Source organism: Mugil cephalus, chromosome 8 (genome assembly GCF_022458985.1).
Source record: "Mugil cephalus isolate CIBA_MC_2020 chromosome 8, CIBA_Mcephalus_1.1, whole genome shotgun sequence".
Taxonomy (NCBI): domain Eukaryota; kingdom Metazoa; phylum Chordata; class Actinopteri; order Mugiliformes; family Mugilidae; genus Mugil; species Mugil cephalus.
Window position 1 is genome coordinate 22,476,333 of NC_061777.1, and position 123,418 is coordinate 22,599,750.

Consider the following 123,418-nt stretch of genomic DNA (forward strand, 5'->3'; position numbering starts at 1 on the left):
TAAAAGAGATGCAGCTTAATGATAGCACCTTTAACAAACATGTAGATAGCTATGTTTTATTTACACTATACATATATTATTATATATGTATTATTTTCTTTACCAGCAGATTCATCTCATATTTTAGAGGATGTGTTGTTATTCCAGACTAAATGACTTAAATTAAGTGCTTTGTTTATGACTGTGATAGGAAAAAAAAAGACAAAACGTGCTCAAATCCATCACTGATGGAATTTAACAAGAATTTAACTAGAACAAAGCTACTTATTTGACAAATAAATGGGATCTGCTACAGCAAGAAATATATCACCATTGCCATATAAATTGTGAATTTAAATTAATTGTGTAATTGTGAATTTTGTTAATACAAAAAGGTAATACTTTGTTCTATGAAAGAATGACCAAATAAGTGATCAAAGAAGAGTTTATCTCAACACATACAGTGCTGTGCAGAGGTTTTAGATGCTGAAAGCCAACACAAGATTTTATTTACTGTTTATTTACTCGTACAAATGGCAGTAGACAGATGAAATCTAAATATATATAAATAAATAAAATCTATATTAATATCCTGTGAGCTTTCCATTTAACCCTAGTTTGATTAGGATTCATATGGTTCTAAAAGACAAAGTTCTAAAAGGCCCTTATCCCTTAGTACTACATGCCTACAAAATTACATTTGGTTATAATTCTGTGAAAAAAATTGGATTTCAGAGAAGGTTCGACTGGTTTGAATCTGACCCGGGTCTTGTTGGGTGGAGTTTGCATGTTCTCCCTGTGTCTGATTGGGTTTTCTCTGGGTACTCCGGTTTCCTCCCACCTCCAAAGACATGCTCGTTAGGTTGATTCTAAACTGACCTTAGGTGTGAGTATGAATGGTTGTCTGGCTCTCTGTGTTAGCCCTGTGATGGACTGGCTACCTGTCCAGGATGCACCCCACCTCTCGCCTGCCCGATGCCAGCTGGGATAAGCTCCAGCAACCCCGGCGACCCTAGTGAAGATAACTGGTAGTAGAAGATGAGTTGAGATTAATTTGGATTTCATGGAATCAGAAAATAATTATTCGGAAGACAGAGCATCAGAATACATAGAACTCAAGGTTATATATTGCTTGATTAAATTATATTTACAAGGGTAGGCGTATCAAGCCTTGAGTAACGTGTTCACGCTGCAAATGAATCGCTACGGGGAGAAATTGCCAGCAGGATGAGATCACACTCTTTAACCGGACTCAGCTCGGTTGATTTGTTACAGACCGGAGAGCAACTGCTGTGTTCACACCAGCCCAAACGAACAAACTTGGCGAAGAAATGCACACGGGTTTAGAGCCACCATCAAGGTGTGAAAGTAGACATAATCACTTATAGTGTGAACGTCTGTCTTCAAGTACTCAGAGACCTGAGATGTTTATAAGTATGCTAGAATATGATTAATAATCTGATAATGTGTGTAATAGTCCAGTCAGAATACAAAAGCCCCATGTGACCACCTTTTACAGAACAGAAAACCCCAGACTGGATTCAGAGAGGTAGTGTAAACCTTTGATAACCAAGAAAATATTACTTCCTAATGAGTCAACACTGGATCTGACCTTTTCGCTCAGAATCACTTTATCAAACCTTCAAAGAAATTATTCCGCTGCAGTTGATTGTTGAAGTGATAGTGCAAAGAGTAAAACACAAATAGAATAAAATAACAATATAAGAAAATATATTAAAACATGTAAAATGTATTGTATATGCAAGGTATGGCACAAAGTATTTACAATCAGAGGATGGTTACATTCTTTCTCTTGATTGGTGATTCGGGGCTTTTAAAGACATGCAGTATATCTCAGTACTTATCTGATGAGCCAATGCGTAGTACTCATCTAAGTACTAAGAGAAAACCTTTGCACAGTACCTCATATTAAAGTAGTAATATTTAAGATGCTTGTGTTTGGTGGTGTCTAATCACGCATCAGTGTGGTCTAAGTTGAGTGTGTTTACGGGTCGTGCCTTTGTTAACATGTGCAGTGTTGTTATTGCACATTTGCAGTACATTTATTATTCATTATGTTGTTGTGCAAGTAAAATCACTGTCTGCTTTTACTAGCATACTTTTCTGATCTGATTTTATGTGTTCTTTCCAGCTATAAAAACTTAAAGTTTGCTAGCCGATATGTCATGGGAAAATCACGTTTGTCCACAAGTGGCTGTAGTTTGTTATTGCTGTTGAATTTACGTGACTGTGTTACTAATGTCAGAAGACAATGTTTAACATTATTTCTTTTAGTGAAGTGACTCATTGTTGCCTGATGTCAATTCAGAAGGAATGTATGTTGCAAATTATGTTTGTGGCTCGCATTGCAAAACTTTGACCTACTGTATATGTTCCTGTTCTTTATACTTGCTGTAAGCGTTCAATCAATATGTTCTTTATTTGAAAGCCTGTTCTGTTATTGGTGGTGTTGAAAACATCTTTTTCTATTGTTCTTTATATTGCTACTTTTGTGAGGACATGCCTTAGAAGCTCAGCTGCAGCCTTGAACAATGCAGCAGTGTTTACATTTCCTGTTTGTGTGTAGGTTGAAGTGATAGATATTTATGAGCTGAGACATGTTATAGAGAGAGACAAACCACAAAGAGGATGATGGGTAAAAGTATGTAGGGAAAGTCCATGACACCAGACATTTGGATGACACTTAAATTGCCCCTCGCCTACTTATAACAGAGAACCAGTTGAGGGACTATTGTCAATGCACTGTAGGGCTCTACACATAGGTGTGTGGTTGGGATTGTAAAATATGCCAAATGGTATATATCTGGGGGGCTCTTATTTATTTTTTTTACGGGGTTGCCTTACTTGTCACACACTAAAAGCAACTGCAGTTTCAGTGTCTTGCTCAAGGATACTTCCGCAGTTGGCACGTTCCAGGGATCGAAACGCTAACCTTCTGGTTTTTTGGACAATCCGCTCTGCCCGCTCTACCTGCTGAGCCTGGAATGATACATACAGACGGGTTCCTGTGTAACGTCATCACGATTATGTGCGCGCAGCCAGGGGGCAGAAAGATGGACATTTCTTATTTGCTTACCAGCGGAAAGAAAATGTCAAGGAGCTGTTGTGCTGTGAACTGCACGAGTCGGCAAAAGGATGGATGGAAACTGTTTAATATCCCGAAGGGGATCTCATCCTTTTACCGAGAGAAGATCAAGAGAAGATTGTGGCCCCAGGCCATTAAAAGGGCAGATTGGGGTCCTGAAGGTCCTAACGGTGTGTTATTCTTTGACTGTATATACTATGGACGTCGCCATATTGGATGAGCTTTACTCCAAATATGGACGCAGGGGGTCGTGTCAGACGTTGTCCCGCTTTCTGCCCCCTGGTTGCTCATGCATGTGTGCGGTGACGTTGCACAGAAACCCGTCTATATGGCATCTACATGGATACCAGCTTTTGCGCCCTGGTTGCGCGCACACCTAGTATTGTTTGTACACAAGAAACCCGTCTATAGTGTTAGTATGAGACTTCTCCTAAAAATGTGTTAATTTATATCCTAGTGAATTCATACAATCTATATATGACCTACCTCACACTGCGCCTTCTAGCGCATCAGATTTAACACATTAACACTGGTGGGTGACACTGCTGTACTTCATTGTGGGTGTGGCTGAGGTGCTGAAGGAAAGGCATGCAAACATGGGCTGACAATTAGCTGCTACGTTTCCAGGTATTAAAAACTGTATGCTATCCTGGTCGTCTGTATTTCGGGGCTTTTATGTAAATGCATACATTAATTGTTGCTGTGCGTGCCAGGTGGCATGCTGCAGTCTGCATTATGTGTTGATGTTTAATGTGTTCGTGATCTGTGTATTTTGCATGCCTGTTTCCTTTTTCCTGTAGGATGGTTACCAAATAAATTATTTATTCAAAGGCTGTCTGTGTGTACTGCTTGCATAGCTCTGATAAATTATAATCATCACCTCTGGCTGTGGTGGAAAAGTCCTATACCCACTCCTGTCCTTTTAAACACCATGAGGTATCGTATGGGATAATAGTTGTATTTTAGGTTGTGTACAAGGAGAAACGGAGTGCTCTTTAGTCATGTGTTTCACATGTCGGCAATGAAAATGTTCCACTTTGCACAAATTCCAGGATAAACACTGTGTTGTTTCAGAATGTGTTAATTGTCATTCAATGCTTCTTATGGTTTTTGCCACCTTTTACATATATTGACCTTACAAAGCAGGATGTGAGAACATTAGTGAGTATCGTTATTGCAAGGGAAAATAATTTCTACGCAATTATGAGCTTACAACGGCAACTGAACTCAGAAAGGTACTCTGTTTCTTCAAAGCTTACTGAGATGAAATGGAATTTGCGTTATTTATCTGTCTGTCAATGCATCTGCTATACAGTACTGTGCAAATTTTTAGGTGTAAAAACATGCTGTAAACTAAGAATGCTTTCAAAAATGAGTGTTCAAAAACTGTGTGTACATTTTGAAGTAGGAACTACTAGGAAGGAACTAGGCTGGTAGGTCGTTCCAAACATCTGAGAGAACTAACAACAGATCTTTTGTGGATGTAGGCTTCCTCAAATCCTTCTGTCTCTTCATGAAATCCCAGACACACTCCATGATGTTGAGATCAGGGCTCTGTGGGGGCCAGGCCATCACTTCCAGGACTTCTGGTTCTTCTTTACACTGAAGATAGTTCTTAATGACCTTGCCTATATGTTTGGGGTTGTTATCCTGCTGTTCTGCAGAATAAATTTGGGGCCAGTCATACTCCTCTTTGATGGTACTGCATGATGGATACATCTCTGCCTGTATTTCTATGCATTGAGGGCACCATTAATCCTGAACAAATCCCCAACTCCATTTGCAGAAATGCAGCCCTGAACTTGCAAGAAACCTCCACCATTCTTCACTGTTGCCTGCAGACACAGACATTCAAACTGCCTTCTGCTACAGTATTTATTTTGGCTCATCAGTCCAGAGCACCTGCCACCATTTTTCTGCTCCCCAGTTCCTATTTTTTGGTGCATAGTTGAGTCTCTTTGCCTTGTTTCCATGTGAGAGGACTCCAACTCTTCCATGAAGACCACTTCTGGTCAGACTTCTCCAGACAGTAGATGGGTGTACCTGGGTCCCACTGGTTTCTACCAGTTCTGAGCTGATGGCACAGCCGGACATCTTCAGATTTGGAAGCGAAATAAGCTTGATGTGTTTTTCATCTGCTGCACTAAATTTCCTTGGCCGACCACTTCGTCTATGATCCTACAATATCCCTGACTTTGTGCCTATAAGGTGTACCTATAAGGACTGATGCTTATAGGCAACAGTATCTGACAGCCTTTGAAGGCAAAGTGTAGTAACACCAAATATTGATGTGACTTTTCTTTTGTTCACTCACTTTGCATTTTGTAAATTGATAAAATTAAACAACCATTATGTATATTTTTGAAAGCATTCTTAGTTTAATTTCCCCTCCTACCACACATGCCTAAAACTTTTGTACACTACTGTATATCTAGAGGACAAAGCTTTGTATGCAATATGCACATACTGAGAGTACAGCATATAAAATATTTATCACGGTGTGATGCCGCAGTCACTAACAGATATCTAAGGTTTTCAGTTTCTCTTTCTCCTCAGAATAAAAAGACCCAGAGGCAGAGCAACTAAAAGAAAAATGCCTAATAACTGCAATAAAAGAAAAAGATGCAGAGGAAAGAAAGAGTAAAGAAGAAGATAAAGGAGGCTTTTTACGTGTGTGAACTCCGGGTCCCACTCTTTCATAGTCAGTGACTGCACTGGTCTTCAACTAGTTATTAATAATAATTAACTAACAAAATCAATTCCAACCATTTTTAAAACAAATGTCTATCTCATTAATGTCTTTGTGTGCCACGTGCCATTCAAATGACTCATTACAGGGGTCTGAGTAGTGATTACTATGCCGGCTGAAGCCAAGTACAGTAACACTAATTAGACTGCATTTTATGGAAATGCAAAGACGACAGTCTGTTGTCGGCGGAGGGAGAATGCTCACCTCTGAGCTAATACTGAAAATTTTTAATAATATACCATGTGTTCACTATGCAGCAAAAAGCGTGTCCTTGATGCTGTTGTTCATGCCTTTAACAAAAACCTTACTTAAACGAAAGTAACACTACCTCCCAATAAACATCCCTGCCGGTTTGGTAATTAATCAAAGTTTCCTTTTAAAGGTGAAACTACCTTACATTCCTCACCAGATTTCCACAGGACTCTGAAGTCTTTCCACTGGATAAAATGGAATACACAACTTCCTATGTCCTGGTACAACACAACATATACCTTTAATCCACCCACCCTCCTGGAGTGTCACACAACCTTGGTCTTCGAGCTTTGATTATTTCTCCCTCTAAAAAAATACATTTAGAACTGTGGTCTTTGGAAACTCGATACTGAAATATTGATACGTCCGATAACAGATCTTTAAGTTCTAAAATCAATTCACAAATCAAAATATCAATACTTACGACACTTTAGTCAGTAGATGTAATGTAGGAACAGAGAGGCACATATAAGTAAGTTCACTTTCAGAGGTGCTGGGTTGCCGTGCTGTTCACACTATGTGACTTTCTGTCAGCTGGTGGGGAGCCTTGAGACCTGTGGGTTCTTCACACTACACAATTCTCCATCAGCAGGCGTGGCTGATAGCTGTATTGGTCTCCAAAAACATTTTGCATCAAAAAATCACGGCAGAAGTGACACAGGAAATGGGCGAACGCAATGCGCAAGCTGATGTTTTTTTTTCATTGCAAACACAGACGGGGAGCACAAAGGAGCCTTCTAAGTTGTATGTCCAGTAATATCTAGTGAAAAAAGAAAGAGAATGAAAGAAAATGTACAGGTGAAGGAATTGATGAGGACACGCGGACAGCACGGAGCATCTGTTGTGCAGAGAGCTTGCTTGAAAAAGAAATCTTTTAACATTGTTGTGATCCTGTTCTTTCTTCAGTAAAATGGCTGATTACAAGTAATAAAGGGCACAGGTGTTGGTTGTGTTGCAGTTCACACAAGATTAGTTTCACCTGGGACGTCCTATGATTCAGATATTACCCCCATGTCTGTGTTTCATGTGGCACATTTGCACAGTATAAACAAACTCTAATTGTTAAGGCTCTGCTGCTTTCCGCCTCACTCCACTGCGTGTCATAGATGGTTTTAATAACATTGCAATTTTAATAGAAAATGAAAATATTTGTATCCTATATTTATCCTCATCCTATATTATCTTTGTTGTACAAAGTTTTTAAATTTGTATACTTAAATACTGTATATACTGTTTCGGAGCAGTATTCCTACTGTGCTCTGCGCCATTGCAACGGAAATTTCACCTGGATGGAAATCTAAATGATAAAGTCTGTCTAAGTCTAGACGGACTATGGTGAAAATCATTTTCTACTCTACCAACCACAATGATGCGACGAAACTGGAATTAAATACCATCAGACATACTGATCAGGTGAGGATGAGAACCAGAAAAATTCTAAATTGGACAGAACACTGGTGGAGGTGCATACAGACAATCCGGGATCTAATTAGATTCCTCTAATGATTTCGACACTTAGGCTATAACTCTGTTTTTATCCACAGTAGTTGGTTGTCATAGATTCAATGAGAATTCTCAGCTAAAGCTACATGATTTGAGTTTTTTATTTTTTTCATTTTTTGTTATATATTTTATATTTTACAGTTGTGGGACTTTTTGGGTCCTGTCTGTCACTGACCCACCCTCTGACCCTGAGGTGCGCTGCGCAGCCTCAATAACCACACGTCATGTGGCTCAGCAGCACCACAATTGAAATATGTCATATTTGTTAATGTAAAGAACACATAGGGAGGACGCCAATCAGCATCGATTTACTGTATATACACTCACTTGTCACTTTATTAGGTACACCTTGCTAGTAAATGGTGACTGTAAAGGCCATAGGAGTACAATGAACTCATTATCATGTTCAAGAAACCAGTTTGAGATGATATGAGCTTTGTGACATGGTGCAATAACCTGCTGGAAGTAGGCGTCAGAAGATGGTACACTGTGGACATAAAGGAATGGACATGGTCAGCAACAATACTCAGGTAGAATGTGGCATTTAAACCATAGTCAATTTGTACTAAGGGGCCCAAAATGTGCAAAGATAATAACCCCCACACCATTACACCACCGGCAGCAGCCTGAACCGTTATACAAGGCAGGATGAATCCATGTTTTCATGTTGTTTATGCCAAATTCTGACCCTGCCAGACCAGGCAACGTTTTTCCAATCTTCTGTTGTCCAATTTTGGTGAGCCTGTGTGAACTGTAGTCTCAGTTTCCTGTTCTCAGCTGACAAGAGTGGCACCCGGTGTGGTCTTCTGCTGCTGTAGCCGCATCTTCTTCAAGGTTTGATGTGTTGTGTGTTCAGAGATGGCATTCTGCATTCCTTGATTGCAACGAGTGGTTATTTGGCTTTCAAGAGCCAAAGGTTTGAATTTCATGTTTGAATTTCCCCAATGCTCCAATGGGGATCAATAAAGTATTAATCTTAAGTCCGGGTGTGAACCAGGGGGCAGAGAGGGAGAAGGAAACAGATCCTGTATTTAATAGAGAGAGAATGTCGAGGGTATGGTGAAGTTCAGTGTTGTAGTGGGACACCAGTTCATCAGAAGTGGATAAGTTGACGGTGTCAGTGCAGGAAATGTCTTTTTAATAGATTTTAGTATCTTTTTAATAGATCCAGTGCTGGACCCTCTTCTGGCTCTTCACACCCCACAAATCCTGTCCTTACCCCCCTTCTGTTTGTGCGCCTGGGGGGCTCCCTGTCAGATACTGTCAGTAATGTGGGGGCACCTCTATTTTCTCAGGATTAGTATCATTAGTATTATCAGTTTGAAATGATGTGATGACCTCATTAATGAGGCAAAGAATAAAATCCATCTCATGAACTGCACTGCTACGCTTATTCTACTTCCAGATATTGCTCTTCTGATGGTCTTGAACTTGTTTTTTCTATGAATGGGTCTCCATCTAGTCTGGGTAGCAAAATTCTCCTGAATGTGCCTCAAACTGCTTTCCATACTCAAAAAAAGAAACAACAACAAACAAACAAAAAAACGCTGCAGAGGAAACAGACTTAAAAAACAAAAGCATATCAAATCACAGGCAGATTGCTTGAGGGGAAAATATCTAAAGGATCTCTTTGAGATAAGATTAAGACTGAGATACTGATTTGCACAGTGTGTTTGGAGAAATCTCGTAGGAAATTTGGTGTGTTCATTTTACTTTACAAATTATACAATATAAAAGGGCATACATATACGATCTGTCTGCTGTTTGGCTGACAACAAATAAAGCAGATGTTTCATTCAAATGGCCAAGCCTCCCTATTTATTGATTTTTTTTTTTAATTTATTGATTTTAAATGCACTGTCATAGTGATTTATTTCAAGTTGTTTTAGTACACACGAGTTTGGTTTGCAACAGTACCGCCAATTTCTTCATTTCCACCTGAGAATAGTGCTTATACCTATTTATGACCAAATACTTACCTTCAACGAATCTACTTCTACATCTAGAAGAAACTTATTATTTTGTACAAAAAAAACTTCAGAAATTCTTTGTGATATTGTCAATTCAGTTGTTCAATTGTTCAATTTCCAGGAAAAGTACTTACAGGATACTGAATTAAAGATTACATTTATCCCATATTGGCATATCTTCTCTGGCTTCAGGTCAAGACCAAGCTCCGTTATATTCTGTTTCTAGTACCTAAAGTAAATAGGAACAGTAAACCATCTCTGAGTCAAAGTCAGCTTTATTGTCAATTTCTTCACATGTTCCAGACCTAAAAAGAAATTGTAAAAAAGTTTCTTACTATCCCACAGTGAAGAGGTAAAGACAGACATTATCCTAACACCAAACTAAACAATAACTAAAGTGCACAGAGGATGAGGACATTTACTAGTATTATTAAAAAATAAATAAAATAAAAAAGTTCACAGTGTATATGTTTTTTGTGTGAGGTTGTAAACATGCTAAAGACAGTAATAGCAGCAGTACGTTTCTATATGATATAGTGTATTAGTGCTAAAAGACAGTCCTTCTGTAAGACAGAAAGTCCAGAGTCTTAGGGATCAGAGAGTTTCGCTTCCTGACAGCCTGGTGGATGAAGCTGCTTGTGGAGAGGGAAAGGAGGCTCCGATACCTCCTCCCAGAAAGCAGGAGGCTGAACAGGCTGTGATGCTGGCGTCGGTCACAATCATGGTGGCTTTGAGGATGAGACGGGTGATGTATGTGTCTTGCATGGAGAGGACTGGGGCCCCATCTTTCCAGTTATTTTCACTATGTGCTGCAGAAGTAGTAGAGGCGCCGTGATGCAGTGTAGGTCGTCTAGGAGAGGTCTTCAGCCCCAGCAATTTGGCGCTGCTCACTCTCTCCACAGCAGCACCTTCGTTGGTCAGTGGTGGGTGTTGGGTGCAGCCTCTCCGGAAGTCAATAACAATCTCCTTGGTCTTGCCAACATTCGGCAGGAGATTGTTGTCTCTGCACCACGTGGTCAGAACATGACTAACCATTCGAAGCACTTCATGTTTAAGGGGGTAAGTGCCAAAGGGCGACAGTCATTGAAGTAGGATGGGTCAGGTTTCTTTGGTACAGGTATGATGGTTGCGGCCTTGACACATGATGAAACAACAGCTTGTCTCAGAGAAGTGTTGTAGATATCTTTAAGACATCCTTAAGCTCCTCTCCACCTGGGAAGTTGTCTGGACCTGTTGCCCGGAGGTTGGCGCTTGCAGCAGACACACACAGAGTCTTATCGGGGAGGGGACGGGGTCTTCCTTGGGCGTGTGTTGTTTTGTGCTTCAAAGCGTGCAGAGAAGCTACTGAAGTCATTGAGCAGAGAGGTGCTGCTGTTCCAGCACTGTGGCGCTGTGGTTTATAGTCAGTGACAGTCTGAATGCCCTGCCAGAGGCTCCACATGTCTTTGAAATGGGAGGTTATCTTCTGTGTTTAATCCGGTTATGCTTTCCTGATACCGCAGGACAGGTTGGCTCTCACTGTTCTTAGGTCAGTTTCAGCCTCTCTGAAGGCGCCGTCTCTGGCCCACAGCAGCTGATGGATGTCCCTTGTCAGCCATGGCTTCTGGTTAGCCTGAGTGATGGTGTCTTTGTATGGGTTACATCAGCAATGCACTTGGTGATATAAGAAGTCACGGGGTCCCTGTACTCCTGAATGTCTGTATGGTTGTTGTTAGTGGCAGCCTGCTTAAACACTTCCCAGTCCGTTGTGTAAAAGCAGTCTTGAAGAGCAGAGGACGCCCCCTCTGGCCACTCTCATACCTGCTTCCGAACCTCTCCCAGTCTAGGTTGGGGATATAGACACTCCACTTTTAAAGACATTCTTATCTTTCTGGCATATTGCAAAGCACAAATTTGAACATGAAGAACTCCGCCCCCCTCCAAAGTTCCACCAACTTCCCCCTGCCTGACATCACACAATCCTTCTTCCCATGTATGGATGACTGAAAGTATTACAAATTAATAAATAAATAAATACACCATTCATTAACTAATTAAATGTGTCATTAATAAATTAAAATCTATGCAGGTATACCTTATGTGTATCGAGTCATGGTAAGTACATAGCTCTACAATGTACATTGATACATTTAGTGAGTATTTTCTCAAAAATAGCGACCCACAGCCAACCCAAAACATTTAATGACATATGAAATCAGTTCTACCTGCATGACTTACCATGCTAATGCTCTTTATAGGTTCAGGAAGATTATGGGATTGACTGAAATGAGCATCACAATCACAATCAATTTTTTTTTCTTTAACAGTAAAATGATATTAGGTTTTGTAAATGGAAATACTTCTGTAAATAGGTAGACTAACCTGAAAATGTCACCTTTTGCTCACCAGGTCCGCCAGTAAGAAGCTCTGCTTTAAGCAGAACGCTGGGGACTTTGTCAGCTCTGTGGTCAGCCAAACAACAGAAAGTGTGTGTGTAGCTCCTCCGTACAGCTTGGCTTGGTGCTGAACGTCTTATAATCCTCACCACAGTTGATTAGAATTTTAAACTGCATCATTAATTGTTGAAAAAGACACAAATTAGTCTGTACTCTTTCAATATGATTCTATTCTACAAGACAACGGCATTAGCCACCTATCACATCCAACTATTTATGTATAATTAGTGGCGGGCTGTACGATGCCTAGACTTTGGAGCGTGTGTCAATAAATTCTTCTATGAAGCGCGTATCGAGGCTTGCTTCATTAAGGGCGAGTGACGTTACCGATGACGTCTGAAGCCGCACTGGTTCAGAAAGTGGTTCGAGTGTTCGTGGGATTAATGAACATATATTAAGTGCAATGGATCCCCGTAATATTAGTGTTCATGTTTTGCCAATTTGTCTGTGGATTTGTGTTCATGGAGCGTTGCTAAAAGGAGAAGAGTTTCCCCTGTATGGCACCCAGTGATGGCTAATCTAAGCTTTATTTTTTTTTTAAACCAAGCTTTCAAGCTGTGCCTGACTCAAATAAAATGCGGCCATCACTCTGTATAATTCCACTTAAATCTATGTTGAATTTAAATTGTTAGATAATAGGTGCTGGTGTTCTGGATAAAGTTACATACCTTGGACAGATGTCTTCTGTGGTTGAGATGGCGCTGGAATTCTTCGAAGAGCTTGGCTGCTTCTCCCAGCAGATCTGGACAGGTTTTTGACATTTTGCCTTGCATTCACCGACACATAAAGGTGACGTGAGGTACTCATCTAATAGGCTCTGTGCAAAATGGCACCACCAACATCCGGCACATGTGTGGAGGGGCTGTAACTTTTGGCTCAATCGCCGCCAAAAACGGAGAACAGAGAAAATTAACCCAGTGAAAAAAACAAACAAACAACAACAACAACAAAAAAAAAAACACTACATGGTTGTGTGCCTTTTTATAATAATTCTTCAGTTTTAACTCTTCTTCTTGATACTCCATCGCCAAACAAGTGGAAGCACGAACACCGCCACCTAGTGTCTTGGAATGTTCTTACCAGAACTTCACGAATCAGATGTAAAGTGCGACTGAGAAGCCAGTGTGACAGATAAAATAAATTCATGATATGAGTCAACACTGACATAATGAATTAAATGAATTTTAATTGAATTTCATTTATTTACATTTTTTATTATATATTTTATTAATCAATGAATTAATAAATGGCATTTAATTCATTCATTGTATATTAATCTCTTCCTTTCACAAAGTTAACATAATATTTTGTTAACTTTATCGTATATAGGCGCAAAGTAATTCTCTCGTCACTGCCAGAGAGGTGACAGTGGTATCAACTAGGAGGGATGTGGTGACTGATGACAGCCAGGAAGGTTGGCAAATCACTTTATTCGGAGCGTATAAAACTATTGGACAGACAAAAGAAATGTATGAGAACTGAATATTGATAACTGCTGGATGCGATCTGGGTTCGAATCTGACTGAGTTCTCCCCGTGTTTATGTGGGTTCTCTTCGGCTTCCTCCCTCCGTCCAAAGACATGCTTGTTAGGTTCACTGGTGATTTTAAATTGGTTGTAGATGTGAGTGTGAATGGTTGTCTGTCTTTCTGTGTTGGCCCTGCTATGATTGCCGTGTGCCCCGCCTCTCGCTCGTCCCCTGGACAAGCAGTTATAGAAGATGAGAATGAGAATAACAGTGTAAAAATGCAAAAAGGGTAAGAATTGCTTTAAGGAAAAATTATAAATAAATCAGAACAGAATTGAACTTCCCAGCCTTAAGTGCGCTACTAATCCTTGTCCTTTACTGATCACCCTCAAGATAAGTAATTAAGGTTCCCTTTGTTTTCTCATTATTATTTCAATTATTGAGGTTAGATTAAAATCTTACTTGTACATGGAGTGGCATGGTGGTGCACTGGTTAGAATTGGCACCTCACGGCGTGAAAGTTCTGTGTAGAATTTGCTTGTTCTAATTGTAGCTGCAGGAGCTTCTTACCACAGTCAAAAATGTGCATGCAAGATTAATTGGCGATTCAATATTGACTTGAGGCGTGCATTGAGTATGAATGGCTATTTGTCTCTTTGTGTGTTTTTTTTTTTTTTTTTTTGCATGTTTATCACAATTAAATGCTTCAGACCATCAAATAAATTTAAATATTAGTCAAAGATAACACAAGAAAACACAAAATGGAGTTTTTAAATGACATTTTTTATTGCTAAAACTAAATCCAAACCGACATGGCCCTGTTTGAAAAAGTGATTGCCCCCTAAACCTAATAAGTTTGGCCACCCTTAGCAGCAACAACTGCAGCCAAGTGTTTGTGATAACTTCAATGAGTCTTTTGGAGGAATCTTGGCCCACTCGTCTTTGCAGAACAGTTGTAATGCACTCACATTGCAGGGTTTTCCAGCATGAACCACCTTTTGAAGGTAATACCACAGCATCTCAATAGGATTCAGGTCAGGACTTTGACTAGGCCGCTCCAAAGTCTTCATTTAGTTTTTCTCCAGCCATTCAGAGGTGGACTTGCTGGTGTGTTTTGGACCATTGTCCTGCTGCAGAACTCAAGTTCACTTCAGCTTGAGGTCATAAACAGATGGTTGGATATTCTCCTGCAGGATGTTTTGGCATACAGCAGAACTGATGGTTTCATTTATCACAGCAAGTCTTCCAGGTCCTGAAGCAGCAAAACATTACACTGCTACCACCAGATTTTACCGTCGCTATGATGTTCTGTACGATAAGTACTAAACTTTTGTCCCATCAGTCCACAGAGCATTTTCCCTAAAGTCTTGGGGATCATCAAGATGTTTTCTGGCCAAATTGCGACCAGCCTGCCCTCTTAAATGAGTTATCTGAGCTCTTGGGGTAATTTTGAGTCCTGACTTTGAACAGAGATTGCGGAGTCGAGAAGTCCCCCAACCAGACCCCACCCACAGCGTAGCAACAGCCCTGGCAGCCATCACGAACCAACACCTGGCAACCGTCGACAGGCATGGAGAGGTGGAGAAACCCCCGTCTTTGATTGTTTTCTACTCTGAGCACAGCACGGCCACAAAATCAAACTAGTCATCTCTAAATACATGTACACGTTCTGCAATAATCTTTGTTGCAGAGGATATTCCTGCTGTCCAGACACATATTCGGGATCACGTACGCAGTTAATTTGTATATTTTTACTCTAAAAATGCTTCAGTTTCAGTTGTGACAGGGGATGGGTAGACTTGTTCCACTGTTTGTGAGAAAAGTAACTGTTTATACTAGTAGCAATGTTTCATGCTCAGGTACAAAACACATTAGTCAATCTGACATTTGTCTTTTATGTCAAAGTTGAACAAATTATGTTGATGGTGTTTCAGAGAACCCTCCTCTACTATGGAGTTTTTTATTTTTTTATTTATTTTACATTAGTCAAGAAAATGGAGAAGGTGGATGAATGTCACAGTGAAGGGGGGATACCTCAGTTTTTAAAATGTGAGGTTCAAGGAGATCTGCATTCAATATGCAGATTCAGTATAAAAGAGACAATTCCCCATAAGGATAAATGAATATGTACCTCTTAAGTATTTGTTTTCCCTGTCAGTTGCCAGCTCTCCTGGGTTCATTGCTGGCATTCTTCCCCCTCTTGGCAGCTATGCACTGTTTAACACCAGACTTATTCTTGCTTGTTTTTGACCCTCCATTGCTGGACTCAGCGTGTGTTTTTCTGAAAGCTTCAGCCTCCTTCTGTGCATGTTTATTCATTCTCCCGATCTTTGTAACTGTACCAATATTAAAGTTATCCTTCTGTTTATTCATGCCGCAGGGCCAGGCCGCCCGCATAACCAATCTGCTCAAACTTTTAAATCAAAGAATTAAAAAAAAAAAAAGGTTACGACAGCAAGAAAAGTATTTTAATTACAGTATTGTGCTTGATTTTTTACAAGTAATATGAAATCTTTCATCCACTGTAACAATTACATTTTATTCAGATTTAGTCAGAGATGAAGTCTAATTGAGACGGATATGACAGACAGTATTCTAAATGCAAAGATCACACCTCAGGGCATTACAAAGTATAGTTGTTTGCTTCCTGGTTTGATTCTAACCTATCTTTGATAGTGACAGTGTATTTCATGCTCAGCTTTGGTCTTTTAATGACAGGCACTTATCCTAAAGGTGCATAAGGTGTAAGCTTTTTCTTGAAAGTTGAAAGTCAAAAATTGGGCCTGTAACAGTCAGTGCTTAAAAATGCACTGTTCCTATAGACACTACAGACAAAAAGCAAAGTGAACTTAGGTCAGATTATATGTAACTACTGATGGTGACCCATTTCAAACAGACAGTCATAGTAGATCTGTGTCTACCTATCCAGTGGTCTACGGGGGGGGAGGGCTCAGTGTTGTCCTTCACTATTCATCCGACATGCTACAGCGGTGATCAGTGCCGCTCCCTTTCCACTTCCGTCCTCCGACTTGTGGAAAGTCACCTGACACTGCGGCGCCAAATCTTGCAGCGTTTCTTGCACGATGCTGGAGAAACTTCAGGAAAAGTGAGGAAGTGAAAAGAATAAGAAAATGTTCAGTGTTGAACAGAAGGTGCATGGAAATGTCTCTGCCTACTCTCTGATGTTAATGATATTTAATTATGTACGGGTAAATACAACCAAAATTGCATGTGACTTACTGAGGGTGCGTCTTATAAAGGGTACCATCCACTCCGACGGTGACGGAGAGCTGATTCAGGTTGCGGTTCTCTCGTATCTTGTCAACCACCGCGGCTAAACCTGCACCACAGAGCTGGGCGGCGCGGCGGGCGACCACGCTGCACACCTCCTTCACCAGTGCGCTGTCGTCACATGTGGTGCCGGTGAGGCCCAGGTGCTGAAGGATCGAGCGAATCTGACGCATGGCCAGACGGTCACTTTGGGATCACAGAGAATGACAGTTAGGTGTTGTACACATAAAGGTGCGCTGCTTTCAGCACTTAGGGTCATACAACGTATAATGTGATAAAAAAATACCTAATGGAGAGAACTTAAGTCGTTGTGCTATTACGTCGACAAAACACTGCTAAACTGCATTCATCCATAGAAAAAGTAGAGGTTCGGCTGTTCAGTTTAAAAGCTGCTTAAAAGGCATAGGGCCATTAGTTCACCCATTTAATGAACTAATGAGTTAAGTTGCACCTGCATATTAATAGCACTCAATGTTTCTCTCCTAAGTGAATTCCTGACACAGGCTGGTTGAATGCAGCCCTTTTTATAATTGTCTTTTAGCTCAGACAATCATGAGGTGATTATGCAAATATAAAATCTATACAGACTCTGTGAGGTCACGGATGAAAAGTAGAAGAAAGTTTTCAGACTCTTTCACTTTCTGCACACTTTTTTCTTTAATCAATCTACAATCAATCCACTGTGAAAACATTTTGGAAATTTTTAGCAGATGAAAAATCTGAAAATCAAAAACATCGAAAAATTGAAATCTCTAATATACAAAAGCACTTAGTATGCAAGTATTGAATACTTGGATTTGGGCAGGACTTGCAGATGTGGGTAGACTCATCTTCTACAAATTTAACAAGATCTATAAAATCATTAAATGAAATTAAACCTCTCATTCCAAGCAGATGGGGCAGCAAACATGAATGCCCTTTTCTGAACTCTGTCCTGGGTTGTGGGACGTTCAATAAAACAATGCATCACTCTCACACGATTGATGTAAATAGTAAATAAGACTGGGGAACCCCACTGCAGATTGGAATTTATTTGTGAATCAATGGAAGATTAAAGAGATGAGTTTGGCTACGAAATCTGCAGCCAGTTTATGAGAATTCAGTATTTTCAAGAGAAAAAGAGAGAGGGCTAAAACTGAAACCGTTATCAACAGTGGTTTTTCCATCAATAAAAGGCTCATACCCCCCACAGGGGCAAGAGAATTACAGAAGAATCAGTGAATGCTCATTGAAACAATTTAACATTTCTTGTTTTTTGGAGATTATCACATAAGTTGACACTGAGCATGGCGGGAGACCAGTTCAAATATTAGTCCTAGATAATTACTTAATAGTTCTCCTGAATTTTCTTGGGTCATTCAGATTTTCTGTGGTTTAAGATAAGCAAAACTCAGCTCTAGCTTTTCTGAGAAGTGCAGTGAATCTATTCCAGGTCTGTAACAACCAACCACCGTGATACAGTGGTTTGTCGAAACATTAAGGTTCAAGGCCTTAAATGAAGCTGATGTGAAAATTCAATAAGGATGATCTGTTCACTCATTCAGCGCGTATCTGCATTCCACAGCCGATTAGTGCTATTTCTGGTTCTCCATTCACTTCATCATTCTCTACATTTCTCATGCATCATTTCAATCTCACTTCAATACACTTGTCCAATACACTGTTTGCTCATGTTCTTTGAGTACCTGTTCTTGAAATTCATTTTCGTCATTCAGTCATTTGTCCCACCATCTCCACCTCATTATCTAGTTGTTAGGCTGTTTATTCCTTTATCTTGACAGAGTGAGACAGGAAGTGATGGGGTGAGACACACACAGGGGATGACACACAGGAAAGGGCAGAGGCTGGAACTGTATCTGCAGACTACAGCCTCCTTTCATGGGGTATCCAGTCAACAAGCTACAGAGGATGCCCCCAAGCTCTTGTTACTTCAATATATTTAGTCTTTACTTCCTTTCCTTATTGACGTGCTGTTCCGAGTCAAATATCTTCCTGATGGTCTCATCGACCAACAGACCACAGGTTCAAATCACTTGACCCACTAACTCCAAATTTCTACTGAAACCCAAAATCTCTGTGTTACAAAGGAAAAAAACACAAAGTGACCAAGGAGCACCCAAAATTTCTATATTACTTTTTTAGCAAACTAGCTACAATACACAGTCAAATGGATACATGATGATAATCACAACAATTCCTGATAGACCTTGAACAAAATCGATGCAAAAACACTGCAGCTGCAGAGATTTCCTTCCTTCCACCTAACGTAGAGAAAATTACTATCAGAAATATTACCATGTGGAGGAATGTACACAAAAACTACATAATCCTCACTATCACCATGTAGATACCCCATCATTGCATAATCCAGATTTTCAGTTGTACAACAAAAACAGTTCACTTGCCACCATGCAAGCATAAAGATATCACTCATCTTCACCACCTGTTCCAAAAGAACAGCATCATTTCAAACACTAGTCCACAAGAATGTCAAGTGGTTAATGAAAATTACAAACTCTGAGAGCAGAGCAGAGCAGAGCATCTAAAATGTAAGACAGATGCAACAATTACAATACCAAAAATAAAACTGGAAAAAAGATCTGGCTTTCACAAAAGAACCTCTACATATCAGACACATCATATTACTGAATACATCATTTCTGAGAAATATTATACACGTGTATATGCACTGTGTACGTGTGCATGTCAATAAAACAGTCATTTTTTTCAGGTGCATGGAAGGCTGCAGTCGTAGTTCCCATTTTTAAGACCTTCAATTATAGGCCCATCAGTATTTTGCCCGTGGCATCAAAGATGCCGAGCAACCTTGTTAAGGGAAAAAGATCCAAACAGTGTCACATTTTAAATATCTGGGAATTGCTGTTGACTCACAGTTGAAACACATAAAGCAGGTGTGAAATACTGTGAAATTCAACCTAAGAAACTTTAGATCCATTTGAAATCAACTTTCCTTATATGCATATGTTGTTTTAACATCTTGATTGCAGATGAAAATTAGCTAGTAGCTCACTCTGATAAGGCTGAGAGCTGTGCACTGTCCCTGTTAAATAAACAAAGAAATAAATTCACCACTTTCATTATGCAGCCACACAACATAGCAGGCACTTAAACACACAGAGTACACAACCTAGGTTTTGTAGATGTCTAGTACTAACTGGGTTGTGCCTCTCCTTTATGTGTTTGTTTTTTGTGTTGTTTAAAGAAAAGAAAAAGGAATAAAGAAAATATAAATATTTAACCCCAACTGATGCAATGAGTAGCTTCTCATTTCTTAAACAACCGTGTGGAAAGACGTGATCTGGGGTTGCTGCAGTTGCTCAAGTCCAGGTTCAGCAACATGATACCCAAAGAATGAGATGAATATACTGGATTCATTTTTTCTTTCTTGGTGGCACGGGCATATTACAAGAATCAGAATCAGAGTCAGATTCTCCTTATTGGCCAAATGTACAATATACACAGGAGTTTTACCTGGTGTATCAGCGCCACATGAGACTATAGAAAAGTTGACAATACCAGGATTCATGGGGCTGAAATTGTGAGCGAGTGTTTGAGGGAGCATGAGACATTATTTTAACACATGAATTGTCCACCACAGAGTCCAGACCTTAACCCCACTGAGAATCTTTGGGATGAGCTGGAGGCTTTGTGCAGTGGTCAGATTCTCCCATCATCAATTCATCACTACAAGATCTTGGTGAAAAATTAATGCAACACTGGATGGAAATAAATCTTGACTTTGCAGAAGCTTCCTATCAAAAAACAACGCCATACAATGTGCACTGTAATCAAAGCTAAAGGTGGTCCAACAAAATATCAGCGTGACTGTTTTTTTTTTTTTGATGGAGACATTTTTTTTTTTTGGCCAGGCAGTGTATACTCTATCACTTATTTCAAGAATTACTTTGCAGTGACCTATTTTTCCAGTGTATCTGGTCTCACAATGAACATATTCTCCCAATCAATGAGTGTCTCTTAAGAAAGGTTTGTGATATAAAACCCCAGCTCTTATAGTGCTGTGGCACTTTTAATACTGTGTGACATAGTATTAAAATCGCTATAGTACTAAATATTTAAAGGACATGAATAAAGTATAAAGTGTTCATTTAAAAACACTCAGTGAGTGCTATAATGAGTTTACTTGGTGTGAGTCCCTTAGAATTTATATTCTCTGGTAAATAACTCTCTGTGAATCGAGTTAATCTTCAGTTATGTTTGAATGTAAGCCATTATTAGCCTTTATTTAACCAGGTCAATCCTGTTGAGATACTAAGACCTCTTTTCCAAGGGAAGCCTGGCCATGACAGCAGCCTAGGAGAGTTTCGACAATAACAACAGACAGAAACTCACACAACACAAATAAAATACATGGAAGATAATAATGCCCTGAGGTCTTTCACAGAGGTTTTCAAAGATCCAAGGGTGATTAGTTCCTTAGAAACTTCAAAGTTTTCTGCACGGAGTTCCAACTTATGAGTTATGATATTGAGCTATTTCTTTGCAGTGAAGCTTAATATTGGTTGAAAAAGGGAAATCATTGTAAATGGAGCAAGGTAACTAAAATAAATTATACCAACTAGCTCATTATTTTAACCTAAATAATTTTTCTTTTATTGATTTTGGATACCTCTGAAATTAAACTATTTTCTGTTAACTGTGTTTTGCTGACTTTTTGACTATGGAATAGTTAAGTCAGCTTGTTTAACACAAAAATCTGCTAACTTTGTTGAAACATTACATAGTAAATCAATTCCTCACTTGCATTTTTTTCAGAAATGAAAATCAAACAATAAATCCCCTTCATTGCTTTATTTCCACATTCCATTATTTCTTTCTGCAGCTGTCCTCTAGGGAAATGTCTTCAGAGGCTCCCATCTAATCACAGTCCTCTATCAACACCTTTCCCACTGATTAATGAGACACTGACACATCTGTCTTTCTAAACGAGATGGCTGCTGTGCTTCTGTGGCATCTACATTTCTATATCCAGGCAATGTGGTTTATGTGGTTTAAATGTCACAGGTGAGTTTACAGGTTGCACCTGGGAGCTAAACACTGAACGGTAACACAAGTTTGAGACTGAACTTGATGAATTAATTCTAGTATTTCTTTGCCAATGTAACAATAAAAGATGACAGAAATGTCTAAGCGTGGTATTGTGCTTACTGACACATCTGTGTGAGAATAACAGTAGAGTCATTTGAATAAATGGCGTAAATTATGTTTATTCCTAAGCCGCACATTATAGAAAAGGCTCATCTGAAAGCAACTGTACCAGAGGTTCCCACACAATGTTAATAATATGTTAATAATATTTACTGCACTTGATCCATTCCAAGAAGGATTCCAAGTATAAAGGCTCAATATACCACAAAACAAGTAGATTATTTCTGACAGTGACTTCTTACAGAACCACAATAGCCTCACATGTTTTTCTATTCTGCCTTGACATAAGTAATAAGACTGCTTGAAAGATGCAAAAGCACAGTATGTTCTTTTCTCAGACAGACAAGCTCAGAGCAAACAATGTGGTGACTGTGTACTGTTACAGAGAAAAAAACAAAAGGGTGCTGATGCTTTCTATGTTCGATATTTCTATATTCTTTCAACCTGGTGCATTAACCATTAACGTGGTGACTGTGACTGTATGAGTCATGGTATTTGTGCCATCTCCACCTTCACCTTCTGTTGAATGTAGAGAAATGAGGTGTCATCCAAAACAGCATATATTGGAGACAGAGACTGGGAACCACCATGTTGCTATGATGCTAACTGCATTAAGTATCTCCATGTAGGAAAAAAAATAAATAAATCCGATCAAGCTTTGGTTCAAGCAGATAATTCGATTTCATGTTATTCTTACCACAATGTTACCTTGATGGACGTGTGAGCTGAGGACTCGCCGACAGTCAGTAACACTCACCGTTCAATCTGTGACAGGAACTTTGTCTCAAAGATGCCCCGGGTCTTCAGTCTCTCGGACACTTGGCCTCTGAACAGCAGGCCCTTGTCAGTAAAATCCAGTAACACGTTCCTCACGATCTCCCCGAGGTACATGCCGCTGATCATCTTCTCATACCTTCAAGAAAAGACACAAACTGAACATTTTCCACAACCACACACACGAGATTCACATCAATAATAATACTTTCAATTCTATCAAACTACTAAATTGTAATAACAAATATTGTCAAGTTGTGCACAACTGCTTCAGGGTTTAGGTGGAATATCTGGTCGGATGTTTTCAGCTCATTAAGGTGTCGCCTCATTAAACCAGAGCACTGTTGATTGGCTTCTCCCACGAGGAAAGCAACGTCTGGCGACAATGAATTTGTTTCTGTTCCCACAGAATTTATTTGGTATTATGTACAATCTCGTGAAAAAAAAGAAACACAATGAACTAAAAAGTGCAAAGAGTCTACCTGTGGCACACTGAGCCGATTAAACATAGTTTAGAAAAGCTCAAACCATTCAGCTGTGTATGAAAAGTGCATCTATGAAATTATGAAAACTGAATGTGGATATTCAGCTGTTATATCCATAGAGTTGTCTTTATAATCCATTCAGGGGATTGATCATCCCACAAATAAACCTTAGTTTAGTTATGAACATTTGTCACTCATTTGTCTAAAATTGTCTTAAACTAACCAAGTACTATTTCAGTTACTAACATGACTAGTAGCCATTTTGACCCGTTTTGTGGTGGACTGAACACAAGAGCTTGTTGCCAAATGGAACTTGGGGGATGGATGCTCTCTCCGGATGATTTCAACATTTACCGCAACACGGAGGCGTCATTTACAGAGTATGTGATCCCATGTATATGGGATTTGTATATCATTTGAGAGGATAATAGAATGTGGATTTAACTGCGATGTTAACTTGTGAATAAATATTTTAGCACTGCTTGTGTTTCCACAGCTCCTGTGTGTCCAAGTGTGCTGACAGGACCTGTAGACTAATGGTCCTGTTGGATGATTCCGTCTTATCTTCTTCAGGTTATTACTGAAGAAGATGGAATACCTTGAAACTTCATGGAGCGATGTATGATTGTGGACAATGAAAACTGGCAGCGTTATAGACATTTATAGAACCTTTTTTATAGACATAATGCAAAGTGCCTCAGCTGTTATCTGTTTCCGACTCCTTATCTGTCTGAACTTGGCATTCTTTTTCTTACTAGCCCTGATGTTCTTTTTGTCTGACACAATAATAGATTTACTGTGTCACAGTTTGCACATCCAGTACCTCTGTTTCCCGGGGAAGTTAGAACTCTCATCGACAGCCCGATCAAACTCGGTGCAGAAGTCGTCTAGTTCACCGTTTTCTCCGAACGCTCCCCATTCCATGTTGACACACATACGACCTTCGTTCCCCTCGACCGTTTCGATGTTCCGCATTTCCTCCATGTAGCAGGCATTGGTTCCTGTGCCTGGATTAAAAACACAGTAGTATCATTAAAACAGAAAAATACAATACAAAACTATATACAAATATTATCCCTTTACCAAACTTATTTTAATACGAGGAGGGTGGGAACTAAACAAACTTACCAACGATGAGGCCCACCTCACATCTGGGGTCCTCGTAGCCACAGGTCATCATGGTTCCCACTGTGTCATTAACTACTGCCACAAAGCTCAAGTCAAACTCCTGGAAGCAGAGAAAACTAATTTAGTCACAAACATCCATTACATTTAACTTGAGCATGAAAAACCCTCAAATTTGTAACAGTGATGTAAAGAAAATATATTATATTGGAATCACACATTAGTTGCTTAACTGTTATTTTAGCGGATCAATGTGCTTTACACTCGCTCCAGAACATAATTAGCACAATACAGGTAATTCATACAACCCTAATAAAAACAGAATGAATTACTTCACAAATCATTGACACACTATAATTAATTGAAAATGGTGCAAAGAGAATGAATCAAATATTGAAAGTGAGGAGAATATGCTCATATTCAATTTGAAACCGGGGCCATTATCTCTGTTCTTTTGACGACACCGTGTAAGCGTTTGAGAAGTGATGTGCGGTTTTGAAAGCAAAATGTTTCCATTCTGGGTTGACATAGGATTTCAGTTATTCAACTGTTCAGTGACTCATATTTTGCATTTCATATTCCGCCAAATGTTTTTTAATGAGGGACAGATCTTGATAGCAGGCAGACCAGTTTAGAAGAAGGGCTCTTTCAGTAAAGAGGTTTGTAAAAGAGTTGTGGGCACGTGTGGGGGGAGTTTTCTTGTTGCCAGCCAGGACTCTCTCCTGACATATAAGATGATTTTTTTTGCCAGTCAGTTAAGTCTTTAAGTTGTTTTTTATCATTATTATTATGATTATTATTTCATATACTCCAACACATTTGAAACAGTTCTGTATTAGTGGAATCAATATTAAAAGTCCCAACACAAAGTTCAGTTCATAAAAAAAATTCCCAACAAAAAAAAACTGCAAAATGCAAAGTGCAAAAATGAAAGCTGTTCAGGAACAACAAAAAATTCATAAAGAACAAATAAAGCCGAGTAATAAAAGAAATAATAAAAGAAATGACTCGTACCCGAGTATTGGTAGAACTATTTGTCATAGTCAGTCAGTTAACTCACTGGCCTGAAGTGTTTTGAATCCACAGGGAAGGGACAGGGATGTAGAGGGACATGGATAAAAGAATGTCGTTTGCGGGTCTGGGTTGAAACAGAAGAAATACGTCCTGTGGAGGTATGACTGGTGAGGGCTGCATGACTCACTATCAGTACTAACTGAACATAGTAGCACCGACGTTTCCGTCTCTCCGGCCACACACTGACAGATGAGACCAATTTAAAAAAAAAAATGTATAGAAAAACAGCCATAAAGGCCATGGTGAATCGGTGCTGCACAGCGCATCAGGGGATGAGTAGCAGGTTTGTGGGCAGGCTGACTGTCACAATGTGTGGTAATCATCTTAGAGGGTGGCTTCTAAACAGTGTCCACAAGTGTGATGGTACCTCTCTATTGACTGAGGACACAGAGTCCATTATTTACAACAGGGGTCTTCAGCGTTTTTCAGGCCAAGGACCACAAACTGATGAAGACATTAAGTAGGGCCCCCGTACCTATTATAGAGTATGTGTTCTATATTAAACTATTTATAAATATACACTATTATTATCATTTTGCATTCAATGTTAAGCTATACCCTATCCCTTTACTAAAATATGTTGGATTCATGTTAATGTGTATTTAAAGAAATTTAAATTTGTGGCGGGAAAATAAATTATATATGTATAAAAAATGTCTAATCAACCAAAGAATTTGCGACCCCCCTGCAGTACCTCCGCGGACCCCCTAGGAGTTGCAGGCCATCTGTTGAAGGCCGCCGATAATTTGCAACAATAGTTTTACACAATTTTGTTTTTATTTAAATTTTATGTGGCATACAAACGTGTTTGTGAAATGCTTGGTGATATTGTTTAAATTTCCGTAACAATGAACATTTTTTATTTTTATTTTTTTTTTACCTGATTTAGTAATTCTGACTTTACCGTTAAACTATTTATAAACACAAAAGATGCACTAAGGAGTTGTATATCTCAGTTGGTTTGAGAAAAAAAAAAAGATTTTTTTCTTGCTAACTTTGTTGACAACACTCAAACTGTTGGTGCCTTGAAGTTGTTCGTGACTGAAAAGCAATAAATCTGAGCAGAGGTTCATCTAACACAAGAAAGCAAAAACCTTGTGTGGGTGTCATCCATTTTTTTTTTCAATAAAGCCTAACTAAACTAACTAAAGGCTTTCAAAAGTAGCCATAAACCATTTTATGTGAGTGGCAATATAAAGAAAATATAAAGTGAATGTGGCGGTCGATAAAGAACCTATATCTGGAATCAAATAATACACAACTTCTTCAAGGAGCCACACTCAGACTGACAACATGAGATGTGTTCTCCTTATGTGATATTTTACTGAAATCATTTGCTTCTTTTTGGTCACACAATGATGAAAGGACAAAGACCAGTGGACTACAGTGTAAGTGGGTCTCTATAGCAGCTCTCCTGGCTTGAACATAGGACAAGGGTGATAGATGAGATATAAGGACAGTCTCTAAGCTGCTTTGACCCTTCCCTTTACACAGCGCTATTAAGTAAACCCTCACAGGGCACATTTCATCATAAAAGTTTAGTATTTTCATTGTGTGCACTGACCTGTTTGCGGCGCACAGCCTCTTTAAGTAGAGTAACAACATCCTGCCCTTCACAGCCGCTGGCTTTGAAACCCTTTGTCCACTTCAGGAGAATGCCCTAGAAAGAGATTACAATGTATTGTGAGTGTTCCTGCTACGAAGAATAATAGCATCAAACTTACCAAACAAATACAGAACAATCTCTGGAATATAATTGTCCCATATCATGTCCCATATTTATTTGCTTTTTTTTCCTTTACATGAACAAGGTCAACTGCACAACAATGCAGTGGCAACATGGGGAAATGTAAATAAAATAAAATGGAAAAATAAGAGGAAAACATCAAATAATAAATGGTGGTGGGGTACACCACTCTTTCTGCAGCCTTGTTCACTATCTGTTGGGTCTGTTAAGCATTAGCCCCTTCTTTTTTCATACACACAATCAGTTTGTGCCACTGTTGGTCCAGGGTTTCATGTTGCTGCTTTCATGTTGAGGTAATAAGTCAGTCGTTCCATCAAGTGAATCTCTTCAACAATAACCAGCCACTGTCCTGGGCTTGGAGGGTCATTGTTCAGCCAGTTTCTTGTTAAGGCCTTTTTACATGATCAGTATTTTTCTTTTGGATAGTTCCTTCTGGGGCCAGACCCAGGTACAGTATCTGGGGGTCTCTGGGTATCTTGTAGGAAAAGATTTCTTCCATATCTGAGCCACTCTATCCCAGAGCCCGTGCGATTTTACGCACGTCCACAAAATGTGTGTGTGATTGGCACTCGTCTGCCCACAGTTTCTCCAACATTGTTGCTGTTCACCTAATTGTTTATTTTTGATGTTGGGTGTGAAGAAAAAGCGAATTAAATTCTTCCATCCAAACTCTCTCCGTCTTTTAGAGCTGGTAGAAGTTTTCTGGGTTCTGCAGATAGAATGCCAATCACTCTCGGACAGTTTAATGTTCAATTCTAGTTCCTATTTGGATTTCACATACATGCGTTTCTTCCATTTTGTTTTTGTAGACCTCTATACAGCTTAGAGACAATCTTTACAGGTGCACATTTATATGCAGTAGTAAATATTTCAGTTAATTAATTTCCTTCTGCAGAAACTCGCCATTATCCAAATCAAATTCTCTTCTGAGTTTTTCAAAAGATTTGAAAGTTTTCCCCTCTAGGAGTGTACACATCGCTGTAATCCCCTTATCTCTCCACCTTGTGAATGTGATGCCAGTTTCTCCGGGGCTAAACTGAGATGTTTGAGAAGGCCAAATTAAAAGTTTACCGTCTCCTTCCACTTTATATTTTTTAACTATCTCATACCAATTGTCTAACGCATTCTCCATGATTAAATTTTCTCCCTTATGGTGTGTATGTTCTTTCACACCTTTTGAGGTTGAGGATTAACCATGTTCAATTCAATGTGCTTCCACTTAGCTCGGTACTCTGGAGAGCACCAGTAAACAAGGTATCTCATTTGGGCGGCATAATAGTATTACCTTAGATGTGGTACTGCAAGACCTTCATATTCTCTGTCAATCTGAAGTGTTTTGAATCTTACCCTTGGCCTTGCTCCAGCCCATATAAACCTTGACAACTGTTTGTCCCACCCTGAAAACTGTGAATCTGGGATTCTGACAGGTAAAGACAGAAAAAGGTACAGCAGCCTTGGCAGCACATTCACTTTCACTGCCTCAATCCTCGGAGTAAAATCTAACCCCAGTGTGGACCATTTTTTAATATCCTCCTGTATCTTATCATTTATTATTTTGTAGTTTATTTCATATATTTTACCAAGATCCTGACTAATCAACACTCCGAGTATTTTATGGATTTTGCTTCCGACTTTAGATTATATTTCAGCCTAATATCCTTGCTCGGAGTGTAATTAAAAGAGAGTATTTGTGTCTTGGATATATTCCAATTTATAACCTGACATTCGACCACACTCGTCTAAAGTCTTCATGGGTCTAGGCAGTGTTAGGTTAGGATTCTGGAGATAGATGATAATGTCATCTGCAAAGAGTCCTATTACGTGGTCCTCACTTGCTATGTTGATTCCTCTCAACCCTTTATTTCGTCTCATACTCTGTGCTAGGAGCTCAATGAAAATTGTGAAAACTGCGGGGCTAAGACAGCAGCCCTGGGGAGTGCCTCTATATAGCTTAAAGCTGCCTGACAGCTGGCCGTTGATTTTTATTCTAGCCGTAGGGTCTCTATAAGGAGTCTGTATGCACCTGACAAATGGACAAGTAAAGCCCGGCCTCTCTAGCACTCGGTACAGAAAGGGCTATCAAAAGGCCTTTTCCACATGTAAACTGGCCAGAACCACATTTAGATGTTTTTTTATTAATCTGTTCTACAATATGTAAAGTCCGTCTGTTGTTTTGAGTTTGGTGACCTTTTATAAACCCTGTCTGATCCTCATTAATTAAGTCAGGCAAGAGATGTTCAATTCTTTTAGAGATAATAGATGTAAACAACTTATAATCTACATTTAATATAGAGATTGAACTGTATGATTCACTATTTTCTTTATTCTTCCCTTCTTTGGGAATGAGTGATATATGAAATTAAGGTTCTTATATATATTTTCAATCTGTCATTATACATCTTAGATCTTAGCTTATATGACATCATCACCTGGTCCAGTTTGCTTTGATTACAGGGGAAGGAGAATGTGAATCCCAGAGGTAAGGATGCTCCTGTCATGCCCATGTACTCCAGGAAGTCAGTGATGCAGTGCACAATGTGGCTGAACAGCTGTGACAGATAGAAAATAAAGAAAAGTCAAGTTAAGAACAATGTACTCTGTCTTTTGTGCAGGTCTACTTGGTGCAAATGAAAACAAGACATGTTTCTACACAATAAATAACCAGTGAAAGCTGTTGTAGGTCAGTAAGCCCAGTATTTCTGTAAGGTTAATAGCAAAGATTTGTTTTAACACTCTTTCTGATGTTCCATTATCTTAATTACTTCTTTTGGACACCTGAAGAATGATCACTTCTCTCTCAGTTTTACATTTTATCAGTTTGTCCATGTCCTGTGAGACAATCAGTCCTAATTCATCAATTCATTGCCTTGTTTACATCATGTGTAGACAGGGTACATAATACTGGATGTCCTGCCTCCATCAACTTATCGAGTCCTCCATCATCATTGACTCCCACACTACACAGCATCTATCTGTTACCTTCATCCTCCATCAAGATATCATTTGAGCTTTGGTTAGATTTTTGCTCTTTACCTCCCAATAATCGTATTCTTCTTATTGGATAAAAGTTAAAAGCTACATATACAAATTTCAGAACAGAATTTAGATCATTTAACCTTTTGAAACCGCTCCTCCTTGAAATGAAGCATGTTCTAAAGCTGCACCAGAAAAAAACTCATCCCATGTAGAAAGAACACTTGAGTGGGTTTGGTTGTAATTATTCATTGTGACACAGATGGTGAAACTTAAGTACTTCAATCTCCAGTGATGCATTACCTCTTCCCCTGTGCCTTGCATGGTCTCCTGTGGGATACTATAAATCTTTTGGTGCATTTCCACATTGTGTTTCTTTCCGCTACGCACTCGCACCAGAAGCACGCGAAAGCTGGAGCCGCCGAGGTCCAAAGCCAGAAAGTCACCATGCTCTGAAAAGGACAAAAATTCAGAAAATAACACACATTACAGAAAAGACAACCCTTAACCCAACAACAAGGTAGATCGCTTTCACTTAAAGATACCTGTTCCATCTGGAGTGGATCTGACATAGGTGGGAAGCATCTTCATGCTCGCCTCCTTATGGGTTTGCTTTGACAAGCCTCGCAACATCTCCTCAGTCATTCGCTTCTTTACCTCCAGCAGCTGCTCACGACTCAAACGCAAGGTATCAAGGATGCGCTGACGCTCAGCATACTGAGCAGCGAGACGGTAGGCTACTGCTGTTACCATAGCTGCACCTTTCCCGCTGCCCACCTGCGACTGCAAAAATCGAACATCACAGTCTGGCACAAGACGTCGCACCATTTTGTGGAGCCTCCTGGAAAACCTATAGAAAGAAGTCATATTTTTCATTTGTTATTATAAAGACTGTAATGGATCACTCAGTCAGCTTGAACATTTCCCTGAAAAATCTGGCAATAAAAGCTGTCTACTTAGAATTTAACATTACATTTTATACACATATATATCGTACAATTCTTTACAGTTCTTCATCAGCCAGAACTTGCAGGTTCTTTATCTGGCTGTTATTTTCTCTGTTCAACATTCACTTTCAGTAGAAATGAAGTCTAGAATGAAAAAAGTCCACACCCAAGTTAGTTTTTGACAGGATGCATACATGGAAAATGCTTTAAATTGGACATAATTTTCACAATTATACTGGGCAAGTAGAACGTCGCCCATATATGTGCTCAAGCAATTTAGCTGACAGCAATTCCACCCAACTTAAAGGTCTATAAATGTCTCCCTTATTATAGATGTATTTTTATGTCGTTTTCTTTACCACTGAATGAACATTGGAAGCACACATATAAGCATTATGTAAACTGTCTGTTTCCCTGAGTGACTGCTCATCATGTACAGGGTCTAAAAGAGTGTGATCACGTGTCTTTTGTCTTCGTACTCCTTCAGCCTCACGTTCCTCAGTCCAAAGACATATAGAAACATGACATGAAGACGCGTCTGCGATGTGAATTCACACAATTTCTGCTACTGCTTGTGTTCAATTTATTTTGCAGGCACTAAAATCCACTTCGTAAAGCAATTAAAGGTCCACTGCTCGAGGGTGTGAGTGTGTGTGTGAGAACCATGATAACAGAAATGGGGATCACTTACTCTGAATGATTCTTGTAAACAGAGCCATCCACTCCGATAGTCGTACGTAACCTCTCAGCCGCTTTGTTATCACGGATCTGTCGAAGCACTGCCACTAGAGCGGCAGCACACAAGTGTGCGGCCCGTGTAGACACTATCTGACACACCCTCTCCGTAGCTATGCAGTCCTCAACCGATGGGTCCAGACCCAGGCTGCGAAGCACCTTCTCGGCGCTTTCCACACCTTCCTCATCTCTGTGAGTGAAGCAGAAAACAGATCGCAATGGTTACGACTGTGACTGCTTAGTGCAAGCCTAAGCATGCGATCGAAAAAATTACATCAAGAATACAGACAAGCTGAAGTTATTTGTTTGTGGGTCCAAAATAAACTAGATCCTCAGAGATCATACATTCAGTTCATGTAAATACTTGTGTTGCATTATCAATGCTGAAATAATGAAGTGACACTCTGCAGTACAAATGATGCAATGTAAACCCTTAATTGATGGTAATTATTCTAACACAATTACATGTGTTAAGAATGCTCATGGCTTCAGACTAGTAGAGGAAGCAAATCATCTTCACATATAGAATGATGTGTAGAAGTCTCTTGGACATGTTTTGAAAACATATATATGGTTTTGAATGCTGTGGTAAAAATGATGATAACTTGAATATGAGCACTGAAAAGTTTTACCCACTGACAGAGACATCACCAGAAAAAGAGTGCAGCATTCCTGCCATGGGAATATTTCAGCTGCAGCAAACAAACTTGGGGACATAGGGAGGGAGCACACACACTTTAAAGGAATGTGTGCAATGTGAGACCTGTTTTTTCAAGTTTTATTTTGCCATTCAGAGCACATCTCCCTTACTTTTTCTTCACATTGTTTTAGTGTATTCATCTTTTTTCTTTATCTCTTCTGTCTTTTCAGTTATAAAAAATATACTGTCACAATAACTGGCTTGTACATTTTATCATTATAATTTCTTTTAACAAGTTCTCTGTCTTCTCTAGTTCACCACTATTTTGTGTCTCAAAAATTTCAAACAAACACACGCACACATATACTAACTTGTCACTGTCGATGGTACAGATGTAGCTCGTCTTAAAGCTTCCAGTGGTGAGAAGCTGTGGTGTAGTCTTGCCCTGGAACAGTAGCTTATCTCTGGCCATCTTCACCAAGATCAGACGCACCAGTTCCCCCATGTACATCCCGCTGATCATCTTCTCAAACCTGCAAGCCAAGAATGAGAAAACATGTCACCTCTATGAATCTGAATGAAGTCTATAAAGCACTGAGATCAAAGCTGTCTCCCTATGAGGACAGGAAATAAAGACTGGAGCTTGTTCACAAGTTGCTACTTACTTACTGTATCTTGTCTTCTTAAGTTACTTAACAAACATCCTGATGCAAAATAGCATTTTCACAAGTTTAACTTTGTTTAAGTCCTGTCTGTGTCTCAGACATAGAGAACAGTGCAGTGGGTTAGCTTTAAGACTAAGCTTTGTACAGCAATAGTCTGTAATAACAGGATATATTATTCTTATTCTGGTTTCAAAAGGATATAGAAAGGTAATTAATATTAATTACAGTGGGATGTAACATGAGCTTCGTGGATGACTCATTCATTAACTTGTGCAAATGAGACACTCTTAATATAGTAACAGTGCTTTCCACACTACACTGTTAAAAGGTATTTAGTCAGAAGAACTACTGTTGTCAAGTTATTGCCCATTGCAACAACGTAACAAGAGTTACAACGACTTCAACTTGAAAAAAGCACGGAAACTAAGCTACAGAAAATAAGTCAAGGTGTTTCCTCAGTGTAAAGTCATCCAAGTAAGTACATTTAAAATTATTTTACCAAAGTCAGTTTATTTGTTGGCAATGTGTATGATTCATCTAATGGCGCTCTGTCTCAGATAGTCTGCCAACACAACCTGGGCGCCAGCTAGCTAGGGCTGGCAGAGAGAAAGCAAGTATTTAAGCAGGGTGATCAATTTTCCCTCAACATCTTCTCGTTTTTGAGATCTGAAAATGTGTCTGTGCAGAATTTCAAAACTACTTCTAACTATGATGCCCTCCCCTCCCCCGCTGACCGATCAGCAACACCCCCTCCCCCAATCACTGGAGCGTCCGTTAAATTTACGTTTGTTTCATGTTGGGAATTGTGAAATGTGCAATTTTACAGAGACTTGTAGTGATGCATAGTATGCTTTTCCTCTTTTATTTTCTGTACAGGGTTACTTCACCTCAGTGTTGGCTGTGCTGCTTAGGGCAACTGCCCCTCAATGAGGTAGTCCTGCATAGTCCTGCAATTTCTCCTCGCCAAACAAATGCACACTAATTGTCCATTATAAACTGAAGCACTCTCATCAGGCAACTAACTATCCTCTTCCCTGTCTCTATGCAGACTGTGTGAGCTGGATGAGGAGGAGGAGGAGGGCACACAAGGACACAGAAGGTCCTAGGCAACACTGCCTGTAGTTTTAATTTGTATTTTATGTTGTAGAGGTTTGTTTCTCCCTAAAGGAAGGGTGCTCTTTAATTTATGTATTTTACTGGTATTTATTCGAGGGACAGTGTAATTTCAGTTTGAGTTTGTTACCGGGGGTAAAGGCTTTACCCATTTACATTAATTTTGAAGCAAGACTTTGAGTTGTTAGGGTGTTAATAAAGTTCCTTATTGAGTTATCTTTTCAGGTTTTTTTTCATGTGCTAATATTTAAGTTTGACTGGGTTATTCTCATGTAGATGCTTTGTAGATATTAGTTTGTTTTTAAGTGATGTGTTCCAGTCCACATTACTTGATACAGAAAATTGAGTCAACAAACCATCAATCATGTATACAATTATGTATTGTGTTCTTGCATGATGCCATCTTGCAGATGGCGGGGGGGACACCACTCAGACCTGGTAGACCCAAAAGAAAAACGGGTCAGTGGGAACGGTGGGTGACATTGAGTCTGAATGGGCCATGTTCCGCTCCGCCATTGTCAAAGCGGCTGTTCTGAGTTGTGGCTGCAAGGTTTCTGGTTGAAACCTGAAGAAGAAGACCTACTGGGCATGGTTGGTCTGAAGCCCATTGGTACCGGATGGCTAAGTTGTCCGCAGTCAGAGCAGTCGCTGAGGCAAAAACTTGGGCATGGGAGAAGTTTGTCAACTAGGTCTATTGTCCGGCGGTGTCAGGAATACTTTGAGGAGCTCCTCAATCCCACCAACACATATGGGGCAACTAAGGTAGTGAAACACCTCCTTGCCGGTGGAGCTCCAGGGGCAGATGAGATCCACTCCGAGCGTCTTAAGGCTCTGGATGTTGTAGGGCTGTCCTACCTGACACGCCTCCGCAACATTGCATGCACATTAGGGGCAGCACCTCTGGAATGGCAGACCGGGGCGGTGGATGACTTAAAACCCGTGTCCCCAGGGGCATCTTGTGGGGGGTGCTGTGGGAGTATGGGGTGGATGGCCCCTTGCTAAGGGCCATTCAGTCCCTGTACCAAAAGAGCGCAAGTTTGGTCCATGCAGCTGGCTGAAACTCCGACTTGTTCACAGTGAGGGTTGGCCTCTGCCAGGGCTGCCCTTTTCCATTTTCTAGGCGCTGCGGGGGTGGTGGAGGGTGTCAAGGTCAGAGATCGAAGGATCTCTGCTGTTTGTGCGTAGTCCTCTTAGCTTCATCAAACTGCAAACTTCAGCTCTTGTTGTGAAGCAGCTGGGATGTAGATCAGCACCTCCAAGTCTGAGGACATGATCCTCAGTCTGAAAAGTCTGGATTGTCCACTCCGGGTCAGAGAGGACATCTTGCCTCAAGTGGAGGAGTACAAGTATCTCGGGATCTTGTTAACGAGTGAGGGTAAGATCGACAGGCGTATCGGAGCGGCATCTGCAGTGATGCAAGCGTTTAACCGGTCTGTCGAAAGCCGAAAGGCAACAGTTTGTAACGGAAAGTTGTGGGGTCATATCCACTTTTGCAATTGTGTTGTTTGACTTTATAGTAGCCGGTCTTAAAGGTTTTCCAGCAGTTCCAAATTTGTTCCACGGTTCAGTCTATCCTGGCTTTAATTAATTTTTGATGGACCTTTTTAAACAGTTCAATATTTCTATTTTTCTGCCATCTAAGCGTGTGATAATGTCTAGTTCTTTCAGAGTTGTTATCAAAAACAACATGTTGCACACACAAACTACTTTTGTCTACCAATGACCTACAGAAAAAAAATCAGACTGAGGTCTGACTGACACTTACTGCAGCTGCTATGTGTCTCTGTATGGCTCAACTCAATATTTGCATTCATGAGTTATGATCACAGGTATGTGGTCTCAAAAAGTGCTTTAGTTCATTTGCACTTTGATAGAAGAAGAGAACACAAAGTTACCAGCAGTAACCAAGCACAAAAATGTAAATGTTCAAGTCTCAAATATCCAAATAGCGCACCAGACAGATTCACTAATAAATGACACAAACATGTTTGGCCCCTCCAGCTACAACAAACACCAAATCTTCATCACTGCAGTCTAGTCACAGCAACTTGAAACTATTATTCACTACCCAGGATATCCTTACCAAAGTGGATTCATGACAAAGAGTCTCTAAAGAACAAATACCCTGATTAGGTAGACTAACTCAATTTGGTTGGTTTACACAGGCCAGGTTGTGTAGTGTTAGCTAAGATGTTAGCCGTAACAAAGATTATAACATTTAAACTGACTCAGTGCGGAACATATTCATTTGAATGAGGTGAGATTTACAAGTACACACACAGTCTTTTACAAGAGCTACAGTATAACATGTCTCTGTTTCAGTGACTCAGCATACAGCTGAATGCTAAAACAGAAGCAGGTCAGAAAACTGCATTAATCAATGCTTTATTTATCCCCCAGGATAAATCTATTGACAATATGAATGGAAACTGGAAGTGAAATCTTTATAATTCAAGCCTGTCTGAAGTTTGGTGAATGTTTTATGTAATACCAAGTTAGTAAGACACTCACAGCTGCTTGCCAGGGTTGAGTGACCCTGCATCTATTTCACGGTCAATGTTGGTGCGTAGGTCATCAAGCGCACCATCGTCTCCAAAAGCTCCCCATTCTGTATTAATGCACATCCGCCCCTCGTCACCATCGAGCAGCTCAATGTTCCTCATCTGTTCCATGTAGCAGGCATTGGTCCCGGTGCCTTGAGGAAAGGGATGTTACCATAACAATTACTTCTTATCCAAAACGTACAACTCACAATGACAGTGTATGTTGTATTTTTATTGCATCGTTTGACATTATGACAGCAACAGTATTCAAATGCTCTGCTGTCTGGCATGAAGGCAAACACTTACTCACCTAATTTTTGCCATTTCATTTAAATTCATGTATACATTCTACTCACCCACAATGAGACCAATTTCACAGTGACGATCATCATAGCCACAGGTCATCATGGTTCCCACTGTGTCATTGGTCATTGCCACAATGTCAATGTCAAAGTCCTGCAACGAGATTCCAGTTAAATTGTGCTCCACTGAATTTTGGTCTAAATTATCCCCCCAATTCACTCTTCCAGATAATCTGGTCCAAAACGTGCATGGTACCAAGGTTTCGTCCAGATTACTTCCTTTGTTTTCACTATGCTTCCCCAGCTTATCAAACAGATATGGGAGGAAGAGATCACACCAATGGACTGTAAGGACGAAAGTAATCCCTCTGGTCGTGCTGCTATCAACACCTGGCAAAGTGTTCAATCGCGTTATCTTGGAGAGGCTGTGGAAGGGGGCTGATGAAAGACTGAGAGAGAATCAGGCTGGTTTCCGGAACAGATCACTGGGCAGTCACCCTCAGGATCATCATCAAGCAGCCCATAGAATGGAACACGCCTGTCTACCTCTGTCAATTTCATTGACTTTGAAAAGACATGCAAGAGCTTATGGCTCTTATGCAGTGTCAAGTGCTCCACTGGAGAGCACCAGCACATGAAAAGATCGAGGTGCTCACTGGTGTCAGACAGGGTTCCTCCTCTCTACATTCCTCTTCCTACTATGTATCGATTGGATCATGTAACAAACAGGAATAATAAAAAAAAAATGCATCCAGTGGCATCTGACAGAACAACTTGACGATCTCGACTTTGCAGATGACATTTCACTGCTCTCACTTACAAACAAACAGATGCAGACGCAAGACAACATGGCTTGAAACAACCACAGCTGAGCTTGGAATCAAAATAAATGGGTTAAAAACCAACAACAAAAACATGAATTCCAACAATTGAGGACCACTCTCTCGAAGAACAAGTTCAAAGTGAATGAAGTCAAATGGTGTATTACAAGACAAGAAAGTCAGTGTGATCCAAAATAAATACTAACATTAGTCCTTTTCAGTAACAATTGAACACCTTTAAATCAATTTGACATTTTCAACAGACAGAATTATCTGATTTCTACTCTTGATAACGCTGTATGGGAAATCATTACTTACTCTCTGCTAGATGTTAGTAGACTAAGGGAAATGACCTTGGAGAGGAAATGACAATGGGAGACAGTGCTTAGTCTAATATATTCATCCTCCCCTTGTGCTCGGCACAGCCTGATACAACTTAAAGTTGTCCTTAGAGCACATTTGACTAATGTAAGACTGGTGAAGATTTTCCCTGTTGTGAACCCTTCATGCCCATGCTGTAAAGGCCAGCCAGCAGATTATATACACATGCTCTGGTCCTCTCATTTAATGACTACAGTAAGATGTTTCAGAAAGACATCGCTTCCAACACAATATGTGCGTAATTTGGATTCATCCCTGAAACTAGCTCCCTTACAGGCAAAGGTCACATAGTCATAGCTTAACTTCCTTAATTGCAAGACGCCTCAGTTTTCTCACATGAAAGGAGCAAACACCACCCAACTTTCCAAGATGGATTAGAGATATTATGCACTTGGATACATCCTTCAAGGCTCTCTGCAACCTTTCTCAACATATGCTGCAAACAAATGTATGGTTGTTCTAATGGGACAATCAAAAAAAGTGTTGAAAGTAAAATAAGAACCGTGAGGCTTTTCATTTCCATTACTGAAATAAATGAAATGTTATCCAATGAAAGGAGTCTATTTGCCCTATTGTCCAGAACAAGCTTACTCCAAAACTGATTAAGCAGCAAAAGAAATACTTTAAGCAATATATGACAGCAAAATTACTACTTAATTGACTAATTGCACAAATACTGTGTTTTTTAGTAGTCACTGCTACTGTCAGGAGAACAAGTATAAACCTCTTACATCTGAATGAGTTAGTACATATTGTACTACAACAAACACGAACTACAGAGACCACCACAGACATTACCCATATCTTTCCACAGATTTCCTCAGATTATCTCAACCATAATGACATTACGCACCCTAAATCCTCTGAAAGTTTACCTCGGAAAACATTATATAATAAAACATTTTTTGTGCACAGAGCAAACACAAATGATGCAAGATCTTTGTAAACTGGAACACATTTGGCAATTGATGAAAATGTAAATAAAAGTACCATGAATCTATTTAGTATATATGTTAGTAATATTTACCCCTCGTTTTTTGATGGCTTTCCTCAGAAGGCTGACGACATCTTTTCCTTCTACGCCACTAGACCTGAAGCCTTTGGTCCAAGATATCAGAACACTCTGAAAATAGAAAATGCAGTAATGATTACGAAAAACAACGACAACAACAACAACAAAAAAACACACTGTGAAGTATTGCTACACAGGCCTTATCAAGTAAAAAGTGACTCAACCAAAGTAGAAGATTAATCTACGTGCATATTAGTGATTATCTAAAATGACATAAAACAATTCACAACTGGTTTCATGTGAGAGAATGAGGTAACCATGCACGCAACGAAAAGCAAAAATCCATCAGTAAAATATCAACATCAAGTGGCTTCATTCTGAATAGAAAAAAAATAACAGGTGCATAAATGAAAACACAAGTCTTGCATGGATGAGCAGCATAACCAAGAATAACATGTTATGAGATTTTATGAGTGTATTTCATAAATCCCTCCAAAAGAAACCGGCAGAGTTACAGAATAAGATTAAAATGATACAGTGGAATAGGAGTAAAGGAACAGCTCACGGTAAAATGCATATTACTTCATCTGTCTTCAACGTGGTGGTGCACACTAGCCTTTACTGAAGATTTCACTGCTGACAGAATCAACAGGATGAAAGCAGAACAGTACTCAAACAATCTTTGTGCTAAAACAAAATGCATCTAAATTCAGTGGACAACAATCAGCAGACTTTAAGGAGGTGGAAAATCTTCAATTGAGTTTATGGCCTGATTTCAAATTTCTTAGAGCAAATGTGTAACAAGGATCAGAGAAGATATCTGACCTCTTACATATGATTTCATTAACTTCATGTTCACAAGATCACTGCTTTTGAACCCCTAAGTACTTGGCATAATATGAGTTCTTATTATCAAAGAGAATTCTTTCAGTATGAATGCATTTTAGATCACCTCATATCAAAGCTCAGACTGTGAACTTTAATGTCGTTTCAATTACTGTATTTCAATTGGAATCCGCATATGTGCACAACCTGAATATCAAACAATAATTAAAGAGCAAACGAACGCTTAGAAAATATATTAAAGTAATAACTCAAGTGGGGGATGAACTGACATCTGCCAGTAAAAGCAGCCGACAGCAGAGGGCTATTGGTCCTCATGTACGAGTGCAGCTCCACAATCTATAACACTCTGCTCAATTGAGCAGCCGTGCTAATCCAGTCCTTTGGTTGGGCTTTAATGACGTGATGGACAGAAGTGTACAAAAAACATTTTTTCTGTATCTGTAAAGATGGATGAAATCCCTATGGACTGATACTAGGCTCATTCCGATAAGACCTTAATACAGCTACGGCAAGCTAGAAGGACACACCAAGTCAGTCAGAGAGTAAAGGCTCTTTTTTCTGTTTGAAAGCAAACTCAAAAGTTGTGTTCACAAGTATAAATGAGAAAATCATCTTCCACCACTGACAATCATCAGGAGCTCAATTTTACTCCAATGTTTGTGGTAACAGACCATCAAACACCAGTGACCAGCTCATAGTGTCAGTTGCAGTTAGGTTGTCATGTACAGTTCAAATACTACTACTACTTGAAATAGTCAGAAAAAAAATCTTTGCTATCACTCACCTCGTCCAACTTGGTTTGCTGACAGGGAAAAGAGAAGGTGAAGCCCAGTGGAAGCTTTTTATTTTTGACGCCCATCTTCTCCATAAAGTTTGCCAGACAGTCAACTATGTGGTCAAACAGCTACAGGAGACAAAAGGTCAGTTTTCTTATCAAGCAAGAAAAATTGCATGTTTAATTTTCATCATAAACGAATCCAAAGACACATGCACACAGTGAAAGTGAAAAGTATGTAAAGTTTAGATACTTCAGCTGCCAAAGCAGCTGGTCTCCATGGATTGGGTTTGTTGCAGTGCATTCCACACATACAGGATCGGTTTGGGATCTGGGGAGTTTGGAGGCTAAGTAAAGACCTCAGGCTGTTTTTTTTTGTTTTTTTTTGAGTTTTTGAGTTGTTCCTAAATCGTTTTTGTTTTGGTGTGGCAAGACACATTGTCCTGCAGGGGATGGCCGCTGCCTTTGGCTGCCTATTGATGTTGCTATGGAGTGAAACTGCCAAGTCATTTAGGTGGGTGGTATGTGTCTAAAGGTCTCTCAGCAGAACATTGCATGGGAACGAGATACTGTAATTTTGAGGCTGAACATCATCATTTAATATAATACTTTGTATTGTGTCCTAGAATATTCTACAACATTAATGAAAATGTGAGAATCTTATAGTAAACTTTAACAAAATATTAAGGTTAAAACTAATAAGCACAGTATACAGACTAAGAATGAACATGCAGCTACATTTACATTTTTATATTTTCATATACTAACCTCTTTTCAAAAAATGGGCATAGGGGAACAGTATGGAGCCCAATCTTGTGGTTCTCCCTGGTTCTCCCTCGCTCTACCTCTTTCCTCCGCCTAAATAAAGACCTCTCTAACCCACTGAAAGTAAGTATTGTGCTGGATTATTAGGGATTATAACACCGAGCCTTACCTAGAAACTTGTGGCTCAGCTGGTGATTCAATTAAAGGGCCATAACAATAATATTAATAATAATAACATACAATGCCTTATCATAAACACTCAAAGCGCTTTACAATTTATTGCATTATTCATTTGCTCGCACAGTTAAATGAAAATTCTATGAAGCTCTTTGTTGTCCCGTACAATTTGTACATGTGTGTATTTTTACCAGTTAGCTTCCATTCAGCTCTACGCTAAGTATAACATATCATATAAAATGTTTTAAAGGCTGCAGATGTGGTAAAAACGTAGAAAAATTATTATTACAAATAATAATGTTAATGCACAAAAATACTCATTCTGTCTTGATGCTGCAGATTATAGTTTGATGCTGATACATTCTCTGGCCAAAAAAAAAAGGTCTCACACACACAATATTTCATTGGACCGTTTATAGCTTTGATTACAGCACGCATTCGCTGTGACACTGCTTTTGCAAAGTCACAAGATTTATTTTGATCCAGCCTTTTCACCAAGATCTTCTATTGATGATGGGACAGTCTGACCACTGTGTAAAGCCTTCTCCAGCACATCCCAAAGATTCTCAATGGGGTTCAGGTCTGGACTCTGTGGTGACCAATCCATGTGTGAAAACAATGTCTCATGCTCCCTGAAACACTCTTTGACAATCTGAGCCCCATTAATCTTGGCATTGTCATCCTGGAATATGTCCGTACCATCAGGGAAGAAAAACAACATTGATGTAATAACCTGGTCATTCAGTGTATTCAGGTAGTCAGCTGACCTCATTCTTTGAGCATAATGTTGCTGAACCTGGACCTGAGCAACTGCAGCATCATAGTAGGGCTGGACAATTAATTCAAATTTTGACCGTGATTTGGATTTTGGCTTTTCACGATCATAAAAACACTGTAATTGAAGAAAAATGATTAATGTGCCACATGGCATGTATTCATGTTCCCTCGCTGTAAAAGCACCGTGAACGCACCCAGCTGCGGCAAGCGTGTGACGTGTGCAGATCAATTGTGGAACACCGATTGACAACATGGCAGAAAGCCAGCCGGAGCCTTTAGTTGAAAAGAAAGGCAGGACAACTTCGGTCATTTGGACATTTTGGATTCAAATTGTCGGACGTGGAGCAGAAGGAGACTGTTTGCACAGCTTGTCACGCGGTCGTGTCCGCACCCCAAAGCAACGACAAATTTATTTAACCATTTAAATTTCTGCCATAAAGTGGTCTATGGCAAAGTATTGAAGGAGCAAAAGACCCAAAAAAAGCACGTCAATTTCAACCACCGCAACACAGTCCTCCATTGAGGACACTCTTTACAATGCCACTCAATATCCCACTGGCTCCCGGCGACAGCGAGAAATAATGGAGGCTGTGACATTAATGCTATAAAATGTTATATTTAAAGTTGAGTTTTGGTGGTTTAATAAATACTTCTGTTGAAATCAATGAGTCATCGTGTTTATTAATTGCGATTTCAATATCAATCAAAATAACCGTGATTACTATTTTTTTCCATAATTGTCCAGCCCTACATCATAGCCCTGCCCCCACAGGCTGGTACAGCAGACACTAGGCATGATGTGAGCATCACTTTTTTTTGTTTGTTTGTTTTTTTACCAGTAAGCCTCAATGCTTAGTGGTTTTCTCAAGGCTACACACATGTTCAGTCCCAATCCTTTGAGTTCCCTTCACATTGTTCATGTAGACATGTTTGTACTTTCACTATTAAACATAGCCCTGGCTTGTGCTATCGTTTTTTTTTTTCGCTTTGATTTCACCAAACGTTTAATTGATCAATCAGGATCTTTGTTCCGACCACATTTCTTCCTCGAAGACTTTGGTTCGCCACTATCCATTTTTTTTATTCAGTTTTTAATAATGCGTTGGACAGTTTTAGTATATTCTGCTCTAATCTCCTTAAATGTTTTATCAATGATTTGACCCTTCTCAAACAGACTAACATCTTTTCCACGACCACAGGATGTGTCTTCCCATATGGTTGTTCAAGAAATGAGAAGCTACTCATAGCATCAGTTGGTGTTTAATAACTTGTTGCCACTAAAACATAGTTGCCCTTGCAGTAATTATCCAATAGGAGGCTCGTACATATTTGCTTCGTTAAATTCAGGTGGTGATTTTTTTTTGCCTAGGCAGTGTATATAGTACATAGGTAAGATGTGATCAGACAAATCAATTGTCCGTTCTGTGACATAGTTCTTACCTCAGTACCGGAGCCTCTCATGAGGTGTTCAGAAATTTCATAGATCTGATGTTCCATCTCCACCTTTTTCTCGCCATCAGCTTGGACGGTGACAAGGAGTACTCGGAAGTTGGATCCACCAAGGTCTAGGGCAAGGAATTCCCCTTGTTCTTTGAAGAAAAATATAGTAATTACATACAGCACACACAGTAGGGAAATCAATTGTGTATAATCAAAATATTATAAGAAGTGTTTATATTCAACACCTGAAACTCAGTCAATAAAGCATAAATGAAGTATTTTTTCATAGTAAACATATTTGTAAAGGTGCTATTGCCATGAAATTTTCCCCAGCTGTTGGTAACAACCCAAGTATTTCACACATTGAGAGAAACCAAAACAAATAACTTCAGAAATTAAGAAATTAAGTAAGTAAATATATATATATAATATATAATAATATATAATAAAAAATGTAAAAAAAAAAAAAAAAAAGTATTGGACACATGCAGAAAGGGATGTGGAAAAAGGCATGGAAAGCCAAGACACCAGCTGAAACCTATCAGTGATCAGAAACCGTCCTGCCTCTTGTCAGTGCAAATGAATATCAGCTGGTTACGTCCAAACTGATGGCCTATAAAAAGGCGTGTCATTACCAAGGTGTCACACAAGGAACATCTGATGATGTTCCTTGTGTTCGCAAACTTATTGTTGCAAAACATTCTGATGGCACTGGTTACAGAAGGATTTCTAAACTTCTCAACGGTCCAGTGAACACTGTTGGGGCCATAATCCGGAAGTGGAAAGAAAATTATTCGACCATAAACCGACAACGACCAGGTGCTCCTCACAAGATATATGACAGAAGAGTTGTCCAAGAGCCAGGGACCACCAGTGGAGAGTTTCAGAAAGACCTGGAATTAGTAGGTACAATTGTTTCAAAGAAAACAATAAGCAATGCACTGAGCAGCCATGGCCTGTATGCACGCTCACCACACAAGACAATGCCACCGTCAGTGAAGGTTTTCCCTGTGTCATTTCACATTATTACACATAACTTAATTTCTGAACTTATTTGTTTTGGTTTCTTTCACTGTATGGATTACTTGGGTTGTTACCAACACCTGGTGAAAATTCCATGTCAATGGCACCTTTAGAAATATGTTCACCATGAAAAATTGTGATGTGTTCAATACTTATTTTAGCCGCTGTAAAACTTATTACTAACGTAATGAATTTCTGTTGAATAGAAAATTAATGAATTGATTTGTCCTTTCAGCTCTAATCAAAACAACACACTTGTACAATGTAAACTCTTGTTTAGCAATGCCACTACTAAATAAAAAGTCCACAGGTTATCTTAAGTTAGGTGTAGGGCCCTGCTTCAGGATGAGTGTTTCTTCAGGAGCAACTACATCTTGTTGGCACAAGATGGAGATAAGCATCATCACAGGGTGTACTACCTCTGTGACACTGTACTCCTAGCCATGAATATGCTCACCAAATCTGCTGAGCCAGAGTGCAGAGGGCCCCGGACAAACAGCCACCAATCAGGGCATTCATGGATGACCTAACAGTCATGACAGAATCACTCGCAGGCTGTCAGTAGATTATGAAGGGACTTGAAAAGCTGGTGGAGTGGGCCCCTGGGTGTTCCAGTTTTACAACACAGGCACAGACATCCTGACGAATAGAACCCAGTCAAAATCTTGGGCAAGGTTTTCAACAGCTCTATGAGAGACACTGCATCAATCCAGTCAACCTGCACTGACTGGATTTTAACTGCTGGTTAAAATCCATGGACAAGTCTGGCTTACCTGGAAAGTTCAAAGCTCATGTTTATCAACATGGCATTCTTCTACAGTCAAGACCTTAGAGAAGAAGGTCAGCGATCATTTCTGGAGAAGGCTTGGACTACCAAAGAGCTTGAGCAGCATTGCTCCCAAGGGGTGCAACAACAATGTTGCAACTACCATTAAAACCTCAGAGGAGGAATTTAAGGTGACAAAAGCAAGAGAAGTGGTGCAGTAGAGGGACTGAAGTGATTCGAAGGTGGCCAAAGCTGGAATCCAAACGAGGACTGGCAGGAAGTGGAAGGCGGAGGAAGCTGTCCATGAGGCAGTGGTAAGAAGGGAAGGAGAGGCGACACCTTGTACAAGAGGAGGTGAGAGCAGCAGTGGCTCAGACAAGATCCTGCAAGGCTCTGGGGATGAAACAACAGGGAGCATGGACAAGATGGGAGGACGCGGTTGAGAAGGTGACCTGGACTGAGATCCGGAGAGTTGAGCCTCAACGCATGAAATTCCTTATCCAGGTAGTTTATGATGTGCTTCCAAGCCCACCTAACCTGCACACATGGGGCATAGCAGAGCCACCAGCATGCCTTCTGTGTTCCACGCGAGGAACACTTAAGCACATCCTCAGCAGCTGCACTACAGCACTCGGAGAAGGACAATACCATTGAAGGCATGACCAAGTCCTTAAGACCATCGCAGAAGCCATCAGCACAGGACTTGAGTGGGCAAAGCAGTACAAACCCTCCAAGAAAGCCATTGCCTTTGTCAGAGCTGGTTAGCAAGGAACGCCTTAATCCAGTGAAACACCTGCAGGCATCTTGATGTTGACCCGAAACACCTGTAGCAGTTTCAGTGAAATGAGGTTGTTTGTGAAAAGCAGTGGGTTCAGAAAGTCATTATTATTTTGACGTACCAGACAGAATCATTATTTTGCAGCACAAATCTTTTACTATTCTGTATGAAGTCGAAAATTTCAGCAATGGAAAAATCTCAGTTGGTCTTGTTCATGTAAGAGCTTTTCAGCAGATTTCACGCAGACAAGCAAGAGTCTTGAATAGTCTGTAAAAAGGTCTAAAAGGTCTGACCTTGTGCTCAGTGGGCACATTTTACATAAAGCTCTTTGTGTTTGAAAGAGTATTACCAGATCCATCAGGAGTGGAGAGCACGTATGTGGGCAGCATCTTGACCGCAGCTGTGGGGTTGGTGTCTCTGCACAGGCCTTTGTCCATCTCTCGACGAAATCTTATGGACACATCCATAATGGTCTCATCTGACAGCTGGAAACGATGCAAGTATTTATCCACCTACATAAATAGAAAAGGCGATGTATTGTTAAGATTTGACAAATATACTTTACAAATATAAATAAAAAATACATGAATTAAAACCTATATGTTGCTTAGTTTAACAATTTGTAACAAGTTCTGTATACCTTTTGATTAAGCCAAAGGAAAAAAAAAAAAGACCAAAGAACCTCTTTTATTTTCTCAAGCTGCAATGTCTGGTTTGCAATGAGTCAGTATGGCAATTTTTGACAGAGACTGGCCCCAGGTGTGTTTAGTGCCGCTCTGTAGAGCTAAATGAAGCACCAAGTCTCAGAATTATCCCCACAGGGCTGCGTTATCTTGCTGCAGACCTCTCCAGTCTTTGTCTGGCTCAAAAAGTCAAAAGTCTTTCATAAAGGCATCACACAGTCTATTCATAATTGCTCAGTAATATTGAGTACGTGGACTGGAAACAGGATGCATGTAATGAGTTAACAATAATATCTATTTACTTTGTATGTTTTCACAGAACATTTAGTCTCAGTTAACTTTACCTCCCTGGGGCAATTTGTTGTCCAACCACAGACTTCAGGCACCAAAGTTTCAGGGACAGGTCATCACAGTAAATTATTAATTAGACCAAAGGTAACAGGCACTAATTCTTTCTTGACTGTGTTTGTTGTAAGCCTAGGTACCATGTACTGGCAACCAGGCGACAGAAGTCTATACTGAAAGGCCAGCGGCTGAGAGGAGTAAGACAGGACAGTTTCTGTTTTCCTGGCAGCTCTGGCAAAACAGAGAGCTCATCAAAGTTTGCACCTGCAATTCTGCCACATATCTTCACTATATTATTCATCACTGTCTTTCACAGCGAGGGACCCAAACCGGCAGATAAAAGGCTAAGCTTAACACAGACTCAATAAAACAAGAGTAAAACATCCTCATAAAAGGGGTGTCTACATTCAAATTTTCTCAGCAATTGATAAGAGCACATGCCCTGGTAAACCTCTGCGCAAACTGCATCAGTTTTGGCTTCAAATTTGAGGTTACTGTCAATAATACTGTTGTACAGTATCAACCACCTGACCATGAAAAAAACAGGGGAATGTGGTGGAGACTTTTTCCTAAAATAAATAATGAGCTTTTTGGTTTTTAAGAACATTGATTTTTAAAAATGAGCTCTCGCACCATTCGCTAAAATCATTAACCACTGGGCCATTTAAGAAGTGACTTCAACAAAGTTGCGCCTGCTTCATGTTTCTGATGGAGCTAAACCACTGGTGACTTGGACCCATGTGTTGCTGCCTTCTGCCATTCTTTATAAACCTATTTTGGCCTTTTCTTAGAGTAAAGTGACTGGGTTGCTAAGGTCTTTTAAAACCGGTGATGCACAGCTGTCCCTAAGCTCTATGTGAGTTAAACCCCCCATGGATCGGCCTGAGGCTGTTGAACTATCATCAATAAAAGTAGACAACAGTGGAGGACAGCAGAGAAGAACAGACCACCACAGCCCTGCATTGTTTTGAAAAGTGTAAGAGCAAAGGAGCAAAATGAAGGTACTATAAATCAATACAAATCTATGTTTTGAGCATGAAGGTGTGTTCAGGGGCTCAATGATGAGTCAGAAGATTTCTCTTTAGTTTGAGCTAAAATCAATGAAATGCGGGGGCGGCATCTTTATGGTTGCCAGTAATAATGGCTGCAAACAATAAGCCCATAGAAATTACTGTGTATGCAACGGCAAGGTTGAATTACTGCGTCTGATCCCTTTTTATCTTCCAGGGGAATTGAGGAACTTATTAACTATGAAATATTCCTCCGAATGGAAATGCTACAAAAGCTGCGATTCCCCTATAGAACCAAAGCCTGCAATGTCATGGTTTGAATATAATACGCTCCATTTAATTCCAAACCCCAAACACAGTGACTGTAAGGACAAGAGACAGCATAGACACACACAGGATCTTTGCATACAGTGGAACATTATGATTTGGAAATTGAATGAATTCACCAAAACCTTAACAGGCTTCCTCCAACTTTGTGTGAATAGTGTGCTGTATAACTAAAAAGGTGAAGGACTGAAATACCAAAAACAGAATAATGATAAATGGAATCCAGCTAGAATAGGTATTTGTAAATAGTGCAAAAGGAACTTAAGTCACATGGTGAGGGTTAAAGTATCAATAAGGAGATTACACAGCACATTTTTAAGGAACTAAAATGCTATGCTACAAATCAAGATAACACATATAGAAAGAACCTCATCACTAATGGTGTTTTGATTTCGATATTAGTTTCAAAATGCCACCTTTCGCTGGCTTGTCGAAATGCAGTGGGGACTGTTTCATTGAATTTAAGAGAGTGCAGGTGACCCAAGCTCGATTCAGTTCACTTTTTAGATATGTGGACCCCACGGGCCCAGGTGGCTTCTTTGGTCCTCTTTTTTTTTTTCTTCTTTTTTTTAAGACCAGTGCAGAGGCCAGCCATGTTTTCCAAAAATAAAACATAATTCCAATGAATATCTGAAAGCTCATATCCACCTGAAATGAATCAATCTACAGGACTAAAGACCTGTGGTTCTGACGTGTTGATTTAATTCCTACTTTTGATGTGCCACGGCCACACCGGCTGGTTTTAAAATCTTATGGACACCAGACTTGACAAAGTAATAAAAAATATTTTTTATTATCATGTTCATTTGTCTAATCGTGTTTGAGGGGATTGTGTATAAAAACATTTAGAATTTATTTTTTGCACAACCCCTGAATTTATACATTTAATTTTATATCATATAAATGGATTTTTTTTAATGGTTTTTCACTCATAATTAAAAGGTTTAAGTAAAAGTAAGCAGGCAGACAGAGTGAGCAGTTGTTAAAGGAGAGATTGTAGATTGGAGGAAGAAGAAAATCATACACACCTTACATCCCTGTTAAAGAAAAGAAAATGGCAGCATGAAGCAGAAAGCTCTTTGAGGAGCAAATAGCAGGACAAAGGGGAATATTATTTCCATTGAGCCATTCATATCTAAGGAATCAGTTGGAAAGACCCAAGGGGAGCATTACCCAAGTACAAAGGCTATGAATTACACTGGAAATTGTATCAGACTGAACTGAAAACCAGATATATTCAGCACAACATAGAAATTACATTGGGATTATAAAAAATTCTCATAAATGAAACATCAGGTGTTATTAACAACTATGTGTGGATTTTAAAAATAAATGAATAGACTTTCTACTATAAATCTTAATCTTTAAGTTCATTCTTAAAAAAGATTTTTGTATATTTGAGACTTTCCTCAGTATGTATTAATATATAGACATATATAGATACATACATACATAGACACTGTCACTTTTAACTTAAGAAATAGAAGTTTTCAGGGTAACTTGTAGTACTTTATACAACACGGGTATTTATGTTGTAACTCAATCATCAAGAAAAGCATTTTCAATTCAGACATTTTGACATGTCATAGCAGTAAAGGTATGGGTTTATTCATGCTTTGCTGTCAGTACTTAAAAGAAAGACAGAATTAATGTTTTTAACCTCACCTGTGCTTTTCCTACTGTGACAAGCTAAAATGTCTTGTGTGAAAGAGGTCTACTAGATCCAATGAGGAATACTGTGAATCAAAGCTGAGTTTAAGTGGGAGCTCAGCTCAGTGCCAGTATCTGGCCCTACAGCTTCCTGTTGAAATGCAAGATGGCTGCCCTGACAAAAACTCAACCAAGGGAGTTTTTCATTGCCACTGTCGCCCTCAGGTTTGCTTTGGAGGTTTCAGGTCGGTTTCTGTAAAGTGTCTTGAGACAATCTGTATTGTTATTGACACTGTATAAATAAAATTGAATTGAACTGAACTGAACTATTGTGGATTTGTATTTTCTTTAGTTTAGAGCGACAGGTCCATGGATAATCCCATTGTACTGGGAGCACATGCCGCTGTCACTCAAACTGAACACAGAAATACATATGAGAGAATGCTTTTAATGGATTACAGCACAGTATTCATCTCCATCATCCCTTCTAACTTGATATTGAAGACTGCCGTCCTGGTGGTGACAATCGGCAACCACAGTTCCTCTTTGTTGACCCTAAATACAGGAGGAGCGCAGTGGTGTGTGCTCAGCCCTTTCCTGTTCTCTCGGTTCACCTGTGACTGTGCTGCCAAGCACAGTTGTAATGACATCTTTAAGTTTGCTGACAACACACCACCGTGGCCTCATCACAAACAATGACGAGACGGCCTAAAGAGAGGAGGTAAGAGCAGTGACCAGCTGGTGCCAAGACGACGTCTCCCTGTACGCCAGCAAAACTAAAGAGATGGTTGCACAAGTTTCTATATATATTTATTTATTTTTTCACATATCCCCATCCTTATTTATATCAACTAATGAGCTCTTTCATCTGGGGCAATAACAATCCACGCATGTTCAGCTTAGTGTTTCAGCTCCCAACTCTTGGCGGCTTGGCATTGCCCAATTTCTTAGACTACTACTGGTCTTGTAATATTCATAAACTTTTATACTGGAATAGCAACACAGCAGACAAAGAGCATCCTGTATGGGCAGATATGGAATTTGAATCCTCTAAACTTTCTCCCAACTCCCTTTGGCTTCCTCCAACTTTACCTCAAACCCAGTGGTAGCAACTCTGTTAAAATCTGGATTCAAATCAGAAAAACTTTGGCCTCCAAAGGGCCCCAGACTTCTCCCCCATTGTACTCAGTCACCTGTTTCCGCCCTCTTGCACTGATTTGACTTTTTGAACTTGGTTTGACAAAGGGATAACTAAATTTAAAGACCTTTACAATAAAGGGACTTTCATGTCAAAGAAGTTTGACTTACCTAAATCCCACATGCTCTGTTATTGTGTCGCACTGGAAATTTTGGGATTTTATTATTTAATAATATAAATAAAACATATTCCAGATAGAAGGACTCCTTACTTCAGGAACATCATTAAGATGTCCTGTGACCTCAAAGAATAGTTTCTAGTGACTTTTTGCAAATGTCAATACAGAGGTATGATGGAAGAGTTGCCCTGTAACTATAGGTGTACCAATGAATGAGCCTATGAGTGGGCAATGCAGACCAATCAACCTGATCCTACAGGGTGCAGTGATGAGTATGAGATCTACAGCTGGTAATGAAACTCAATGCACCATGATAAACTGTGCGGTGGCATTTAGGCACTGGGAGCAAGCATGCATGTACAACACATCACCATAATTAAGTACAGGCATGAACAAAGCAGCCGCGAGTCCCCTTTTCACCTCAAAAGAAAAACAAAACTTATTTCCGAAGTAAAAACCTAATTTCAAGGTGCTGAATGTGAGGTTTAAAAGTAAGCCCATCTATTACGATATCAAGATACTTATAAGCAGAAACAATATTGAGGACTTTGCCCTGAAAGGTGACAATCGATGGTAGGTTCACTGGTAAATTCCTTGAATTTGTGAAAACCATGAGTTCAAGACAAGTTTCTATTGACACGGGGTATTTTGCACAACATCCAAAGCAGTTTGCAAATTCAGGAAAGCTTTGAGTCCTGGGGTACCTCTTTACAGACAGGCAGCACATCTGAAGTGGGGTCATCAAGTTTGATTTGCGTTGTCTCAGACAAAATGCAAACCTGAATTAAGCAATGTCAGTTTCAGTATACTATGATCAACTGTGTCGGACACTTTAGAAAGCTCTATAAAAAGTGACACACAGTGCTGCTTATTGTCTACGGCTACTGTAATATCATTTATAACTTTCAAGGCTGTTGTAATTGCGCTGTGTAGTTTCCTGAATTCTGACTGAGATGTAGATAAGATACAGTGACTATAAAGTAACTCCTGGAGTTGTTCACTTACAAGAGTCTTTGGCTAGTGCTGGCAAGTTTCATGTTGGTACGTAATTATTTAATACCATCTGATCTCCCCTTTTGACCAAAACAGAATATTAGCTGATTTCCAGACTTTTCACACACACACACACACACACACACACACACACACACACACACACACACACACACACACACACACACATATAAAACTCAGCCAAAAATAGCAGATGCATTCAGTCATTCCCCTCCATATGATAAGTAAAGCAAGTGACAGAAAGAAAGAATCTAAAGGATGTTTTCACATTTCAGACTTGTTTGATTAGTCACTACAGCTTTCTCCACAACTTATTACAGCCAGTAATTAAGCAGCTTATTTGACTATAACTGGTCTCATTTCACATGGATTGGAATTATTTTATTATTGCGTGATTTTTATCATTATCACCAGAATGGCAAAATTTATTGTGATCATTTTTTTGCCCGTATCGCCCGTCCCCAAGCAACACTCAGACTTGGTCTTTTTAATTAATAAAGTGAATTTGTCACCTAGATCAAGGTCGAGGTCAATCAGTATCAGAGTTAGAGTTCTTGCTTTAGCCCAGGCTAGATCACGTTCCCAAATCAGACCTGAAAGCTCGGGAGAAAACCAGGACTTATACTCACCTCTGTATCTGGTAAAAGGAAACTGGACCCGTCAGAAACATTTCCAGGCTGTTTCAACACCAGTAAGAGTTGAAATTAGATAAATCATGTAAAAATCCCTGCTCAGTAAAATGCTTTAAATTTCTTTTATGCATCAAACATGACTTCATCTTAGGAAACTTAGCAATTCTAATAGCAGCAACAACACAACACAACTGATCACCTCCCACTCTATTATCTGTATATCTGTACAGGAAACACTGTAGCTAACAACAGCAGTGTCAGTATTTACAGTGCTTTTGCTAAGCCATGTCTCTGATAAAACAATATCTGCAGCCATAGTTTTCCTAATAAAAACTTAAACTCACCAACAGTCATTAAGAGCGAGTCTTTAAGAAAACTGAAACAAGTCCTTTATTTAAACTTTATTGACACAATGCCCTGGATCGCGCAGTCTTGTCATAGATGTAGAGCCATGAAACATAACACCTGGAACCTAAACTCAAAACAGCTCAAACGGAATCCAGCCATACCAACTGTGCAGCATTTTTTTTATTGCTTTACTGAGGCAAAATGTGCTCAGTGGTGCTTGTGGCATGTTTAATAGACTTTATGATATCTTCTTTGATAAAGCCTTTAGACATACAGATAGACAAGGTTTAATTCTGCCGGCTGTTTTATTTAATGAACTTCAATACTCCGAAGAGCTTCAAAGAGCTGTCAGTTCTTTGATGCTTCACACAGAAGTGGTAATAATTAAGGTACAGAGAAGCTAGCAGTCTAGCGTGTTTGACTCCATTTTTCACGTCCTCAGAGAAGGACGGTATGTTCAAATGTCATGTCCTAATACCACCCCACACCCAAGAGAAAACCCAGCCGAGTGTTTTATTACGGTACTTACTTTATTTGCTTGGTCATCGTGGAGTTCGGTGCAGTAATTAGCCAGCAGATTTGAGGGCAACATCTTAAGTTAATGATGAGTGACGACTTTACGACCAGCTCTGTCTTCCCGCTTTACTGACTTCCAAAAAGTTTATTCTACAAAGACGGACACTTTTAACAACAAATACTGAACAATAATTAACACGCTCCACTCACTGCTTTTCTAAAAAAAATATATATACTAAATTAAAACTCGTTAAAAGTAGGAGTCGCCTAGCAGGAAACTTCCAACTTCCTGGTCTGATGATCTTGTTTACGTCATCCGGATCTCAAGACGCTGATTGGCTGCGCAGTGTTGAACATTGACAAAATAATAGGAACACCTGAAACCAAAAGTAACATGGATTCACTTTGACTGCATATTCACTTTAGTTTGTGATTTTTACTGCATTACACTTGGCAGCTGCTTTGCATGTTTTCATTTTTTTCAGCATACAGCATTTGTATTTATTTACATTATATTATTATATTATATATATTATATTATTTATTTATATTTGTTTGTTCAGTACCAAAATAACACCAGAGCACAAAATAGGCTGAGCACTGTGGCAATATGAGATTACTTTAAGAGAGAATTAAACAATTTAAAACAACCTCAGTCCACAGGAGAATCACCTCGTTATCAAAGATGCTAAAACAAAGCACCGGACAAGGATCTGAAAAAAAGCTTTGTGCAAGTATATCTCGGGGATCAATTAGTTTCATGCTTTGCATGAAATGAACTGAGCAAAACTGTTCATGGCATTATTTTCAAAAGCATCTCTGCTTTAATTATAGCTTTAAATATAGTTAATGTTAATGTGAGAGCTTGTGACCTGTCAGCTAGTCTAAGGTGGACAGACGTAAAGCAAGAGAGGCCACCCCTAGTGAGCAGTGAAATATGTATCAGATGAATAATTTATATGAAAATCATGTTTGGTCACAAATTGAGGCAGACATCTAAAAGCTAATGAAATGGAAACATGTGCTTTGAACATTTTTATCTTCTTTCATGTTATTCTATCGTGTATATGTTGGCACAAACTTTTCTCAGATTTTAAAATCATCAGTGGTAGCAGCAACAATAACATTAACTAGGTTGGTGTGTTTTCAAGTCTATAAGATTCTCCAGGGCTGCCCATAAAGGAGAGAGCACTTTTTTTTAACCTTCATTTATTCTTCCTTTCTATCAAAAGCTATACAGTATAATGAGCAGGATTGTCCAAGTTATGTTGAATAAATTACAGAGGGCTGGATGAGATGTTACACAAGAAGTTCAAATATGTAGCATCTGCATTTTTCACAAGGCCTCCAGAGACAAGCACTTGTATGGCTCTGATGCTGCAACCTCCACATTGCATTTTCTCTCCAGTTTGCTGATTAAAAAAACATGTGCCTCCTCAACCAGACATACACGTGGAGACACATGAACAAAAACCCTCAGACAGATACAGGAAAAGAGAGAGAAAGAAAAAAAAAGAACTATATACATCTTATGTACATACACAGTCTTCAAGTTTTATTGAAATTCAAAGTCCATCATAGTCTTCCCATAACACGAGTTGATCTCATTGTGAGGTTTACTTCAGGTTGTATTCAGTCCTCCTCTTCATCATCTGATAAATCTATACTTTTGACAAAGCAGTGGCGCTCTAACGATACAATATACAACTGAACTTCTCCCACAAACAAGGTACCAGTTTTATGAGAATGAAGATAAGGCCAGCAAACAAATTCACTATCTTAACACCACTGAACTCATTGTAAATGACAAATGTGTTTAAGGAATATTACATGTATATCTATTAATATGCCACCCCTGACATTTTTTTCTGAAAAGTTGGACATTCACTCACTTGATCAATCAGTTAGACTGAAGAGTTAGAGAAGCCAGTCGTTATTGCTAACTTAATACAGCTGTGTCATCTCTGCAAAATGGGAAAAGTCACGAGCCATTTTTTAAAATGTTCTGGCAAAAGCTTGCCCCTCTGTGATTGGATACGTTCAATGGGAAACACTGGTTTAAGGAGAGTGTAGAGGGCCCTACAGAGACTTTAAAGCCTAACAGGTAAAGGAGGCTTTGGTACCATCTTAAGGGATAAACTCCCTTATTCCAGAGAATGGATAACATGCTTGCTGTTCATCTCGGGAATCAGCCAGCAGCTCCTAAAACTGCTTAGATTTTCCCAACAACCAATGAACAAAACGACAGTGCAATATGAATTAGCCGTCTGTTCTCAAAGGAAAGAATACACAGTGGTGGCCAAAATTCGCCTCCAAACATGATTTATTGTCATAATGTTCAGGAAACATGCAGATGGCTGCTCTGAGCAGAACACATATTAGATGAAGTGACCTACTGTTTTTATCAACTTATAACTTTAAAATTTTGTATATTCACCTATTGGAACCACCTGAAGACTGCAAGAAAACAGGAAAGGCTGCTTTGCATGCTTCCATAGAAAAGAATTACAGATTAAGCAAATATTTGTCAGACAGAAGATGTAAAATGGGACCACACCTGACATTCCAGGATTTCCTGACTGAGGTAAGGGATGTATGTCCCAGACCTGGCTCCAAGGTGAAAGCTGTCCTATCAGGAGCATGAAGGGTTCAGTGCAATGTGGATTAGGCAGGAGACCAAGGCACGGGCCTTGGCGGTCTGATCCTCAGTTATGGAAGCTGGCTCTTGGGACATGGAATGTCACATCTGCTTTTTGCACATGATCTTGTTGGGGCGGTTCGCTGTCGAGTGTGAAGCGGTTGGGATGAAGATCAGCACCTCCAAATCCATGGCCATGGTCCACAGTCAGAAAAGGGTGAATTGCCCACGAGAGTAAATTATCAAGAGTCAAGAGTGGAGGAGAGTAGAGACTGGAGGACTTCAAGTATCGTCAGAATCTTTTTCATGGGTGAGGATAGGATGGAGCAGGATATTGACAGGCAGTTAAGCACACCGTCCACAGTTATTCGGGTGCTTAACTGGTCCAGTGGTAAAAAGAGACCGAAGCCAAAAGGCAAAGGTCTCAATTCACAACGGATCTACGTTCCAGATTTTGGGTAATGACTGAAAGAACAAGAACATGAATACAAGTGGCCGAAATTAATTTTTTTTGCTCACGGTGCCCGTGCTGAGCCTTGGAGATCAGGTTAGGAGCTTGGATACACAGGACGAGCTCAGAGTAGAACTCAGAGTAGAAACCAGTTGAGGTGGCTGGGACAGCTGGTAAGGATACCTCCTGGCCGCCTCCCCGGAGAGGCTTTTTGGGGATGTTCCTCCAGAGGAGCTTGTAGAAGTGGATCAGGAGAGGGCTTTCTAGACTTCCCTGCAGGGGCAGGGAATGGAACCTTTCCATTTAAGAGCTTGAATATGTTTTAAGTCCTTTGTGCTGTATATGTGACAGTGATACAAGCAATACACACACACCATAAATGTTGGAAAAAGGGAAAAAGACAGAATAGTAAACTTAGAGCCAGATCAAGTCATTTTCTTGTGAAGCTTTGATCTCCTGTGCAAGGTGTATATATGCATGGCTGTTCATGTATTACTCCAAAGAGACAGATAGATATTAAAGCAGAGGTCTGCCTAAGAATAATACATGTCATAAACATACAATTTACTTGATTTTAAGGTGGGAACAACATTCTGCAAGCTGAGTTAACTAATGGAAGTGCTAACAAACTCAAAAGCTCACATGTGTTAGCTTACAGTAAGCACAAAATCAGAAGCTGTGCTTGGAATTTCATGAAAAGCTATATCATTTGCTGGATACCTGGATGAAAATCTTTGGTGTGAGTTAAAGAAGACTAGTTAAAGATTGAAGTAGTGGCTTCAAAGAAGCTACGAGCATTAGTAACAGGGAAAATGCTAAAATTTCAAAAGAGAGAAGGGGTACATACCCCTTACACTTACACCAAAATACTGTTCTCAAAAAGCACATAGATATGCAATAATACACTTTTTAATTGAAATGTATATTAACACCTGAAATTTCTTGGATGCTGAACATTATAAAGGCCTGGTGTTCATTCACTCCTAAGTAATGTGGCATAAAAAGAAGGGGATACAACAAACACTTCAACATCTGAACAGAATATTTTAGATACTAAGGCCTCCTTCCCCACATTAACAGGAATGCTTTATCTCCCAAACGCGGAGATAATTAAGTCAGTGGAGGAAATGTGAACATATTTTGCCCAAGCAAATGGTATCAAGTAGTCTAATTAAGGCTTCTGCCAGCCAGATAGATAGATAGATAGATAGATAGATAGATAGATAGATAGATAGATAGATATTTGTGAATACCAAAAGCTTCTGTGATATGAACATGAAATAAACGATGGACACCTGAAGCTGCTGCTGCTGCAGGGAGCTAATTAAACAGGTAGCACAGGTGTGATCCTATCTCTGCCCTCTCTCTGCCCTCACGTCTCACTTGTCATGAGGCTATGGCATAGGAGAAAATAAAAATGAAGGTGCCAGAGGAAGAATCAATGGGCGATATTTTGAAGCGGTTGACCGGCGAGTCTTCGCTCCCAGTTTTTAGCAACATCGAGAAGTTCAAACGAGGACGGGAGGGCGTTTACTTCATCGCTGAGGACTTCAACGAAACCGTGAAAAAAAGAGAGTTAGTCAACGCCAAGGAACGCCTAAGAGTGAGTTTTATTTATTTATGTTTTTAAATGCATGAAAAAAAAAAAGAAAAAGTGCTTTTCTTAAATAAAGTTCGGTTTGGGTCTGAACCTTATTAAAAGAACATCGAAAATAAAAGAACTGTTAATCTTACTTTAGCTAACTTGTGGTTCATTAGCTAGCGAGTAACTCGGCCACTTGTCCTTCTCCTACACTGTCCTAAGCTATACCTGTATAAGCCTTTACTGTGGTATTATTTAACATACTAGCCAACACCAACAACAGAAGCATATTTCAACTTTGGCTTTTATTCTTACCCGACAACGGCTACATTTATTAAGGCTAAAGGAGCCAACCACAGTCTGTTTATGTTTGTTTGTTTTTCGTAGCCGCTACACGACTAGTAAGTGTGTCGAACTACCAGGGACTGAAGACACAGTCCATCATTATATTTTCAAAGTTGTGTATGTGACAGTGAACCTGGTCCTATAAAATGACAATATTTATAAGTGGAGTTCGGCTTAAAAGCACAGCGTTATCATCCATTTCTCATCCAGCCGTGCATTGGCTTCATGTTTGGAATATATCATATCATGATTAATTGTTTTATGTGTATATACTGGGTTATTTATACCAAATGTGTAAACATTCAAACATTGACTGTGTTCTCCGTTGTTTCTGTTGGCGTGATATGTCAGCGTTTGTCAGTACAGAGCTTAAATGCTCTGTCTGTGAAGGTTCTCAGTCATCCAAGTCATGGCACAAACCTCTGAATGCTTCAAGCCCTGTAGAACTCCTCAGCGTCATCTGCTGTATTTGTTTTGCGTCAAGTGTAGCTGTGGAATATTAGGAAGGATTTGCTCCGGTCATCAGTGCCACACTGTGGGTATGACACCTCATACTTTTTATTTTGCACTTTTGTTTGCAGATCCGGAACTTGAATACAATGTTCTCCCGTTTGAAACGCATGGTGCCACTGATGCGACAAGACAGAAAACCCAGTAAAGTGGATACTCTTAAGGCTGCGACAGAATACATCCGATTGCTTCTTGCAGTTTTACAGGACACTAATGGTGTAAGTACTGCATTCAGCGAGACTCTATCAAATAACAAGTGTCCTCTGTTGTATCCCAAGGACAGCACTGACACTTATTTTGAAGTGTTGGCTAGTGTTTTTTTTTCTGTTTCTTAGGATGATAGCAGTGGGACTGATTTCCTAAAGAATGCAATCACTTATGGTCAGACTGAAGGCCTGGGAAATGACCTATGGAGAGTGGATGATGTAAGTGTTTGTCTTTTTCTATTGTCTGGTTAAGACCAGTAGTTTCATACAAGTTGGACTATGTGAACTTTAACTGTACTGGAGTCTAACCATTGTGTGGCTGCGACAGATGCTACAGCCGTGTCTTTTTCTACAATGATGCTTAGTGTTTTTGTATTTATGAATACATGTTTAAATATCACCACATTTTCTCACAAAAGTGTTGATTTGTCTAGGGAAATGAATCAATATTACTTACCTAGGAGTGACAAAAATGTGAACCTCAGGGACTGATAGGAAGATATCAATAAAGTGAGGATGTTTTAACCAGTGGGAAAGTCAGGTGTGGGTCGGCCTCTCGTTTTATTTTAAGAGTAAAAAGAGTGAATGCTCCACCATTTAAAATTCAGACATTAAGTTCTGTACACATGTACAACCGTTGTTACCTTGCCTCAAGGTAAAGCACTTACGTAGTCTGCAAGGTCACAAAAGGAACAAGTGTTCAACAAGTAATTTCAAAGCAACTACAACTCTCATGGATTTATGTTAATGTACACCATCAAAAGAATCATGAATATATGAATGAGTTGTAGGAGAAAACCACTGCTCTACAAATAGGACATTGCTACCCATTTAAAAATGTGAGGATCACGTGGAAACACCTGAAGTTTACTGGAAAAAAGTAGATGAATGAGGCCGAAATAACAAATATATAAGCAGACGAAAATGCTGCATTTTGCATTAAGAATCTTTCATTCGTATGTGTGGAACACGTGTCTTGATTTGGATCTGTTTTTCTTTACCATTTTTGACAAAACAATGAGCTCTAAGCCATTCAATCATAATTCTTTATTGAAAAAATGGAAAAGATCACTTTATGTGCAGAAATCTCCCAAGAATCCAGAGTTGAAGCTGTTTTGTTCAAAGGAACTGCCTGAAATTCCTCTAAACTGATGAGAAAGGCTGATTATCTGTTACCGGAAACGTTTAGTCTTAACTATTGCTTCACATAGTTGTCATACCAGATTAAACCAAAGATTCCCATAATCTTGCCTCTCACAGATCTTTAACATTGGTCCATTGTTCTCAAATATATGACCAACTATAATGTTTTTGTTTAACTGTGGTTTCTTCATCTACTTAAGAGAACATTTAATAAAAAGAGAATATACAAAATTGAAACTGGTTCCCTAAGCCTTTGTTCACCACGTTCCACCAGAGACATCTTGATCAAGATTTTTATTTATTTATTTTCCTCTCATCCAATCCCAATAATTTGATGTAGATATTTCCAATCAGATTTTTTAAAAATATTTTTTGTTTTGTAAATAAACTAAATTTCCTCCCCTAGTGATTCATAAACATGTGTTCTTCTAGAAAATAAGTTCACAGTGTAACCCTGTTAAGTACAATGAACAAATTCAATGAAATGCACATAGGCCCATATGCTCGCCAGCCAAATTGCTCTGAAATGCATTAAGAAAATGGCTGCATCCAATATTTTCCTTTAACATTCTCATGTTAGTTTTCAATAACAGAATATACTTTATTGTGTAAAATAAATAACAAGGTGAAAGTATTTTTGCCCTTATTACATGAAATGTCTAGAGCTGGAACGTTTTAACAGAATACCCAGCCAACAGACCTAAAAAATATCTTTAGAAATAGCTTTGTGACCTTGGTCAGTGTATCATAGCGAAACATATTAATCCAGAGGCAAACTCACAACTCAGAGAAAGAAAATAATGTAAAAGCTTCCTCAAAAAAAGAGTTTATCCTGTACTTCAAAATTTCAGTGGTCCACAGGTGTCATTCTTAGTCCTTCACTGCAAGTGTGTCAGTCAAGTCCTGGCGTTGCTAATCACAGAGAAAAATATGAGTACTGGCGAGCAGGATTTGAAGTTCTGTGTACTACTTGTGTTTTGTATTACAAAAAACATACACCAGATTGTGTACTTTTTATATTTCAAATATGCAAAGTCAAAATTCTATAATTATTATCACACATTTCCTCACTAACATCTCTGTTGAGTCTTGCAGATTTGTAAACCACAGCCTGGAGGTTAAAGGGTCTACCTGAGGCCAACTGTAGGCACCACTGTATAATAGATGGGTCAAATGCAGAGAAGGAAATTCCCCATGAGGGATCAATAAAAATAATATTTATTCTTTATGGACTCTCAATAAACCAGCAACACTGTCAGCATTGACCAATTTCATGTCTCATTCTCTACTGCTCTTAAATATGTTTTTGAGCACTTTCTGTTAACTGTTGCGTCATAGAAAATGGCTGACTGGCATCTGACATAAATTATTTACAAATTAAGGTTTAGGAAATTAAATTCTCATTAATGCATTTTGTCTTTGCTAGAGTGCTTCCTTTTTTATTATTTGGATGATGAGTGTTTGGCAGTCTGACAGGCTACTCTGTTAACTTCTCTGAAAATGATATAAATATCTTCTTTTTTTTTCAATAGACTTTAATGATTTTATTGTTGTGTGTCTACTGTTTCTGTCCTCAAATTCTTTAGTCTGTAACTAAAATTATTTCATTTCCCCATGAAAGCAAAGACCCCGAAGGGCTCTTTCAGTTGTTTAATTAAATTTTCACATAATTTAAATTGTATTCAAAAACATGGCTAAATGTTGTGTTTGACTTATTTAACCACACAGTTTGAGTTCCGTCTCGGCCGTTGCGATAAATATTAAGACAAAAGCATTGTTTTAGCTTTGTCATGAGTCTGAGTAAGAACATATGGAGGGACTTACACCTTTTATTAATTCTTTCTCTAACTGCATGGAAAAGTTTTTACTTAATGCATATCAAATGTGACGTCTCCCTATAAGCTCAATGCAGACGGCTACTTAATTAATTGATACATGTGTCCTGACAGTTGCTGAACATGTCAGAGGAGCACGCTGAAGATGGATTCTCCATGTCCCCTGAACTGGTAACAGAGGACGGAGATATGAGCCGGCTGGTGTTGCAACACTGTGTGATGCCTGCATACCAGTTCATCATCCAAGTAGCACCTGATCAGACATCGGTAAACTGTTTCCTTTCTGGTCTCTGACTATTTATCTGCTGGATGTTTTGTCAGCTCTCTTTGCTGATGTGGAACACAGAGTTTTCTGTGAAGGTTGTCAGTTACATTGGTCGTGTTAATTATATGCGCGTGTGTGTGTGTCTATATATATATATATATATATATATATATATATATATATATATATATATATATATATATATATATATATATATCACCGCTAATTGTAGACAAAGGGGTCACTGCCACGTTTATCCTAATGTCCTGAGTGTTGTGTTAACAGACCCTTGTTAAGTTCCTTTCATGCATGCACCACCCACAGATTTTCCAATTAAAACCTAACCTAACCTCATTTAGAGCTGAAGAAGCCACATGGGTGGTGAAGCAACTTCAAGAAAACTAGGATATTCAACAGAGAAATACACTTCTATAATATAATAATACACTTATATAATCTAGTTTTGTTAAATAACTGCTTTTTATACGCACTGTTGACAAATGGTGCAACCTTCCAAACAGGAGACAGGCAGCTTTTACACACAAGTCTTGAAGAGGAACCCTGCAAACAATAGGCAATCAGGCACATGTGTAATTGCCGAAACGATCCAGCAGAGTACAATTACAACTGGCAATCAACACAAAGCATTTGATTGTATTCAGTGTAGCCCTGACATCTGAAACATTCAAACTGTCCTCACAAGTGTCTCCTCATCTGATTGGATAATTCAAGGTGAAGCGCTTTAGATCAAGACATGACTGCCTTTTCACAGTTCCCACACCATAATCACAGGTTTCACATCACCTGTTATTGAGGTTTAACATCTGTGTGGCTTCGACACAGACTTGGAGCACGTGTGTGACTCGATGAAATGGAACATTCAGATTAGGAAATCTGTCTGAAGTGAAAAGAAGATTCCTCATAAATTCTCTGTCCTCAAATAACTGAGATGTTTTAATTTTCTTTTTCTTTTTAATTTAGCAGAGACTGCAACAGAAAATATCATAAACACACTGTACGAACGTAGGAACTCAGATGTTAGCAGTTTCGTTTTTCACTTCACAGATGTCTCAACCCTGCTGAATGGTGTTTAGAGCAGATGGCTTGGAGCCACACCGGAAATTTGCCAGGTTGGATTCATTTTTAAATGCATGAATATCAAATCAGTCATATCAGATATGCTTTCTAAAGTAAAGTCACAGCATTACCAAAGTTGATAATTTTTTTATACAATTCTAAAAATAAACAAAAGTAATAAAGTGTGGAGTGTAAATTATATAAAAGTATATACTGTGGCTGTAAAATGTCAAATGGTCATTTATTAATGGATAATTGGTTAATGAAACAAAACCACATGGATGACATTTTAATTAAGGTCTAATGGCAAAAACTGCTGTGATGAATTTAAAGGCGCGCTGTAAAGATGGTTTCGTGTCCTTCAATTAATTTTTCATCAATTATTTATGGTCACACGACCATTTGTTATGGTGCCAGAGATTGCAGTATAACTCCAGAAAACACGAATCGCACAACAAATACAGGAATGCAATGCGAATAGCGTCAGTGACACCACTTATGTTACCAGGGAACCCCAAAGCACCTAGCTGGGATACACTTGTTGCTCCAAAAGTTAAGAGGTTTGGAGTTGTTGTTGTTGTCTTTGTTACTTTATTTATTTATTTTTATTATTATATCCTGAATATATTATTCCTTTTCACCTTTTTGCTTATTCTTCACATGTCAGTTCAGATAATCAAAATATACAGTTCTTAGATTAATATCACTTAGAAATCTTTTCTGACTTTTTTGCATAATGCATAATTCACTTGTAATTTGTAGCTGACTTATATTTGGTCATAAAAGAGTTTAGTGTTAAATGCCACCAACATTCCCACTGATGAAGTAATTGCCTTGCTTGCATTTTTAGTGGTGAGCTCTTAGACCTAAATCAGTGGAGAAAACTGAACTTTTTTCCTCCACTAATTTGAAATGTGTTGTTGTACTGCCCTCTTGTGGTGGAAGCGTTTTAAATTTTCGATGGCATCATGTAAAATAAAAGCTGTGTTTATTCAGAATTCAGACACTAATGAAACCTTGGAGAAAATGACAGTGTAGTGCGATATTTAATGAATGGGGTGTGATTGAGATGGAGCCTATGTCTTTAATCAAGACTAACAGTATGATCAGCAAGGCGCTGAATATAGTGATATTAAGGAACTGTGTTGTTGACAAAAGGAATAATTGTCTTTTTATTTGTAGGGGCCTGTTGCTTTGAAGAAAGGAATTATCTTGAAGAAAGCAGTCTTTTATTTGTCTTAACTTGTTTTTTTGTTTAATTGAATATGAATGTTTTTCATTTTTACAATCTTTATCCTTGGCAGCCCTCAAATGAAATGTACAAGACGGCTTTAGTTTCTTTAATTTATTTAATGATTTTTTTTTTTCTTTTTTTTTTTTTTCCCCCCCAGTTTGTTGTTGTATAAAATACTGTTTATTTAGCTTGGACACATTGGTTGTACCAAGACCTTCACTATGTAAATACTGATGTAATACTATCAGCTTTAATGAGCTGTACTTTGAAGAAAGGAGCTTGTTCCACGACCTTTTTGGATTTCATGATGTTAAGTTGTCATTATAATTAAATTGTCTCTTGTTAAAAGCTTTAATTTCATGTTTGATTTTTATCAAACTACTGTCACCTGCTTATCTTTATTTCAAATATATCTGGAAATATCAACATTCATAAAAAATGGTTTGTGTTTTCATTTCATCCATTATCTGTTATTTCAGACATATTTCCAGATTAGTAATAGTGGTTTTCAGATTGCTGCAGTGAAGAAGTTATCTGAACTTTATGAAAAAATCTCTCCTTGTTCAGGTTGCTTTAAAGTGAATACAACCTCTGCAGCAAACTGACAATAAAATGCATGATCTTTAAATGTTAATGCACCGTTTATTTAATAAACAGAAGAACAGCCTAAACCTTAAATGACTCATGACAACTCTTAAGGCTGAGATGTGCTGTGTTTTTGACTCAAATCAACCTTCGGGTCGAAAGTAAACTTTTGATCTCGTCAGAGCATAACATTGAGTTAGGCCCAGAAATATTTGGACAGTGACACAATCTTCATGATTTGGGCTCTACATGGCACCACATTGGATTTGAAATGGAAACAACTGAGATGCAGTGAAAGAGCAGATTTAATTCATGTGGTTAAACAAAAATATCCTATGAAACCTTAAGGAATAGCAACTATGTTTAAACAAAGCCTCCTCATTTTAGGGCCTCAAAAGTAAATGACAAATTGACATTACCATGAATAAAACGTTCATTTAAGTATTGCTGAGAATCATTTGTAGGCAATGAACGCCTGAAGTCTGGAGTTCATGGACATCACCCGACACTGGGTCTCGTCCTTTGTGACGCTTTGCCAGATCTTTACTGCACCTGACAGTTCTGTTCAGTTGTTGCTTGTTTGTTAGTCTATCTGCCCTAATTTGTGTCTGAAGAAAGTGAAAAGCAGCTTGATTGGGTGGAGATCTGATGATTGAATTGGACATTACAGAATATTTCTCTTCTTAGCCTTTCTCCTGGGCTGGTCCTGCAGTATGTATTGGGTCATTGTCTATTGGTGCTATGAAGAACTGTCCAATAAACTTCACTGAATTTGGCTGAGTCTGAGCTGAAAATATATCCTAATACACTTCAGAAGTCATCTGGTTTGCTTCTGTTTTCTGTCACATCATCAATAACCACTAGTGACCCAGTGCTGTTGGATGCCCTGCATGCCCATGCATCATTGGTGGTGTGCATCAACTGTTCCAGGCCTTCTGCACACTCTTCTTCTTCCTGATATTCTGGTACAGGACGATCTAATGCTGACCCAGTCCTGGGCTGGTGTCTTCTGATGTTTTTTTTTGACAAAGTCTAATCTGGCCTTTCTGTTTTTGAGGCTTCTAAATGTAAAGGCCACACCTGGAATCAACTCCAGACATTTTACCTGCTCACATGATGAAGGATTAATGAGGGAATAGCCCATGCAGCCCATGTAATAGCTTTTGAGTCAACTGTCAAATTACTGTTGGTGCCTTAAAAAAGAGGCACCTACATAGTAAAGCGCTTTAATTCCTAAACCCCGTCTCCAATTTGGATGTAAATACCCTCAAATTACAGCTGAGAGTCTGCACTGTAAGCCCAAATTGATTATATAACTGTATCATGAACTTTATTTCAGTAGCATATGTGCCCCATAGGGCTACACTGTAGAATCTTCCCTCCGATGTAGCAAACATGGCGCCCATAATTTGAGTTGGCAGAGCCTCTCTAATATATGGCTCTGGTCACAGTCAGAACCTTATATTAGAACAAATATTTTGTTGTTCTTACTTCATTGTATTTTTTCTGTTTTTGTCACAGAAAGAGGACGGACCAGGATGAAGGGGTTCCCTACATAAAGAAGCTGCTAAATGCCTTGGTTTACCACAAGGAGCACAGGCCTTATGTTGTGGCTGAACTGAACAGAATCCTAGGATAAATGGTTTGCTTAGTGTACTCTTAATTTTACACAAACCACAGTTATATGAACTTAACCATAGTTTGGTAATGTTGTTTTGTTTTCATAACAGTATGTCAGAGTGTGAACTGACTGTGTTGTTTTCTGTTGTTGTTGTTTTCACAGTCGAGTTCTGTAACACCAGAGGAGAAGGCCAGATATTAAGAAGAGGCATAGAGCTCTGCTCCCTCTGCTCATGTTCAGCTAATTCATAGTTAAATCATGACACTAGAAGATCAAGCTGTTACTGAAAACAACGTTGACTTTATCAGCCAATATCAAGAGATGGAAAGTCTTCAGAAACTGTCATGGAGTGTGTTCCTTTCACTGGTACTTCACAACTACCAGCTGGTGGCAACTTCCAGCAGCCATATCTCCATGGGGAGTACCACCAGTGGTTTAACCCCACCCAGACACAAAACATGAACTACGCCTTCCTACACTTATCCTGCTCTTCACCAAACCTTACAGCAAACTGTGCGACATGACTGAATTGTTTCTCTTTCCATAGCTATTTATTACAGATTTTACATAATGTGTAAAGATGGTTGATGGAACCATGGGTATGTGAACCAGAGTTCACAGTAAACCATTTCATATCTTCTTTAAACACATGGTTGGAGAACTAACAGGTTTACCTCATGGTGGGAACAAAGAAAAAGTCAGCTAGGTTTTTTTTACAGTGCAAAAAGACAAAGAGAGAGAGGAGGAGGATTCGACCTGGTGTTGAAGGTAAGAGAATATTTCTGTGGATCACGTTAAATGCACCACTTGCTAATTCCACCAAATTTCAAAAGACAAAATATAAATAACCAAAAACAACACTTGCTTTGTGACCAGTCAAATACATTTTCAAGAGTGTGCATTTAAGAAGTAATGTCTCGTGAAACTGTTCTGATAAAATGTAAGTGACTGATGACTCTCTTTTTCTGACTTTGAAGACGATACATGAACAGTCAAGGAGCAGTGTGTGACACCATTGCAGATTGCGGTGATGAGCCGTCACTGACAAACGTCCATGATGTTCCATCCAATGGACCAGACCAGATGGTCACACTTGACCCGACACATGGCGTACCCGAGAACCAGTCACCAAGTCACAACCCTACACAAAACCCAGACTACACCTTCCTCTGCCGTACTCCTTCACCTGACGCAATGTTTCAATGTCTGCCTCTTTCTTTGTCTAATAAATATGCAAATGACATGACATGAGTGAACTGTGTCTATTTTAATAGTTATTATCAGTTTTATATGTTGTGTTCGAGCTGAAAACATCTGAACGTTGTTGGTTATGAGTCGCAACAAGCAACTGACCATCAGTACGTGTACCAGATTCCACAACAAGCCATTTCAAAGTTTGTTGTTGACTATTTCCTGGAAACATTTGAATTTACAACTTCAGCAGATTTATGTCAAACTCGAGGCTTTCCATTTATTTAGTAAAAAATAAAAAATGTAAATATGTTAAGTTGTTTCGCATAAAATTTTGATTTTAATCTAATAGTGTACTGTCAATACCACTCTGTAAAAATACTAGAAAAACTCCTCAGTGAATTTCAGTGAAGCTCCATGAATGAAAGGTAAATGTATTGTGCAGTAAACTGTCTTGCCTGTAATTTACAAAGTTTTCATACAAAAAATTCTGCTAACTTCTGTGTACCTTGCGTTTAAGATTCAGCTACTTTATAAACATGGATAGTTCATTCTACAGCAGTGCATCATATTCTATATTAAGATCCTTTTATATTTACGATGTTGTCGCCCTCTGAAAGTCTCACTTTTTTTTATCATGTGCTCAGATATATAACATTTTCAGGTTTGACATTTACAATTACACTTTAAAAAAGTTTATTTAGCTCAGAAAAAATGTTCCCAGTCCATAATTAGAATTATTAGAATTATGTAATTCTTCAGTTTTCAAGGTAAAGGGAGTGGCACTGACAGATCACTTTCTAATGATTTGTCTTGCACGTGACAAACTTTCACCAAAAAACAGCAAAAGTCATTTTAGGTCACCTTTCCTGTAGGACACATCTGGCCCATCTTCTTTTAACAAATAATGACGTTACTGATCTAATTCAAGTGAAGCTATTTCATTTCATTTTCTTCATCATCGTGCATCTCCGCTTCTCCTCCGCTTCTCGTCCGTTTTACTGGACGGAGCTCTGCACCGACATACACACAAACAAACACACTAACAGACACCTACAGCCAGAATCATAGACACACACTCATCGGCCACTTTATTAGGTACACCTGTTCAATTGCTTGCTAACACAAATAGCTGATCAATCACATGGCTGCAGTTCAATGCATTAAGCATGTAGAGGTGATCAGGACAACTTGCTGAAGTTCAAACCGAGCATCAGAATGGAGAAGAAAGGGGATTTAAGTGACTTTGAATGTGGCATGTTTGTTGGTGCCAGACGGGCTGGTCTGAGTATTCCAGAAACTGCTGATCTACTGGGATTTTCACGCACAACCATTTCTAGGGTTTACAGAGAATGGTAAAAAATATCTAGTGAGCGGCAGTTGTGTGGACGAAAATATCTTGTTGATGTGAGAGGTCAGAGGAGAATGGCCAGACTGGTTTGAGATGACTGAAAGGCAACAGTAACTAAAATAACCACACGTTACAAACAAGGAATGCAGAATACCATCTCTGAACACACAACACATCCAACCTTGAAGAAGATGGGCTACAGCAGCAGAAGACACAATGGGTGCCATTCCTGTCAGCTAAGAACAGGAAACTGAGACTGAGGAAATTGGACAATAGCAGATTGGAAAAACATTGTCTGGTCTGATGAGTCTCAATTTCAGCTGCTACATTCGGATGACAGGGTCAGAATTTGGTGTAAACAACATGAAAGCATGGATCCTACCTTGTATCAATGGTTCAGGCTGCTGGTGGTGTAATGGTGTGGGAGATATTTTCTTCGCTCACTTTGGGCCCCTTAGTACAAACTGATCATTGTTTAAATGCCACAGTCTACCTGAGTATTGTTGCTGACCATGTCTATCCCTTTATGACCACAGTGTACCATCTTCTGACGGCTACTTTCTTGAACATGACAGTTCACTGTACTCCAATGGCCTCCACAGTCACCAGATCTCAATCCAATAGACCATCACCTTTGTAATGTGGTGGAACAAGAGATTCGCATCGTAGATGTACAGCCGGCAAATCTGCAGCAACTGCGTGATGCTATTATGTCAATATGGACCAAAATCTCTGAGGAATGTTTCCAACACCTTGTTGAAAGTATGCCACGAAGAATTAAGGCAGTTCTGAAGGCAAAAGGGGGTCTTTGTTTTAATGCAAACAAGAACATTACAAAAGTGTTTACATTTAATTAATGACACTATTACAAAGCACGTAATGAACACCCAGACATTTCTTAAGAAACAGAAGTGCAATTTCTGTATAGTTCTATGTTTCAGTATTGTGTTGTGTTATGTCTACAGTCCTTACTAAACCCGTGTAAACCTGAGAAATAGTGGTTACTTTTACTGGAAAAATTGCAGTTAATATCTTCAGCATAATTTTTGCACTCTGTAAATTCATGGCCAGGATGAGTTTTGGTGTCATAACAAAGTGGAAGTGATTGGGAACGAAGTGTCAGGCCACGTAAAATGACATAGCAGGGTCAGCGGATGCCGAGGCACATAGTGTACAGAGGTCGCCAACTTTCTGCAGAGTCAATCACTGCAGTTTATCTGAGCGTGGATGTGAAGGGGTAAAGCAACCAGTACTTGCCAGTCTGCAGCTCCATTATTGTTGCTGTCAACCTCTTCACAGCCTCTTAGTAGTGCGGCTGTGAATCCCTCAAAAACGTTCGAGTTTAATCAGTCACTTCAGGTGAGGACAAGTGCATGGTGACTCACATAACCTTGAAGAGAATTTAATTCTGATCACAGACACACACATAAAATGGTATGGACACTCGTTTCAGGTTGCTCTAATTTATTTTGAAGTATAAATTTCCCAGGAATGCTGTACATTTCCTATAAATATGACAATTATTTAAGATGCTCTTCTCAGTTAAAACTGAGGGTGGCGCCTGTTATATATTTTTTTCAACACTGGCTTGAACAACTAAACATCGCTTTAGGACACGTTTCAGAAATCCTTCCGGACTGTGCTTTATACACACACACACATACACACACAATAACCAAGTGCACGACCAAGATTGCCGCTGTAGTTTCTTTGACGAGTGGGGGGGTTGAAGGGGGGCTGTTCGGGTGTTAGACTGAGGCAGGCGTGGCAGTGGGCTGGTCCAGGCGCACAGAGCGATGCAAAACGCCAGGGTCTATAGACTTGATATCAGCCGAGGCCCTGAAAACAGTCTGACAAAGGAGCTCTGGTGTCGCAACCCAGCGCGGACAGATTGGTTGTAATTAACTAGCGCTTTCTGCTTCATTCTGAGGACGTCCCCGGGCTGTGGGTGTGCCGCACCCACACAGCGGACTCGGTCCTGAGGATGCACTGAGGTGAGTACACTAGTGATGGTGTTTGTGTTGTGTCGAGCATCATGGTGGAACGACAGGGCGTAGTGCAGGTTCCTCCCCGACGCGTGCATGAGTGGGGTGTGCGTATTTCGCTCATGGTGTCTGACACGGCGATTCCCCTTCATGTTGTTGTCGGTCGTACATGCGTCTAGACCCCTCTCTCTAATATAAATTCTTCAGTACATGCTTGTAATAATTTAAAAAATAAATAAATAAATAATAATAAAAAAAATATATCGGTGCCTTTGCGCACAGCAGTTTATTATGTTGCCTTTCTTCTATTCCCGAGGCTGATTCTCTGCAGACAGAGGCTCAATGGCTGCACGGTCCCATATTTTGCGATGGCTGCTCCTTCTTTCCGCTGCTTTAGCCTTGTAGTGTCTAATACCCTTTTTGGCCCAGACTGTGACCGTGTCACACTCATTATGCTTGACACGGCGCGCGTTTTTGGTCATTTGGGATGTGGCTTTGTTCGTTTCTTTTGCGAGGAGGGTCGCGCAGCTTTGTGCTGTGGCCGACCGCCTCTGCGTGTAGCGGGAGGCCATTAGCAGGTCGTGTCTGCTGGTGCTGGTCCTGATGCTGCAGCGCGTGAGGAGTGTTGCTAGGCAGCCATGCGGAGCGCGGGGTAGAGGAACGGAGGATGCCGACGAAACCCAAGAAAACATTGTTGTGCTGGTTTACAATGTTGCACGCTGCTCGATCTTGATTAATAGATCTGTAGGTCTGTTCTCTTTCTCCCACGTGTGACATATTGGTGTGTTTTGCAGTTCCCCTTTTACATCCCCTATTGCACAACGGAATATACTGGCCATGGGGTGGATCACAGTCAGGTGTTAAGATTAAAATACATTCTGCCACAATAAAAAGGGCAGCTCGAAAGCAGAATTAAAAGCCACAAAATAAAACAATTGTTTTAAGAAGGGATTTTAAAACAGACGGTGTCTGGGCCTTTCCCCCAGTTCAGAAGTCAATTGTTCCAGAGTTTGGGGAGAAAGCAGCTGAGAAATCAAAACCTCCCCTGTTCTCCAGCCTTGTTTCTGGGACAACAAGACCATTCAGTCATATATATGCAAACACTAATTACTACTTCCTAAAACCATGTATGTTCTTGGTAAAAGAGTAAAAGAAGACCAAAAGAAAGTAGACTGTAGTAAAAAAGGTGGTGTTATAATACAGAACACATTGTCTAAGTCAAATTGTGATAAATGCACATTAGACTTTGAGCAAAAATAAAAGCAATATTTCGAAATTTCGATAAAGTACACTTTGTACGTGTTTCCATTTAAAGGTGTTTTGCAAATGTAGCTGTAACTCTCATTAAATCTCGTCTCACGGTATCCCATAATTCTCTTCAGTTTCTTGTCACACAAGACTTCACTTTGAGGAAAATGGACTTCAAATGAACTGATCATATGACCTCATGTGTCACGTCCAGCGATGCTGGTGATGGGTATATGCAAAAAAAGGTGTCTTTATTGCACGTTTGTGATGCACTTTTATATTGATATGTCTGAAAAACCCCCTTGTGAGAGTGTAAAAATGTTTTAGCGATATTTGAGAGTTGTTTTTTTAATGTAGACATTTCCAGTACCAGTTTTTTATTGCGATATTTAAGTTTTGCGCATTTGTAATGCAGCTGACACTTTGCTGGTCACAGAGTTTTCCTCAAGAAACTGCAAAGAGTTATTGCAGTAGACTGGTAAGAATCGTCTTCCAATCTGTCCATATCAGTGATGATTCTTGAACTAATTCAGGAAATTAGTTCTGGAGGTCTGCAGGGCCCTGTGCTGGGGCCAATACTTTTCTACGTTATACCTGCTTGTTTTATATAATATTATTATTAAGCACTGCATACATTTCCATTGCTTTCCTTGCTTGCTGTGAATGTTCTGAGAATTACCTCAAAACAACGTGGTTGTATTAGACACCATATAAAGTGAATTGAACCGAATTAAACAAGTTGTAATAATTAGAAGCTAAGACACAGAAAGACCTTTTCATTACCTGTGTAATTTGGAGTGAGTTGCTGTTATGATTCTACTTAAGGACTCCTTTCACTTAAATGAACTCAGTCACTAAGCTTTAGGCTGCAAGGTCGATGCCAAATTTCCCATTAAAGGAAGCAGAGACAACATTGTTTATTATACCTCAATGCATTAATGCACTTTCATTGGGTATATGCTGAATTTCTGCAAGACACTATGTTCATAGTTAATTTATATTGGGATATAATCGAGAAGTCTCCCTTTTAAATAATGTAAATATGCCATAATAATTAGGTTTAGTGAAGACTAACCTGTGTTTTAATTGTTGTATCAAGCAGAAATATTGGATAGTATGTGTTTCATAAATTCAGTTTGTTCAGTAAATTGTATGTTTCAAATATACCCCATGCGTTCGAGGAGAAATTGCAGTACTTTGAAGATATTTGTTTCTAACCTCACGCTTAAACAAGTTTCACAATAGATTATGAAAGGGTTGTTTGCCATGTTTAGAAAGTAAAAACTCAAAATTCCTCAGCTTTATCTCTTTTGAAAAACTGTTAAGACAAGATATTGATTTGTTGCAATCGAGGTGCATAACTGCTTCACTGGCCATTATGACACGAATTCAATGAAAGCAGAGCTGGAGAAAAACAATCCAGAGCTGGATGTTCAATCACATGAGGCCTAAACCCACTCCTACTTAGTAGATGTACCAGCAGGCAGTACGTGCCTGTTTGAATATCAGGTGCAATAAGAGCTACTTCTTTTTTATTGCATGGTTTTGTTCAGAGAGCAAGAAGTTTATGAATAATGTGTTTGTGTCCACATAATTGATCCTGAAAATCTGATCCGAGTGTTTGGTTTCAAGCCAGCTGGAAGAGTGGAGGCAGGAAATCATTTCCATTACTTCCTGAGCTTTTATGAAAGAAAGTAAGGTGATGATGCAGCACAGTCAGCCATTACAGTGAGACTGAAGATAAGAGGTGGAGGATGGTGGGCCAACAGCCAGAGCTCCATGTCTCCCCCAGTAGTCATTAGGACCCTCCCCAGAGAGGGAGTCTTACTGTTTGCTGCCTGTCAGCAGCTGGGCCCTCTCTGCCTCCAGAGGGAAATGGAGTCATATACAATCTAAAGCATTCACTATTGTGAAAGAGGAAGAGAGAGCTGCTGATTTTTTTTTTGGGGGGGGCTTTTATAGAATGATTGCAGACCAACATACATGACTTTTATCTGAATTCACTTAAATATCCCAGATCATTCAATGTTGAATTGGGAGAGCTGTTTTTCCTCAGTACTCCGACACCTTTGGTTTGGTCTCAGATGCTCATTTCCATGTGGAGGGATTAATGCTGATGCTTTTTGACAGTGTGATGTTGTCAGGTTAAAGTGCACCGTTTATTCAGAAAGGTTAAGGTTTTTACATTTGCAGTGCAGCGAGGTGTAGTCATGCACATGGATCTGATCTCTTTCACTTGCATCCTTGGAATGAGCACATTAAATGTCTTCCCTGAGAGCTAGAAATATATAAGGGATGGTGCAGAGAGTTCATGTCAGCTAAGGTTATACAGACTGTTGTGTTACTGATGCAACTAATCAAGTGAGTGAGTGAGTGAGTAATTAAGACAGTTAGTCAGCAGAGGAGGGAGGGTGTGGTGTTTGGGACCTTATCTGCTCCCTGCAGGACAGTGTATGAGTTGAGTGCGTGTCGGTCGGGGAGGGGCCAGCTCTCCTCTGTGGATCCTTACGGTAACTCTTCACTCGTTCTCCAATTACCGAGCCGTATCGCTTTCTAACTTCCTGTTAGTGGCTCTGACTGTGCTGTCTGCATGTGAGCTCTCACTGCTAATGCTGCATTTCGTACAGCTCTGCACTTCTACCGGCCAGGGCCCCGAGGAATACAGCATCCTTAATGCAAGGGTAGGTTTTTCATGTTAATGCTGCCATTTGGAAATGCAAGAAAATCCAGGCTTAATGTGCCTTCCACCGTGCTGTTTACTTTTGTACTTACAGCGAACTCAGTTTTTATTTATCGCACAAAAGTCTTTAGAGTTGAATTAAGTTTACGGTATGGAGTATTTCAATTGAATGGATACTTCTTTAATATTTGATCATGTTGGCTGGATCTCTTCAGACTCTGTATTTACTGATGTGCACCGTGGGATCCTTCAGCAGTGCTCTTGTGCACCTTGAATGCATCGACTACGGGGCATCTTACTCCCATCTGCACTTTGACTTCTAAAGTAAGTGAAATAATAATAATAAAGGATAAGCCTTTATAGTATAAGTCTTTATAGTCTGAAAAACATTGTGGCTGCCGCTTTAGAAGTATATGTCCTATATGCACCTATCAGGCATAACATTATGACCACCTTCCAAATACTGTGTAGGTCTCCCTTGTGCCTCCAAAACAGTTCTGTCTCATCAGTGAATGGGCCTTCAGAGCCATCAGGCTCCTTCCAGTGCATCCCACAGATACTTGTTCAGTTGCGTCCTGCATCCTGTTAGGGATGGCTGCTGCCATCAAGGAGTGTCATTGCCTGGCTGGTGGTTTAGTGGTGGCTGTTTTTTGGCTTTTATTGTTGTGGCAATCGTGTGATTTACTATTGTCTTTTATTCCTTGTCGTCGTGTGTTTTAACTACGTTCTTTAATTTATCCCTTTCTGTCGTGTGTTTTTTAACCTACCGCTTCTTTAATCTTTAAATCCCATCTGGGGAAGGGCTCGTCATTTTTTACATAACGTATAACTTCAAGTGGCAATCACTGAGATCTCGTGTTTGCTTTCTTTTGCAGCACGTCTGGCAGTAAGTGCTAATTGCACAGATGTGTTTCACTCTCACTTCCCAGCGATCCAAGACGTGTCTCCTGTGTAGTTAGAATTCTACTTAGATTCATGCCACCTTCTCTAAAATGTAACTAAGACTGCAACAGCTGTGATTGGTCCAAAATGTCTGTGAAGGTTCTCAGTCATCTAGGTTATAGTATATTAAAAACTAAAAAAGTGGAAATGATGGCAACTGGACATTAAGAGTTTCTTGAAGATATTTCTGCCACTCTTCAGTTAACTGAAATGCATTTTCTCTAATGGCCGGACAAGCTCAGCTCTTTCATGCCCCCTGCATGTGATTCACTCTAGCGTCTTCTCTCTGTATTGCAGCCATTTCTGTAAAAGTAATTGATCAGCATTTATTAACCTCAACTCCAGTGAGCTGCTTGGTTGGAGTCGCCATAGTTTGAAGCATACACAGAGGAAGCCGACACAGCTAACTGGCAGTTAGCTTGCTTTTTAGCTACGTAATTACAGAACAATGCCAATGCATCAGCACAAAAGTAGAAATCTTTGAAACAGCGAAGGCTCCTTGCGTAGGCTAATTCATAATCATGAGCCTAAAGCCTATGACGTTGTCATGTAATAGATCACACAACAGCTTGTGATTTTGTGCAGGAATGTCCCCACAGGCGTACAAGTCCATAGACTGAGGAGAACATGCAAGAACATTTGCATTTTTCTGTCAGCGGTTCAGAGCCTCAGTCTTCATTCTGTTACATCTGGTAATGGATCATAATGACTTAGCAGATATTGGTTTATAGGAAAAAAATCCAGTCTCTGAATAAGTGCTGGCTTTTTGTTATATGAATTGCACAGTTTGTGAAAGCAGCATCCGAAGGATCCGTTTTTAATGTGGAGAGTAAAGAGAAAAGTAGAGCTTGTCATACATATTTACACATACATATACATATGTGTTCTGACTTTGAGATGTCTGGATGTTCAGTGGTCTGCTTATGGAACCCCCTGTAATTTATTTGTACTTACTAACGCAGCAATTTCAAGCATCACATTTGATTTGAAGTATTTTTTGTTTAAACTCGTGTTACCCCTTTCTGCAATTAATGCTGCAACATACAAATAAAATCACCAGAGACCAAATGCCAGCCGTCATTTGCCAGCTAGTTGTTGTGTTATTTACCGTATCTTTCTTCTTCTTTTTTTTTTTTTTACAGTTCTCTCCACCCACCCCAGGTTGTAAGACACCCACTTCAAAAACAGTAGAAGATGAGCAAGTCTCCCACCCCTAAGGGCACCCCGGTGCAGCGCAGCCCCAGCGATGGGGTCCCCGAGGGCATCCAGTCTCCTCAGCCTTCCACCCCCGGCTCCGGACCCCAGCATAAGAAGCGCATCTCCAGCCTCCTCCAGAGTCCGGTCAGATTCGTCTCTATACGATTTATTGTTTTTCCTTTTCCTCTCTCTCTTTCTGTCCCTCCTCCCTCGATTTAATTATCTCCTCAAATAAATCTGTTCTCAAATGGCGGTTGACAGCTTGGGTTGCAGTCAGAGCTGGACCCCATTCTGAGTGCACATCTACGTGCCGCTTGTGCATAAGGGAGGGCAGCAGTGGACGCCGAGGGACATGTGCAGGGAGGGTGATTGAGAATTGGAAGGAGCTGTGATAAGAAGCTGATTCATCAAATATGCTCACTCACCATCACCCCTGTAGTGTGTAGGAGTGTTTGTTAACCAGCGCATGTGTTCAAAGCCCACATCGATTTTTATGCGATTAGAGCAAATTCTTCTGACGGCATAGGTTTAGGTGTGTATATGCGTGGCCGTGTGTTGATATCTGGTGTGTGTGTGTTTAGTCTTTCAGAGAGGAGCTGGACGTGCTGATCCAGGAGCAGATGAAGAAAGGCGGCAGCTCATCTAACCTCTGGGCGCTGAGGCAGCTGGCTGATTTCATGGCCACACATGGCTCCCCAGCTGCGCTCCCAGTCTCTCCCTCCAGTACGTATTAAAGGCCTTTTGCATAAACTTTTAATATGTTGAGTACACTTTCGAATAAATGGCAACTTTTTTGACCTCATGCGTGTTGCACGTTGTTCGCGACTGGATTTGTTGCAAGTTACTTTTGAGAAGCAGCGTTGCATCGTTGAGCTGCCGTCCAACTCAAGCACGTTTGGTGTGTTTATGTGCTTTTAAGTCACAGAATGGAAACAACATGGACGCAAGATTTGTGGTGTCACAGTGTCATTTGAGGCACTTGTGGGAGGTGGGCGCACATTGTACAAATGTTGAACCTGTAACTGCCATCCCATTGTGGCATTACACAAACAACTAATCCCGATGATTCGCTGTCAGCATGGATCAGTGTTATCCATTATTATCCACCATTTGTGTGACAACAAAACAGACCAGGGGAGCAGTGTCATGTCAGTACTATGTACATGGCAGCAAAGCCCAGAAAACGTTAAACAAGATTGAGGAAGTGTTATTGACTTCGGCCGTGTTTCATGTGTGACGTCAAGTCGATAAGTCGTGTGCCAAAATGCTTCCAGGCTTTTACAGCTGCACTTCTGACTTTTCCCAGCCTGGGATTATTCTGATGTCACATGAACAAACAGTTAATCCGAGTGTTTTGTTGTCAGCCTGAATCACTATTATCCGATATAAGGCAACCAGCTGTTACCCTGAATGTTCTTATTCATTATGTGTTGTCTCTGATCATCACGGATCATAGCAAAAAGACAGCAGGTGTGCACACAGTTTCCAACATTTCTCATGTTTTATTTATTACTATTAGTTTTTTTGAATTACTCTTGATAATTTCTTGGTTGTTGTGTATTATGAGAAGGGGTTGATGATGTCAAATGGTCATTTGTACTGCCTGATTGTTTGCAGACATGTGTTTTCAAACTACAGCAGGCAGAGTATACACGTTTGTGCACTGTTTGTGCCCTTTGATTGTTACACGGGAAATAAGATGGTGGGAGCATCTTTTGTGTCTACTGATGTTAAAATAGGATGATCTTCTAGTCAACCTCTGCACTCAGTCAACAACTGATAAAATTAACTGATGTTACAAAGGAGCCCATGTACGCCCACAGTGTAGAGATGCTATATAAAACCATTTATAAAATCATCCAGTACATGTACAGTGCAGGTTTCTTTGTATTCCTAATAAGAGATCGATTTGAAGCAGCTCTACCACTGATGTGCTTGTTAACTTAAACAGTATCAACCCTGAGAGAATCGGTGAATGTGCGCTGGCAGTAAGATGAGTGTGGGAGGTGTTGTGGGTCCCTGGCCACCTTTCAGTGTTTGGTGTAAGTGGACCTGAGTCATCAATAATGGTTTTAGTTCCACCTGGGCTTTTCTTGCTGTGACACATTAGAACGTCCTCTGTGAGAAATGTCTGTTAACGAAAATGCATTAGTATCAGTCCACCATTTGTCACGAGTGCAGGAAAAAGAACTGTCATATATTGGATGAGAAGCAGCGATATTATGTTATGATTATTATTTTTTATAAACAAACATACAGAAGAAAGGACCAGACAAAACAGTAAAAGAGCCACAAGCTGGGAATAACACAAGGACCAAAACCCCCAACAGAAATAATCGGTTCCAGGTAAATGTTACAGGTACATTATGCGTTATAGAGTAAAATACACTGGGAGCTAAAGACAGAGAAAGAAAGAAAAAAAATGAAATAACTAATGCAGATTTTTATACAAATATTCTTCAGTATAGCAGAAATATTACATTAATATAGTCAAAAAATGGTTTCCATATTCATTGAAAGATATTAGTTTTGGAGTGCAGAAGGCGGGTAAAGTCCAGAGGTATCTATTCCATTATTTTTTTCTGATATATATCAGTTACACGGTCACTGACAAAACCCAAAACGAGGGAAACCAGTTCCAGTTCAAGCTCCTTCCTCTGAAACATTTTACATTTCAAACATAACACCACACCAGTATTTTTGTATTTTTGCACAGCACCAGAAACAGTGAGTTAGATCACCAATTTCTGTCTTACATTTCTGACAAAATGGAGAGACATCCTTTCTGGAGAGACGTTTCACCAACATGCGCTCTCTGCAGTAACTTAGATTGCATCGCTCTTGTCTGGTTACAAACTGTTATTATCCCAGATGTCCTCCCACGTCTCCTCAGTTATCACAACTCTCCCAGATCACTCCCAGTGCCCGAGTGCTGAGATTTGAGCAATCTCTCAGACCTCAGGCATAAAGGGTTCTAATGGAAGCATTTCCCCTGAGTAAGATGTACTTGTTCCTCTATCTGTGTGACATTCATATCAGCAAGCAGAGATGTTTCTTTCATAACAAAATCTCTGACCTGAAAATAACGAAAAAGATAATTTCTTGATGTGTTATATTTTTCCATAACTTGGTTAAAAGCTTTGGGGAGAGAATCAGGGTTATCAGCATGAAAACCGACGTAAGCCCTGATCTGCCTTCCATACAGCAGCAATAATTTAATCAAGAGAACATGTATCTTTGCTGTAGACACGTTCGTAATAGCTTCATTGTTGAGGCTCTTGAGTACATAAAGGGAGGGAGGGGCTGAAAAAACGAACAAAAGGAAAAATGTCCCTGTAATCAGCACTCAGACGCAATAAAGAAAGTGTACAATTTTTAAAATCATGCTTGTGTTGACATGTGCACATTCAAACACATCAGTCACTCCTACTTAATCATCGTCTTCATTCCACTGTCTTTGTCTGGCTTTCCCTCCTCCGTCGCTGCACAGACATGATGATGGTGACGCCCATCAACGACCTGCATGGCTGGGAGCCCGGCAGCATGGTGAAGGGCGAGAGGCTGATGCGCTGCAAGCTGGCCAGCACCCATCGCCTGTTCGACCTCTACGGCTGGGCCCAGATCAGCCACACGCGTCTCACGGTCTGTGTTTTTTAAACTGCCTCTCCTCCATTACGTTCCTTTTATTCTCTTTTAGCTTGTGAAAGACGCTTTGATTGGTCATTAGGGCCCGATAGAGGATGAGCTTGAGCTTGTCTCTGGATTAATCTACTTATGCAGTCGACTTGAGCTGGCTGATGACTGAAGAAGTAGTAGAATGGACCTGTAATGAATCATTGATCCATTTGACAGCAGTATTGATGCACCGTGAGTTAGATCCAAACATGACCATAGAAAAGCTATTAATCTACATATTGTATGAATAGGATTAAGATGAAGCATGGGACACGTGAACCTGCACTTTGAGCAATAGATACAGAAGAAAAATGCTGCAGGGGGCCAGGTTATGAAGATGATAGAGATCTCCGTAGACCAATAGTGAGGGCTGTGGGTCATAAGGTTGTGTTCTTACCACTGTCACTCATCTTTACTCCTTTACAGCTGCGTGTGAGTAAAGAACAGGAACATTTCCTGGTGCTGCCAGATGGCCTGACTTACAGCGAGGTGACTGGATCCAGTCTGGTGAGTCAGGACTTTCAACATATGACTGTATGGTTTAAATAGCACCTGTCAGTGGTTGGGATAGTAATGCGCCAAATGGGAAAGTGGAAGGACTGGAGGGACTTTGACAAGGCCCAAAATGTGACGACTGGATTAGAGCATCATCAAAATTGTAGTTCTTGTGCGTTGTTCCCATTCTGGTGGTGGGTTCCTACACCACCAGAGGTGGTGGTAGGACCACAGAGCAATGGAAGAAGCTGGTCCGATGAATCTCTTTTACATCATGTTTCCATGTAAAACTGTGTTCCCTGATGGCAGTGGCCTAAAGCCTGACACAAGGCAAAAATGGCTCAGGAATGGTTTGAGGAGCAACAAGTTCATTGTGTTGACTTGACCTCTAACTTCCCCAAATCTCAAGCTGATCAAGCATCTCTTGATGCTGAGCAAACAAGTCTAATCCATGGAGGCCTCACCTGTCAACTTGCAGGACTTTAAGGATCTGATCCTAACGTCTTGTTGTCTTAAAGCAAGTTACAGAAAAATTAATATTCATTCAGCTACAAATAACACAGAAAACAGCATTTGTATCAGAACATCAGTGGTTTAAGCATATATTGTTTATGTTGCCACCCAAGCTCTCCATCAAACTATGGTTAATGTATTCTGAAGCAGCGCTGCTGATCTTTTCGACAGACACGTGCTTATAGTACTGTACCTTTTCACAGGTAAAGGTGAATATCCTGGGTGAAGTGGTGGAGAAAGGCAGCACCAACCTAGGAGTGGACACGGAGAAGTTCAGCCTGCACTCGGCCATTTACTCAGCCCGGCCAGATGTTCGCTGTCTGCTTCACCTCCACACACCATCCACAGCCGCGGTGAGTGAGTCTGGGTCCAGTCTGAGGTGGAGCCTGTTCTTAGCTTACAGCTACGTCTTATTGGTTTGAATGAGACACTAACACACAACGAATTACATTTTAAATGCATTTTAAAGCTCTAACATCATTGCACATTGTAAGTTAATGTGAATACAAGACTTTACTCATGACCTTTACTGCCACAACTGACAACTAACTGTCTCCAGGTTTCAGCTATGAAGTGTGGCCTCCTGCCGTTGTCCCACGAGGCTCTGCTGGTTGGTGACGTGGCCTATTATGACTACAATGGAGTCATGGAGGAGGAGGAGGACAGAGTGGAGCTGCAGAAGAGCTTAGGACCCACTTGCAAGGTGAGGAGCCCACAACAGACAAAACTAAATGTCATACATAATTACTTGATTCAGTAGCTGCTGCGCCTTTGCCCCCCACTTTTGTTTCATATTTAATAAGGAATGAAGTGTAAGATATAAGGTGATGTGGCTGTGGATGTAGTTAATTATTGAAGCAGGTGCAGCTGGTCACATCTGATCTGGTTTTATTCCATAAGTTTCTTTTGTGATGCATCCCAGGTTCTGGTCCTGAGGAATCACGGCATCGTGGCTCTGGGGGAGTCTGTGGAGGAGGCCTTCTACACCATCTACCACATCCAGGCTGCCTGCCAGATCCAGGTAACACACAAACACACACACACACACACTGACAAAGTGCTGCCATAGCAGGTGTGGGTGTGTATGAGTGGAAAACTGCACAGAAGCTAATGTATATGCCAGTTTTACACCCAGGCAGTTGCCCTTCTCTTGGTACCCTTTCACTGTAATTCATCCAGCAGCCCTGCACTGCAGTATATTACACTACAGGAGTGTCACATGCCAAAGAAACGCTGCAGTGCTTTGTAGAGAAGCAAATAGGTGACAGTAAGGTCACAGAGCCTCCTAAACTCCAGCAAGGTTATATTTTCCTCATTCACAATAAATGGAGTGTAGATGCTTTTTGTGCATGGCACTGAGGAGACTCTCACTTTAATGGTGCTTGCTTGTGTTACCAGGTGTCAGCGTTGTGTTGTGCCGGTGGAGAACAGAACCTGATTCTGCTGGATCGGACCATCCACAAACCCAACCCAACCGGCACCGTCGGCTGGGCCGGCTCCACCTTCGGACCTCTGCATAAGAGCCGTGTCGGGGAGCATGAGTTTGAGGCCCTCATGAGAACTCTGGATAACCTGGTAGGAAGCAGACACGTGTTGTTGTCAAAGGGATGACTCACCAAGTTTAGACTTTAGGTTCACTTCCCTTCAGATTTCTGTGTCTGATTGGAGAACTAAACCTTCTGGCACAGAGCATGGATGGAAGTCAGTCTGAGTATAGGACGTGTTAGATCTAATGTTGTAGTCTGATCCATGCTATGGACGGCAAGTCAGGATATTTCAGATTTTCTAACCTTTTTATAAACATTTCTCTTTTAATCTCGCAACTTTACGACACTGTGAGTCTAAAGTGCTAGATACATTATCTGTTTGATGTGTGGGAAATAAAAGTGTGGCACGCTAAAAGGCTTTTACCGTAGCCAGCTCACTGTGGCTACAGCTTCTTTAACCTCACACAATATAAAGTAATCCTCTTACAGAACGCACAGAAAAGATCCACATATCTCACTGAAAACCCACTTTTATTGTACCTGACTGTATTTACTGTCTATTTACTGTTGTCTGTCTTGTGAATATCACTCATGGATATGCAACAAACCGAAGCCAGGCTGTGGTCTGTACTGGGTCGTCGGTGAATGCCTGTGATCCTGGGTTTGTTAGTGTTGACTAGTACGGAACTAGTTTGACCCCCTAATACCAACTTTTCAGATGATTCAGAGCTGGAAAGTTGAATAAGTCGAGTCAGCGAGATCACTTTGTTTGGTTGTTTAGCTTTAACAGTAGAAAAAATTAAGAGGTTTAAGAAGCACACATTTGCATCATGATCCTAACATTAAAAACAGGGATATTGTCACAACAGCATGATCATCTAGAACGAATAAAATGTAGAGCAACTGATTAGCATGACTCAGGAGAGACCAAATCTGTATGACGGTTTATAGCCCTCCCTAGCCTCCTCGGTTTGGTGTGTCAGTCACTTTAGTACAACCAAATCTGTCTGTCAGTTAATCAGTTATTAGTTAGTAAGTCAACTTTCCAAGCAAATCTTGAAAGCAAATACATCTGCTCAAGATCACTACAGAACAGCAAGAGAATTCATTTACGTGAAACAAACCTATCACACACACTCACACACCTCCCAACAACCACACAAATATCATACATCACGTGAGTGCATCACTGGCACTTTAACAAATACTGCTGCATTTGCTATAGCTGCTTTACAATGAAAGCATAAAAGCCTTCACGTGGGACCGTCGATGGAAAGCTTTCAATATAGAGCAGCAGCATCAAATATTCAGCTGGCATCAGGAGTAGTTTAAGACATTAAATACATCTCTCTTATATGTGGAATAAAAGTACAAACCACAGAAACTTTACAGCTCTGGGAGCTAAATAATCAGTTTAAGAAATGTGGCTTTCTTTTTCACAAAGATAAGTGCTATACTACTTAAATCAATACCATACTGTTATGTCTAAACCTAATATGATGTAGTGCAGCAAAGTGGTGGGAAAGACTGCTGCTAACCCTCTGCTGTGTTTCAGGGCTACCGTACCGGCTACGCCTACCGTTTCCCCGTGCTGCTGGAGCGATCGCGGACGAAGAGGGAGGTGGAGGTGCCGGCGACAGTCACGGTCTTCCACCAGTTTGACGGCGACGGAGTCCACCCGGCTATGAGGCAGCACCCTTTTGCCCAGCGCCAGCAGCAGGAGAGGACCCGATGGCTCAACACCCCCAACACCTACCAGAAAGTCAGCCAGGACCAAGCCAGCCCGGGACACCAGCGCACCATTGTGAGGCTCTGTGAGGAAGGATGCGGATGAATCTGGGGAAATAGTACTCGACACACTGACCACACATGGACCACACTAGTATTGTAATAATAGCAGAAATATGCTAATCCTACTCTGAAACATGTCAGGTAACTAAATTGTGGCCAGTGTGACCTAGATATAGACTGTGGACTGTGTCAGTTTGAATGTGTAGGGATAAAAATGATGAAGGAGCTCTGGAGAGTAGAGGGATAAGAACCAGGAGGGAAATTAAAGCAAGCTAAGAGGAAGGACAGATGAAAAAGCCAGAGGCTTTCTAAAATTCAGAGCCTAAGTTTAAGATGGTGGACACACAAGCATCTTTCTGATACACATTACATTTCTGCATCCAAAATCAACAGCTCTCCCTCTGATTCAACCGTGGGGCCCCTGTTGTTACCTTCAAATACCATAGAGGAAAAATGAAGCAGAGCTGCAGTGATGACTCCTTTAGAGACAAAAAAACAATATGAGAGTGGTTGCCTTACATCAAATGGGAGGAGCTTTGCAATCCCTCCCACCCACCTCTCTCTTCTGTTCTCTGCATTGCAGGGGGAAGCCCACCATCTCTGGAATGACTCCTGCAGTGCAGAGTATGCCCTCTGCTGGCAAAACATACGTCCTGTTAAACTACATATTTTTTAAGGATTCAAAAGGCTCTTTTATTGTGAGTCTATGTCATAGACTCTTTGATGCTGTTTTGATGTTGGTTTTCTTTCCTTTAGTGGCAGAAGACAGAGGAAATGACACAATCTGGCAGCACAGCCATTAAGATAGAGAACCCAAACCAGTTTGTGCCTCTGTTCACCAACCCTCGAGAGGTGATTGAGACACGTAACAAGGTAACTTTCCTCTCACCCGTCATTGTTTCTGTCATGCTGAATGAATAGTACCATAAAAGCGGTGTTTTCCCTCCTCAGATCCGACAGCAGAATCGCCAGGACATGAAAACAGCTGGGCCACAGTCTCAAGTCCTCGCCAGCGTCATAACAGAAGACAGTCCTCCGGTAGATTGCAGTCTTTCTGCTTGCCAAATATCTCACTCTGTGCCTCTTTATCTCTGCCACTTAGTCTTAAAAGCTGTGATTTTGTGTTTCTGCCTGTGCATCCATCAGTCCCCGGTCAGCCCACCCAAAGTCCCACCAGAGCCGGAACCCCCCAACCCTTTCAACCAGCTGACGGACAAGGAGCTGGAGGAGTACCGCAAGGAAGTGGAGAGGAAACAGGATGGAGGCACCGATGGTACGCTTCGTCCATTTAGTCCATTCCAGTTACTTCAAGTCTGTTAACATTGAATAAGCCACTGTTTTAAGTACATAAACACTATTACAATAGACTTTCTTTAGTTATAAAGTGTATTATATACACTATATGGCTAAAAATGAACAGACACTTGAACATCACATCCAATACGAGGTCTCATTTCATGTTAAATACAGATACTGCTGCCACAAAATGAGGTAAATGAGGTTGACTATATCTAAATACATGTGAAAATTAGTCATCATGTCTCAATGAAATTTACCTGGATATTTTAAGGTTTAATAGTAATAATAAAATCTAGCAAAGAATGCACAGACCCCTTCACAAACACTCAACACAGGGAAGTCAGCTCTTCAGGTCAGGACTCAGCAGTCCACCAACACCTGAAGATCCACTTGACTTTGTTGTAGATTTGACTACGAATGTACCATGACCTGGATGACTGAGAATATTTACACAATAGGCTGATGTATCTTATATACTGTATAATTTATAGTTTAATATTCCATGCAGAAAGTTAGCTTCAGCTCTATAGCCTGCTACAGGGCCTTCTGCTTGATGTTTGAGTCAGCCAACACGCCCACACACGGACTGTTTAGCGTACGTGGATTTAAATATATATAAGTACTGGTCCAGAAAGCAGGAAAATGTTGTTGGGCAAAGTAGTGAACAGATGAATGACTGCATTTGCGCTAAAGCCAAAGGAGAAGTGAATTAAATCAGAGTTGTTGCTGTTTTCGTAATTTGTCTGATAAACCGTCATTTACTGCTGCCATGGTGGTGTCTACATATTTTTAGCTGTGTAGTAAATGCGGTTTAATATGCAGCGACTCACTTTCACATCTAATACCTCCTTCTAACCTTCTTAATTGTGTTGTGTGGATCATTTTAAATACCAGAATATCACATTTAAAATGTCCTTTTTTCATTCTCTCATCTATTCTTTGAAGATTCTGATTCACTTTAGTGTGAGGTATTTTTTGCTATAAAATTAACCGTAGATCAGGGTTTCTCTGATCTTTTTTTTGTTTGTTTATGACATATGTTAAAATGCCACACACAGCACCTTTAAGCAAACGTCACCTGCGGTGTAAACTGTTCACTTCCCTTTGCCTCACGTGTCTAACCTGATGCACAGCTGAGCCCTCACTGTCACTCACCGTCCGTTTGTGTCTGTGTGCGTGCTTGTGTGAGTAGGGGAGGAGGTGGCTAATGACAAGGAGTCTACCCCTGCTACCTCCCCCGCTAAGAGCCCTCCACCCAGCCACCCTCCTCCGTCAGGTGAGGCGCTGACCCTCTACTCAGCTTGCCTTACGTACTGCCTGTCAAATTGCGTCCTGCTCCGAGTCTGACACAAGCTCATGCGTGACTCAGTGCTGCTTCTGCCCTCTCATGTGTTTCATATAGTCACTGACAGCCGTGTTACTCCTCCTCATATGAACACACATACTGACTCTGTCCTGTATGGTGGCCCTACGCAATCTGACAATGTGGTAATATAATGTTGTCTTGTTGTCAAAGGGTTTTGCCTGTTGATTATTTCCTTTTCATTTGACATAAATGTAATAAATAAAGTTAGCTCTTTGCCTTACAAGTAGTAGTTTTACAAAATAGCCAAATACGAGGTTTAACTTCCACTGTTTTCTGGGGCTCACGCAGCACATGGCCACCAGTAGAAGCCTTAGTGACCTCAAGATTTGATTAAAAGCTCCAGGAGTAAATACTACAGTGCCTGTAAAAAGTATTCATCCCCTCAGATGTTTTCCTGTTGCATTGCTTTTATAAACGGAATCATGATCAACATATTTTGGCTCTTTTGAAAAGAACATTTCTAGACTATCACAGTGACATAAGATTTTTGCATAGTTATATCAGTTAATTAAAAACACACCATACTACACATTCATTTTACTTCTTTCCTCTTTGCTCCAAGTTCTTGCACACATTGCACTCAGGTGATCTCCATGTCACAATTTACAGGGACTATTAGCACACCTAATTGCCTGGACCTCAGATGAATCAGGTCAGCCACTTTTTTTTTTTTTTTTTTTTTTAAAAAAAGCCAAAATATGTGGACCATGAAATCAAACATTTCCAAGGGGTTGAATATATTTTATTGGCACTGCAAGAAGACCTTCTTTTTTCCTGGTTATTTTGGTGAAGTGTTGCACCATATAGAAAGTGGTATAGTGGTAAAGTGGAATGTGGTGCTCATTTGCCACTCCACCTATTTAACAGAACCACATATTGTATCTTCACCATACAGTTAAATTACAACCTTTCTTATGGTCTTTTAACATAAACTTTACATTATAACGGTCATTAATGAGTCTACCTAATGAACTGGCAAGTGATCCAGTCTATAATTTGATAAACAGATTTGTCTGTCAACTCAAAGTGTGACATCTTTCTGAATGCTGCAGCTATATTCTGATACCTCTATCTTTGTATTTTCCACATCCTCCGATTACAGTAGACGTGAACGGTGTCTCATTTGCGTTGTTAGCGTTTAAAATATTCAGCGGCGTCCTCTCTCTACAAAGAAGGCGCCCTTGTTTCTCTGGATATTCGACACGCCTCACTACGGGAACACACTGGAGTCCCATGAAGGAGTAACACAGGCTTTTGTTCATCTTTGTCCAGACATTTTGACTTCACGTAATAGAAAAAACACAGCAAGTTCACCATTTTAAACAAACATTAAGAATCAGTAACAGTAGATTGATGTTATTGAGTCAAAATGTCTGCTGACTATGGTTTAATTTACATTTGGAACATTTCAGTCCTTCATAGGGAAATCCATTTGTCTCTCTAGCTACTGTTGTTCTGTCCTGTGTCTGTGTGTTTGTCCTTTTCTTTGTTACTCCACACTGGTTCACTCCACACTTCTGATGATTTGGTCTTGTCTCACTAGTAAGTACAGATAAACCAAATAGCAACCAACTTCTCATTAAGAAAGCATGTTCATCTGCAGTGACTAGCATGTAGCTTTGCAGCTCCACCCGCCTAGAGACCATGCTTCTGATTACTGATTATTTACTGATGAGTAATTCTTTTTCCGTGCTTCTCCTTTTCTTTTAAACAACGCTTGGAGCAGAAGAGGAAAAGGCTGATTCCCCGGCCATTCAGAATGGAGGCGAGGAGGAGAAGCAGACGACAGAGGAACTGGAGAAAGGGATGAAGGCTCTTTCAACCAACGACACCTCCACGCCCGCTGCTCCGCCCGCCAAACCGCAGGGCGGCACCCCCGAAGGTTCGCCCTCCAAGTCCCCATCCAAGAAGAAAAAGAAGTTCAAGCCGCCGTCGTTCCTGAAGAAGAGCAAGAAGCAGAAAGAGAAAGCAGAGACCTGAGACGCTCTCTCAGCTGCAGCGGACCTCGGTGAAATACTGCCGTGAAATACTTCCTAGTGTGTGACGGAGTAGCAGACGGAGTCCACCGCCTCAGATCAAAGAGCCATCTAAGATGTCAGTCACAACCACGGTGCATTAAATTCACCTTTACATATTTTACTTTACTGCTGCTACTCAACACTGGAAATTACTTTCACATAGTATTTGACCCTGGTCGGAAACACAGCCCAATATTTTGACGCACTACTTCTGATCACACACAGTCCCTGTATTACCCACGTCTTAATTACACCTGCTGTGCTATCAGTCCATCATTTCACTGTACAGGCATTCAGACATATACCTTTCCGGAGTCACTGCTGGGGTCCTGTGCAGTCGAATTAGTTTCATACTTTCTTTTTCAAATCCACAACTTTGCAAGAAGACACAGTGGAAATTAAAGTCCCCGTGAAATATGCACCCCACCCCCATCCATGTATAGGCACTCGGCATCTGTAGACTCTAGGACGTTGCTTTGGTTGATAATCTTATTCATCTTCTAGTCATGATTTGGTTCTAATTATCAGATAGATGTTGCAGGTATACTCTGTGAGCACAGGTGCAGTCCATTTAGAAATATACTGATAGCTATTGATTGTGCTCTTCTGAATGCTGGTTTTGTGTACAGATGTTGACGTTATTACAGCAGGGAGGAACCAGGAAAAACATACTGGCAGCAAAACAAGCCGCTATGAGCGCTACTATCAAAAACCAAAAGGATAAAGCATAAAGAATCTGTTGCTTGTCAATGCAGTCTTAAATCCAGTAATAGAAGGTACTGATGGTACTAAACATTCCACTTTTCTCATTTTCTTTTCAGTGTATGTGTGCAAAATACCTCTTAACAGTAGTTTCTTTCTGTTTGAGCCAGTAGCTGTTATCAAAACGCTGATGTGTGATGTTTGCTCATGGTTTTTAATTTATTTTATATTAGAATGTATAAGTGAGTGTTGCAAGGTTACCATGTATCAGTCATTAAAGATCAAGTTTGATTTAAAATCAGCTGGGTGTCTACTTTTCATCTGTCCTCTTCCCCTTGCCTGCCTCACCCTTTATTTGTCTCATATATCTCTATTCAACATCTTAATGCATGCTAGCCTCGCAGAGTGAAATGTTTATAAAATCCTACAAAAGGAGGATTCCAAAAGGTATATCACCTTGTGGATGTGGGACGATATAGCACGGACACATCGTCAGAACATGCAAACCAAGCAACTGTGTGGGGCTCCATCAAAAAAGAAAAAAAGAAAGGAGGCCCCAGATGGCAACCATTAGCATAATTTGCAATGACGATCATAAAACCCCTTGTTCATTAACTCCCTGGTCAATGCACTACACTCTACAATAATTGCCACTGCTTATGTCTACATCAAATAGGTAAAAGCCACATTCTAAGGGTGAGATAAACTCCATACACTTCTATTCATGTGACAACTAATACACAATAGTTGCTTAAATACTATAAAGCACAACTGTTGTGGGTAAAAACGTATTTTTTGCTCAATTTTCTTAACCGCTTCAGTCGCCATGACAAAGCGCACAGGCGGGTTAACCTCTACATCGGTAGGTGGCGCTCTTTCCAGGAGGCATACCGGAAGTTTGACACCAACCATAACGGAACAACACCAGAAGCTCAGAGACAAGCGGTCGTCGGTGAAATACAAACAGACCACGGTTTTCATTTAATTTATCTGCAGTTTTTGTTTAGTGTTTAGAAATACATTTATCTACGGTGGTATAATTTAACCTGTTCGTAGAATGGGTAGGAGCAGGAGTCGGACTCCTCCAAGACGAGGTAAGACGCTAGGGGCGACTAGCTTGTGTTCCTTTAGCTTAGCATCTAACGTTAGTGCGGCTAACTGCTTTGCTCTCATAACGTTGTTGTCTCTGTTCTATTGTAAAAAGAAAGTCCTGTTTGTGTTAGCGTAAACACGCTCTTCTTACTAATGGCTTCAATATACATCCCGAAACAAAATGTCATTGAGCCGCTTTGTATAGCAGACACGGTGAGTTCTTCAGATAGCTAATAGAAAGTTCTAGCATTCAGCTCCTCGTTAACGCTTTTTAACGTTATAGACCTTATGCCAGACGGACAAGGAATATGAACACAAACGACCTAACTGTGTACATATTGGGTGCTTTATACTTTTCATTAGTGTTGTAATTTTGTGTTATTTAACGTACATGCGTGCCTTTCAAGCCGGGAGTCTAAAAATTTGCAAAAATTTAGTTATGTTTTCATAATGACAATAAAGACTCTTGATTCGTGACGTACAAATGACCTGTAAATATGCATTTATGGATATTATTATGATAAAAAAGATTACCTACAATTGTTGACTTTTTTTACAATTGCCTTTGCCACAGACCAAACAGTACTTTCTAATTTAAAAAGAAATAAACAAAAAAGCAACTCCTAGACGGGTAAAGGAGTTTCCATAATAGGAAGTACAATACACGCCAAGTTCTCTTTTATTTATTACATTGATATTGACGTGTAAGCTTGAAAAGAACTCTTAAGTGAGGATTATATTTCATTTGCAGAAACCTGGCCTTCTTTCATTTAAACCATTCACAGTTAAATTCCAATATGTGATCACATATGAAACATAATTATATTTTTTTAAAACAAGGCTCCTTGCTATAGTTGTAGCTGTTATTATCACAATGGGTCTTGACAATCATCAGATTTGTATTTGTTTGTGAAATTGTAAAGTTAGATACATGTGAGCTAAGTCTATTGTGTTACTGTTGTACGTTTCCTGATTTTTACCATTTCCCAAACATTATTCTTGTTTGTTTTTCTCTTCCTATTTAGATGTAATTATGATTGAAATTATATCACATTAATGTGCCATAATGCTTCCACGTTTTATCTAAAATTAGCCACTTGAGATTTGATCAAAGCATGGAATTTCACCTTTAATTCAAGGAATTCTGCAAAGCCTTTGCCTCAGCCATTGATGAAATACAGACATTTTCACCTTGCCCACCATTTTCACAGGTTCAGACATGATTTAACAGTTAACTAGTCAACTGCAAGCAGCTGCATGGTTTAGTTCCTCAGTATTTCACAACAAGCTAAGTATTAAAGATGTTGAATTTTCATTTAACACCTCTTTCAGAAAATAGTGGAGTACTTGGCTCAAGTGGAGAAGGCCATCATTTGGCTTAAGTAAACAAAGCAAGAATATATAGGTAACAGTATGCTGTTTGAAATTCCCCTAATGGATGGTTAATGTCATGATATATCTTCCCCTCAGAGAGAAGACGTTCCCGCTCAGGCTCAAGGGAGCGTGAGCGAAGGCGAAGGGAGAGAGATCGCTCTCGTTCTCGAGATCGGGACCGAGAGCGACGTAGATCTCGCTCACGATCTCCACATAGGAGACGTTCAAGGTAAAAAAAATAAAGAAAGAAAATGCTTTACACCTCCGTCGCTTGTTTAAGAGTTATTCCCTTCTGTGTAGTACATTGTGTTTATCTTACTTATTTTCCTTTAAAAAGCACATTAATCAAATGGTTTAAACATTGAAGTAAACCATTAAGTAATGAATGTAGTTGCAGATGTGTCAGCTCTAAGTGGTTGTGATAACCCCTCTGCATCCATCTTTGATTCTGCAGGTCTCCTCCTCGACGCCATCGCTCCTCTTCTCTCTCTCCTTCAAGACAAAAGGACAGACGTGATGATGACCGCAAAGACGTTAAGGACAAGACGGCAAAGCCCATACAGATGTCAGGTATTTGGCGATCAACATATATGCACACGTATTAAGAAGCAAATGTATTTTCAGTGCCCTTGGCATTTGTAATCAGAATGATAAAAAAATCTATTTTGTAATTTGCAGCGGAGGACATGGAGGGCAAAACAGAAGAGGAAATTGAGATGATGAAACTGATGGGATTTGGCTCCTTTGATACCACCAAGGTGAGATTACGGGGTGTACTGTGTTGTGGAGCCACAAGGAGGTGCAGTTTAGCTCAAATAAATTTTAAATGTACTGATCTTAAAGAAGCACACAGTATGTCTGTGTCAATTTCACTGGTGAAATGTAGATAAACCAGTTGCTGTTGCAATATAAATAATTACAATGTCCAAACAGCAACTACGATCTGTGAAGGAACTTTTTAGTAATGTAGTTGTCCCTCACCATATGTTGCCTCCCCACACCCCACCCCCTTCTGGCATTATGACAGTCTTTCATTGCTTGTGTGTTATCTGGTAAACACAAATAACAAACAAACAAAGGGTCTCAACTTGAAATATTTTCTGGAGAATATGCTAACGTTATTTTTTTTCAATGTTTCTATTGTTTATCATAACAACTAATGTATATCCAAGATGCCAGCAGCAGATACATTATGTCCCGTGAATTGCGAGGTGGGTCCTCCATAGATTGAACTTGATTGTCATGCACATGCCACAGACGATTGGATTGAGATCTAGGGAATTTAAAGAACAAAGTCAACAACTCAAACTCGTTGTGCTCCTCAAATAATTCCTGAACCATTATTGCTTTGTGGCAGAGTGAATTATTCTGCTGAAAGAGGCTACAACCATCAGAGAATACCTTTTTCCAATGAAACATCCACAACAATACATCTCACTGCCTCCCCTGGCTTGCCTTTTCCCCATAGTGCATCGTGGTGCCATGTGTTACCTAAGTAAGCAACACATCCAGTTACCCATGGATGTAAAGGAAAACATGGTTCATTAGACGTTCTTGCATTTCTCAGTGGTCCAGTTCTTTGCTCATGTTCTGTAATCTGTATTCTTACACCTTCCTATCAGAATTAGAATTAACTTCTTCTACAATTTGAGCTCAAGTAGTTCATCTGTTGGATTGGACCACACAGGACAACCTTCACTCCCCACATGCACCAGTGAGCATCCCTAGTTCACCACTGTTCCATCCTTGGATCACATTTGATAGATACTGACCACTGTAGACCGGGAACATCCCACAAGAGCTGCAGTTTAGGAGATGCTCTCACCCAGTCATCTAGCCACCATAAACTGTCCCTTCAAATTCACTGAAATCCTTAGCCTTGCCCATTTTTCTATGAACATGAATTGAAATCAAGCAGAGCCAATTGCATTTCATAATATGTTACTGATCATCTTGAAATGTAATATTTGAGAGACAATTATTATTTTTTGTCAAAACAGGGGAAGAAAACGGACGGATCAGTAAATGCATATGCTATCAATGTGAGCATGAAGAGAAAATACAGGTATGTCATTAAACAAAAAGAAACGTTTTCATGTTGGCTGGTTTTTCGTCTGCACTCCACAGACAGTTTTCCAGATGATGCATAGGCCCTTGTTTTTGTAAATGTTAGTCATTTCGGTGTTCTTGTTTAAGCCCCAGTTATTGGTAATATTGCTCATTTAACACCGTCAGTCCTCCAACAGCAAGCACTCACATTATCAACCACAGTTAAAGTAGCCAATCACCTCTGCAGGTGTTTCTATGCAGAGATCCTGACACTCCCATTGGTGCTCGATGATGTAATCTGCAAGTGTTGCGAGGGAAACAGTGATGTAATGTTTTCTTATATATTTATTTCTTTTAGGCAGTACATGAACAGAAAAGGTGGATTCAACAGACCGCTGGACTTCATTGCTTGATCCCGTTGTACTTTCCTGAGAAGTTTGTCCGCTCTCCCTTATACTTTTGGATTTGCATTGTGTTCCCCTGTTATACCTGACTCATTTTATGCAATGCAGCATTTCTTTATATATCTTTTTTTTTCTGATTGAAGACATAAATGTACATAGTAGTTCTTGCAGTAAGTCACAACAGAGTAATGGTAGGAGACTGAGCTTTATGTTAAGGTGCATCATGTTTTGTATTTGAAATAAAAGAGTTTTAAAAATGATGTTGCAGTCTTAAATCTTGTCTTAAAGATATGTATATGATTCATGATGTACACTATGCCAATGATTAAAAGAAATCTGACATGAGTATTACAATCAGTCTAGCTTGCATTCCATATTTAACTCATCCTGCACATAGAAATGATGGTTTGTTTAGTTGTTTGCCCTCGTTGTTGTTGTGCGTTTTGCTAATGCTAGTGTATTTCTTTTTGCTAATGCTAGTGTATTTTCCTTATACTAGTGAATGCTTGTTTGTTTTTTGGTACTGAGCCATCTAACGTAATCAAATTTCCTATTCAGTGGGTTTCCATCCAGAATAAAATGTAGTTTCAGGTGAAAGACGATTTTAAACTTAACATCCGTCTCGGTTTGAGGCAACCCTGTGACTGTTTTCATGTCTCGGAAAACAGCAGGTGTGCGCCTGCGCTGATTTCTGATATGTGATTGGAGAAGCAGGAGACCAATAGTAAGCAAGCATGTGATTCTGACCAATCTTCCAACACGAAATAAGGCAAACAACACAGCGAGAGCCAATCATCATTAGACACCGTGGAACAGCATGGCAGAGGGGGCGTGTCAACTGTCAAAAGCGGGCGTTGTCACTTTAGCTCGTGGCCGTCGAGGACCAATAGCTGACTGGTTTATGTGGAAATAACCAATCACAGTTAACTAGCAAGCAGCTAAGAAATGACGTCCATTGTGGCTCCTTCTAGTGTGCTTTCAGCAATTGGGAATGAGAGCCAAAATGGCTGAACCAGACCCTCAGTGGCAGTCAACGCTGAATCCTCTTGGTAATTGACGGTTAAAACAGCCAATAGGAGCACGAGTTGACATTTCCAGTATCCAATCATATAACTGAACAGAGCAGCTTTGTGGTGAAGTACAGTAGTTAGATGCCGTCCAGATCAACAAGCCACTATTTTGGAAGCAGTTTGAGAAACAGTCACTGTTCCTCAGTTGATGTCAGTCGTTATCTGCGTTTCCAGCCAGACGTGTTACGCGTTATCAGCGATAAACCAGCACTAAACCAGCCAGGCAGCCACATAGCCCCGAACCGATAAGGTTGGGTGACATCTTCGGTTGAACTTTAGGACAGCTAGCCTTTTTTTTTCCTTTTTTTTTTTTTTACATTCACTTCACACCAGACAAGTGTGTGACAGCTATAGAAGCGAGTCTTCTGCTTTTATTTAATTTCTTAAGGTTTATGATTTAGAAATCAAGAACTTCCCATCGTTTATTCGACAACTTGTCATTAGCGCTAACGCTAGCCAACTTCATTTTTTTTTTCTCCTGAAAAACAACAGCACTCGGTTTATTTTTATACGTCAAGCTACCGTCCGTTGTGTTTTTGTCAACAAGCCACTTTTCCTCGAAGAACTACCTACAGAATTGTCGATATTTAGCCAGGGAGCAAAGTGAGCTTATCTTTTTAAGAAGAAGTGTTGGCGTCAGCTTTGACTAGCCAGCTAACAACAAGCCTTTCATAAACCATCATTTCAACCATCACTGAGGAAGAGGCTTGTGTTGTGCTGCATTCACGACCTTTAACTTTTAAACAGCCCAACGCTGCAGGAGCGACTTTTGAACGTCACCTCTCGCATTTTAACATAATACCTGGGTGCTAGAGAAAGGCAGAGAGAGCCAGACCCGAAGCAGGCTGTGTACAGTCACGGAATCCCTCATCGGATTGTTATAATATCAGTGTTATTGTTGAAAATGGCGGCGGTCGGAATGGTGCAGATGTTGATCGAAGCAGCTGAGTACCTTGATCGCAGGGAACGAGGTAAGGTGTATTTGTATTATTTGCTACATTTGTTTTTTTTTTTTTTTCCTTTTGCCCTCGGGAAATGACAATGACACCCCTCCCCCCAATTTGTGAGCATTTGTATAATTTAAAAGCTGTTTTAAAATCTGTTTACTTATCCTTTAATTCATCAAGTAATCGGTCCGTGCATTAAATATATTTTATATATGTTTTTTTTTTTTTAATTTGCACAACAGTCCTGCAGGCTGCATCGACTTCCCCTTAAACAGCCACTAATCATTAGATCATAATGGACATGTTTGGTGCACATGTGCAAAGACAAAGATGCATTTGCATTCCTGATAAAAGAAATAATGTATATGTGGCAGATGCAGTCAGATATGCAGGGAGACATTGTTTTCATGGAGGCCCCTCCTTTCCCTCTGTTGTGGTTTGCTAGTGGGGTTTATTTCAGTTCAGGATGACATCATGGTCCAGGCTGAGGGGAGAAAATACTGTATAAAGATCCTGTGTGAAATCCATTCATTGCATACCAAAGATTCGGTGCAAGACATTGCGCACGGATTCCAAAAGATCAGATGTGGCTCATTTTGCAGCCTGGCGTCATTTAACTGTGTCTGTATTTTTGCATTGCCAGATATTGGGACATGTGACCACTCTGTTGTTTATTTGCTTGCAGAAGCTGAACACGGTTATGCCTCCATGCCCCCCTTCAGCAGTCGAGAGAGGGAAAGCTTGAAAAGGAAAAGCAAAAGCAAGAAAAACACAAGTAGCAGGTAAAGGCTGTTCGGGTTCTCATGCCCTTTTTTAAGTTCTGCAACGAGCCACCCATCTCATCCCCACTTCAAGTGTGCATTCACTGACTGCAGGGTTAAGCCATTGTTCCCAGACTGGTGTTTGTTTTCAAGTCACAATCATAATTTACTTTTAATTGATTTGTTTTTATATATTTAGGTGCCATGCCAAAAAAAACAGACTAGCACAGAATTTGAAACCACCCAATTGTCTTGCAGCCAAGTCTGTATCTGCATATTTATTTACAGACATATTCACGAAACTTTCCAGTTAAGGAAGCCTTTGGAGTGTCTGTTGGTACGCTTAATGAATGTCGGCCTCTAAAAATGTTCCTTCTGTTCCAACTCGTCATTTGTCATCATTTGTTTTTGAGTGAACATAGCTCTACAAGCCTGAGACAAAAAGACTCTAACGACACCAGTATGTTGTTGCTAAATTCACGGTGATATGTATGCTGACGCTCAATTATTTCAGACATTTAATTTATGCATACCGCACTAAAAAGATGCTATGTTATTATAAGCTGCGTGTGTGAATCTGTTGGGTTTCAGATCACGTTCAGACTTCCCGTTGTGTTCTTTAAAGCGCGTGACTGACAGCAGCAAACATCAGTCTGGCTTAAAGCAAATGACCACTCGGTAAAGCAAACTGGGTCAGTCAAGGTGACTGCAGAAGACATTTCAGTGAGGGGGCATGTTCTCAGCACCAGTCCCCTGAGTGGACACTAGTGCATTCACTGTCTGCAACCTAAATTCCATCAATCAGTCACCCAAGGACAGACATATGTTGCATCCTTACCCCACAGATCACTGTGTACTCTGTGATTAGATTGCAGTTAAGTTCCATGGTCCTGTGCAGGTGGGTGTTATTACAGTTATTACTATTACAAAAAAACGTGAATGGCGACACATGAAAAAAAAACATAACTGGTGTAAAAATGCAAATGAAATAATGCATAATAACCTATTCAGATTGTATGTATACTCTGTTAGCCGAACCTTCATGAGGTAGTCCACTGGTCCACATCTGCTATTCTGTTTCATGGAAGTGAGCCTGCAGGACACCTAAGGTGGAACATATTTATATTTAGGTCTCTTACCTTGTGTAACCCAACACACAACACAGACAATCATAATCCATCCCTTACTTGGGCCCTTACTTATGTTTCTTTACCACCATTGCTTAACTTGTAAATTGTGTGGATTTTCAAATGAAATGAAATGTTAGTATTACTTCACCATTATACATGGGTGGGCCTAACGAGCAGAAACTGTGACTGATCAAACTGTAGATCTACAAACTAGTTACAGGCTCTTAAGTACCTTCTACTTTAGGTGAGGTGTTTCTATAGCGCAAGGGAAACCGTGAAGCATGTAATTGTATGTTGAATGATCAAACACATGAAGTCACATTGTTATACCAACCTCCAACCAGCTGTTGCATCATTTTAGCGTCACCAGTGTGCAAATGCAAACAGAAAAAGGCCTTGAAGGTATGTAGCTCTCTCAGGTGGCCTGTGTGTAGTTACCTTCAGAGAGTGTCCTGAACTTATGAAGTCTGAAATCACCTGATGATGGTGTGGCTGTTCAGAGCAGCTAGAAAAAGAAGCCACTTGGAAGAGTGGTAAAACATCTCCAGGATCCAATTGTTTTTGTACAACAGCGGTCACATGTTACTTTCACATGTTCGTGTGGCATGTTTTGGATTCGTTTGTTTGAGGGATACCCTGAACCAAAGTGTCCACAGACTGGCCGTGTGCCATGCTTAGTGACCTGTTCATGGAGCACAGAGGTGAAGCATGCAGAACACACATAAATACAGTACGTGCCGTTTGCATTTTACACATCATAAGCCGCTATGTTACCGTGATACATAGCGTGTAAATCTAAAGTTAGTCTACTATACACAGGCATTTGAGGACGCCATAGCTTCAGATGTGTATGGCACCAGTAGTAAATCACATCCTATTTTGCACAAATCAGTGTGTCGAATGCCATTAGTAACCGTTTGCCTTTTTTTATATTCATCTTTTATATTCTAATATTCATCATATACGTATATATACACTACCAGTCAAAGGTTTGCTCACACTTTCTCATTGTATTGAATGAGACGCTGTGTCCAAACGTTTGACTGGTAGTGTCTGTGTATATATATGCATTCCAGTGTCATGTGCTGTTTGGCTGTCGGTCCAAAACCCAGTGATATAACCAGTGAGATATAAATAGCAGCAAATCCTTTCACTGGAGAAGCTGCAACCAATGAACGGTGGGTGTTTTCTCTGAAAATGATTATTAAGTTATATAGTTTAGTTTCTCTAAATCAGCTAAGTGACTGTTACCTGCAAATTTAAGAATTCAGAATGAATATTTGCATTGACCTCATTAGTGTACGGGACAAACAGGAGATGGTGTTTCATTAATTGTGTGTAGACACATGGAAAACCCTGCTATTTGAAACGGTGTTGTCATTAATCAGATTGATTTATATGTCATTTGACTTTGACAACGTTGTTACTGTGTGATGATCTAAAGGACACAGGGTGTCCACTTCAGCAGGAACATGCGTCCAGCTCAGATTATGTCTTAACATGCTTAGGTGGCACTACAGTTTTAGATGTGCCTAGTGAACATGGGACAAGCTTGGCATGTTGAGTGGACTCAAGCTGCTGGAGATTTTGCCCCCGTTTCCGTCATCAAACCCAGCGTCTACTGTTCTCATTTACAAGGTTGTGTTAAGCTGCAGTGACACCCGCGTTAGTTGGGAGCACTTTCCGCTGTTACCCACTGCTTTTTAAGGGCGCTTGTTATTAATAAGGGTTTCTGCAGAGCCTAGATGATTTGATATGGTCCGATGTGATCTAGGCTCGTGTTCATTAATAGGCAGACCAGCACTTGTGCTGACTGAATTTGCCTCCTGGGGAAAGGGTTGATATCTGCCAGGAGAGTGGGCCATTGATTGATCATCATAAGTGTTGTTGTGTTGTTGTTGTTGGTGGTGGTAAGATTTTGTGAAATGTAAGGCATGCAGGTCGTGTGTTTATTTGAAGTCACTCAGCCCACTATGTACAACCCCCTCCAGTTTCTGTGTTTTCCCTGAAGCATGGATGTGTGAGTATTGGGGGAGGGGACTCACCATGTTTCTGGTGTGTACGTGTGCATGTGTGTCAGTAGTAGTGACTCCCCCTCCCCCTCATCCCTCTCTCTCTCTCTCGTCCTCACCTCCTCCTCCTCCTTTCTGTGTCTTTCCTGCTCAGTCTTGGCAGTCATTGGAGAACACCAGCTCCTCCATTACAGAGATGGAGAGATCCATCCCCCACCTCACACACACACTGTGTGTGTAGAAAAATAAACGTGTTCTTGACATCATTGCAGGCACTTGAGCCTTTCAACACCCTGTGTTGTTGTTTATGCTAATGTGGGAGACCTGGCTGAGATTCAGATTCAGAAAAACTTTATTTGTCCCCAGGGGGCAATTAAGGGCAAACAGAGCAGGCAACAAAGACACAACAAAGAGTGGAAAAGCGCAGTTAAAGTAAGTAACATAGAATAAACAAACTGGAATAAATATATGCTTTAAATGAATGAAAAACACAAACCTAGTGATGAATAGTGAAGCAATGAGTCCTGCAATGATAGGACATGATATACAATATTAACCTTTGTGTACCAGAAGACTCTTGAAGTCCAGGCTGAAGAGAAGACACTGTCTAAGTTTCCTTAACCTTCTTCATTAAATGTTCTCAAAAACTCAAAAAACATGAAAAACAGCACAAGATATTAACCTCCAACTTCACTGGATCCCAAACTGATCAGACACCACAGGAAGAAGTCAGAACTGTTTTGTTTTGCCTGATCAGTGTATGTGAAGTCAAAACATTTGAACCACCACAGGTGCCACACACATGCCCACCCCGTAGCAACCACATTCTCCCGATAGATTTTTTATTTTTTGTTGTTGTTGTTTTGGCAGACTGCACTGCCCTCAAATAGCAAAAAACAGCTGCTTAGAAACACCTGGAAATGCACTGAGAAGTCCTGTATCTATTCCCCACAGAGTGACCGTTTTGGAGGGCGACCCATACAGGATTAGGCAGGTTGTCGTCACTTTGACTTGTTAGTACCATGTCATCAATACTTCATTGATCATGTAAGACAAAGTAGGATACTCAGATCTACAAACAGTTTTACTTCTCTTAAAATGATATTTGGGTTTCAGACAGACTGAGACATGCATCCTCAATGTTTGTGTCTACAGACCAAGATTAGCTCATTGCAAATATATTGGTATTGCTGTATACAGTTTTTGGGCCGATATATGGAATATGTACACTGTATACATCTCAAGTTTAAACTGAAAGTCATTTAGAAACTGTTTTCACCGTTACGCAGAAGTAAAACATATAATATACACTCTTTTCTAAATATTCTCACACCGGAACAAGCTGGTGATGATCTTTGAGTCGGTATTAATTGTATCCATTCTTATGTCAGTTATCACTCTGCTCTTCTGTAATACCACTAATGAATTGACTGATTCAGCAGTCACATTGATCTGTAGTGGAGGAAGTTATTTCCTGCTACAGGCGGTTAGTTAGACAGATCTGATTGAATTATTATTACGTGATATTATAGTAGTTTGGTGACGCACTGGAATATAGTGTCATACTATGTAATATCCAACTATATCAGTGTGGTTCTTTTGGTAAATCTGCCACTATAGGAAGCAACAACGCAAACTATTCATTAAGGTCCATCGCACACAATGAAGAACGTTGCTCTTCCTCTGTATTACTTAATACCAGTTGTTGTAGAGTGTGGCTGCCGGGGTATGTTGGGTAGAGGGGCAGAGGGTAATAGGACGCAGGCAGGAGGTGGGAGGTGTTCCAGGGCCTGAAATCTAGCCTGAATAAGTGGGATCACTTCCCTGCTGCCGATGTTATGTCACCAGCGGCTGTCTGCCCTGTGCTGGAATGTACACTGGCTGGACGGACGAGTGAGATACCGAGTACCCAAGGTGAAACAAGATTGATACCTTGCACACATGACAGTTCGCAACATGACGGAGATCGTGGCCTTTTCTGCATCAACTCATAGGGCTTGAAATCCCTTTCAAGGCTTGTAATTGAGGTTAGTTGTTGTCAAATATGGCGACAGTGTGGAGGTAACAGTATAGACCTGAAAATGCAGAGGCTATTCTGGGACTTGTGGTGACGGGATTAGAGGGTCAAGTGGAGGTGGAGGACAGGTCAGGAATGTAGAGGGGCTCTTCTTTCCTTTTCTGCCCCTCCGTCTTGCTAACCTTTTCTCACACAGGCAAAAACACTTTTTTTTTTTTTTTTTTAACCAAAATGTACACTTGACCCCGTTTCTGCATCCGCTGTGTGTACGCGCCGCTTTGAAACTGCAGTGCAGGAGTTATGGTGGCCACTAGCGCACCACCAGCTTTCATCTTACATTCATTTTGCTGTGCCTCACCTCCACCCTGTTCATCACTTCATGCACAATGGGTAATTAGGCTGTATGAAAGGGCATACAGTAGTCTCGTCTAGTCCGGGCTTCTGTTTCTAGTTACTGTTACTATGTTTACCCCTGGGCCTCCTCATCACGTATCTGTGTGCGGGTGCGTTCCTTAAAAAAGCTTCCTCAGTGGAGCGGGCTCGGGCACCAGGATGCCCAGCCTACTCTTCGTTCGTCCTAGAATCTCATTTTGTCCACCGCTCTCACTGCTCGTAGACTCTCACGCAGCCTTTTCTCACTTGCTTACTCCCCTGTATTGAGGCCCTGAACCGCAGTGATGGCACAAGAAGCGAAAACATACCCAGCAGCTCTGTTATTCTGTACGGTTTCTCATATGTGTTTTTGTTTTATCTTCACAGGTCTACGCACAATGAAATGGAAAAGAACAGGTATGAAAAAAAATCTTCATATCTTTGTACATATTTGTGCTTCTCCTCAGTTCATAACATGAGCTCACACCACTCGTAACACTCCCCCACTGTCACCACTGAGGATGTGCCCCTAAATTGTGTGTTGTTGCTGGAAAATATTATCTCATATCAGATTAGTAAGAATCACTGTCACGGGCTTGTTTTTATCCTGAATTGCAACGTGAAAGCTAAAATTAAAAGAGAATAAATTATTCTGTAGAACGCAGGACGATCAAACCACAATTAAATGAGAAAAACCTGACACGTACACCAATCAGGCATAACATTATGACCACTGACAGGAGAAGTAAATAACATCTTGTTACAATTCAGTGTTCTGCTTGGAAACTTTTTGACCTGCCATTCATGTGGATGTTTCTTGGGCGTGTAGCACCTACCTAGACCAGACCAGACACCCCCACCCCATAGCAATGACCCTCCTGACACAGACACACACACAAACAGTTTAGCAACAAATAAAAAAACACCATCAACAACACAAGGTGTTGACCTGGCCTCCAAATTCACTAGATCCCAAACTGATAAAGTATCTGTGGGATAACAACATCCTGTTACCAGACACCACAGGACACCCTCAGAAGCCCCATGTCCATTTTCTGATGAGTCACAACTGTTTTTAGAGAGGGAGACCTACACAATATTAGGACGGTGGTCATAATGTTATGCCTGATCAGTGGGAAAGGATCGAGGAAATAATTCTTCCAGGAAACCTGAAGATCTAATATTAGCTGGTTGTGGTCTGACTAGTGCCAACAGTGCTGCAAACACCAGGAAAAACTAGGGCCACAAACACCGAAAATCAGCCTGATGTGTCACCGTCTGAAATTTATTAACATTAGAGCCAATAATTTAACATTGGAATACATGGTTGTAACCCATTAACATGCTTTACAGATTAATATATAAAATGCCATCAAAGTGGAGTGGAAAGCTAGTAGAAATGCGGAGTACATGGAGCAAAAAAAACATTTTGGAAAGCTGGACGGTATGACCTTTGATCCACCAACAAAATGTATTTGTTATGAACATTTCAAGGTGTCAACCAGCGCTACAGTGTGAGGAAGAGAGAGAGCTGAGATTAATAGAGAGAGATGTAGGAAAGGAGTGGGTGTGCACTCCTCCTATCACACCCTGTGGTTTCATACAAAGCCTGATGAATGTATGAAGGAATTTCATAGTAACCAGTCTGGTTACTAGAAGTTTCTAACAATAGATGAAATGTTTGGGGGTTTTTTAAAACTTCCTGTGAAACCTGATTACTGTGTTTGCTCATGGGAGGAAGATTTTTCTCGAGAAACGAATTCTGAACTGTTAAGGAGACGGACAAGACGAGCTGGTTCACAATTATGATTTCCACAAAAGAAAGCATCTGTGGAAGAGCAGCGAAACAAAAAAATCCTGCTCCAGTAATTATTTGGTTGCAGTTGTTACTTCGTATGGAGTCACACCTAGCTTTAAGTTCAAGGTGTCCATTCCTTCTTTTTTTTTCATACTGTTGATTGAGGTTGTAGAACAGATTCTTAGTTCACAAATACAATTATTATTGCAGTTATTTGTGCCGTTTAGGGCAACAACTAAGCATTTACTTGTCAAAGTAAAATTTTCCTATTTCTTCTTTTTTTTTTTAAACTAATATGTAGTTAGTATAGTAATATGCGGTTAAGTAGCAGTAAAGCGGTTTTGACAGAGCTGTTCAGACGAGGAAAACCAAGGTTCAACAGGATGAGATGTTCACATGCACCACTGTCCCAACAAGGAACATGGTTCCTTTTAGATTAGCTACACTGACAACAACAAACCCAAAAGAGGGATTCTGGGAAAGGAAATAGTTTGTATTCTTTCTAAGCCGGTCCTTGGATGACAGAGATTGGTAACGATAATGATGGTTGGCTGCTTAAAAAGGTTTCTAGTCACTGAACCACAGGTTTTTTGTTTTGTTTTGGGTTTTTTTGTTTTGCTGTGCCCTCCCGACACTGATGAGACAAATGAGGTTTCATAGTTGTATCAGGTGACTCAGTGTGTCCTTTGGCTCCTAGGAGCAGCTGATCTTGTTTCAATAACGTACAACCGAGCGGGCGCTTGACAGCATTTTGTGGAGCTGGGAGGCTTGTGTTCTATTTTAGGCTGTGCGAATTCATCAGTCCATTTCCCCGTCTGATTTGCTTTCATTTGATTGTAATAATCAGTTTGGTGGAAATGATTTAGAGCTGCAGCGGTTAATTCAATCAAATAATATTTTTGGTCATTCTTGAAAGCAAAATATTCCCAACATGTTCTGGTTTCAGCATCATAAACGTGCTGATTTTCTTAATTACATATGAAAGCATCAAGAGTATCAATAGAGTTTGATCAATCCAGTGTTGATGTAATAAATTGGTTTTATAAACATCTCATTGAGTTGTGGGACACCATAACATTTTTGGCATTTTTATAAGAAAAGCTGTCACTGAAATGAACTGTTAGTTGCAGCTTTTATAGACACACACACATATGATTAATATGATGTATGAGTAATGTGTCTTTTATATGAAAAGTCAATGTGCTGCTTTTTGAATCTGAATATTAGTCTTTCTTTGTTCTGAGTCTCCAGCACTAACAGTGGTTCTTCCTGTGCTTCTTCATCCAAATCCGCAGCAGCAGTGGACGGCCTGAATAATACATAGCACTGAGGCCTGTGCCTGGGATTTAGTCTTCTGCATGTGTGTGCAGGATTAAGTACATGGAGACGTCTCAAACCCAGCAGAAAGTCCAAATTATTACCACTTGAGAACATTGATAGCTTGTAGCTGGTTTCTCCCAGCAGTAGACTGGGATAAAAAGCCATCAGGGCCAAATAGAAAATGTGTCATTCAAACCACTGCTAGCAAAGCCAGAGGAGCAACCTCAAGTGAAATCACACCACACCTTAAAAGTCTTGTTTTTTTACTAGTTTCTGCCGTTACGAACAGAAACAGGAGTGTGCATGTGTGTGTGCACCACCAGCAACACCATTTTACATCCAAGTGTCCCCAAACAAGGACTGAACTTTTCTCTCAGCGGTCAGAGTGAAGACGGGTGATTTACTGCTGGTCAGGCAAAGTTCACTGGGTGACCTGGTTGTAGTTTTTTTTTTTTTTTAAGTGAGAGGTTGCTGCAAGAGAAACCATTTTTGGTTGAAAGGGACGGCACAGCAGCGGCAGTTCTTGTGCAGCAAATGCAACTTGCGCATTCACGTCATTTCGGAGCACGCTCGGAGAGGCCGTGTGTACTTTTTAAATGCAATAACGGCTGGACCGAGTGCACGAGCGTGAAGTGAGGCCAGAGAAATGTAGGTTCTGGCAGCGTTCATGCATGTCACCCATTGACACACTGAACTAGAATAACCTGTTGCTGAAATAGCACTGTGTTAAAGCGACGTAGACTTGTGTGCAGTGTTTCCTTTTCGCTCAAGTGCCATGTGACCTCCGCTGTTTGATTGCTCATCAGTGTTGTTTAACAAACATTAACTAGCCCCGCTGATCCCTCACTATGTCAGAACACCACAGACGAGGACATTTCCATTATGTAATATCAGTCTGCGTGCCCTTTGGACTGTGTCAGCTAAGAAACAGCCTCTTGGCTTCAGCTGCTTAGTGCTGCTTTGTATGTGCGTGCATGGGCTTCACTCGCCGGGTGTGTGCGTGTGTTTAAAGGGCAAGAGGTAAGAATATATTTGCGTGCGTGTCCTCTGCCCGCAGTCAAATCAGTCTCACACTAACTCGAATTTGAAAGAAGTCTTCTCTGCGGTGACGTTGGCATCTGGGTGGCGTGGAGCAGACAGTAAATGAACAGCTCACCCAGCCAGCCCCGAACATAAAAACATAAAAAAATAAAAATATGTACCCTCCGTCTGACGCGCACACGCCCACTCACTCTGCCGAACACAGGCACACAGACACGTACACACTCTTGACGAGGCTGGAGCTGGAGGTGTGTGTTGTGTAACAGCCAGGTCAAGTGGTCACCAACACCCACCAAACCTTAGCAACTGGCAAGGCTGCTGCCTTAGAGCGGCTGGGATCCGCGCAGGAGGAAGCGGAGCGGAGATGAGGAATGTAAATGTGAATTGTGTATGTGCGGGGGCTGTTGCAGGACAGACGACATTAGTAATCAGTTCAGATCTGATCATATGTCTCGGATGATCTTCGATTTTACAACATATTGTTTGTTTTGTTTTTTTTCTTGTCTAGGGAGGGTTCGGACTCCTTCACTCAATGACGCGTCTTATGCAACAGCTGACGAAATGAAAATATACTCAGGACGGTATCATCATTTGATATCAAGAAACCATTTACTCACTAGCTCTCAGTGTAGATGAATGGCTCGAGCATTTGTGTCAGAAACACACATGTAGTAACTCAGAGAAAATACACAGATTTTTCTAAAGATTCACTAAATCTATTTCTCAATGTCCTCAGGTGACTACTGTTATCAGTGTCTGGGGCAGTAGGCTACGGGTGGGGGTGTGAAGTGAGTTTATCAGACCGCTGTTGTCTGCTCACATGAAGCTGTATATGCAGCTGGAAGAACCAGCTGTGATTTCAGCCTCAGGTTTCCTGAAGAGCAGGGTTGATGCCCAGTGTGGTGCATCACCATCTCCATCCTGGTGTTCAGTGCCTGCTTCACAGAGAAGAAGATTCTTTGTCCTTCTCCCTTTAAACCGTGGTCCTCCATCTTTGTTTCTTCTTCACCCTCTGCAGACGGGCGCATCTACGGCTGTGTTTAGAGCGCTTGAAATCCCTCGTTCCCTTGGGACCAGATGCTAACAGGCACACCACCCTCAGCCTGCTGATGAAGGCCAAAGATCACATCAAGGTATGCAACACTCACCCAATCAGTTGTGAAGAGGGCAATTTGTTGACCTCTGTGGTTGGCTTAAGAGTGTTAGTGTTTTGTGTCTAAGTTGTTGTTGACAGTAACAGCTGCTCCTAATGTGCTCTACCGCGTCCCACCCTGTAGAGGTTGGAGGAAAGCGATAGGAAAGCTCAGCACACCTTGGAGCAGCTACAGCGGGAGCGGAGACACCTGAGGAGGCGTCTGGAGCAGCTGGGAGTAGAGAGGACCCGTATGGACAGTACAGGCTCCACCAGGTCCTCCGACAAGTCTGACTCTGACCAGGGTAAGTTGGCACAACTGTCCATTTCTGTCCTTTCTACTGACTTGCCCATCTTGAGGAAGTGAGAAGTCCTACAAACCTGTCTTGCTGAAATAAAATGTAAAAAAGTAATTCCAGGAAAAAACATAAAAGATTTATTATCTTATTACATTTTATTGAGAAAAATAGCAGCAGACTTGGTATTTCCTTTTTCGAGTTCTTTAAAAATACAGTAAACAGTCTTGTTGGTTGGTAAATCAATAAAGCCAGATATTGTTGGCACATCAGGATTTATGAAATTCAGAATACCTGAAATTACCATCACCGCATAACAGTCCTGTCTCTCAGGGCCGTGCCAAACCAAACCAACTAAAAGTACTACTTCCTGTTTCCCCTTTTGAATATTGAACACAGACTACTGCCCCCTACTGGTGTGAATTGTCATCTTTTAGATTAGAAGTATATTGGCTGTAGTCTTTGCTCTAAGTTCAAATGTAACTTCTTGGTCCAGACAGAGGCAGTATGAGGTGACTTTACAGTCCAGTGTTAATAACAGCTGTAAGACACAAGAAGACTATTGAGCAACGGTCAGTTCCTAGAAGCCACAGAGGGTACCAGTCAAAGTCAACAGTTAAAGTTAGCATTTAACTTAATGGAGCAAACGTAAAAGTATAACAGGAGGCAGTAATCTTTAGTCCCTGGAATTTATGAACTCACTTCCTGAAAATGTCTGCAAAAAAAAGTTCCCCTTGCGAGGTTGCGATTACCACAAAAGAGGTCCATTCATGTGCACACTAATGGTGACCACTAGAAACACTAACCCACGTTCAAACACAGCACAGTGAATGATTCACTTAGTGACATGAGTGTCCTTCTGAGATAAAACTGACTGGTCATTCAGCCCTATAACCATGCTGTCTTGTTCCAACAGAGGACCTGGATGTGGACGTGGAGGGGACAGACTACCTGCTGGGTGACCTAGAGTGGAGCACCAGCAGTGTGAGTGACTCAGGGGATGAGCGGGGCAGCCTGCGCAGCAGCTGTAGCGATGAGGGCTACTCCAGCGCCAGCCTGCTGCGCCTGCAGGACACTCAGGAGATGGTCAAGCAGCTGGGCTGCAGCCTATAAACAGCACTGGTCGCTGATCCAGCACCCAACTCCTCCCTTCAGCCAATCCCGTCCCAAGATTATCTCACCACTCCTCGGTCCCGCTCAGATTCCCCCCCCCCCTCTCCTCTCCCCCTTCCTTCTTAACCAGGACTGACCAAGTTTGAGGCCTCTCCCTGCAGCCAGGCCTCCGCAGACTGTGTGTCTGCACGATGACTTCCATACAGACTGTAACACCTCTGAGACACCCGCCCACATCCAGCCCATCATCAGCGGTCAGTCTTTAGGGTGTCGCCTGCTCTGCTCCGCACCAATCAAACGAGCGGGATTTTAAAGACACTCCACCCCCCACCCCACCCCACCGCCCCGCCGTCTGTCAGAAATCCAACTTTCAGCCAGAGAATGTTACCACACAATGTCCCACTGCCTCTTTTTCTATGCCTCAAGAGCCATGGGAAGCACTTATGAGATTTCACCCTCAATTCACACACACACACACACACACACACACGCATTAACACACACATGTTCACACACCCCTCCATTGGTCCCAGTCGTACAGTGAGACCCAAAGGTGTGACACTGACATGATGTGGGGCTCTTTTTCTGCCCCGCTCACTAGTCAACCATCCGTGCATGGTACTTTGCACTTAAAATTGCTTTTGTAAACGAAACTGTCATCTTTTTTCAAACACCGTCTCTTAAAAAACGTAAAGGCCCCCCGCTGCAGCTACGGCAGAAATGTTACCAGATGAAGTGAGTGTTTCGAAATACACGTCGGTCAGCAGAATTCGTGGACACTAATCTAGACTGTGTGTGCGGTGTTAACCTGTCGGGTCCGACAGCAATACGTCCCTTAGTACCCAGGCTTTGGCAGGCAACCTCACAAAAAAAACCCACCCTGTAATTTTATGTCCACACCTGCCATTCAGAGGAAAAAAAAGGAACAAAAACAAACAAAAAAAAAAAATATTGTGCAGCATGAGATTGTGAAGGGTTCGGGGCTCACGGGAGGGTTTTGGGGGGGTGGGTTTGATGTTTTCTGCCTCTCTCTGATGACGGTGGCGTTTTTTAGGGGGTCCTTTTCTCACGTGTGTGTATGTCACGTCCGAGCCTGGTGGCGACGGTGGCTGCTAGCGGGGTTCGGAAAAACATTTAACGCCAGCCACCAGGCCCGAACGCTGGTATGTTTTGGCAGGTGCTGGTACATTCTTGTACACTACTCCTTCACTGCCCTGCTCACCAGGTATTTACAGGAAGGGAAAATCCTCTCTACTGAGAGCAGTCGCGAGACTGGAGCACATTCCACTATGTAGAGAGGACGGACGGGTGAGGGTTATTATTTTTGTTGGATGTTCCGGCCGGTTATCTATGAAGGGGGTTTGAGAGAAGGTCGAGTCACCCTAGAAAAGAACGACCGGCTTTGGCTTTTTTTGTGGGAACACGTGGAGAAGAGCCTGATTTTTTTTTTTTTTTCTTTTCTCCGTGTTCACATATGAAAAGCAATAAAAGTGAAATTTTTTCTCCTTTGCCTTCTTAGCTATTTATTGTTTCTGCAAAAGACAGTACTCCTTTTAATGTAAATAGTTTACAGAAAGATCTCTATGTCCGCAAAATGTATTTATTAGATATACTAAATATATAGATGAGTCTATGAAATTATATTTAATCAGTCATAGCTTATGTTCTCCTCGTGAAGTTTATTGAGAGTTTCTAATATGTAGTTTGTTTGCACAGCCTAGTCAATCCATAGAGTATTTAGACATGTTTCTTGTGCCTCGAGGCTTTGGTGTCTGTTGAATTTGGCACGGTGCTCCTAGGGAATAAAACGTTTTCTTTGTGGTTGGTTCCAGTTTTTAGCTGTTTCAAGCCATCTTGCCCTTTGAATGGTCACATAATAAGACAAAAAAATCAGAATAACCTTTAAAAAAAAAAAAATAGGAAGTTAAAAAGCATAAAAGTGAGAGGGGCCGGTGGCCGGGTCGAGTTTGGCGACAGTTCCTCGTGCGTCGCCCGTTTCCATCTGCGTGCCTGGGAACCTCAGACAAAATGGCTGCTCAGCCTGGTGAGATTTGAGGCCTTTCGCGTGGTCCAGCGTCGCGGCGGGCAGGGAGAGGACGGCAGGTTTCTGAATGTACACGTCCTCGTCTCTGCAGCGTAGCAGCGCGGTGCCAAAGGAAGCTCCCTGCTCGTGCATGCGCCACTTCCAGATCTCCAAGTTTAAAGCATGAAGATGGTACACCCAAAAAAAAAAAGAAAAAAACTAAAGAAAACCCGATTAAAAAATAGATTGTTTAGTCTCTTGAGTGTGGAATGCTGCTTATATTTGTCAAGTTGAATAAAAAAGATGTCAGAGGAAGTGTGTAGCCAGGCTCAACAAGGGGGCAATGTATGGAAAAGTAGCGAGTGGGCAGGTGTGTGGTGTGTTCACCGAGATGCCATCTGTCGGTGCGTGCATGTGTATACGGTATGTGTGTGTTTATTTCGTCACTGTCTTCAGAGAGAATTCTTTTGGGGTGGTAGAGGGTGGGTGGTTTAAAAACAAATATATATATATATATATATATATACACATATATACATACAAGGCTGTTTCTGTTCGGGTTTCCTTTTCATCTGTTTACTAGTAAAAAGCAAAAAAAAACACACAAAAGCCCACTTGATGAAGACTTCATGTATTAACCTGAGCATTAATGTCTGTCTATGGGAGTCTCATGTTTGCCCCCCCCCCCCCCCTCCCCCTTCATCCGGGACCTGTTTTGTGTTCTGCCAGTCTACCTGAGTGTGTGTGTATGTGCGAGTGCGCTCATTTCCTGTACGGATGCGTTTGCCGATCAGCCATGTGAGAGCGTGACTCCCTCCTCCACATGCTGCGTTGGCATTCATGGTGCACGTCAGGTGTGTGTGTCTGTGTGTGTGTGTGTGTGTGTGTGTGTGTGTGTGTGTGGCGGGGCAACATAGGAGCAGCTACACGCCAGTATTGCTCCTCCGCTGCCAACCCATCCCCGACCCCCCATCCACCCCCACCCCCCCGATACAAAGACCCTGGTGCTCTCAGCATCTGCCTTAAGACGCAGGTGTGGAATCTCTCAAAGAACAAGACTACAGTCAGACCAGTTGTTTAAGCTACAGCTCTCAGCATCAGGGGCAACTCGCATTCTTGTGGATATTTGGTTTTTGCACATTTTGTCTCTGCATACGATGTGGCTAAGAATGCCTTAAAACAAGACACAAATGTACGACCTAGCAGAAGTGTATATGATGTGTATGAGTGTTAACGATATAGCGACATGTATCACAAAGGTCATTCCTCTTCATTGTGACGGTCTCAGGCATGGTGCTTTCATGCATTACACACTAAACCCACACACGGCTCCATGGACGTCGCCGTCGTCACCTGCCGCCTTTCTCCTCAGAAAGGGTCAAAAGTCTATTTGCTGAATAAGGTGGACGTTTTGTGCACTTACTTTTTAAGAAATTGGAGAATTTGGACACTTCTTCTGAATAAATCACTTCAAATGTGGGGACGTAACCCTTTGACAATGAGTTGTGGAGCAGCAATTTATATTTGCCAGTGATATTAAAGAAATAAAACATTTGAAACCCTTGTTTACCTACCTACCTTCTAGTCGTGGTCTTTATTTGCGGCTCAGGACATAAAAGCTCCGGCGGTAATTACACTGAGAGGACTAATGAGGGCTTTAACCGAGGATCTCAACCCACCAGAATCTCAACACAATGAATCATTTTCAGTCAGAGCTTCAATAGACATTAATATTTTTTTGTTGGCTAGGAGAAGAAAAGAAAGCCTTGACGAGGGCTTGATCCTCGCCAGCCATCCTGTGTGTTTCGCAGTAATCTGTTGGCCAAATCCCAGGTTTGTGTGGTCACAGCCATCTGACTGCTGCTCAACAAAGCCATAACAGAAGAAGGAGGGGGAGGGGTATCTTGAAAAGCATTCTGCATCCCTTCTGGAGCTGTCTTGACTGCTGAGGGGGGAAGGGAGATTCTTTTCTCTCTCTTTTTTTTTTTTTCTACCATGGAGAGCATCCAACTCTTCACCTCCTTCAGCAGCATTTCAACCTATCACATGTCTTGGATGGGGCCGCCATGCCTGAGGGCTCAGCTCTGGGTGTGATGCAGTTCTTCTCCAGGCTCTGCACCCACGCCCATATGCACTTCACACTTTTTTTTTCCTCATCAGATGTTTGAAGTGTTCCACCGAGCTGGGCACACAATACCTTGCAGTGGCTCATCTGAAAGGAATGCGCAATGTTTCTCTGGTTTCACCTGTGTTTCTTTTTCCTGCTATCACAAGCAATGTAATGTCTGTACAGGTGATCTGTTCCTATTTCAGCCTGACATCCCAAAGCTTATCTATAAAAGCGTGTCTAGCCCCCTCTCCTGACCTTCCTGACCCCTCCCTTGCCTCTTTCGTTACAGTAACCAGAAGAGGAACCAAAGCGTCGAGACCCTTGCCCCCACATCAAGTCCAACCCACGTCCCCTGTTTCCCTCAATCGTATTCTCTTCAATTCCACACCTCTGTAATACCGCTTCAAAACTGAGTTACATCCGACGCCCTGTTGACCTGACCTATTGATCATAAATTCTTACTAGCTAGTTGTAAAGTCGAAAATTAGCTTGCACCATTAAAATTCAAGAAATATTTTATAAGGTGAAGACTTCAGTTATGCAAAAAACAATGAAATATTCAGAACACTATGTCAGCTAAACCAGAGGCCAGTGTGAGGAGCTAAAAGCTCCCAACATATTCAATTCAGTAATTTACTGATCATCTGACAGTGTATGTCTCATATTCGTATGTATACATCGTTGTATACACACACATTAGCCATATATACATACAATGGTAGAATGAAGTTTTTGGACACTCTTAACATTTTACACACTATTAAATATTATCATGAAATCTTTGTACAGATAAAACTGGAAACTGGACTCAGCAGACCACAGAATCTTCTTCCACTTCCCGACTGTCCAGTCCTCTGTCTCTCATGATCAGGGGCTTCTTCACAGCCTTGTAGGACCTTAAGTCATGATCTAAAAGTCGTCACTCGGTGGTTGTTCCTGCACGTTTGGATCAGGATGAGGGAACTTCTTGCTAAAGAAATGACCCTTGGACATCCAGATCTCGGTTTGTCTTCCAAGTTGTTGGTTCATCTGTATTTCTGCAGAGTGCATCCAACTGATGAAGGACTGCATCTGTATTTCCTGGTGATCTGGTGGCAGCTGTACCCTTTCTGGCTGAGAATCTGTATCTTCCGGTGTGTTTCCTGTGTTAGGTTCCTTGTTTTAGCTGTTTTTGTATCTGAAGAACTTTAACAAGTACTGGCTTTATATAGACATGAAGCACGGCAACACAAAAATATCTCTTTTAATAAAAATCACGGCCTTCATTAGTGGATCACTGGATTTCACTCCAAGACCTAAGTTATTCTTAATGCAACATTTCAGAAATGCATGGGGTGTACGAAAACTTTCTTTTCCACCACTGTATATCATTGTACCCCTCATTCTGAAACTAGTGCTAAGCTAATGCTACACTGATCCATGAGTTCAGTTAGCCACGCATAGTCAATTTCGCCATGTGTGAGTCATTTGCCGCGATTAAGAGCTGCGCCTCTGCTTTGTGTGGTTGAAACGCCTCTCAATTAAATGGTGGGTACATTCCCACTTTGTAAACACTTTTGCAAAACTAACATACACCAGGAATTATTTTGATGGGCTGTGAGAGTTGACTTTAGACCTTGCTCAATTTGGAGCAAGCAGTGCATGCTAAAAAGGTTTTAGGAAAAGTGTTGGTCGGTTTGTTAATATTCATAAGCAACTGTGACAACTGTCAAACCCCAGAGGCGTTTTTTTAAATAACTAAACAAATAAACAAATAAAAAAACAACAAAAAAACAATTCATAATGCTATGATGCTTCATGATAGCCAAGAAAATTATTTTAGCTGTTAAAATAGCAAAACAAAACTGTTAATTGTTGTTTATTTTAATTATTGCCAGCAGTGTGTCTTGGTCCACTGTGACCTATGGCTACTTAAAGGTATCTGTCTAAAGCTCTTCAGCATCCACCAAAAGACACATTTAATAGCATTTAATCTGCACATCTGAAACAAGAGCCAGACTCTGCAATGCAGCTTATCCTGAGTCGAGTACAACATGCTCCGGCTGAGCGTATTGACACAGTGTACCTGCCTGTGCGTGTATGGCAATGCTATTGACGGAGTGGCGTAAGTTAAGTGTGTTTGTTTGCGGTTGTGTGTCAGGGTCACAGGCCTACTGACCACCTCTCCACGTCCTCATTTGTCAGATTAGTCAAATCCAGCGGCTTATCCCGGACCTGCACACCCAGCTTACCATGACCTTCGCCTCCCGTGCACCGCCCCGTCCAATCACCTGCAAACACACACACACACACACATTCGTGCAAACTTGCAGTTAGACACCTGATACAAGGGAACACACCCACATGACACACACACAGACACACACACACATCACCAAGTTCATAAAAGCAGAATAGTTAAAAGGAAAAAAAAATAGTGATTTAAAAGAGTTCACAGAGTCAGCTGATGTCATTGCCTCGGGCAGATCATTCCACAGTCACTTTTGGCTTTTTCAGCCAGGCCCCTGGAACAGACAGTAAACCTCTGCCCAAGGATCTCAAGGTCCGTGCTGGTCTGTATGATACTAAAAGGTCAGCGATGTAGCTCGGGGCACAGCCATGAAGAGCTTCAACAGCGATCGATAAGACACGAAAATCGACTCTAAAATATAGTGACAGCCAGTGGAGACCTGCTAAAACTGGAGTGATGTGATCCCTCTTCCTGGTTCTGGTTAAAATCCTGGCAGCTGAATTTTGGACTGTCTGGAGTCGTGAAATCGATTTAGTGCTTAGACAGGGAAAAGGGGCTGTTGCTGTAACCCAGGCGTGATGAGATGAAAGCATGTATGTAAAATAGTCTCTGTCTTTAAATGATAAAATGAGCGAGATGTTGGAAACATTCCGCAGATGGTGAAAAGATAATTATACTTGATATAGTTATACTACCTTGAGAAGTCCAACTGTCTGCTGGAGAACAGGCTAATCAGGCTCAGTCAAGCTGTCAGACTGTGGCTCTGCCTGTTTTCTGAAGGCACGCATCCAGTCAGATATCTCTCCGTTCAGCAGGAAACTTTTCATCCAATATGAGCAAATTCATCAAAGCAGGATTTCGCCACCAGAACAGTAGCCAAAAGCAGCACGGTCCCGTGGCCGAGTGACAACAGCAGCGCACAATGATCTCCCATCACAGCTGACAGCGTAGATCAAGGGATAGAGGTTTGAGTGTATACGTGTACTTTGTGTGTGTGTGTCCAAACAGATGGAGGAGATCATCCGCATGCGGGGAAGGGAAATCTCGGGGGACCGGAGTGAAGAGTGCACATCAGATAAGATCCGAGACAGAACAAAAGCAGAGGGAGCTGAGTGGACCGCGGGGTGACGCGTAGAAAAGCTCTTCACAGGGACTCTCGCTCCGTGCTCGTGAGCAACACCTGGCATATCAAAGCACCAAAGAGAGAGGAGTTTCAAAGGAGATGTGCTGCAGGAGAGTGGTTTGTGTCTGGGCCTCCACGGAGATGCCATTATATGCATGAGGTAAATAACACCACGGAATGAGTAGATGTTAACCTGTGCAGCATTGCATGGAAGATGATTTTCAAGGAGCACTGAGCATCTAATACCAATATGTGGGAATAAGCCTTCTTTAGAATAATTCCTGTCAGCGCCTTGTTTTAACTGCAGCTGAGTGACTGTTCATTACAGAACAATGTTCACAAGTCAATTAGATGGAACCACAGTAAAGGAGTGTGGCCGGCAGTATTTGGCAAAGCAGATGTGGAAAGGTTAGAGCAGGAGGCTGGTATAGTAAGTAGCATGGGTCATGATGTTGGAGAATCTTTCATTCATTCTCATCTCATCTCATCTCATCTCATCTCATCTCATCTCATCTCATCTCATCTCATCTCATCTCATCTCATCTCATCTCATCTCATCTCATCTCATCTCATCTTCTTCTACCGCTTAATCCTGCATTAGGGTCGTGGGGGTTGCTGGAGCCTATTCCAGCTGGCATCGGGCGACAGGTCGCCAGCCTATCGCAGGGCTCATTGCAGCTCCATATCTTTCACCTCATTTTAAGATGATCGTATATTAACTTTATGAGTGTAGGAAAGAGTGAGATAACGACTAAAACCTACCACCGTCTTACAGTCATGTGAAATTTAACTACGTCCCATGGAAAATGTTGTTTTTTCGAGGAAGCAAGCAATGGGTCGAGAAGTAAAGGTGGTGCAGTTGAACAATACAAAGTTAAACAGATTTTCTTCAAAACTATCAGTGCACCATTTATCCACCCTTTATTAACAATAACTCCTTGTTGGTGTTTTGCAACTGTCCACCAAGTCTCTGATGTCAGCTCGCTGAAATGTCTGAACACTCTTGCATCCAAAGTTCCCTCAGCTGCACGATGTTTCCGTTGTTTCAAATATTTTGGACAACATTTTAAATTCCTCATAAGACTTAAACACATACAAAAGAACTTCAATACCACAGGTATAAATGAGGCACGTTGAAGGATATTGTAATGGTTAGCACCTAATGTAAACCCCAGGTTATCATTAACTACAGTAAGAGATGATTAAATATGTGTCTGTACAAATCTTTAAACAAAGCTGATGGGGTGTTATGTTGACTGTATTTTCCATTCAGTTCTCCATAAAAGTTCTCGAATTTACCTTAGAGGGGATCAATAAAGTTATAACCTAATAATCATTACGACCACCTACCTAATATTATGTAGGTCCAAATTTTGCCACAAATGTCCACTAGACCTCTGAATGAGGAATTTCCCTGCATCTGACAGAGGAAGAAATGTTAATTTGCTGCCCAATATATCCCACCCACTGACAGGAGCCTTGAACATAAGATAATCAGTGTTATTCACCTCCTTTGTCAGTAGTCACAATGTTATGGCTGACCGTGCAGCTCATCACATCTTACTCTCATTCTCATTCTCATTCTCAGCTGAATGAGTGAAAAATGTCATTGCAACTTACCCTACGTTATTTTGTAGGAGCACACATGTCCACGGGGTCATCTTAGCTCAAAAATAAACTCTAACATGCGTTGGTTGTAGCTGCTAGCATGTGATTCCATGACATGATATAGTTTAACAGTGAAAAAGCTGAACCAATCCCAGGTAGCATGAGCAACGCTAGTGGCTAGGCTACTTTAGCATGTGTACATATTAGGAAGCCTCTTCATTCAGAATATTGTTTCAGAAATAAAAGAAGGGATTACAAGCGCTCAAAGTATATAATACACTAAACCCATACCAGAACTGTTATATTAGTGCCAAAAGTCTTACTGTATTTATCCAGACAAACCTCTACTCATGATGAATGACCATGGACGGTCTTGATTTTACTGTTGATTATTTTATTTGTTATTTGTTCATTTATTTGTTCCACGGTGCCATTAACACACAGCATCAGTGAGAAGTGTTTCATCTTAAAACAAAACATTTCTCCCTCACTGATTTACGAGCTAAACCATTTACCACCTAATTAGAATTCAGGTCTCTGAACACATCACAATGCTGTGTGTGCAGTAGGAGTTAGCAGAGTGGTTTCTCTGTGGGGATACTCAACACTTTTCACACATCACTTTTACAATTTCAGAATCAGAATCCAAATGCCTTTATCGTCCTTACACGCAGTAAAACGGGCGTTTAAGCCATCCGCTCTGTATGTTTTTTATGAGCATGTATTTATTACACAGTACCAGTGTCAGCTATAGTCAGACACTGAACATTTGAAATTGCACAGTAGATTGCACAGTTCTCTGTCTCTAGCCTTCAGCTCGCTTATTGCTGTTGATGGAAACCGCTAAATGAATTTATGCAGTTGATTGCATACAGTATCTTCGACTATCAGTTCCTTTATAAGCTCTTACACTGATTTTTCATGGCGGACATCTTGAATGGGTCACGGCACAAATGAATGGTGGCTTGGTTTCATTAGCTGCCCCAGTAAACCATGACCACGGTGCATGACAAACAGTGTGGGGTTAGAGTGGATTAAATGGAATGTGGTCATTATTAACATGTGCTGTTCCTCCGGTGTGGCAGGTCTATTACTTGGCATCGCTCCACGTGTGCTCGAGCTCCCTTTCGGTTTGTCTGCTCCACATGACATGCATTTTATATTAATCCGTCAACCTTTTGCTTGTTCCACCATTTGCCATTGCCACAAACCCCGAGACCTTTGCTTGTGTTTCTGCTGGGGGAACAGCGCCCTCTTTCTGTTATTTTGATCTAAGACACATGTAAGGCAGCACGTCGCCTGTGAAATCCAACTGGTGGTGCTGCCTGCATGCATGAAGCAACATGGAGGCAGTCCTGTTTATTCACAGTCACTGCACAGATGCCCCTGAATTAATATGGTAGTTGTTTATTGATGCAGAATCCCTCCAGGTTGCACTTACTGGACTGAAAGTCTGTCTTTGAAGCTTCAGTTGGCAGAGTGAATAGAGCTTTGATGAATTTATTGCATGACATGGTGCTTTCAGTAGAATAAATTGTATAAAGGTGCGGCCCGCCCCATTACTGTGCAGTTTGGTAACTGTAAAGGGGGAATGGGGAGGCTGAGCGAGACAGATAAAGACAGAAATCAAACGTTTGTGGCTACCTGTCATTTCCTGCTGAGTCACTTGCACCCTCCTTCCGTAGGCTCTTTTGTTACCTCAGACAGTCGAAATTGCTGGACACCCAAGGTCCCTCGCTCTCTCCCTCATCTCTCACACTCTCACACACACTTAAAGTCTGAGCTTCTCTGCTAAAGAGTACATTTCATTCATGTCCTTTGTCGTGATAATTCTATTTACATTTAAGTGCTCAAATCCTCATTCTTGTCTTTATAATATATAATATTGTGGTTTTCAGTGTATAACATCATTCCAGTGCCATTATATGGCACTTGTGATCTTGGGGGCTCACCACTATATCATCTTGTTTTGACCACAGACAGGTGCCCAGTGGACATTAAATGCACAGTCAATGTTACACCTACAGAGCATGAGAAGTTAAAACGTATAGCGGGTCTGGAATAAGCAGTAAACTGTTTGCTGCACAGGTGTGTAACACTGATGCTTTGGCGCCCCCTACTGTCTATGCTCGTGTAAAACTAAAATGCACCTTAGGTTTAATGACATTGTTTCCTCCAGCTTATACTAAAGATTTAAAAATATATATTTAAAGCCGGTTAATCCTGGCGAGATTTCAAGATTAATGAAATGCTTTGAGGGGGATCTTACTGCTCCTTGCGAAAATAAAATATCTAGGCCAGACGACACAAGTTATTACTAGTCATTTCAAATTTAAAACACTCCAAGTCAAAAGATATAATAGGTAATATAATAGCCTTTTCTGTGTATATTCTGTGTATTCTATGTATTTATATTAGGCTGGTTATAAAAACGCGGCCTATTTAAAAGTAGTTCGGGGTGATTTAGGATGACTCGGCAGTGTCTGTGTTGGACATTTTC

The 123,418-nt window shown here is 40.6% G+C and overlaps 5 protein-coding genes across 9 annotated transcripts; 4 read left to right on the plus strand and 1 right to left on the minus strand.

The window, feature by feature from the left end:
* Positions 1-15,907: 15,907 nt before the first annotated feature.
* hk2 (hexokinase 2) lies at positions 15,908-54,770 on the minus strand. 2 transcript variants are annotated; one of them, XM_047592080.1, is made up of 19 exons: positions 54,478-54,770; positions 53,598-53,645; positions 46,973-47,135; positions 44,057-44,205; positions 40,907-41,026; positions 39,292-39,387; positions 37,117-37,216; positions 36,729-36,912; positions 32,811-32,972; positions 31,756-31,989; positions 30,663-30,967; positions 30,421-30,569; positions 29,574-29,693; positions 26,962-27,057; positions 24,327-24,426; positions 24,022-24,205; positions 22,697-22,852; positions 16,702-16,938; positions 15,908-16,556 (listed from the first exon to the last, which is right to left on the minus strand). In XM_047592080.1, the coding sequence occupies exons 1-19, from the start codon at positions 54,538-54,540 to the stop codon at positions 16,412-16,414; spliced, it is 2,811 nt and encodes a 936-aa protein (XP_047448036.1). In that variant the 5' UTR covers positions 54,541-54,770; the 3' UTR covers positions 15,908-16,411. The 2 variants fall into 2 exon arrangements, with proteins under 2 accessions (XP_047448036.1, XP_047448038.1); XM_047592082.1 differs by lacking the exon at positions 53,598-53,645.
* Positions 54,771-58,898: 4,128 nt separating this feature from the next.
* On the plus strand, positions 58,899-66,182 carry figla (folliculogenesis specific bHLH transcription factor). Its single transcript, XM_047592354.1, has 6 exons — positions 58,899-59,156; positions 60,062-60,208; positions 60,326-60,415; positions 63,289-63,441; positions 64,505-64,569; positions 65,699-66,182. Exons 1-5 carry the CDS (start codon positions 58,971-58,973, stop codon positions 64,520-64,522), a joined length of 594 nt encoding a protein of 197 aa, XP_047448310.1. The 5' UTR covers positions 58,899-58,970; the 3' UTR covers positions 64,523-64,569; positions 65,699-66,182.
* Positions 66,183-72,201: 6,019 nt separating this feature from the next.
* On the plus strand, positions 72,202-92,197 carry add2 (adducin 2 (beta)). Of its 4 annotated transcripts, XM_047592305.1 has the most exons (17): positions 72,202-72,492; positions 76,359-76,412; positions 76,627-76,735; positions 78,496-78,694; positions 79,132-79,273; positions 82,041-82,192; positions 82,652-82,732; positions 83,437-83,586; positions 83,793-83,936; positions 84,156-84,254; positions 84,632-84,808; positions 86,276-86,524; positions 87,268-87,384; positions 87,463-87,549; positions 87,658-87,784; positions 89,003-89,086; positions 90,903-92,197. In XM_047592305.1, exons 4-17 carry the CDS (start codon positions 78,548-78,550, stop codon positions 91,154-91,156), a joined length of 2,010 nt encoding a protein of 669 aa, XP_047448261.1. In that variant the 5' UTR covers positions 72,202-72,492; positions 76,359-76,412; positions 76,627-76,735; positions 78,496-78,547; the 3' UTR covers positions 91,157-92,197. The 4 variants fall into 4 exon arrangements, with proteins under 4 accessions (XP_047448261.1, XP_047448262.1, XP_047448259.1 ...); XM_047592306.1 differs by lacking the exon at positions 76,359-76,412; XM_047592303.1 differs by lacking the exons at positions 76,359-76,412; positions 76,627-76,735 and having other exon boundaries at positions 72,203-72,492.
* A 591-nt stretch (positions 92,198-92,788) lies between these two features.
* snrnp27 (small nuclear ribonucleoprotein 27 (U4/U6.U5)) lies at positions 92,789-97,075 on the plus strand. Its single transcript, XM_047590812.1, has 6 exons — positions 92,789-92,990; positions 94,459-94,591; positions 94,817-94,932; positions 95,041-95,120; positions 96,363-96,427; positions 96,770-97,075. The coding sequence occupies exons 1-6, from the start codon at positions 92,954-92,956 to the stop codon at positions 96,822-96,824; spliced, it is 486 nt and encodes a 161-aa protein (XP_047446768.1). The 5' UTR covers positions 92,789-92,953; the 3' UTR covers positions 96,825-97,075.
* An 885-nt stretch (positions 97,076-97,960) lies between these two features.
* Positions 97,961-115,420, plus strand: mxd1 (MAX dimerization protein 1). Its single transcript, XM_047591710.1, has 6 exons — positions 97,961-98,856; positions 99,518-99,614; positions 105,512-105,541; positions 110,302-110,416; positions 110,561-110,720; positions 111,628-115,420. Exons 1-6 carry the CDS (start codon positions 98,790-98,792, stop codon positions 111,822-111,824), a joined length of 666 nt encoding a protein of 221 aa, XP_047447666.1. The 5' UTR covers positions 97,961-98,789; the 3' UTR covers positions 111,825-115,420.
* The last annotated feature ends 7,998 nt before the right edge of the window (positions 115,421-123,418 follow it).

Coding starts and splice junctions, on each gene's coding strand:
- add2 (XM_047592305.1), top strand. CDS start 78,548: ATGAGCAAGTCTCCCACCCCTAAGGGCACCCCGGTGCAGCGCAGCCCC. Junction 87,385..87,462: donor TGATTGAGACACGTAACAAG/GTAACTTTCCTC, acceptor TTCCCTCCTCAG/ATCCGACAGCAGAATCGCCA. Junction 89,087..90,902: donor CAGCCACCCTCCTCCGTCAG/GTGAGGCGCTGA, acceptor CGCTTGGAGCAG/AAGAGGAAAAGGCTGATTCC.
- snrnp27 (XM_047590812.1), top strand. CDS start 92,954: ATGGGTAGGAGCAGGAGTCGGACTCCTCCAAGACGAG. Junction 94,933..95,040: donor AAAGCCCATACAGATGTCAG/GTATTTGGCGAT, acceptor TGTAATTTGCAG/CGGAGGACATGGAGGGCAAA. Junction 96,428..96,769: donor AGCATGAAGAGAAAATACAG/GTATGTCATTAA, acceptor TATTTCTTTTAG/GCAGTACATGAACAGAAAAG.
- figla (XM_047592354.1), top strand. CDS start 58,971: ATGAAGGTGCCAGAGGAAGAATCAATGGGCGATATTTTGAAGCGGTTG. Junction 59,157..60,061: donor ACGCCAAGGAACGCCTAAGA/GTGAGTTTTATT, acceptor TTTTGTTTGCAG/ATCCGGAACTTGAATACAAT. Junction 60,416..63,288: donor ACCTATGGAGAGTGGATGAT/GTAAGTGTTTGT, acceptor GTGTCCTGACAG/TTGCTGAACATGTCAGAGGA.
- mxd1 (XM_047591710.1), top strand. CDS start 98,790: ATGGCGGCGGTCGGAATGGTGCAGATGTTGATCGAAGCAGCTGAGTAC. Junction 98,857..99,517: donor CCTTGATCGCAGGGAACGAG/GTAAGGTGTATT, acceptor ATTTGCTTGCAG/AAGCTGAACACGGTTATGCC. Junction 105,542..110,301: donor AATGAAATGGAAAAGAACAG/GTATGAAAAAAA, acceptor CACCCTCTGCAG/ACGGGCGCATCTACGGCTGT.
- hk2 (XM_047592080.1), bottom strand. CDS start 54,540: ATGTTGCCCTCAAATCTGCTGGCTAATTACTGCACCGAACTCCACGAT. Junction 44,206..46,972: donor CTCCACTCCTGATGGATCTG/GTAATACTCTTT, acceptor TTTTCTTCAAAG/AACAAGGGGAATTCCTTGCC. Junction 29,694..30,420: donor TGCAAGGCACAGGGGAAGAG/GTAATGCATCAC, acceptor TATCTGTCACAG/CTGTTCAGCCACATTGTGCA.